Source organism: Pleurodeles waltl, chromosome 1_2, assembly GCF_031143425.1.
Source record: "Pleurodeles waltl isolate 20211129_DDA chromosome 1_2, aPleWal1.hap1.20221129, whole genome shotgun sequence".
NCBI classification, from domain to species: domain Eukaryota; kingdom Metazoa; phylum Chordata; class Amphibia; order Caudata; family Salamandridae; genus Pleurodeles; species Pleurodeles waltl.
The window spans coordinates 266,242,536-266,386,714 of record NC_090437.1 but is presented as its reverse complement, the minus strand read 5'-3'; positions in this window follow the sequence as shown (position 1 = coordinate 266,386,714).

Here is a 144,179-nt window from a genome sequence, read left to right as displayed (position 1 = left end):
GACAGGTCCACCAGCGGTCTCTACACGGGAAGATTCCTCCATCTCCTCGCATGTCCCAGCGGACGGTGCCTATGAAGGACAACAGCGAGCACAGAGTCAAGCAACCCATAGGTACATAACCACAGCTTGCACATAACACGATTCCCAATGCATTGAATGGCTTGTATGAGTGTTGGTGCATTGCCTAGGTATGTGTGACGCAGTTGGTAATTAGGCCATGTGGGCCCTTGAAATGGCGGCTGCCTGACCTGTGAAGTGCGACAGTGGGATGTGAGGTCAATGCGCTGGTGTGGCACACCGCGGCGGTAGGCGGTCGAAGACCGCGGCGCTAAGCAGCATTGGTTAACATTGAACCATATGGGTTTCAGGAGCCAATGACGATGTGCGCCGGCGGTCGCAGTATGCACCGCCGCGGTACGCACCGCCGCGGGCGTGACCGCCATTTTCTATCTGCTTAATCACTCGATACCTGATCTTCGATAGGAGAGGACCTACACTGCAAGTGCTGCTGTGACCTCGGTCTGGAAGAGACAATGGCTCATGCGACTGGGGAAAGGGCCCCTGCCTTCACTGCGGAGGAGTTGGAGAAACTTGTGGATGGGGTCCTCCCCCAGTATGCGCTACTCTACGGTCCTCCAGACCAACAGGTAAGTACACTGAGACCATGCTTAGTGGGCAATGCCTGGGTTGATTGGGGTGGATGAAAGATGGTGGGGAGGGGAACGATTGAGGCATGCATCAAACGACAGATGAGAGCATGTGCCACATGGCAAGGGTGGGGATGGGGGGCAACTCACATAGAGCATGCAGAAGGTGATGACAATTTTTCTCTCCCTGTACATGTCACATAGGTCAGCGCCCACCAGAAAGTCGCGATTTGGCGTGCCATCGCCAAGGACGTCCGGACCCTGGGGGTCCACAACAGACGGGGCACCCACTGCCGGAAGAGGTGGGAGGACATCCGACGCTGGAGCAGGAAGACGGCGGAGGCTCAGCTGGGGATGGCCTCCCAACGTAGGAGGGGTGCCAGTCGTCATTTGACCCCCCTGATGTCCCGGATCCTGGTGGTGGCCTACCCCGATTTGGACGGGCGCGTGAGGACATCACAGCAGACACAAGGGGGTGAGTACAAATACATTCTGCTGACTTTGCGTGCAGTGGAGGTGTCTGGGTGGGGGAGGAGGGCTGTGGGGCCTAGACCAGGGCGATTTCTGTAGGCTAGGCCCCTCCGTAAGGCATGGCCCTCTGCCCCCGCCCCCCACCTCTGTAGGGTGCCAAGTACAGGTATCCATGGCCCTGTGTCATCTATGTGTGCAGTTGTCGTCCATAGGCTTGTAGACCATGTCCCACGGATTGCGTAGTGGACCCCAAGTGCACGGCGTAGTGCAGGGGGCTTCTGTGTCTGTCTTGTCCGTCAACTGTAGCGGTAATCCATGCACTCAACATGTCTTTATTTCTCCTCCCCCCCTTTTTTGTGGTCTTCCTGTTCATGTGTGCATTAGCATCATCAGGCGGAAGAGAAGTGGCATCGGAGCACGAGGGAGCTGCATCTCACATGGCCATGGCGGGCCATGCAACTGACTTCACCAACGGATTTCACCAGTGAGACGGAGGGCGAGGGGAGCTCCACAGCGGGGACTCGTGCTGATGTCAGTGACAGCGACTCGTCCTCTGAAGGGAGCTCCCTTGTGGTGGCGGCAACATCCGTGCCCCCCGCAACAACAGGTACAGCTGCCACCAAGCGCACCAGCACCGCCCTCCCAGCAGCCCCTCAGCGTTTGCCCCGTGCCCGCTCACCCAGGAAGGTGGGCATCTCCTTCGCACCAGGCACCTCAGGCCCTGCCCCTGTCGCCCCTGCTGCCCTCAGTGAGGAGGTCATTAACCTCCTGAGGACCATCATTGTTGGGCAGTCTACCCTTTTGAATGCCATCCAGGGTGTACAAAGGGAGGTGCACCAGAGTAATGCATACCTGTAGGCCATTCATTCGGGTCAGGCTGCCCATCAGCGATCGTTCAACGCTCTGGCCTCAGCACTGACGGCAGCAATTGTCCCTGTTTCTAGCCTCCCCCCTCCAACTCCCTCCACCCAGACCCAATCTCCTGTCCTGTACCTCTGCCTATCCCAGACACACCATCAGACAAGCCTGCACACACCTCAACACCCAAGGGACGCTCATCCAGACATAAGCATCACACATCACACAAGCAACATCCACATGCAGACATACCAACAGCCACTGCCTCCACTGTGTCCCCCTCCTCCTCGTCTCCCTCCTCCCTCCCTGTCACGTCTCCACTCACACTTGCATGCACAACATCTTCAGCCACTAAGTCCATCACCAGCACACCCACCAGAACACTCCGCACACGTGCAGTCACCACCCCCACTACCATTTACACGTCCCCTGTGTCCTCTCCCAGTGTGTCTGTCACTCCCTCTTCCAAACTACACAAACGCAGGCAGCCACCCACCCAACAGCCATCCACCTCTCGACAGCCTCCAGCCCAAGCACCTGCACCCAAAGACACCAGACTTCACACTCCTACAACCACATCCTCTTCCTCCACTCCCGTACCCACTACACCTACCCGGCCCTCTCTTTCCAAATTGCTTTTCCTTGCCAACCTTAACCTCTTTCCAACAACTCCCCCACCCCATCCATCTCATAAGACTCCAATCAGCACCTCAGCCACCACAAAACCGGGACCTGTGAAGACTGTTGTCCATGGACTGTGGAGTCCCCCACCCTCAAGGGCATCCAGTTCAGCTAGGAGCCAAGGCACGGCCAGCCCACCACCAGAAAAGCATCCTAAGATTGCCAGTGCCCGGCGCGAGCGACCAAAGACCCCAGAGACAAAAATCCCTACATTGGCTCCGGCAGGAAGTCGGGTGCCACCTGGCACACCGCCAAAAGTGGGAAAGGGCCACAAGCGTGCAGGGAAGGGTGGGAAGGGCAGCACGCCTGACAAGTCTGGCAGCAGGCCAGCTGGCCAGGAGAGCCCCACCAGCCCCATCCCAGGTGTGCAGGAGGACACACACAGGCCCGGTATTGCAGCCCAGGATGGCCCCGCAAGCCACGTCCCATGTGGGCAGGAGGACACCCACAGGCCGAGAACTGCAGCCCAGGAGGGCCCCGCAAGCCACCAGACAGATGGGCAGGAAGGCCCCGCCAGCCACATGTCAGGTGGCGAGTGACATCCATGCCTGGGCCGGATCCGCTGACCAGGACACTCATCTCAAGCACCGCTCCGCTGGGCACCGCCGTCTCAAGCACCGCTGAACAGGGCCCTTCATCTCAAGCACTGCTCCGCTGGGTACCGCCGTCTCAAGAACCGCTGAACTGGGCCCTTCATCTCAAGCACCGCTGAACTGGGCCCTTCATCTCAAGCACCGCTGAACAGGGCACCGCCATCTCAGGAACCGCTGAACTGGGCCCTTCATCTCAAGCACCGCTGAACAGGGCACCGCCGTCTCAAGCACCGCTGAACAGGGCACCGCCGTCTCAGGAACCGCTGAACTGGGCCCTTCATCTCAAGCACCGCTGAATAGGGCACCGCCGTCTCAAGAACCGCTGAACTGGGCCCTTCATCTCAAGCACCGCTGAACTGGGCCCTTCATCTCAAGCACCGCTGAACAGGGCACCGCAGTCTCAGGAACCGCTGAACTGGGCCCTTCATCTCAAGAACCACTGAACAGGGCACCGCCGTCTCAAGAACCGCTGAACTGGGCCCTTCATCTCAAGCACCGCTGAACTGGGCCCTTCATCTCAAGCACCGCTGAACAGGGCACCGCCTTCTCAGGAACCGCTGAACTGGGCCCTTCATCTCAAGCACCGCTGAACAGGGCACCGCCGTCTCAAGCACCGCTGAACAGGGCACCGCCGTCTCAAGCACCGCTGAACAGGGCACCGCCATCTCAAGCACTGCTGAACAGGGCACCGCTGTCTCAAGCACCGCTCCGCTGGGCACCGCCGTCTCAAGAACCGCTGAACTGGGCCCTTCATCTCAAGCACCGCTGAACAGGGCACCGCCATCTCAAGCACCGCTGAACCTGGCCCTTCATCTCAAGCACCGCTGAACAGGGCACCGCCGTCTCAAGCACCGCTGAACAGGGCCCTTCATCTCAAGCACCGCTGAACAGGGCACCGCCGTCTCAAGCACCACTGAACTGGGCCCTTCATCTCAAGCACCGCTGAACAGGGCACCGCCGTCTCAAGCACCGCTGAACAGGGCCCTTCATCTCAAGCACCGCTGAACAGGGCACCGCCATCTCAAGCAACGCTGAACTGGGCCCTTCATCTCAAGCACCACTGAACAGGGCACCGCCGTCTCAAGCACCGCTGAATATGGCCCTTCATCTCAAACACCGCTGAACAGGGCCCTTCATCTCAAGCACCGCTGAACAGGGCACCGCCGTCTCAAGCACCGCTGAACAGGGCCCTTCATCTCAAGCACCGCTGAACTGGGCACCGCCGTCTCAAGCACCGCTGAACAGGGCTCCGCCGTCTCAAGCACCGCTGAACTGGGCCCTTCATCTCAAGCACCGCTGAACAGGGCACCGCCGTCTCAAGCACCGCTGAACAGGGCCCTTCATCTCTAGCACCGCTCCGCTGGGCCCGTCATCTCAAGCACCGCTCCGCTGGGCACCGCCGTCTCAGGAACCGCTGAACTGGGCCCTTCATCTCAAGCACCGCTGAACTGGGCACCGCCGTCTCAAGCACCGCTGAACAGGGCACCGCCGTCTCAAGCACCGCTGAACAGGGCCCTTCATCTCAAGCACCGCTGAACAGGGCACCGCCGTCTCAAGCACCGCTGAACAGGGCCCTTCATCTCAAGCACCGCTCCGCTGGGCACCGCCGTCACAGGAACCACTGAACTGGGCCCTTCATCTCAAGCACCGCTGAACTGGGCACCGCCGTCTCAAGCACCACTGAACAGGGCACCGCCGTCTCAAGCACCGCTGAACTGGGCCCTTCATCTCAAGCACCGCTGAACTGGGCCCTTCATCTCAAGCACTGCTCCGCTGGGCACCGCCGTCTCAAGCACCGCTGAACAGGGCACCGCCGTCTCAAGCACCGCTGAACAGGGCCCTTCATCTCAAGCACCGCTCCTCTGGGCCCTTCAGCTCAAGCACTGCTCCGCTGGGCACCGCCGTCTCAAGCACCGCTGAACTGGGCCCTTCATCTCAAGCACCGCTGAACTGGGCCCTTCATCTCAAGCACCACTGGCCCATTGGCGGAAGGGGCAGGCCCGCCTCTGTGTCGGGCAGGGCTGCACGAAGCACTCTGGGCACTAGTCCCCCTCCAGTACCAGTGGAGACTGTTATCCACTTGAGAAACTGTGGCTTTGCACTCCCCAGGATGGCACAGTGGCCATGGAGGCACCTCGTGGATCTGGCGTCGTGGACTCATCTGGCTGAGGTGCCCCCCCTTCCCTTCCCCATGAGGTGCCTGTAGTTTTCCTATCTGATGCCCCTGCAGTGTTCTCTCCGTTGGAGGCAGGTATCCTGTGTGGGCTTTGCCCATGTGTTTTGGCCCAGTGGCCCACGAACAATGGCTGATAGACATATCGGACTGGACAATTTATGTATATAAAGTTATAGATGTGTGATATATTTTATACTCAGTCTTACAATATAATTCTATATTTATAATCATTTCCTTTTGCCTTTGCATTCTTCCGGGGGGTTTGGGGGTGTAACTGTGATGTGTTGCTATGCATTGATGTGTGTGTTGTAGTGGTTGAGGGTGAGGGTGGGTGTGTCGCATATGTGTGTCCCCGTAATTTTTTGCCTCCCCCTCCCCTGTGTCGTAGGTGCAGTACTCACCGTTGTCTTCTGCGCCGGCGTTCATGCTCCTGGTAGAGGAGCAGGAAGACAATGGCTGGTAGGATGTGTAGTTCGGGTTCCATGCTGTCCAGATTCCTCGTGGGGTGTATGGAGGTGAGCGTTTTCCGTTTGAAGTGGCTGTTTCCGCCGTGTTTTTATCGGCGGGCTACCGCCCCGGAAAAGGTGGCGGATTGGTGGGTTGTGATAGGGTGGGCGTTACATTGTCTCCCGCCTATCTGTTGGCGGTGACCGCCGCGCTGTTTGTTTGTCCCGCCGTGGCGGGCGGTGTGTTAAAGTGGCGGTCTCTGTTGGCGGTTTCCGCCAGGGTCGGAATTGCATTTTTTTTACCACCAGCCTGTTGGCGGTTTTACCGCCGCTTTAACACCGACCGCCAGGGTTGGAATGACCCCCATAGTGAGCACAGTGACAACTTACCGTATAAAAAGACATTAAATCACACATGTGAGCCTCCACTGCAAGGCCCTCTGAAGCAAACAGGTGTGCTCTGGAGAAGGCTAAAATAGAGCTCATTTCACTATACACATCAAAAGTAGAATTTGCACTCTACAAACTCAAAGTCTGCCATTATGAACATGGCGAAAAGGTGGGATGGCTACTGACTGCACAACTCAACTCCGACAAAGAGAAGCTGATACTGCCATCTCTGCCATCAAAGACTGCTCCAGCTGCATCCTCAGAGACCTGCATGGTATCACAAATGCCTTTGGGAACTTCAATACTAACCTCTATAGCTCCAAAATTCAAAATGGGAAAGACTGATTTGAGGCTTTTTTTGCCACCATCACACTGTTCAGCCTCAGTGGTGATGGCAGAGGCCTCCTAGAGGAGGAGATCACCAAAGAAGAAGTAGCACTAGTAATTTCCAACCAACCCTATAACAAAGCCCCTGGGAAAATGGATTATCTGGCTAATTTTACCACTGGTTCATGGAGGACGCAGTAGACACACTACATGCTATCTTTCAGGAAGCGGAAAGCACAGGGACTATTTCTCATATGTCCAATACATTTGTGACTGCCCCCTACTCTGTGGCAGCTACCACCTGATTTACCTCCTGAACACAAACACAAAATTCCTGATGAGTATCCTGGCTACACAACTCAAACGGGATATCACAAGTGTGATACATGACACACAGGTGGGCTTTGTCCCTGGAAGATCTTATCTTAACTATCTGCATACACTTGCCCATCTTTTGTGGCTCTCCAATGACTTCCCAGAGGTTACTATCACCCTCACCCTTGAAGCCAAGAAGATGATTGATCATATAGAATGGGGGTATCTTTTCAGAAATCTCCGCCGCTTGGGTCTGTTGGAAAAATAAAAGTTCACTGGCTTTACATTGCACCTACAGCCCAAGTCCACTGTACCACTGCAATGGATTCCTACAGAATGCTGTCCCGGTCTGTAGAGGGACTAGACAGGGCTGCCCCACTAACTATTATTGTTCCTACTACCCCTGAAGCCATTGGCGGCAGCCATCCACTACTCCCCCCCCAAAAATGGTGGGGATACCTACTACCGCAGGTGTGGGCAAAATACTATTGTATGTAGGCAGCATCCTGCTTACTCTCATGGACAAAGATAGGCCCTAATGTCCCTTATATAATTCTTTTCGACAAGCTCAGGTTACAAGATCAATTGGGACAAGAGTGAAGCGTTGCCCATGTTGCTTGCTATGACAGCTTCTCATTTCAGGGGAAACAGAAGAGAATCAAGTATTTAGGCATTTTAATCAATAAGGACCTGGAAGACCTGGTTCCAGATAATATTGATTCCCTCTTCTCAAAAGCAAATGCTGATTACGTGAAATCGCACCATCTTAAATTATCCCTGTGGGGGATGGCGCAAGTGGTCAAGATGGTGGTAGCCCCCACCGCTTCACCTACATCCTGTGAATGCTGCCTCCCCATATCATAACACCCCTGCTGTGAGTGATAGACAAAGGCATTAAATCTTTCATCTGGAGTGACATGAGACCATGGTTGTCCTTCTCCAAACTGATAATGCATAGGAAGTGAGGTGGACTTCGAGTGCCCTGCAACAAACACTACTATCATGCCCTGCACATAGCACTGCTCTCCTACCTGGAGCAGGGAATGACAGATGCATTCTTATGGGTTGGTATGGAGTAAGCCATGACCAATAGCATCACTGGCCATACTTCACCAACACAAAACAGCCCCTGCACTGACACCCAACCCCATGGTGTAAACCATGGTGTGGGTCTGGAACCACTCTCATATTATGTAGCCCTGCCTTACTACACCCCCAGGCACCTCTTTGGAATAATGCCTCATACAGGTAGGCAATCTCCCACTAACGTGGCGGGAATGGGAAACAGCAAGGATACTGACTCTCGGTAACATTATACACAACAGTGAGCTGAAATCCTTTGACACCCTATAAGAAGAATTTCCACTAACCCACTCACAACTCAGGTGTTAATCACAACTACAACACTGTCTCTGTAGTGTCCTGGTGAATAGATGGTTGAATCTTATATCCATCCCTATCCACCAATACCTAACTGTTTGTGGAACCCATAAAGGAGTCAAGTTGTGGTTCTACAATATGTTGTATGTATGTATGTTGGCCCACCACCTACATTCGCGACTCTTATTGTCCCTCCTTCAGACCTCCTGCCAGGATTCTCTCCAAATGCAATACAAAGAAGAAGATGACAATGAGGTAATAGCAGATTTAGATGGGGGGCACATGAGACTGGAATGAAATTCTGCCTCTTTAACACAGCCCAGAACTGGTACCAGACTGGTACCAGACTCATTGCTTCGGTCCTTCTCCCCCACTCACCATGATGGTGATGTACCCTGCCTGAATGCAATGACACATATTTTACCCGACTGCCTGGCTATCTCCTACCTATGGTTCAGACCATACAGCACTCATGTCCTCATATCAGAATCCACCCTTCCGCTCTCACGACCCCTGATCATGCTTCATGACATATGTAACATGTCTGATCTCACCAAACATGAATGGAGACTTGACAATGGCATTTGCCACAACCAAATTCTGGGGGTCATTCTGACCCTGGCGGCCGGTGACCGCCAGGGTCACCGACCACGGGAGCACCGCCAACAGGCTGGCGGTGCTCCCAAGGGCATTCTGACCGCGGCGGTTCAGCCGCGGCCAGAAAGGGTAAACCGGCGGTCTCCCGCCGGTTTACCACTGCCCTTGTGAATCCTCCATGGCGGCGGAGCGCGCTCCGCCGCCATGGGGATTCTGACACCCCCTACCGCCATCCTGTTCCTGGCGGGTCTCCCGCCAGGAACAGGATGGCGGTAGGGGGTGCCGCGGGGCCCCTGGGGGCCCCTGCAGTGCCCATGCCAATGGCATGGGCACTGCAGGGGCCCCCGTAAGAGGGCCCCACAAAGTATTTCAGTGTCTGCAAAGCAGACACTGAAACACGCGACCGGTGCAACTGCACCCGTCGCACCTTCCCACTACCCCGGCTCCATTCGGAGCCGGCGTCCTCGTGGGAAGGTAGATTTGCCCTGGGCTGGCGGGCGGCCTTTTGGCGGCCGCCCGCCAGCCCAGGGCAAATCTCAAAATACCCTCAGCGGTCTTGTGACCGCAGAGCGGTATTTTGACGGGGGAACATTGGCGGGCGGCCTCCGCCGCCCGCCAATGTTAGAATGACCCCCTCTGTGTCCTACATCACTGGCTCTCACTTCAGCTACCCACACATAACGTGTGGCTATCTGAAATGTTCAAAATAGCGTCTTACGAGCCAATTGTCCACTGGCTCTAGTACAAAGCAGGCCTGTTTGATGCTAACTGGTCCTCCTTCCTGGATACCTGACAACCCTCCCCCTCCTCTACTCTTCAGGCCCACATACAACCCATGAAAGCCACGCACAATTCCATTATTCAGTCTCTCTCCTGTGCCTTCCTACCTCCTCCCTCTCCTGCCCTCACCTCCGTCGGTGACCCAGATCCCTCCTTCCCTCCCCTTCCTCCACGCCTCTGCTGTCTAGACCATGTACCCGAAATTTCAATATTTGGCCAGTTCATCTTTCACACTGTATGATGATATGGGCTACACTGCTGAGATACATGTTTTTCCTTTCATACATAAAGACGACTGCTGTTACATCTGCTGCAGTTCCTTTTGTTGGTTGAGCAGTTAGCTCTGACCGATATCCGGTCCCTAAATTTGTTTTGTTTTTGACGAAATGGTGCTCATGTTGTACCCACTATAAGCTCCAAATGGCTGTATTGTTGGTTTCATTACCCAATAAAATCTTACAACAATGTTCCACCTGCTGCTGTGAACTCTAAGGGTTGGCAGCCTTAGAATTCTGAATAAATGGAAGCATGTGGCTGTGACACAGCTGACTTGGTTGGAAAAAGGAAGCCTACAATCAAATATAAAGTGTAGGCTTTTTGCAAAACTGACAGGAACTGGAGTGGTACCCAGGTCCGAAGGCCACCAGAGGAACGACCAAAAAGAGGTCTGCTTGCCAAGAGTTAGAACTTCAGTCTCATTACTGTTTAGCTTAAGACAATTGATATTCATTCAGTTGACGACTGTTGTCATGTCAAATAGAAGCAATGATTTGTGTGTCATTTGCATACATGATCTTGAAATTGACAAAACAAGCTAATGATGCCAGAAAGGCAGTGTATGAATTAAAAAGCAGGAGACTAATAGAAGAACTGCAATGAACTGTGCAGAACACTGCAAATGATCTCAAAAGATGAAAAACGAAAAATGGGTACAGAGGTAGCTTGATAACACAGGAGTTACAGATATCAATGCTAAAAAGGGTCCAAGATCGATCTTATGTTGGTAGAAAAGCAGTTCCCATGTTGTGCAGTGGTGAACACCAGACTGCGTAGAGTAAAGAAAAAAACTGGCAACTAAGTAACAAGAAAGTCAATTGGCTAGTGACTTCTTTCGCCAAGAAATGTATAGAAAGGAGTAATAAGGAAATTGTTCAGTAGTTGCTCAAACTGTTTGGGTAAGTCAGAGGTCTCTTAGCAAATAGTATCACCAATGTTTGTTTTCATTTAGGTTGGCATTGTAGACATTCTTAAGGACAGGTTACAGTGATCTAAAAGTGCTAGGCCTATCAAATCAGGAGCTACTGGTTAGAAATTTAGCCAATTTAATCCCATTAGATGTATAAAATTCTGACAAGCTTCATTCCTGGTGCACACCTATCCTCAAATACACATTTTTGCCTGAGCCACTGATATATTTTCAGCTTTGAAAATCGAAGTTTTTACCATTCTCCTTGATGCTGAGAAGGCATTCTACCTTATTTTTATTCTCCTTCCTCTTAGTCTTAAAATTCTAATTCCAATTCTCAGGGTTGATTGCATTGCTGCACCAACATTCAAAAGAAAATATCATTACAAATGGTGTAACAATTGGTGACAATCAAAGACCCAATGCTAGACGATGAGTCCTTGCTTCAAGACTCAGGGGGTCATTCCAACCCTGGTGGTCGGTGTTAAAGCGGCGGTCAAACCGCCAACAGGCTGGCGGTAAAAAAATATGCAATTCCGACCCTGGCGGAAACCACCAACAGAGACCGCCACTTTAACACACCGCCCGCCACGGCGGGACAAACAAACAGCGCGGCGGTCACCGCCAACAGACAGGCGGGAGACAATGTACCGCCCACCCTATCACAACCCACCAATCCGCCACCTTTTCCGGGGCGGTAGCCCCGCTGATAAAAACACGGCGGAAACAGCCATTTCAATCGGAAAACGCTCACCTCCATACACCCCACGAGGAATCTGGACAGCATGGAACCCGAACTACACATCCTACCAGCCATTGTCTTCCTTCTCCTCTACCAGGAGCACGAACGCCGGCGCAGAAGACAACGGTGAGTACTGCACCTACGACACAGGGGAGGGGGAGGCAAAAAATTACGGGGACACACATATGCGACACACCCACCCTCACCCTCAACCACTACAACACACACATCAATGCATAGCAACACATCACAGTTACACCCCTAAAGCCCCCGGAAGAATGCAAAGGCAAAAGGAAATGAGTATAAATATAGAATTATATTGTAAGACTGAGTATAAAATATATCACACATCTATAACTTTATATACATAAATTGTCCAGTCCGATATGTCTATCAGCCATTGTTCGTGGGCCACTGGGCCAAAACACATGGGCAAATCCCACACAGGATACCTGCCTCCAACGGAGAGAACACTGCAGGGGCATCAGATAGGAAAACTACAGGCACCTCAAGGGGAAGGGAAGGGGGGGCACCTCAGCCAGATGAGTCCACGACGCCAGATCCACGAGGGTGCCATCCTGGGGAGTGCAAAGCCACAGTCTCACAAGTCTCTACAGTGGGTGGGTTGCCCACTGTGCCATCCTGGGGAGTGCAAAGCCACAGTCTCTCAAGTCTCTACAGTGGGTGGGTTGCCCACTGTGCCATCCTGGGGAGTGCAAAGCCACAGTCTCTCAAGTGGATAACAGTCTCCACTGGTACTGAAGGGGGACTAGTGCCCAGAGTGCTTCGTGCAGCCCTGCCCGACACAGATGTGGGCCTGCCCCTTCCGCCAATGGGCCAGCGGTGCTTGAGATGAAGGGCCCAGCGGAGCGGTGCTTGAGACGGCGGTGCCCAGTTCAGCGGTGCTTGAGATGAAGGGCCCAGTTCAGCGGTGCTTGAGACGGGGGTGCCCTGTTCAGCGGTGCTTGAGACGGCGGTGCCCTGTTCAGCGGTGCTTGAGACGACGGTGCCCAGTTCAGCGGTGCTTGAGACGGCGGTGCCCAGTTCAGCGGTGCTTGAGATGAAGGGCCAAGTTCAGCGGTGCTTGAGACGGCGGTGTCCTGTTCAGCGGTGCTTGAGACGGCGGTGCCCTGTTCAGCGGTGCTTGAGACGGCGGTGCCCTGTTCAGCGGTGCTTGAGACGGCGGTGCCCTGTTCAGCGGTGCTTGAGATGAAGGGCCCATTTCAGCGGTGCTTGAGATGAAGGGCCCAGTTCAGCGGTTCCTGAGACGGCGGTGCCCAGCGGAGCGGTGCTTGAGATGAAGGGCCCTGTTCAGCGGTGCTTGAGACCGCGGTGCCCTGTTCTGCGGTGCTTGAGATGAAGGGCCCAGTTCAGCGGTGCTTGAGACGGCGGTGCCCTGTTCAGTGGTGCTTGAGATGAAGGGCCCTGTTCAGCGGTGCTTGAGACGGTGGTGCCCTGTTCAGCGGTGCTTGAGATGAAGGGCCCTGTTCAGCGGTGCTTGAGACGGCGGTGCCCTGTTCAGCGGTGCTTGAGATGAAGGGCCCAGTTCAGCGGTGCTTGAGACGGCGGTGCCCTGTTCAGCGGTGCTTGAGATGAAGGGCCCAGTTCAGCGGTGCTTGAGACGGCGGTACCCTGTTCAGCGGTGCTTGAGATGAAGGGCCCTGTTCAGCGGTGCTTGAGACGGCGGTGCCCTGTTCAGCGGTGCTTGAGACGGCGGTGCCCTGTTCAGCGGTGCTTGAGATGAAGGGCCCAGTTCAGCGGTGCTTGAGACGGCGGTGCCCTGTTCAGCGGTGCTTGAGATGAAGGGCCCTGTTCAGCGGTGCTTGAGACGGCAGTGCCCTGTTCAGCGGTGCTTGAGACGGCGGTGCCCTGTTCAGCGGTGCTTGAGACGGCGGTGCCCTGTTCAGCGGTGCTTGAGACGGCGGTGCCCAGTTCAGAGGTGCTTGAGATGAAGGGCCCAGTTCAGCGGTTCCTGAGACGGCGGTGCCCAGCGGAGCGGTGCTTGAGATGAAGGGTCCAGCGGAGCGGTGCTCGAGATGAAGGGCCCTGTTCAGCGGTGCTTGAGACGGCGGTGCCCTGTTCAGCGGTGCTTGAGATGAAGGGCCCAGTTCAGCGGTGCTTGAGACGGCGGTGCCCTGTTCAGCGGTGCTTGAGATGAAGGGCCCTGTTCAGCGGTGCTTGAGACGGCGGTGCCCTGTTCAGCGGTGCTTGAGATGAAGGGCCCAGTTCAGCGGTGCTTGAGACGGCGGTGCCCTGTTCAGCGGTGCTTGAGATGAAGGGCCCTGTTCAGCGTTGCTTGAAACGGCGGTGCCCTATTCAGCGGTGCTTGAGACGGCAGTGCCCATTTCAGTGGTGCTTGAGATGAAGGGCCCAGTTCAGCGGTTCCTGAGACGGCGGTGCCCAGCGGAGCGGTGTTTGAGATGAAGGGCCCTGTTCAGCGGTGCTTGAGACGGCGGTGCCCTGTTTAGCGGTGCTTGAGATGAAGGGCCCTGTTCAGCAGTGCTTGAGACGGCGGTGCCCTGTTCAGCGGTGCTTGAGGTGAAGGGCCCTGTTCAGCGGTGCTTGAGACGGCCGTGCCCAGCGGAGCGGTGCTTGAGATGAGTGTCCTGGTCAGCGGATCCGGCCCAGGCATGGATGTCACTCGCCACCTGACATGTGGCTGGCAGGGCCTTCCTGCCCATCTGTCTGGTGGCTTGCGGGGCCCTCCTGGGCTGCAGATCTCGGCCTGTGGGTGTCCTCCTACCCACCTGGGACGTGGCTTGCGGGGCCCTCCTGGGCTGCAGTACCGGGCCTGTGTGTGTCCTCCTGCACACCTGGGATGGGGCTGGTGGGGCCCTCCTGGCCAGCTGACCTGCTGCCGGACTTTTCGGGCGTGCTGCCCTTCCCACCCTTCCCTGCATGCTTGTGGCCCTTTCCCACCTTTGGCGGTGTGCCAGGTGCCACCCGACTTCCTGCCGGAGCCAATGTAGGGATTTTTGTCTCTGGGGTCTTTGGTCGCTCGCGCCGGGCACTGGCAATCTTAGGATGCTTTTCCGGTGGTGGGCTGGCCGTGCCTTGGCTCCTAGCTGAACTGGATGCCCTTGAGGGTGGGGGACTCCACAGTCCATGGACAACAGTCTTCACAGGTCCCGGTTTTGTGGTGGCTGAGGTGCTGACTGGAGTCTTATGAGCTGGACGGGGTGGGGGAGTTGTTGGAAAGAGGTTAAGGTTGGCAAGGAATAGCAATTTGGAAAGCGAGGGACAGGTAGGTGTAGTGGGTATGGGAGTGGAGGAAGAGGATGTGGTTGTAGGAGTGTGAAGTCTGGTGTCTTTGGGTGCAGGTGCTTGGGCTGGAGGCTGTCGTGAGGTGGATGGCTGTTGGGTGGGTGGCTGCCTGCGTTTGTGTAGTTTGGAAGAGGGGGTGACAGACACACTGGGAGAGGACACAGGGGATGTGTAAATGGTAGTGGGGGAGGTGACTGCACGTGTGCGGAGTGTTCTGGTGGGTGTGCTGGTGATGGACGCAGTGGCTGAAGATGTTGTGCATGCAAGTGTGAGTGGAGACGTGACAGGGAGGGAGGAGGGAGACGAGGAGGAGGGGGACACAGTGGAGGCAGTGGCTGTTGGTATGTCTGCATGTGGATGTTGCTTGTGTGAATGCTTGTGTGATGTGTGGTGCTTATGTCTGGATGAGCTTCCCTTGGGTGTTGAGGTGTGTACAGGCTGGTCTGATGGTGTGTCTGGGATAGGCAGAGGTACAGGGGATTGGGTCTGGGTGGAGGGAGTTGGAGGGGGGAGGCTAGAGACAGGGACAATTGCTGCCGTCAGTGCTGAGGCCAGAGTGTTGAACGATCGCTGATGGGCAGCCTGACCCGAATGAATGCCCTCCAGGTATGCATTACTCTGGTGCACCTCCCTTTGTACACCCTGGATGGCATTCAAAAGGGTAGACTGCCCAACAATGACCTCCTCACTGAGGGCAGCAGGGGCGACAGGGGCAGGGCCTGAGGTGCCTGGGGCGAAGGAGATTCCCACCTTCCTGGGTGAGCGGGCACGGGGCAAACGCTGAGGGGGTGCTGGGAGGGCGGTGCTGGTGCGCTGGGTGGCGGCTGTACCTGCTGTTGCGGGGGGCACGGATGTTGCCGCCACCACAAGGGAGCTCCCTTCAGAGGACGAGTCGCTGTCACTGACATCAGCACGAGTCCCCGCTGTGGAGCTCCCCTCGCCCTCCGTCTCACTGGTGAAATCCGAGTCAGTTGCATGGCCCGCCATGGCCATGTGAGATGCAGCTCCCTCGTGCTCCGATGCCACTTCTCCTCCGCCTGATGATGTTAATGCACACATGAACAGGAAGACCACAAAAAAGGGGGGGAGGAGAAATAAAGACATGTTGACTGCATGGATTACCGCTACCGTTGGCGGACAAGACAGACACAGAAGCCCCCTGCACTATGCCGCGCACTTGGGGTCCACTACGCAATCCGTGGGACATGGCCCACAAGCCTATGGACGACAACTGCACACGCAGATGACACAGGGCCATGGATACCTGTACTTGGCACCCTACAGAGGTGGGGGGCGGGGGCACAGGGCCATGCCTCACAGAGGGGCCTAGCCTACAGAAATCGCCCTGGCCTAGGGATACCCACAGCCCTCCTCCCCCACCCAGACACCTCCACTGCACGCAAAGTCAGCAGAATGTATTTGTACTCACCCCCTTGTGTCTGCTGTGATGTCCTCACGTGCCCATCCAAATCGGGGTAGGCCACCGTCAGGATCCGGGACATCAGGGGGGTCAAATGACGACTGGCACCCCTCCTACGTTGGGAGGCCATCCCCAGCTGAGCCTCCGCTGTCTTCCTGCTCCAGCGTCGGATGTCCTCCCACCTCTTCCGGCAGTGGGTGCCCCGTCTGTTGTGGACCCCCAGGGTCCAGACGTCCTTGGCGATGGCACGCCAAATCGCGACTTTCTGGTGGGTGCTGACCTATGTGACATGTACAGGGAGAGAAAAATTGTCATCACCTTCTGCACGCACGATGTGAGTGGCCCCCCATCCCCACCCTTGCCATGTGGCACATGCTCTCATCTGTCGTTTGATGCATGCCTCAATCGCTCCCCTCCCCACCATCTTTCATCCACCCCACTCAACCCAGGAATTGCCCACTAAGCATGGTCCCAGTGTACTTACCTGTTGGTCTGGAGGACCGTAGAGTAGCGCATACTGGGGGAGGACCCCATCCACAAGTTTCTCCAATTCCTCCGCAGTGAAGGCAGGGGCCCTTTCCCCAGTCGCATGAGCCATTGTCTCTTCCAGACCGAGGTCACAGCAGCACTTGCAGTGTAGGTCCTCTCCTGTCGAAGATCAGGTATTGAGTGATTAAGCATATAGAAAATGGCGGTCACGCCCGCGGCGGTGCGTACAGCGACCGCCGGCGCACATCATCATTGGCTCCTGAAACCCATAGGGTTCAATGTTAACCAATGTGGCTTAGCGCCGCGGTCTTCGACCGCCTACCGCCGCGGTGTGCCACGCCAGCGCATTGACCTCACATCCCACTGTTGCACTTCACAGGTCAGGCAGCCGCCATTTCAAGGGCCCACATGGCCTAATTACCAACTGCGTCACACATACCTAGGCCATGCATCAACACTCATACAAGCCATTCAATGCATTGGGAATCTTGTTATCCCCAGCTGTGGTTACGTACCTGTGGGTTGCTTGACTCTGTGCTCGCTGTTGTCCTTCATAGGCACCGTCCGCTGGGACATGCGAGGAGATGGAGGAATCTTCCTGTGTACAGACCGCGGGTAGACCTGTCGACAATGGAGGAACGACATGTCATACTGACATACAGGCTTGACCGAGCCACTATACAGGAACTGTGTGCCCAGCTGGAGCCAGACCTGATGTCACCCATCCGCCAACCCACAGGGATACCCCCTCTAGTGCAGGTGCTGTCAGTACTCCATTTCTTAGCAAGTGGGTCGTTTCAAACAACAGTGGCCATATCATCAGGGATGTCCCAGCCTATGTTTTCCAAGGTGTTGTCCAGAGTGTTGTCTGCCCTGCTGAAACACATGCGGAGCTACATCGATTTCCCTGAGGTGGGGGATTTGCCTACAGTGAAGGGTGATTTCTATGCCCTTGGGCATATCCCCAACATCATAGGTGCCATTGATGGGACACATGTTGCTTTGGTCCCCCCCAGCAGGAGTGAACAGGTGTACAGGAACCGCAAGAGTTATCATTCCATGAATGTACAGATGGTGTGTTTGGCTGACCAGTACATCTCCCATGTTAATGCCAAGTTCCCTGGGTCAGTGCATGACACCTACATCCTGCCGAATAGCAGCATCCTGTATGTAATGGGTCAACTCCAGAGGCACCGGGTGTGGCTATTAGGGGACTCTGGTTACCCCAACCCGTCCTGGCTACTGACCCCAGTTAGGAATCCCAGGACAAGGGCAGAGGAACGGTACAATGAGGCCCATGGGAAGACTAGGAGGGTGATCGAGCGAACCTTTGGCCTCCTGAAGGCCAGGTTCAGGTGCCTCCATATGACAGGTGGATCCCTAATGTACTCACCAAAGAAGGTGTGCCAGATCATCGTGGCCTGCTGTATGCTTCACAACCTGGCTTTGCGCCGTCAGGTGCCTTTTCTGCAGGAGGATGGTCCAGATGGTGGTGTTGTAGCAGCTGTGGAGCCTGTGGAGAGTGAAGAGGAGGAAGCCGAAGAGGACGACATAGAGAACAGGAACACAGTAATACAGCAGTATTTTCAGTTACACACAGGTAAGAGTAGACACCGGCATATTACATTTACTTAATGACTCCTACCTCTCTACTGTCTGACTTTTTCCCCCAGTGTATGGTAACTGTGTTGTGACTTTCCCTTCCATTTTCAGAGATGTGGGCCCCACTGCGTGACATCTGCTTAGTTTCCCCATGGACTACAGCTGTGTGACAGCGGTTTGTTAGCATCACAATGTGAATGAACATTTTGGCACGGTCATGTCTAATACATTTGTTCTAAATCACAGCCAGACTCCAGATTGTTTTGTGCAATAAGTGTTTTTATTCAAGTGCTCTAAATTAGATGGGTGGTTGCAAATCGGTGAGGGGTGATGGTGGAGGATTGTCCATGGCAGAGTCCAGACTATCAGTTTCACAGGTGCATTGTCCAAATGCCTGTGGGAAGTGGAGCAGGGGCAGTTTAAGGTTGGACAGGGTGACAATGTGGGACAGTGGGATGACAATCAGGGCGGTATCCTTTGCTGGCGGGGGTCTTGACATCTTACTCTGTCTTCTTCCTGGATCTCAGGGCCCGCTTGCGGGGTGGTTCTCCTTCTGCAGGGGGTGGGGTTCTGGTGGCCTGTTGGACTTGTGTCAGGGCCTCCTGTCCACTAGCGCCGGCAGAGGTGGTAGGCAGTTCTTGGTGCATGCTAGTGTCAGGGGCCCTTTGAGGTGCCACAGTGTCCCGCAATGTCGTGACTACCTCATTCAGGGCCACTACGATGGTACCCATGGCGGAACTGATGTTTCTTAGTTCCTCCCTGAACCCCATATACTGTTGCTCCTGCAGAAGCTGGATCTCCTGAAACCTGGCCAGGACCGTCGCCATCGTCTCCTGGGAGCGGTGATATGCTCCCATGATGGAGGAGAGGGCCTCGTGGAGAGTGGGTTCCCTGGGCCTGTCCCCCCCCTGTCGCACAGCAGCCCTCCCAGTTCCCCTGTTTCCCTGGGCCTCTGTCCCCTGGACCGTGTGCCCACTACCACTGCCCACAGGACCCTGTTGTTGTTGGAGTGTTGGGTTAGCCTGGGTTCCCTGTAGTGGTGGACACACCGCTGATTGACGTGTCCTGGGGACAGAGGTATGGGCCCGCTGGGTGGGTGCTGTGCTGGTGTTCCCATAGGGGGGAAGGTCTACTGTGGCCTGTGGCTGTGTGAGGGGAACCGACTGTCCCGAGGTCCCCGATGGACCGGGCTGGTCATCTAGATCCAGGGAGACAGAGCTGCTGTCCTCACTGTGGGCCTCTTCTGGGGGTGGAGTGGACATTTGTGGACCCTCCTGCGCGGTGACGTGGCGTTCGGGTCCTGCAGGGGTATAAAAGTATGGTTATTGCTTCTGTGTGTGTCATAGCGTGCAATGGGTGGGTGCCCGTGTACCCCAGTGCTGGCATTCCTTTGTGGGGGCTGTTGTGACTGTGGTTGGGGGGGGGTTGTATGTGTATATGCAGTGGGCATGCTTAGGTGATGGGTGTCCATGCTTTGTGGACGCATGCAGGGCTAGGTGTTGGGATGGGTGGGTTGTGATGGTGAGACAGTTGCAAGGATTAGGATGTGATGGGGTGAGGGTGAGGGTGGGGGTATGAGTTGGCATGCAGGTGGGGTGGGTGGAAGAAGTAGTTAAGATTTGCCTTACCAGAGTCCATTCCTCCGCCTACTCCTGCGAGGCCCTCAGGATGCAGGATGTTCAAGACTTGCTCCTCCCATGTTGTAAATTCTGGGGGAGGAGGTGGGGGTCTGCCGCCAGTCTTCTGCACCGCGATGTTGTGCCTGGATACCATGGAACGCACCTTCCCCCGTAGGTCGTTCCACCTCTTCCTGATGTCGTCCCGATTTCTTGGGTGCTGTCCCACAGCGTTGACCCTGTCCACTATTCTGCTCCATAGCTCCATCTTCCTGGCAATGGTGGTGTGCTGCACCTGTTCCCCGAACAGCTGTGGCTCTACTCGTACAATTTCCTCCACCATGACCCTGAGTTCATCATCAGAGAACCTGGGGTGTCTTTGCGGTGCCATGGGGTGGTGTGGGTGATGTGTAGGGTGGATTGTGTGGTGCTAAGTGTGGTGATGTGTATTGTTGTGTTGTGTGAAGTGCGTGCAAATATTGCTGGGTGACAGTGAATTGGGCGTCTGGGTGCTCGGATGTCTTTTCTCGGTGCGTGTTCACGAATCTCTAGGAGTGGAGGTTTGTGGGTGATGTGGGTGTGTATTTTATATTTAATTGGGTGTGTGGGAGTGGTGTGTGAATGTGTCTCAGGTGTGTGTATTTTGAATTGTCCAATGTGGTTGTATTTTGTAAGTGTGTGTGTATTTTGAGCGCGGCGGTGTGTACCGCCAATGGAATACCGCGGTTGAAAGACCGCCGCTTGGATTCGTGTGTCGTGATAGTGTGGGCGTATTTCTGTTGCCGTGACGGTGGAGGTTTGGTCATCGCCAGTTTCTCACTGCCTTTTGGTGTGGTGGACTTTTGTGGATGTCTGTATTTTGGCGGCTTGCCTGTTGTGGGTCAGAATGATCGTGGCGGTTTACCGCGGCTGCGGCGGTGTTATGGCGGTCTTCTGAACGGCGGTAAGTGCCTTTTACCGCCGAGGTTGGAATGACCACCTCAGTCTCGGTGATGGAGCATATATAAAAAGATGGAATTAATTTTCCATAAATAAAATTGGGGGTTTTCTGCAGCTGAAATGGATGTTAATTTTTTTTTCAGAGCATCGCATTTTGGAGGTGCAGAGCAAATTTTGTTTTTGCTCTCCTCTCCTTAATTAGGAGGTATGTAGCACTCACTTTCTGTATTAGATATGAGTTGATGGGAATTATTGCCCAGCTTCCTTCACAGAAATTGTTTAAAAAATTGTGGCCTGGCAGTTTAATATTGTATTATATTACAGCATTGATTACTATCCTTATTGGGGTGCTGAAGTGCTTGTTTACATGGGTGGCGCACTACTGGTTGCAAGGATTGTATCTGTGTTTCGATCCTGTGTGGGAAATGCTTCTATACGTGATGACCATTGAGGTGCAGTTCTCACGTTTTGGGATGCAGCTGCTAGCAGTGGGGTGGATGATGAAACGTGAGGGACAGATGCACAGTTTTTTGGATTTCAATACGCTAGTAGCTTTGAATAGCTATGTAGGTCTCTTTATGGTATTTTGCATGATATAATCTGCTTAGCTTGTTAGTGCACTGGGTTTTCCAATTTAAGAATTGGGGGCTTATTGACAAGTCCTGTGGTGCAGAACAGCATAGCAAGTGACCTTGCTGCGCTGCCCTGTGTCACAGTGAAAGGGCAGAAATGAACTGTATCTACAAGATATGGCACATTTCTCTCCTGTTCCTCTGTGCTGGTGCACACTGGGCTGCCTAGCGTAGATGCAGACACCCTGGATGCCTGTATCACAGACAGGATTATTTTTCTGCAGGAAGAGATACCTGCCGGTGCAAAAAGAATTCATGGAGGCTTTTTCCTCTTTCTATGTGTGCTGCTGAATGCACCACACATAGAAAGAGTAAACAAGAAGAAATAAAGGTATTTCTCCTTGTTGGGCCTTCCCTGGGGAGTCCTAAAATGTTGACACATTCCCAGGTTTACAATCCCTTCTAAATCTGAGAATGCACCAAAACCCATGAGGGTTAGGTGGAAAATCCCACCATAACGCCAATGGAATGCCTCCTTGACAGAGTGGAAGGCAAGACAGCTACTTGCTCTGCATTGCCTTACACAAGATCTACAAGGCCATGAATAGCCATGAAAACTGGCTTTGCGTGGCCTTGTAGATATGGGTCCGCACAATGCTCCCCAGTGCATCACAAAGAGTGATGCACTGGTGTTAGCCCTGTCATCCTTGGTGTGGTCTCCCCTATCTTTTTTGCCTCTGGTTCCCATGTTTTGATTGTGTGCTGGACTCTGTTTTTGCTGGTTTTGGTACTCTTGGCACTTTACCACTGCTGACCAGTGCTAAGGTGCAAGTGCTTTCTATGTAATTTGTATGTGTAGTTCCATGATTGGCATATTTGATTTACCAGTAAGTACCTTGTATAGTGCACTAGAGGTGCCCAAAGCCATAAATCAAATGCTACTAGTAGTCCTGCAGCACTGGTTGTGCCACCCACATGAATAGCCCTGTAAACATGGCTGAGACCTGCCACTGTAGTGTCTGTGTGTGTAGTTTTAAACTGCCGATTTGACCTGGCAAGTGTGCCCACTTGCCAGGCCCACACCTTCCCTTTTTATACATGTAAAGCATCCCTAGGGTAGGCCCTAGGTAGCCCCATGGGCAGGGTGCAGTGTATGTTAAAGGAAGGCCATGCACTGATGTGTTTTACATGTCCTGACAGTGAAATACTGCAAATTTGTTTTTCACTGTTGCAAGGCCTACCTCTCTCATAGGCTAACATGGAGGCTGCCTTTAAATATCTTTTTAGTGCAGTTTGCCTTTGGGAACAGATAGAGATGAGGAGTTTGGTTTCTCTGAACTCACAATTTAAACATAAAACTTTTGGTAAAGTTGGGTTTTAAATTGTCAGTTTGAAAATGCCACTTTTAGAATGTGGGCATTTTCTTGCTTAAACCATTCTGTGACTCTGCCTGCTTATGGATTCCCTGTCTGGGTCAGACTGACAGTTGGGGTGTTTGTGAGTCCCCTTTAGACAGTGACACAAAGGGAGCTGGGCTGTAGCCTGCATATCCTGTAGAGCCGTCTGGGCTACAGTGGAGAAAGGAGTGGTCACTTACACCTGAGTGGGCTGTGCCTGCCCTCACACAATGCAGTTTCCAACCACCTGGTGTGTGTATGGAGCCAGGCCTGGGCAAGGCTGGATCTTGTGAACAACAGAGACTTTCCTTTGAAGTTTGCCTACTTCAAAGGCAAAGTGGTATACGTAGTGGACCCAAAATCCCAGATTTTTAGATTACTTCTAGAACCAAGAGGAACCTCTGCCAAGGAGAAGATCTGAAGAGCTGGAGGAGGGGTACTGCCCCTTTGCCTGTGACTCTGCTTTGCTGGGTTGGCCTACAGGTGCTGCTTCTGCCTGAAGGAGGACAAAGACTGGACTTTGTAGTATGTTCCTGCTTGTGAAGAATCTCCAAGGGCTTGGACTGAGCTTGCCTTCTGTTTTGAAGTCTCAGGGCCATCAAAGACTTCCTCTGCCAGCACCTGGAATCTCTGCTGAGAATCCTGCCTGTCAAGTGGTGCCCTATCCAGTCCCTGGGCCTTTGAAATGTGAAGCTGGTAGAACTAGGAATGAAATCCATGCACAGGAAACCATGCAGAGAACATTTCAGTGCACCACCGGCAACACAGCTGTAAAATGACACGCCACCTGCCTTGCGGCTGAAATAAACACACCACCTGCATCGCAGCCGGGAAATCAATGTATCACCTGCATCGCGGCTGGAGAAATGACGCAACACCTGCTTGCGGCTACTGAAAATGACGCAAGCCCCACACAGTGCAGTTTTCCTTTACTGTGTGACCGGATTTCTCACGCATCATTGCAGGGCATCAAAATCATCGGTAACCTGCGTGGGTCTGATGTGCCCTGTCTGGAAATCGACTTATCACTCTCTTGCAGGAGAGAAAAATGACGTATCGCCTACCTGACCAGACAAGAAGCGACGCACAGCCTCACTTGCGAGTAAGGAATTGACACATTGCTGACTATTCTGATGCATGCTCACCCATGCAACTTTATTTTGGACGCAAACTAGGTACGTTGTGTAACAACAATGTTTCCTTTGTGTTCTATGGAGTAAGATTCTATTATTTTGAAAATTCATACCTTTACTGATGCATGTTGGAATTTTGTCATTTTGGTCTTGTTTGATTCAGATAAATACTGCCTATTTTTCTAAACTGTGTAGTGTCCGATTTGTAGTGTTTTCACTGTATTACTGTGTGTGTTGGTACACATACTTTACACATTGCCCTTGAGATAAGCCTGACTGCATGTGCCAAGCTACCAAGGAGGTGAGCAGGGGTTGTCTTAGAAGTGTAACTCCCTTACCCTGACTAGAGTGAGGGTCCCTGCATGGATCGAGTGCAAATTGACTGCTACCCAGAGACCCCATTTATAACAACTGGCACGCAGTGGGCTTGTAACTAAGCCCCCTTGTGTGTAGTACCGGTTCTGCGCTGGCAGGGTAGGAGGAAGAGAGAAGCGGAGAGGTCTGTTGAGAAGGGCACTTTTACTTTCATCCCATATCTGAGTGTCTTTGTGACATGTAAAGAAGCAGTCAGAATGCATAGATATTTGGGGCCTGCAGTGGTGGACTTTATTAAGGTCCTTCAAATTGTACAAAAAAGTTTGGCAGATCCCTTCAGTTATTCCATGTCTGTTCATTTGTTGATGTTTGAGTTTTTTGGCTGTACAGTGCTGATAATAGACAACCCTCATAGAAGACATGTGTTTGGTGAATTTATGCAGTATAAGTTACACTTTGCTGATGACTACTGCCTATTATTATCCTAGTAATTTTAGCATCAGTATTGTACTCCCTTTCTAGAGTATTCTGTATTGAATAAATGGATGGTGGATGGTGCCATCAATTGTGTTTGTAGTTTGGCGAAAGTTAGATTTCCTTAATTTTTCAAGCATTCGAGGAACTAATCTGCACAGGATGCAAGTGTATAATATGTTGTTGAGTTACTACACTGAGGCCTAATCAAATAAGATTATTTAAATACAATTTGGAAATTGGATTTATATGTTTTGATGCAGTTGTACACATTTTGGCAGGCCTTTTCAATGATATTCATCAATCCATCGAATAGTCACCATAGCCAAATAGACGTGGGGTCCTAAGTTTCTATTCATTGCATTACTTTAGGAATTGCTGACTGAAACTCAAATTTACCTCTAGACTTTCAAGCTTGGTAGAGAAATTTGCAAAGAAACATGATTTTGGAGATTTTGTTTTTCCTTAGATTAAATTATTCAATGAGATTTTAAATAATTTAGAATACGTGTGATGAATTTTGTCATTATAAATAATGCAGCACATTCCAAGTGCCCAGGACTGTATTGGCACCACTTGGCAGGGCAGTGCTGACAGGTGGCAGAGTCCAGGTGCTGTTGGAGATGCAGGCAGTCTTTGATGTCATTGAGACTGTAGAACAGGAGGCACGCCAGAAAGCCATTGGAGTCACTTGGTTTTGTGGTTTTAGAGATTTAGGTGAAGTCCTTTACACTCCAGGCAAGGAGACAGCACACAGCATAGCACAGCAGGAGTCAAGCAAAGTCCAGCAGAGTCCCAGCAGAGTCACAGCTCCTTCAGCACAGCAGTCCTTCTTCTAGGCAGAGTATCCTCAGGTCCAAAAGAGTACTAAACATGACAGCCCTTCTCCTTCTCAATCAGGAATTACACTTAATAGGTGTATTAAGGAATCCCCCAATGTTATCCTATGATAGGGTAGGCCTCACAGTAGTGAAACACACATTTGGGAGCTTTTCACTATCAGGACAGGTAAAACAAAAAAATAAATGTCCTGTCTTTTACTTACACTGCACCCTACCCTATGGGCTACCTAGGGCCTATCTTAGGGGTGTCTCATGTGTACTAAAAGGGGACTTTAAGACTTGGCAAAGGGTTTTAAGTGCCACGTCGACATGGCAGTGAAAGCCGCACATACATGCTTTGCAGTGGCATGCCTGAAACATGTTTAAAGGACTACTTCAGTGGGCCGCACAATCGGTGCTGCAGGCCCACTAGTAGCATTAAACTTGCAGGCCCTGGGCACATATAGTGCACTTTACTAGGGACTTTTAAGTAAATTAAAGATGCCAATTGTGCATACACCAATGTTACCATGTTTGTAGGGAGTGAGCACCTGCACTTTAGCACCGGTTAGCTGTGGTAAAGTGCCCAGAGTCCTAAGGCCAAAAAAAAGATCAGCAAAAGTGAGGCAAGGCAGGCAAAACATTTGGGGGAAGAACATCCTAATGCTGTGAGGTCTACCTGCAACAACACCTTTTCCCTTAAAAATCTTTACCTAATATAAAGGTGAAGGCAAAGTCAGGAGGGGCATGAGAAAATTGTTAATGCTTGATGTATTTGGCAACTGGGGCATTCACCAGCGCTAGTGGTGGGATCCTTTGAAACACTTTGGTCCCCTGCACTGATTATTTACATTAACTTCACCTCTTGTTACAAATTATGCACTGCTTTCCGAACACAATCTGGCATGCCGAAAGTCAAAAAAGTCAATCTATGTTGCAATATTTTTCCATTTACTTAACAAGTATTTCACATATCCAAGGACATTTCTCCTTGAAACTAGTGTAAGGAAAGCGTGTGTCCTTCAATCCATGGACAGCACAATATATTTAGTGAACACGGCTGAGCGACCCTGAACAAGCACACTTACACTGTTGTTTACATGAAGCTGCTCATTCGCTGAGCCACACAATCCTTACTAAGCAGGGATGCGACAAAATGTCACAGAACCTTCTAAGTTACGACATTTGATCGTTTCAGGGGTAAGATGACCTATCCTTTATGAAGTGATATCAAGTTATCTTACAGCCTCCTCCTTGTCTTGTGAATATTATGAGGTAAGAGTGTGCTGCTTACACCTGTAGCCAACTTGTATCGGAAAAACACAGGGAGGGAACCTCCTGGGGACTGGTAATGAAGACTTGCCTCTATTCAGCAGCACCATAACACTGACACTGTTGTGAAACAACTAACATGAGTAAAGAGTTATAGTACTGTCATATAGATCTATAATTTGAAGTTGATTAAGCAAGTGCTTAGAACCATATACTTTTGACATTAAATAAACTAAATTCACAAGAGGTCATTTAACTCTAAGAACCAGAGAATTTGGCAACAAATGGTTTATCTTCTTTTACATTTTGGCAATAGCAACATTAACATGTTATATATCACATACAACTCTTTTTAGAATGCAAATAGTTGAGACAATGCACCTAGTTACACGACTAACACGCACATAAAAGATAATAAAGCTGTTACATTGTTGTAATTCAAAATTCACATTGTTACCCCATTTGTGACATTGTTCATATCAGACATACAGATAATGAAGTACATTAATGTGCATCATGTATGACAAAAAATAAGTGCAATGTTAGTAAAAAATTATCATCTTATAGCGCCAGAATCAACTCATTAAATAATTGTGAAGTTATTGTACTAACTAAAAGTTATCCTCAACATCATGCTCTTTACAATAAAGGGTATGTTTAGTAGCACCAAGCAGGAAAGACTAAAATTCAATTAATTAATCAAATGATAGCACTGAAAAGTCCAAGCTGATAGGTGTATAAAAGACATTGGGGGTTATTACAACTTTGGAGGAGGTGTTAATCCGTCCCAAAAGTGACGGTAAAGTGACGGATATACCACCAGCCGTATTACGAGTTCCATAGGATATAATGGACTCGTAATACGGCTGGTGGTATATCCGTCACTTTACCGTCACTTTTGGGACGGATTAACACCTCCTCCAAAGTTGTAATAACCCCCATTGACTTATTGAATGAAATTACCTGAATATTACACAGGATAAGGATAACTGTCAGTTCAGGTAAGAATTAGGCTTATCTTTGTGATGAATAATTCCAAAAAAATACAATAAGTCGATTTTAATAAACAGAAAGAGTTCCTTCAATTGATAAAGTAAAACTGCAACACACCAAAGGAGGACATTGATTTCAGGGAAGAAGGTCCATAGAGGAAAAGGGAGAAAGAAGCTTAGACACAATAGTGACAAACATATGACAGGGCTATTTCAAATTCCCGTGATGTTAGGAATGGGAAGCAGATTCGTTTTGTGAATGTTTACTAACGTTAACCCAGTCCATCTGAAAGGATGCAGTATTATAGACCCTGCAGTTTCCTCCCTTAAAGACTCGTGATTTCGCAGAATGTTATGATCGATTAGATGACATGTAAACACAAGAATAACTTAAACCATCAAACGTGGTGGTTATTTTCCACTGTACTGTTGTTAGTAAAGATTTGAACAGCCTGAAATCTTCGTGAAATCCTGCTTCCCAAAACTGAAATTCCCCATGAGCATGAACTAACCTTCATTCTTATGGGGTTGTGTTTGAATGTATTTACTTTTTTTCCCACATGTGGATTGTGCGGGCTGAAAAAAGGGAGGTCATTGAAAAGACATTCAATCTAAGACAAAGCCAAATCTTCAGTCCTAAATGCATATTCAACATAAATATATGTCCAAAACAAATAAGAAGATTTATATGTCTAAAAATAGTCCTGAGAAGTCCACAATATTTGGAGGAAGAACCTTCCTAAATAAAACATCCTTGAGAGGTCCACCCTAACTGTATATGCTCTCTCCCTCAGGGATTCCTTCGAGGAGTTCACCCCTTCCTGTCTTGTGAACATGTAGGGGGTCATTCCGACTTTGCCGCCCGCCAAAGTAACCCCGTCGGAAGACCGCTCCGCGGTCAACAGACCGCGACGGTCATTCCGACTTTCCCGCTGGGTCTGCGGGCGACCGCCAGAAGGCCGCCCGCCGGCCCAGTGGGAAAGCCCCTTCAACAATGAAGCCGGCTCCGAATGGAGCCGGCGGAGTTGAAGGGGTGCGACGGGTGCAGTGGCACCCGTCGCGATTTTCAGTGTCTGCAAGGCAGATACTGAAAATCTTAATGGGGCCCTGTTAGGGGGCCCCACGACACCCGTTCCCGCCATCCTGTTCCTGGCGGTAACAACCGCCAGGAACAGGATGGCGGGAAGGGGGTCGGAATCCCCATGGCGGCGCTGCTTGAGGATTCCCTTGGGCAGGGGTAAACCGGCGGGAAACCGCCGGTTGCCCTTTTCTGACCGCGGCGGTATGTAGCACCGCCAGCCTGTTGGCGGTGCTACCTCCGGCCTCCACCCTGGCGGTCTATGACCGCCAGGGTCGGAATGAGGCCCGTAGTGTCATTGGGCATTATTAAATATGTTTTTTGCGCTTAGGTTCAGCCACAATAGAAAATCCGAAATGTGGAAGGCTTGCCATAGTTTTTAGGAAGGGGAATTTGAGTGTCACTAGGCGATTTGTGCGGGTTGGCATTTGAAATTTGTTAAACAGCCACAAGTAATTCATTTTGGTGATATTCACAATCCTTCCCAGTGGTCTCTTGCACCCTATTAGTAAGCTAACACTTCATTCCTCATTAAGGGCTTGACAAATGCAGAAAATCTGAAAAAAATTGACTTATGTCCAGTTTTACAATCCTGGGGTTCCCTTGACTCATTTAGAGATTGAATAAATACTTTGATTTATGATGGCAGAGTCTCAGCGCGCTCAGCTGTAAGAAACCTTTAGTGGGCAGCCCATCCTCTATAGGAATGCCAGCTTAACAGCGAAAGAAGGTCAGTGCTATCATGTCCGCAATGTAAATCGTGAAGGTCGTGGACAAGAAAAAAGCACCAATATGATCGGAGAAAACATGAAGCTCATCAGACTCGTTGCCTTTTGGATTCTTAGTAACAAAACCATCTTTTCAAGGTTTATGAAAGTTTAAAAAAATGTTGGCCCACCGGCATGCCATGCTGCCTGTCAAGCATTACATTTTGTTCGAAAGCGCTTTAACCATGCTAGAAAGTTACTTTTTTGCAAAAGCTCCCTTGCAAGCCAGTAGAGAGCTCGAAGTCTGGCAGGCGATTTACTGTCAGACTGGCAGAAGGTGGGTCTCTTTCACCCAGGTGGGTTGTAAGACAGTCAAACTTGAGTGCAAATGAACCCCTTACTCTAGCTGGACAAAACATTTTTCAGGGTGGAGAACAAGTTGTGTTATTCCCCAGTACTGCCAGACGTATACCGCCAAATTGTACGCTCTCCTGACAATCTAAATGCACGACGGAGTAGTGCTGATGCGAAGGTACAATTTAGATACGTTTTCATAAGTGCTTCTGTGGATTTTTGCCAATCCATAAAGCGTTAGAAATGTGCTCAAATTATTAGAATACACCTCTGCTTCCTTTTGATAAACAAGAACACCTTTTGGAATGCATGCAGGGTCAACATGTTGATAAAGATAATCCAGTCAGTAAGCTATTCGTCTGGGCAAGTACTCGTGAATAGGTCAAGTAGCAAAAATCGTTATATTTGTTTTGTCCTCCATATGTAATTGGTACAACAATGTGGGGCCTATCCATGCTTTGAAAGCAGTAATCTTCGATAAGACTTTCCTTTATCATTATTATCCCATGTTTAATGGGACGAGCCTGAAAGAAAGCTCAAACTGTCCGAGGCTTGGCATCAAGTCAATGAGATGCCTGCATGGATGTAGGTGGTATCCTCCAGTGATTATGGCATGACTCACCCCCAGAGAATAGCATCTTGGAATCTGTCTCTTTTTAAAAATATCGTGAAAAGCAAGGAACTCTAAGTATTATGTAACTCTTTTGATGAACAGACTAAGGGCCTGATTACGACCCTGGCGGTAAAAACCGCCAGGGCTGTGGTCCGCGGGAGCACCGCCAACAGGCTGCCGGTGCTCCTTTGGGCATTCTGACCGCGGCGGTACAGCCGCGGCCAGAAACGGAAAGTCGGCGGTGTACCGCCGGCTTTCCGCTGCCCAGGGGAATCCTCCATGGCGGCGCAGCTTGCTGCGCCGCCATGGGGATTCCGACCCCCATACCGCCATCTTGTTCCTGGCGGTTTTGGCCGCCAGGAACAGGATGGCGGTATGGGGTGTCGTGGGGCCCCTGGGGGCCCCACTTAGAATTTCAGTGTCTGCTTTGCAGACACTGAAATTCGCGACGGGTGCTACTGCACCTGTCGCACCCCTTCCACTCCGCCAGCTCCATTCGGAGCCGGCTTCCTCGTGGAAGGGTGTTTCCCGCTGGGCTGGCGGGCGGCCTTTTGGCGGTCGCCCACCAGCCCAGTGGGAAACCCAGAATGACCGTCGCGGTCTTTTGACCGCGGTACGGTCTTCTGGCGGTTCCCGCTTGGCGGGCGGCGGGAATGACCCCCTAAATTGGCAACTATTCTATTAAAAACACCAGTTTAAATTCCAGAATTTTGTTTCAGCACACCAGTCACATAAAGGTCCAGTCACAATCCTTCTTAGGGTGTACCATTAAAAGTCACTAAATCAGCCAGTGGTTAACCCTCTGGTAGTTTGGACAAAAGCAGTGTAGACGGGTCTGCTCGACCGCGTCTTGTGACTCCCAGAGCTGGTGCCGTTCGCGTGCCTCTCTCAACCCACTTCCGCGTCCCCATGTTACCATGGGAACGCCATCGGACGCTTCAGAGACGGATTTCCGGATTCGGGAGAGAAAAGCAACAACGGACTTCACGGAAGGGGTGTGTCGTACGGAGCCGAGGAAGACGGAGGAGAAAAGACCGCCGGACGCCGAGAGGGAGTTTCCCGGTCCTGATAAGACGCCAGAGACCCGCGAGGCAGCTTCCACTGGAAGTCGAGACGCAACGGTCTACAAATCCCGCCACAACCCTGGAGGGTCGTGGCTACACAAGGTACGGTCCTTCTTAGGACAGAAAACCCACACAAAAGCAATAGGGGCACAGGGGAAGGGAACCGGGGAAACAAAGGGAGGGTCGGAGGCGGGCCAGTGGAAAGGGAACACCGGTGAAGCACTGGAAAGCACTTTGGGGCATAGCTCTGGATGACAGAAGAAACAGAGCGTGCCGAAAGTACCTGAGCCCCACACCCTCACAACTGGGCACCCTCCACCACCAAAACCCTGAGAACCCTCCCTCTTTGCATGCCAGCCCTAAAAATAAACCCGCACAAAACACCCCACAACAAACTTACCTTTGGTATCTCCTATGTTTGTTTGCCGGTATCCGCGGGAGACAAGAGGAGCAGACGTCCGCCGAGCCTAAAGGAAAGAATAAAGACAAGACGGTTAGAAGATAACAGAAGGAATCAACAAGACTTATGAACATCACAATACCTGTACAGCACTTGAACTGCACTAGATAAATAAAAATAAATAAAAATCACTCACCCTACTTAAGTCTCAGACCCCTTTGTACCGCCAGCAGCCTACCACAGTGGTGTCAGAAGTGGGATAATAACCTGAGAGGCTACTGGGTGGTACCCACAATGGGGGAAAAACCTACGCTCGAAGACATGATTAAACAACTGGTGGAGGGCCAACGTCACCTCCAACTAGTCTGGGAGGCACACCAGCGTGAGGCACAAGAAGACAGAGAAGCCCTACAAAGAGCCTTAAAAAGCCAAGCTACGATCATGGCTAACAACCAGCTCGTACATGAGACTGCGCTGCAGAAACTAACTGACACCATAGCAGCCAGCAAGGTACACCCTAATGTCCCGAGCTCTGTCTTACAAAAGTTCCAAGAAGGAGATGATCCCGACTCCTTCTTTACAAACTTCAAACGTGTAGCCTCTTCAGCGCAATGGCCTGAAGAACGGTGGGGACAGTATATCGCACCACTCCTCACGGGAATTCTACAGACAGCCTACCAGGCCGCTAATCCAGGAGGCCCCACACCATACAAGGATATCAAGAGTAGTATCCTAGAAAGAGTTGGTCATGACACAGAATACTACAGAATGAAGTTCAGAAAAGTGAAATGGGGACAGAGTGAAGATCCTCGCACATTTTACTTCAGGGTTAAAGATTTGGGATTAAAATGGTTGGGACCCCTAGGAACGACCAGAGAAGATGTAATAAAAACGATTATTCTGGAACAGTATCTAGACTCTCTTCCGAACAGCACCAGGAATTGGATAAGACAACATCCTAAGGTCGATACGGAGCTCGCCATAGACCTGGCCTGTGCCTATCACCGATCTGCAGATGTCAAACCCATTAACACCAGAACCACCGTAAGACCAACCCTGACCCCCCTAAATATTCCCCACGACATCCGTTGGAAGAAACCGGACCCCACAAACATGGAGAGAGTAGCTCTATGCAACAACACCAGTGTTTTAGTTGTGGGGAGTGGGGACACATTGCGAGGGTATGTCCCAGGAAAAATGATGGGGTCGAACCCATGGAAATCGTGGTCACCCGACGTAGGGTTTTATGTACATGCAAGGGAAATTCTAAGTTCAAACAGGTCATCAAAATAAATGGAAATCCAATAGACGCCTTAATTGACTCGGGTTGTAGTCAATCCGTAATACGAAGAGACTTATTGGAACTAACAGATCCAACACCAAGCCAGTGGGTCACTATTTGTTGTATTCATGGGGACAAGGAACAATATCCACTATGGTTGGTCAGGATAGAATGGGGCGAGTATCACGATTTCCTCCCAGTGGGGATTATGGACAGGTTGATTGAAGACTGTATCATCGGGACAGACTATCGGGGTCATTCTGACCTTGGCGGTCCATGACCGCCATGGCGGAGGGCGGCGGAGGCACCGCCAACAGGCTGACGGTGCTTCCTTGGCGATTCTGACTGCGGCGGTAAAGCCGCGGTCGGAAAAGGGGAGCCGGCGGTTTCCCGCCGGTTTCCCGCTGGCCCAGGGAATCCGCCATGGCGTCGCTGCTTGCAGCACCGCCATGGGGATTCCGACCGCCTTCCCGCCAGCCTGTTTCTGGCGGTGTCCACCGCCAGAACCAGGATGGCGGGAACGGGTGCCGTGGGGCCCCTGGGGGCCCCTGCACTGCCCATGCCACTGGCATGGGCAGTGCAGGGGCCCCCTAATAGGGCCCCACAAAGATTTTCACTGTCTGCTTAGCAGACAGTGAAAATCGCGACGGGTGCCAATGCACCCGTCGCACCCCTTCAACTCCGCCGGCTCCATTCCGAGCCGGCTTTATTGTTGAAGGGGCTGGCCCGCTGGCCCGGCCGGCGGTCTTCTGGCGGTCGCCCGCCGGCCCAGCGGGAAAGCTGGAATGGCCGCCGCGGTCTTTCGGCGGGAACCGCTTGGCGGGCGGCGACCGCCGACCGCCGCGGTCAGAATGACCGCCTATATCCGGTTCTATGACCTCCTAGATAAAACCCGAGTACCCCAACAATCCCCAGACTGGTGGACAGAAGCACCCTTTTCTAACAGCTTTATTGAGAGTCCTCCTAGTAGCATAAAACTAACTCGGAGGGAGAAAAGACAAGGGAAACTAAAATATCAGGAGTCCAGGGAGGAGTCCAATCCCGACAAACTGGTAGCAGGAACCAGTGACACAGCCGTCTCCTTTAGAACTAGTCAGAGGCAAGACCCTACTCTCTGTCACGCCTGGAACATGGCTAAAACGGAATCCACAAACGAGGTGGGTCCTTATTTTTTAATACAGAAGAATCTTCTGTATAGAATTACCACATCTGTAAAGGGAGAAAAAAAAAAACTGGTTGTACCTGAACCTTATCGAAATCAGGTCCTGTTCTTAGCTCATAACCAGCCAGGGAGTGGCCACTACAGTAGAGAAAAAACTGAGGAGTATCTCTTACGGAGATTCTATTGGCCAGGGGTCTATTCTCACATCAGGAGATACTGTTTACAATGTCCTAGGTGTCAATTAACCGAACCAAGAACCCCCAAGAAAGCTCAGTTACAACCCCTACCCATTATTGAGGTTCCTTTTAGTCGCGTAGGTATGGATTTGGTCGGACCCCTCCTTCCATCATCCAGAGGTCATACCTACATTCTGGTATTGGTAGACTACGCTACGAGATATCCAGAAGCAATTCCCTTAGCCAGCATGACTACGAAAACGGTGGCTCAAGCCATGATAACCTTTTTCTCAAGAATAGGATTTCCCCAAGAGATCCTCACTGATCAAGGCACTCCTTTTATGTCAAACCTTATGAAACAGATTTGTAAACTACTAGGGATCACTCAGATAAAAACATCTGTATACCATCCCCAAACGGACGGTTTAGTGAAACGCTACAACCGTACCATAAAAACCCTATTGAGGAAAATAGTAGATGACTTCGGAAAGGACTGGGACCAGAAGTTACCCCTGGTCCTTTATGCCATCCAGACTCATGAACAATCCTCCACAGGACATAGTCCTTTTGAATTAGTGTTTGGAAGACAACCACATAGTCTCCTGGATATGGCCGCAGAAATGTGGGAAGAGGAAGGAGAGGAAGGGAAACCCTTACTGGAATATGTCCATAAACTGAAATCACATTTACAAACCATATGGGAAGATGTACAAAGGCATCTTGAGAAAGCACAAACAAATCAAAAGGCTTATTATGACCAGGGAACTAAATTACGATCTTTCCACCCTAATGACCAAGTTCTCATAATGCGACCAACGTCTGAACACAAACTCTTAGCTAAATGGCAAGGATCCTATAGAGTAATAAAAGCAGTGTCTCCCGTCACCTACCTCATCGAACTGAGTTCACATCCAAAAAGAACCCAAATATACCATGTAAACTTACTAAAAAAATGGGAACATCCGGAGGATGTCACTAGCAGATCAGCTGACGGGTTTTTGATCACCCCATCCACAGGTCTAGGGTTAGAGCTCTACCCCACTAGGAGCAAGAAACCGGAGGAAGCTCCATGCATAAACAGTTCTCTTACCAAAATCGAAAAGTCACAACTGTCTGCACTCTTACAACATCACTCACATTTCTTTTCTGAGACGCCAGGGAGAACCTCATTAATCCACCACAAAATCAAAACACCTGAGGGTCAGACTATTCGTCTCCGCCCCTACCGCATACCCGAAGCCCGGAAACATATCATTGAAGAAGAAATAGATAAAATGCTAGCCCTGAAGGTGATTGAACCCTCTGTGAGCCCATGGTGTTCCCCGGTGGTTCTCATTCCAAAACCCAATGGTTCTGTTCGATTTTGCATCGACTTCAGTAGGCTAAATGACATATCACTCTTTGACACATATCCTATTCCCCGTGTCGATGACGTATTAGAGAAGTTAGGAAGAGCCAAATACCTGTCCACGCTCGATCTTACAAAGGGGTACTGGCAAATTCCCCTCGCACCAGAGGACAAAGAGAATACAGCTTTTGTGACCCAATCAGGCCTTTATCACTTTACGGTCTTGCCCTTTGGTCTCCACGGGGCCCCAGCTACCTTTCAACGCTTGATGGACCGGCTCTTAAAACCATTCCATGACTTTGCAGCAGCGTACTTGGATGACATTGTAATTTTTAGCGACACTTGGCCCGATCATTTACACCATCTCAATGAAGTGTTCACTGCCTTGGCGGAAGCCGGGCTGACGGCTAATCCAAAAAAATGTACCCTGGGGAACACTGAAATATCCCATCTAGGTTATCTGATAGGCAACGGGACTCTCCAACCCCAGAAAAATAAAATTGAGGTCATAACACAATGTCAAAGACCAAGAAAGACCAACGCTCCTTTTTAGGTTTAGTGGGCTATTACCGCAGGTTTATACCCCGGTATTCAACGATTGCCGCCCCTCTCACTGATCTCCTAACAAAACAGCGCCCCTCCATTTTGGCCCCGTTATCCGATTCTCAGGGGCATATCTATACTCCATTTGCGCCGAATTTGCGTTGTTTTTTTCGACGCAAATTCGACGCAAAACTAACTCCATATTTATACTTTGGCGTTAGACGAGTCTAGCGCCAAAGTCCATGGCATTAGCGTCATTTTTTTGCGTGAACACCTTCCTTGCGTTAATGATATGCAAGGTAGGCGTTCCCGTCTTAAAAAATGACTGCGATGCTATTGCGTCGTATTTATACTCCCGGGCAAAAATGACGCCCGGGAGTGGGCGGGTCTAAAAAACCCGCATTTGCGCCGGATTTTAGCGCCTGGGTCAGGGCAGGCGTTAAGGGACCTGTGGTCTCAGAATGAGCCCAGAAGTGCCCTCCCCTGCCCCCAGGGACACCCCCTGCCACCCTTGCCCACCCCAGGAGGACACCCAAGGCTGGAGGGACCCACCCCAGGGACATTAAGGTAAGTCCATGTAAGTATTGTTTTTAATTTTTTTTGTGGCATAGGGGGGCCTGATTTGTGCCCCCCTACATGCCACTATGCCCAATGACCATGCCCAGGGGACAGAAGTCCCCTGGGCATGGCCATTGGGCAAGGGGGCATGACTCCTGTCTTTGCTAAGACAGGAGTCATTTCAATGGGGGATGGGCGTCGTAAAAAAATGGCGCAAATCGGGTTAAGACGATTTTTTTGCCTCAGCCTGACTTGCCCCATTTGTGGACGCCCAAACGCCATTTTTGCCTACGCCGGCGCTGCCTGGTGTACGTGTTTTTTTTTCACGCACACCAGGCAGCGCCGGTCGGCTAACGCCGGCTAACGCCATTCAATAAATACGGCACCCGCATGGTGCTTCAGAATGGCGTTAGCCGGCGCTAATTTTTTTGGCGCAAAACTGCGTTAGCGCAGTTTTGTGTCAAAAAGTATCAATATGGGCCTCAATTCGCTAGTTTTGAACAATTAAAACGATCCCTTACAACCGACCCAGTCCTGAAGTGTCCAGATTTCTCCAGGCCATTCCACTTGTATACCGACGCTTCTAACGTCAGTCTAGGTGCGGTCCTCACCCAACCTGACAGGGAGGGTCTTGATCATCCCATTGTCTTCATCAGTAGAAAACTCCTTCCCAGAGAATGTCATTATCCCGCTATTGAAAAGGAGTGTCTGGCCATTAAATGGGCTGTGGAAAACTTGCAGTATTACCTCTTGGGCAGACCTTTCGTTCTTTATACCGACCATGCCCCTCTCACTTGGTTGGCCTCCCATAAGGACTCCAATTCTAGAGTGTTGCAATGGTTTCTTGAGCTCCAACCTTTTACTTTTCAGGTCCGCCACGTACCGGGTTCTCAGCATGGCCATGCCGATTATCTGTCCCGGTTCCCCACCTCTTCGGTCCTCTACCAGTCCCGATCATGGAATGGGGAGTGTAGACGGGTCTCCTCGACCTCGTCTTGTGACTCCCAGAGCTGGCGCCGTTCGCGCGCCTCTCTCAACCCACTTCCGCGTCCCCATGTTACCATGGGAACGCCATCAGACGCTTCAGAGACGGATTTCCGGATTCGGGAGAGAAAAGCAACGACGGACTTCACGGAAGGGGTGTGTTGTACGGAGCCGAGGAAGACGGAGGAGAAAAGACCGCCGGACGCCGAGAGGGAGTATCCCGGTCCTGATAAGACGCCAGAGACCAGCGAGGTAGCTTCCACTGGAAGTCGAGACGCAACGGTCTACAAATCCCGCCACAACCCTTGAGGGTCGTGGCTACACAAGGTACGGTCCTTCTTAGGACAGAAAACCCACACAAAAGCAATAGGGGCACAGGGGAAGGGAAGCGGGGAAACAAAGGGAGGGTCGGAGGCGGGCCAGGGGAAAGGGAACACCGGTGAAGCACTGGAAAGACCCTTTGGGGCATAGCTCTGGATGACAGAAGAAACAGAGCGTGCCGAAAGTACCTGAGCCCCACACCCTCACAACTGGGCACCCCCACCACCAAAACCCTGAGAACCCTCCCTCCTTGCATGCCAGCCCTAAAAAAAAAACCCGCACAAAACACCCCACAACAAACTTACCTTTGGTATCTCCTATGTTTGTTTTCCGGTATCCGCGGGAGACAAGAGGAGCAGACGTCCGCCGAGCCTAAAGGAAAGAATAAAGACAAGACGGTTAGAAGATAACAGAAGGAATCAACAAGACTTACGAACATCACAATACCTGTACAGCACTTGAACTGCACTAGATAAATAACAATAAATAAAAATCACTCACCATACTTAAGTCTCAGACCCCTCTGTACCGCCAGCAGCCTACCACAAGCAGTCAGACTTAACCTACAGGCAATGTGTACAGTATTTATGCAACACTCAGACTGTAATAAAGTGAAAATACAACATAAGAAGAATCCCACACCAATGTAGAAGAATAGGGCAAAATTAAATAAATTATTTGTCACCAAAAGAACAAAAAAACAATTAGTAGAATCAGAGATATGCAATGTTAAGAATGTAAGGTAAGTAGAGCACCTAAAAGCACAAAGCGATGCAGCTGAAAGCACAAAACACCACTTGTCGGTATCTGGTTGTGCAATGTCACCAGTTCAAGCTGACCGCTTTGGAGCGTGGGCAGAATACAGGGATCAGGTTAGTGCAGCAGAAAAAGTTATATTCTGAAGTCCAGCATGAAGGGTTCAGTTAGTGATGGAGGAGGCTGTGAGGAGCAGGGAGAGCATTGCAAGTGGTCATCAGTACAGCATGAAGAGCAGGCCTGGCATCGCTGTAGCATAAAGATGCTGTCGGCCGTTGTAGATAGTCGCTGCTTGAGCTTCATGTTGACTGTCTTTGCAGACTGTTGATGCGGTAGTCCGAAGTACATATCACTTGTTGCCAGTCATTGCTGGAGGTTGCTGAAGACCTACGAGTCAGGTTGACCCGATCTTCGCTTTGGTGGTCAGTGCAGGCAGCAAGATTGTGGTGTGAACAGGCCTGTTCATGGTAGCGAAGAACCCGAAACTGCAGGATTTCTCCTTTTAATTTTGGAGGAGCTAAATTGATGCCACATCAAAAGACCTGAGAGTCAACTGTTGGGGATCAGGAACTCACTCCAGCAGAAGCCAGCAGGGCTCAGGCATGTCCAGCTGCTGGTCCAGGTCCAGTACAGCAAGCCAGCCGGACAGTTGCAGAGGGGCCTCTGGAGTTTGAGATGAAGGGAGCAGGTCCAATCTTCCTTCTTAGATAGCAGTGCAGGCCACAAGCAGCAGGATAGCTGTCTGACAGCTGGGTGGTCCTTCTTTTGTTGTATCCACAGGTCCAGGAGTGTACTGAAGAGTGGGCCTGAGTGTCTCCTGGTGCCCATTTTGAAGGTTAAGACATTTCTATAGTCTTTCCCCCACAGAAGTGCCTGGAAGTTCCTTCCTCCCTGCTCTGGTCTCAGTCTACAGGCATAATCGGCTAGTGTGAAGTCCTTTGTATGTGAGCTGAGGCAGTGTCTTTGAGATGCAAGTGAGACAAGTACAGGGAGATCGCCCCCCTCATTAGGTCAGGATGGTCCATGGGTTATACCCTGGTTTGCACCAGAGCTTATGGGTGTTTGGATTGATAGGCTGGAGGCCTTATTGACACAGATTTGGGTGGACTGGACGGCCTGCGCTTTGCACCTTCTGCACATTGCACTGTTGGGGCACTTCCTTGTAATGGGGGCTCACTGAGGCACATATCCCCCGATTTGGCGGGGTTCTGCTGTGGTGGTGATAATTGCTTCAATCGCTTTTTGAGGATACTGCTGGCTGCTGCGTGGCTTACCACTGGACCTGCAGAATGATGTTGTGTGACTGCAGGGGGTCATGGTGACCCAAAACCACGGAGACTCCCATTTGAGAAAAAGCAGCAAGCAGACATGGCCACAGCCCCGCTGCAAATCCAGGAGGGGGCCCTGACTGATCAGGTTGGTGATTGATCGTTGGGGACGGAGGCCATATTGTTGGAGTTACGGGCTGGATTTCGCACTATCAACAACAGATTTGACTCTCTAACCACCAGACTCAAACATGTGAGTGGTCACCTGGACAAACAACAAACACGCCTGGAGGGTGCAGAGGGTCAAATATCCACCATTGAGGATGATGCTGTGTCACTGCGTAAGCGTCTCGAGAAGGTGGAGGGGAGGCTAAAGACTGTGGCCATAAAGAATGAAGACTTAGAGGCCAGGGGGCGCCGCAACAACTTGCGCATTGCCGGTATTGCTGAATCTACTAACACTGGCCGGCTTAGCTTATTTGTGGAGAAGTGGATGACAGATTTATTGGGGCACCAGGACTTCAGTTTTGTGGGGGAGAGAGCACACAATACCTTGGGCCATAGACTGCCCCCAGGGGCTCCTGCCTGCTTGATCATCGCCCATCTGCTGAATTTTAGGGACAGAGACACTGCCCTCCACCTTTCCAGAGAGAAGGCTCCTCTGCTGTACCAGGGTGCCACAGTGTCCCTTTATCCCAATTTTACCCCCACGGTGAAGGGGGCCAGGCAGGAATTCACTGAGGTCAAACGATTCCTTCGTAAAACTGGTGTTCGTTATGGCTTGATCTATCCAGCCCGGTTGAGGGTTGAGGCCAACGGCAAAACGCAGTTCTATGACAATCCCAACAAGGCCATGTTGTTTTGCAAGCAGTGTCATCGGCTGACAGGCTCGCCTCGTGATTCTCCATGTGGTAACAATGATCCTGATGCGAGCCCCCCTCGAGCATGGAGCGATTACCGCCTAACTAGATGAGCCTTTCTGACCCCACGCCGCCGTTGGTTTCATGACCATGCTGGCTATCCTTTGATTGTCACCCCCTACCACTGTCTTTGACTTTTCACTGGTTTATTACTATGTCCCGTTTGGGCAGTTTTCACTCATACTGCACTGTCAAGCTTCTTTGCGTGGCAGGAGATTCCTTTTGTAGTGTTGTCATGTTCCTATGTTTTATACCATGATCCCTTTTCTTAGTCTTCTTGTTCTTTGTTCAGGGTCCAGTGGGTCCTGGTTATTGTAGCCCAGGTGTGGGTGTTGGGAGGGGTGTTTTCCATTCTCAATTTATGCACTGTTATGTTATTTTGTTTTGCAATGGAGTCCATTCCCATTCACGTAGTTTACACAGATGACATCACCTGATCCACACAGAGGAATGGTGGCCTCCTCACACACAAATGCCTTGGGACTTACTTTCATGTCCTGGAATGTATGTGGTCTAAATGATCCCTGTAAATGCAGGATGGTGCTGCATGCTGTGCAGGTTGTATTCCTGAAGGAGACGCACCTTGCAGCTAGGACGGCGCCCTCATTTGCACTACCTGGGGCCAACACTGATACTTTATGAGTACTAGCACCTACTCCTGTGGGGTTTGTGATCTGGTCCACAAGACTGTGCCTTTTCTGCCACTATCGAGCCAGGTGGACTCTGAGGGTAGATACTTGATGGTTACGGGGCTGCTACAGAAGCGCAAAATTATGTTAGTCAACGTGTATGCACCCAATATTGACACCCCTGAATTTTTCCAAGACATTCATTCCCATATTGAGCGTTCCAACACAGATCATATTCTGCTTGGTGGGGACTTCAACGTAGTAATAGATCTGATGTTGGACATTACTTTTCATGCCCCGTCCTCTAAGCCCCGCAACCTTAGGGCGCTGAAAGATCTCTGTTCCGCTTTTGCATTTCAAGACCCGTGGCGGCCACATGGCTCTGGTGAATTGGCATATACTTTACGCTCTGCACCACACGACACCTGGTCCTGCATAGACTACTCGCTCCTCGCGGGTGCTGCTGCACGGTGTGTTACGGCAGTTGAGCATCTTCAGCAAACGCTATCTGACCACTCCCCAGTGTTATTATCTCTCTCTATACCTGCAGTCAGCAGCTGCAGAAAATTCTGGAGGTTCCCCGACATGGAATTGTTGGATGCACCATTCTGTTCCACTTTGAGCAAATCAGTGCTCAACTTTTTTAAATGGAATGTTGGATCGGTGGACACTTGGCGGTATTGTGAGATGCCTTCAAGGCGTATATCAGAGGCATTTGGATCTCAACACACACTGGTGTTTTGCGTGACATACGTAGTGGTCTTGTGACGCAGCTCGCTGACTTCGACTGTGAATCCACTGCTGTCGAGGCTGCCTCCCAACTGGGTCCTCATAGGCTTTTGCTTGAGGAGTTCAATGACCTAGCAGAGCGTGAGGTGCAATCTAGAGCAGATATTCTAAAGCCCGTAGATACGGGGAGGGACATACGCCCGCGAGACTACTTGCCAGATTAATCCGACCATCTTGTCCCGGATCCCATATACTTGAAATTCTATGATCTGATGGCAGCATGGCCATCGGCACCACTGAGGCCCTGGCGGAGTTTTAAAAATATTACTCCAGTCTTTATACTTCAAGAACTGAACCTTTCGGGTCGACACTTCAGGACTATTTTGACAAAATCGCTATGGTTTGGTTGTCATCTGTCCAGCATCAATTCCTCAGTGAGCCCTTCTCTATTGAGGAGCTATCACAGGAAATAGATTCTTTGGCCGGGATGTGCACCCTGGTTTGGATGGGCTCACAGGGGTGTTTTACAAGGAATTTAAGGACATTCTCAGTCCTCACCTCCTCTCAGTGTACTCAGAGGCCCTCGAGATTAGGGCCTTGCGGAATCGATAAGAGAGGCGGTCATAGCTCTGTTGCCAAAACTTGGTAAAGGTCCTCTGAACTGTGTGTCTTACTGCCCTCTCTCCTTGATTAATTTTGACAACAAAGTTTTTGCCTAAATGATAGCCACACGTCTATCTCTTTTGCTGGAGACGATCATCTCTCTCTCTTAGTCCGGCTTTATCCCGCACTATTTGACTTCCATTAATCTGCGCACAATATTTGCAGTGCTCAATAGAGTATCCCTGAGGTTCCTGCTGCAGTCGCGTTATTAGATGCTGAGAAGGCTTTCGACTCGCTTGAGTGGCCTTTTCTACATGCAGTCCTGCAAAAGCTCAAGTTCCCCCTGGAGTTATACAAAATTGATCTTTCTGCTGTATTTGCGGCCTACTACAACAATATGGCTCAGCTGCAAGCTGTCTCCTTTTTCCCAGTAACACAGGGCACTCAGCAGGGATGCCCCCATCCCCCTCGCTTTTTATCCTGGCTATGGACCCATTGGTGCGCAATCTATGCCGGGGCACATTCATAGAGGGCTGAGGTGGACCACTGGTCCACTGTTGGTATCACTATATGTGGACAATATCTTGCTGTTTGTCCGTCATCCCGAGTTCAACCTTGCACCAATATTGGAGGAGCTGACTCATTTTGGTGCATTCTCAGGGCTCCATATCAATTGGGCTAAATCAGAGCTTTTCCCATTGACTGATGCTATCCGTCCCCCAGTGGCGGAGTTCCCTTTATGCTGGTCCTCTGATTCGGTGAAATCCCTTGGTATTCACTTGCACAGTAGTAGGGAGCAGGTGCTGCAGCTCACCCACGGGCCCACAGCGGAGAGACTTGCTGCCCTGGTAGACAGATGGGTATAACGACTGATATCCATGGCGGGCCAAATATCACTCCTCAAAATGGTGGTCCTCCCACAATTTTTGTATCTGTTTCTAAACATTCTGATCCCGCTTACAAATTCCTTTTTTGCAATGCTTCATGGCCTGACTACACATCTGGTATATGCCGAATGTCATCCACGCATTTGCTGGGAGGTCCTGACGCTCCGGTATGAACGCAGTGGATTTGGTGTTCTGCACTTCCAGCTCTACTACCTTGTGGCACAGTGCCACTACATATATTATTGGTATCACCCGGATGCTCGTCTCCCATATTCTATCCCGGAGAGAGACCTTTCTGCCCCTGTCCCACTGAATGCTCTTTTGCTATGGGGTGTCCCGTTACATAGTGGCGATATTCAAACTCTCTCTACCACCAGCTGGGCAGGGCCCAGGCTTGCTCGTATGCTTCATTTTGACACGCTTTACTCTCCCTTCCTGCACAAAACTATCTCCCCTGCTACGCAGCCATCCATGCACCATGGCACAAGGGTGGCTGCGTTGGCTCTCTGCAGCACATTTAGCACCGGCGCAGGGGGAAACACAGGGGTGCGATGTATTCTTGTTAAAACTGCAAATCCCTACATTTCCAAAGTATTGTAAATATACAGTTAGATGTGTAAGAATTTGCTTCACAGACTGTTGCCATGGAACTGCATATTTTACATGTGCTGCTTTACTCTATGCTTTATTACTTAGGAATGTATTTGAAGATGTAAAAGCTTTACATTTTAGTACATGATGTGCTACTCATAGAGAAGGTTTTTCTTTGTATTCTGGAACTTGTAGTCCTATTTATTCCATTTTAAAAGAGGATTACAAGACTCTAAATTGAAATGCAAAAACATGCACTGTAGGTGTATATGAAGAATGAACCTGTGAAAGTTGAGAGCAATGTGACAGATACTCTTTAGAGGAGGTGTTGGTAAATTATAAGGAATGTTTGTATGTGCTTAGATGGACAAATATGTTCTTTAAACCAATACTGAGTTAGATGTGTAGTACAAGACTTTTAGGCGTTGGTAAACATGCATTGTTTAAATTTGGGTCAGCCCTACTAGTGCAGAGCACGTGTGTAGTGTCACACTAGCAGCTTCTCATGGCAGGTGCAAGCTGTTTTTCAGGTGTCAAATCCATGTTTAAGTACACATTATTCATTTCTGAATTATGCTGTAGATATGGTCAGAAACTGTTGCCATAGAACTGCATACTGTGGATGTGCTGCTTTACTGCATGCTCTAATTGCTAGAAAAAAAAACTGCACGCTAAGGATTAAACTTATACCTAAGAATACATTAGAAGATGTGAATGCTTTACATGTCTATATAGGATGTGCTGCTATTTTCCAAGTGTCAAACCCAAGTTTTAGTAGACATTATTTATCTCTGAGATATGGTGTAGGTATGTTATAAAGTACAGTGGTTTCTGCTTCAAACATGAGAGATGTCCTTTTCAGTTGAAGAACTTACTAATGTAGTTATAGACCTATAACCTAAGCATTACATAGACCATACCACATACAATGGAACTGACATACATGTTTCCAAAGCATACATCCTCTGTCTCACCCGGTCAGAGAATTACACAGATGCTTCTACATTCACTCATATACTCAGAAACTACTTTGGTACGTAGCAGTATTAAATGCAATTAGAGAGACAGCCACATATCCTGCATTCTCTAAAAGCCCTTTGTCAATTCATAAATGCATGTTAGTAAAATTAATGCCCTCATTCCAATCCTGGCGGTTGGTGTTAAAGTGGTGATAATACTGCCAACAGGCCGGCGGTATTAATTATGACCGTGGTGGTGTTATCTCCGATAGATAGCCAATGTACCACACCGACCGCCAGGGTGGAAACAACAGCCACCACAGCGGTAGCCGCCTACAGCCAGGTGGACGTCAATGTTCCGCTCACCATATTATTATAACCTAGGAAACCGCCACCTTTTCCGGGGCGGTACCAAAAGCATGAAAAGCCTGGCGGAAACAGAGCACAGAAGTGAAAGGACTCACCATTGGAGACACAAGGAACAACCACGCCACCAGGGAGGCTGAGCTGCATGTCTTCCTATGGTCTTCTATGTGCTGATCCACCACGAACACCGACGGCGAAGACAACAACATGAGTACAGCCGCCTAGAACACAAGGAAGGGGGGAGGAAAACGACAGTGACACACATACGCACAACACCCCCCTCCCCAACACCATACACACAATCAGTTGCATCACTAAAACATTTTTACCCCGTACCTCGGATGAATAATGCAAGGACAAAACATTTTAGAAAAAGTAAATGTAATGAGAGCAACACATCAAGATAAGTAAGTTAGGCAAGATAATAGATATGTACATATGTACATAATAAGGGACAGAGCCCAGTCCACAATGTATGTTGTCCGCATGGCCACAGGCCAAATTCCAAGGCCACACATGGCACCTGCCTCAACACAGAGAGAACACTGCAGGGACATCAGTTTGGAAATAGGCAGGCACCTGAGGAGACAGGAGATGGGAGGGCACCTCAGCCAGCAGATGGAATAAGACCACTGGCTCTGGAGGGGGCAGCATGCCCTGTGCTTGGTCCTGGGGAGAGCAAGGCCACAGTCTCTCAACATGGTGACTTGTCCACATGCTCTGGAGGGGGCATCGTGCCCTGTGCTCTTGATCCTGGGGAGGCTGGGGTAGGTTGGTGTCTTACCCACTGGTTCTGGAGGAGACATCATGCCCTGTGCTTTTGATCCTGGGGAGGCTGGGGTAGGGGTGTCTTACCCACTGGTTCTGGAGGGGGCATCATACCCTGTGCTCTTGATCCTGGGGAGGCTGGGGTTGGTGGGTGTCTTACCCAATAGTTCTGGAGGGGGCATCGTGCCCTGTGCTCTTGATCCTGGGGAGTGCAAGGTCACAGTCTCACAGGTGGGTGTCATACCCACTGGATTTGCAGGGGGCAGGCCGCACAGCAGCCCATGGAGGCAGGATTACATACCGTCTGCCGGCGGTGACGGCTGCTCAATGGTGGTGGTAGTGGTGGTGCTGCTGCTGGGGGGAGGCTCCTGCACATCCCCTGCAGCCTCGGGCGGCTGCTCAATGGTGGTGGTGGTGCTGGGGGGGAGGCTCCTGCCCATCCCCCGCAGCCTCCAATGGCTGCTCAATGGTGGTCCTGCTGGGGGGGAGGCTCCTGCCCATCCCCTGCAGTCTTGGACGGCTGCTCAATGGTGGCAGTGGTGCTGCTGGGGGGGGGCTCCTGCCCATTCCCTGCAGCCGTGGACGGCTGCATAACCATGGTTGGTGGTGTGGAATCGGTCACAGGTCCTTCCCCAGGCCCCTTGCCCTTCCTGCCTGCTGGTGCTGGCCCTTTGATCTTCCTGGCAGCTGGGGCAGGCTCCTAAGTCTTCACGGAAGCAGCTGGGGCAGGCTCCTTTAACTTTTTACCAGCAGCTTGGGCAGGCTCCTTTCCCTTCTTGGCAGCAGCTTGGGCAAGCTCCTTCACCCTCAGGATATATGCCCTGGATCCTTTTCTCCCACAAGTGGGTGTGGTGACAACTGGGCCCGTGGACTGGGTGGCTGAGGTGCTTGGCCTGGTTCTTCCCACCCTGGCCAGACATGCAGGACGTGGGTGGGGGGGAGAAGTCAATGGTGGATAGGAACAGTTTTTTAGGGACACTGGGGTGGGAAGAGGGAGAAGGTTCAGGAGTGGAGGAAGAGGGAGTGGTTGATGGAGGTGTATGTCTGCTGACATTGGGTGCAGGTGCATGGGCTGGATGCTGTTGTGAGGTGGATGGCTGTTGGGTGCCTGAGTTCTTGTGTTTGTGTACCTTAGGAGGGGGGACAGACACAGTGGAATTATGGATGTTGGTGTGTCTGCATCTGGATGGTGTTTGTGTGAGTGCCTGTAGGATGAAGTGTGGTGCCTGTGTTTGCCTGTGCCACTCTTGTGTGTTGTCTTTGCATGCTCGTCTGCCTGTGTGCTTGGGATAGGTTGGGGTTGAGTAGAATGGGATTGGGAAGACAAAGGTGGAGGGGGAGGGTAGAAACAGAGACAATGGCTGCCATCAGAGAGGAGACCAGAGCCTGGATTGATCTCTTTTGGGCTGCCAAGCCAGTGTGAATGCCCTCCAGGAATTCATTAGTCTGTTGCATCTGGGCTGCCAGCCCCTGGATGGCATTCACAATGGTTGACTGCCCTACAGAGATAGATCTCAGGAGGTCAATAGCCTCCTCACTCAGGGCAGCAGGTCTCCCTGGGGCAGGGCCTGAAGTGAGCGGGCATTGGCAACTCGCTGAGGGGCTGCTGGGAGGGCGGTGCTGGTATGGGTGTGGCAGCAGTACCTGTAGCTGGGGCGGTCACAGAAGTGTCCGCCACAACCAGGAAGCTCCCATCGGAGGAGGTATCTGTGTCAGAACTGTCCCCTCCAGTCTACGCCGTGGTGCTCCCCTCGCACTCCGTCCCACTGGTGCCCTCAGCGTCGGTGGAATCTGCCTCCTGAGTCCTGTGGGATGCAGCTTCCTCCATTGCCAGTGCCTCTGCTCCTTCGCCAGAGGATGGTAATGCATATAGGGACAAGGTGACACAACAAGAAGGGGGGAAGAGACAAAGGATACACTTGGTCAATGGCTGCACCAACACCACCGTTGGCGTACATTGCACCGTCACACAAAGGAAACCCTACGCTCTACGCACTATGCATTGCACTACCAGTGATATTGCTAGCCACCAAGGCATGGGGAAGGGCACACACCAGCAAATGCAGCACACCTGTGACCCAAGCAGCCCTGACCAGTATTGGATTGCTAAGAACTGGGTAGCTGGACTATCTCTTCAGAACCCTAGCCACCAGGGGATGTATGCTGCAATGTCAGGCCTGGCCAAGGGCACCCACTGACACACATCCACCACCCGGATACCACTCCACCAGGCATTAGTAGTAATGATGGGCACTGTACTCACCCCATTGTGCCTGCTGTGATGCCCTAGAGTGCCCATCCAGCTCTTAATAGGCCACCACCAGTATGCGGGCCATCAGGGGGGTCAGGGTTCGACGGGCACCACTTCCTCGTTGGGAGGCCATCCCCAGGTGGGCCTCTGCGGTCTTTCGTGCCCAGCATCTCAGGTCCTCCCACCGTTTGCAACAGTGGGTTCTCCATCTGCTGTAGACCACCCGGGTTTGCACGTCCTTGGTGATGGCACGCCATGTACCCTTCTTTTGATGTGCGCTGACCTGTAGAGGAAATACACACACGGAAATTAGTGTTAGTCAGACAGTCGTGCCTGTTATACTTATGGCCCACCATACCCCTTCACATCACCATTTGCACACACATGGCCCAGCACACAACCAATATGCTGCCCAGAGGACATCCACCCACCCCCCTTACACAAGGCCTGCACACACACGACTCCATGCAGTCATGCCACATGCATCGTGCCCAAAGTGTACTCACCTGTTGGTCTGGAGGCCCATACAGCACTCCGTACTGGGTTAGGACGCCATCCATCAGTCTCTCCAACTCTGCTGAAGTGAAGTCAGGGGCCGTTTCCCCAGTCACACGGGCCATTTCAGGTTACAGACACAGGTCACAGCAGCACATACAGTGTAGGTCCTCTCCTGTTGAAGATCAGATAGCAAGTGAGGAATCTGATATAAAATGGCGGTCACACCCACGGCGGTGCATACCATCACCGCCGGCATAGATCACCATTGGCCACTGTAACCCATAGGGCCCAATGTTACCGAATGAGGAATTGCACGGCGGTTCCCGACCGCCTCCCGCAACGGCACACAACATCAGCGGAATTACCTCACTTCCACCTGTCCCTCCACACAGGACAGGCAGACACCATTTCAGGGGTGGGGGGCAAGCCCTGGATAATTGCTGCATCACTGTGTAAATTTGGCCATACTGTACATTTTACACTGACCCATTACAAGTTAACAGCATGCAATGTTCTGTTGTAGCCCTGCTGTTCTATTTGAACTGGCTCCTCACTCTTTTTCCCCATAAATTGCTACCACTGTGGATGAATAGGAGATGGAGACATACCCCGTGTACAGACCCCCGGTGGACTTGGCAACAATGGAGGACAGGCACATCATCCTCACCTACAGACTTGACAGAGCCACAATCACTGACCAGATAGAGAGGCCGTGCCTGTCTGGAGTCCCAGAGGGCTCCTTACATTCTCCAGGAGGAGCGCATCGCTAGCGGTGGAGATTAGGCCTCCCCTTCTGCGAGGAGCTGTCTGACGGTCTACCGCCCTGGACCACAATTGAGGTACCTCTGGCTGGGCAGGAGCGCAGGAGATTATTTACAGAGCTTGCAGGCTCAGTGAAGTTGTGGCCCGTCCCCAGGACCAGGAGGTACCTGATGAGAGGCGGCCCCCGTGCAAGAAGTGGGACTGCCTCCCTTTCTGGGTGCGGCTCGTCTTGCCTCTCCCCCTCACATAAGGTATATTTTGGGAGACTGCGGGGGCCTTTAATTGTGGGGGCATTATTCTGCAGGACAGACGAGGCCTCAACGGGGGACCTGTTCCACTGAGAGCCGGTCTGTGCCCCCCATACTATGGATCGGAGTATAGGAGCTGTTGTGTACCTTGTCTGAATCTAGGGTTACCGGCCCACATCTGACAGAAGCATAGGTGCTGGTATGATGATGTCTTTGCATTTTTTTAAATATTGTGTGTTACCATGATACAGGCATTCTAGAAGATGTATCTATGGCCCTATGGACATATATTTTACTTTAATTACACATTCTATGATTTTGCTGATGCACCATATACTGGCCTTCATTATGAACACAGCGGGAATCCCCGGCGTGTTCATGCTGGCGGTCTGAACACAGACCGCCAGTCTGTTGAGTACTACGCCGGCCAAATAATGAACATTCCTCAGGGCTGGTGGGCGGAACAGTGTTTCTTCCTGCTGTCCTAGTGGAATGCTGAGCCTGGACATTGCTGACGGCTCCACATGGAGCCGTTATCAATGCCGCAGTGTGGCGGTTGCAGCAGCAGCCGTCAGCCGTCTTGCAAATCACGGAGGCCCCAGCATTTCCCATGCCCAGGCCCTGGAGCACCCCTTCGTCCAGCCTCCCCTGGTGGGGGAACCCACCAGGGAAAGGCTGGAGGAACAAGGGTTCTTTAGCAGTGCTGCCCTGTTGGATAAAGAAATCCGCCATCATCAGGCTGCCTGTCGGCGGAAGCCTGGCGGTGGCGGAGGGCCACCTGTGGTGGTCTTTCCTTGTTCATAATATGGTGGCCCAGACCGCCATGCCGGTGGTGGTAATTTCCTCCACCGCCGACATGGCAGTCTGGACCGCCATGTTCATAATGAGGCCCACTGTCTAATGTTCTTTTCATGGGTATTTATGATGATGTGCTTTTTATAACTTGCCATTTATTTCCGGATATTCCTGGTATAGGCATTTGTGAGGATGTTATGACAAATGCATTATTGCAGCAATGTTTTCCTGACTACTGCTTATGTTGCATAATAATGAGTAACCTGTTTGTTATATGTAACAACTGCTGGTTTTTGCAGAGTAACCGTACTGTGTAATGTTCTGACAACTGCTTGGGTCGCATGTAGCAGGGTATTACTTACACGTTGTGTTTGGTCTAATGATGTGTACAATGCAGTTTATTTTTATATAACTTGGTGTTGTGTTTCCTTTGTGGTGGGTATAGTGTGTCACGTGTGTTTTGTGTGCTTGGCTAACCCTTTACACATTGCCTCTGGGATAGGCCTGACTGCTTGTGCCAAACTACCAAGGGGGTTAGCAGGGGTTATCTTGGGTGTGTAACTAGAGTGGGTGGGTTCTGCCTGGCTTAGGTGATACCCTAGCCAACCAGAAACCCATTTCTAACAAGTACCTAATAATGTAAAAGAAGTCATAGCTGGAAAGGTACAGGGAAGGTGTAGACAGAACATTGTATATATAATTGGAGCTGTAGCAGTTTTTGTAATGTTTGAAAGCAATAAATTGACATTCTAAGGAATTTTTAATGTATCTCTCCATGCAAAAGTCTTAAACAGAATATTTCTATTTTGCAAGGATTAGATCCATGCAAAGTATGGAAATATACAAACCTGCAGGGGCACTCACTAGCATGCCTATCAAAGAAAGTGTGCCAAAGCACCTCCTTTCATCATCTTAGAATTACTCTCAAATGCAAACCTTAGTTGGGAGTCTTTAACATGTGAAGACTCCTGCACTATGTTTAGAACAAATGAATATAACTCTTGGTACATGGTACAGTGACAAAGGTAGAAACGGTTTGTGATGAAGTGCAACATTGTTTGTTTGGTCCTGAAAAGGAGGGTAGAGCAAGTGAATACTTGATATCTGCAGGTGTAGCAGAACAAAGAGACTGGTATAATTGTTGGTAACTTTACTGAAGAGATTAGGAAGTTTAAACCAGTCTGTTCAGAAAAACCAGGCTGTGTTTGTATATGCTGTAGATGCACTCCCTACAAAAGTCAAACTTGTTATGTTATTGTGTCTTCAAAAACTGAAGAATAGAATAGAACTCTGTGGCAAGACTTTTAAGCTTATTTTTTTGTAGAAGGTCACTTTGATTGTATCACACAGAAAGCTATATGTAAGTATTGTTATAATAAGTCAGAGGATAATAAAATGCCAGCTAGAGCAGTGTTAAAAAAATTAGAACTGGTTTTAATTCCACGTGAGCTTCAAGATTTGAATGTTTATGAGTCTCTACTTATTCAATGCATACCTCCATTTCAAGATATAGGGGGTCATTCTGACCCTGGCGGCCGGTGACCGCCAGGGTCACCGACCACGGGAGCACCGCCAACAGGCTGGCGGTGCTCCCGAGGGCATTCTGACGGCGGCGGTTCAGCCGCGGTCAGAAAGGGTAAACCGGCGGTCTCCCGCCGGTTTACCGCTGCCCCAGTGAATCCTCCATGGCGGCGGAGCGCGCTCTGCCGCCATGAGGATTCAGACACCCCCTACCGCCATCCTGTTCATGGCGGGAAACCCGCCATGAACAGGATGGCGGTAGGGGGTGCCGCGGGGCCCCTGGGGGCCCCTGCAGTGCCCATGCCAATGGCATGGGCACTGCAGGGGCCCCCGTAAGAGGGCCCCAAAAAGTATTTCAGTGTCTGCTTTGCAGACACTGAAATACGCGACGGGTGCAACTGCACCCGTCGCACCCCTGCAACTACACCGGCTCAATTCTGAGCCGGCGTCCTCGTTGCAGGGGCATTTCCTCTGGGCCGGCGGGCGCTCTTTTGGAGAGCGCCCGCCGGCCCAGAGGAAATGTTTGAATGGCCGCCGCGGTCTTTTGACCGCGGTGCGGTCATTTGGCGGCGGTACCTTGGCGGACGGCCTCCGCCGTCCGCCAAGGTTAAAATCACCCCCATAGTCCGGCTGGAGCCAAAGACAAGAAAGTTATCTCCAACTGAGATTCAGAAAGGTCTTAAAGATAGAGTTGTGGTAAATACTGTAATCAAAAATATAGATCTAAAGCTGAATTTTACACACAATGTCGTTTCAGATTTCCATGACCTGTCATCACAGAGGGAAGAGTGAACAGTTTTTTATTCAGCGGTGAGGCATGCTCTAACATGGAAATGACCAAACAGTACTTACAATCTGAAAAGAACAGAAGATTCAAAATAAATAAAGGACTACAACCCTGTTATTCTGAAGATGTGGAATGCAAATATGGATGTACAATTTGTAGCGGATAACTCCATTGCTATTGCTTGGTACATGACTTCTTATATCATAAAGTCAGAAAAGAAGAAAGATGAAAGAGGTCTGGCAGGAGATTTCTACAGAAAAGATTCTTATCAAAAGATTGTACAGCTTTAGTTTGAAAGTACTTTCCCACAAAGAAATTGGATCTTATGAGTACCCTGATAGGTTGAGCTCCACAAGTTTGTTCTCCAAGTCTAGAGGAAATGTGTGGGTAAGTCTAGGCCTTGCAAGCAGTCATAGTAGAGTAATTAAGTCTTTCCCAAAAATACAGTACCTTGCAGAATTTGATCCAGAGAGTACAGCCATTCTAAAAACGAATATGCTGGATACATAGTACCCAAGAAGGAGTCCTCATCTTGAAAAACATGTGTCTCTATGAAGTACTTCAGCATTATACCTATAGAAGCAATGTAACAGAAAATATAGAAGAAGGAAGGTTTGCAGTCATTGGATGTGACGGTTAATTGGTGAGACACAACAAAGGAATTCTACTTAATCACAGAAGGCTTACACGTCAAATTGCAGAGAGATAAGAGTTTTCCTATTTGGTACTTTTGCTACTCTTTAAGCCTCGGCATGCTGAATCAGATTTACTTGGACAGTATGATTGTCATGAAGACTCATTCCCTGCTGTAAAAGACAGTATTCAGTGTTGTATGTTTCCAACGTACTTGCAAACGTTGAAAGATAAGATTGAACAGGAAGGAAAAATTGTTGCTGAGATAGCCAGGGAGAGTTCACAAAGCATTTAAAGTTCAGTACCAGGAAGTCAAGAACCTCTCTTGGAGAACCAGTAATTCAAAATGAAGCTGCAATAGCTATGAATGAGGTGGAAATTGCAATGCAACAGGCAAGAGAGGCAACTGTAGATTTTGTACAGTTAGTCGAACAACTGAACAATGAACAAAGAGAAATGTATGATGAAGTGAAATGTAAAATAAAGCATGGATTTCTCCATGCTAAGAAACTATGTGAATGTTCTTCTTATAAACCAATATTACTATATATCAGTGGACAAACTAGTACTGAGAAAAACTTCCTAATTAAAGTTTTCACCAGTTATCAACAGAAGACTACAGATTTGAATTTGTCATGTATAATAGCAGGACCAACAGGGTTAGCTGCACATAATATTAAAGGAATTACTCTACGTCAATTACTAATGCTACCGGTTGAACATTGACAATAAATTAGAATATCAGAAACTATCTGGTGATGCTTGCCATGAAGTATCAAAAGTATTGTAAAAAATGAAGCTCCTAATCACCGATGAAGTGAGAATGGCACTCTTTGGAGGAAAGCATTTAATTGTCTTTGGGGACCTACTCCAAAGTACTCCTGTGACAGGACAACCAGTTTCAAAACACTTCTGCATGAGTTAACAAGGAATTCCTTGGGAAGCATTGGCAACGTGAACATTTGGTTAAACTTTGAATTCAAGTAATTAGTGAAGAACATGCAACAAAGCATCTGATATAGAATATGAAGATATAAAAAAAGAATTAGAGTGGGAGTCCTGATGAAAGAGGGGAAGCGTACTTTGGAAACTCGCATTATGAAGAGACTATTCCCATTTAACATTACAGAAAAATAAATAATGTTCAATTTCATTAAAGAAGAGAAATCTATAGTTTGGTTAATGCCAACACTTCAGGCGTGCTCCAACTCTAATGAACAATTACTACAGCTGGAGAAAGAAGATATTTTAGAAAATAAAATTATCGATAAAATGGAACATCAGGAAGTCACAATACTACTGGCAGATAAAGTACAAGCAAAACTGTATTCTTATCCGAGTAACAGGATCCGAGACAGCAGGATTAGAAAAGCGTTTACGTATCTGCAAAAATTGATGAGTTTTTTTGCAATGTAATTTAAATGCTGAGGAAGACTTAGTAAATGGTGCAATGGGTAAAGTTATTGATTTAATTAATTTTCCAAATACAGATGAAGTAGAATATTTGGCATAAAATTTGATCAGATAGAAGATGTAAAGAAGATTAGGCTATGTATTGTACGCTTTTGCTTGTGAAACACTTATATATCCGACGGCAACAATTTCCTCTAAGGTTTAAGTGTACTTGCAGCTTTGGTTAATATTGGAAGTTCTGTATTCAAAGAAAGAATGTCACAAATTAGAACATTATCAGGTTTATTTTTGATTGACTTTGATGAGAACAGTGTTAGTTTACTGTGCAAGAGAGTACAGTCGGTTAAGAAGCCTATACGCTCCTCATTTAGGCCAGTACCCTGTTTATGAGAAATGGACACTCTGCCCAAAGCGAATAATTACAAAACAGTCTATGAAGCCTCAAGAAAAGAAACAAGAAAAGGAGACAACAGAAAGAGCTAAGTATAGAAAACCAGAAAATGGTGGTGAAATTGTAGGTTATCAGTTGGAAAACAGTTCAGAAGTCAACTGCTATGAAAATGTTGTTCTCAATGTACTGTTCCATTTGCCAAATTTAGTAAACCAAATTGAACAAAGCTCAGATAAGAAAATGTCTTCTGCACTATATAATTTGCTACAACGTTTAATAAGTGACAGAACTGTAATACAGTCTGCTTCAGGGATGCAAGATCTTTTAGATAAATGTACAGGATCAATAATGTTTATTCTCAACACTCAATAAGATGCACAAGAATGTATTATGGCCATCCTTGGAGTCATAGAACAAGAAAAGGTAAATATTGATGATCTCTTTGAACTCAGTTACATATGAAACCATTACTGTAAAGACTGCTCTTTGGCATATGCACTGAAATCAACTGTGAACAATTTATTTACTTAAGATTGTAAAACCTTGCCTTTTGACAAATTGTACAGAAATGATAACCAAAATATGACCTGCCCAAATTGCAGATCTGACCCTATTTTTACATTGTTTCTAGCAAGAACACAAAAATACCTTATAGTAATGACACAACGATGCAGAGCAGATGGTTCCAAAATGAAAACTCAAATTTAAAACTTCAAAGCTGGGCAAATATCAGTTTCAGGACAAACTTTTACTACTTTGGCTATCATCTTTCATGAAGGAGTAAATACAACCTCAGGGCACTACACTGTATATTTAAAAATCAAAACTGGATGGACAGAGTGTGATGACAACAGCCTGAAATGGAAACCAAAACTTCCCATAAACTACCTCACTCATGTCTTCTGTTTCTTCAACCAAAGTTCAAAGGAAAGGTTATGGTCAAGAAAGTGACACACTGGCCCTCATTACAACCCTGGTGGTTTGTGATAAAGTGGCGTTAATACCGCCAACAGGCTGGTGGCAAATACCGCCAAGTTATGACCATGGCGGAAATAGCTCAGACAAAGAGCCACTTTAACACACCGTCCGCCAGGGCGGAAGCAACAGGCACCACGGCGGTAGCAGCCTACAGTCAGGCGGAAGACAATGTTATGCCCACTGTATTAAGACAGTCCAATCCGCCACCTTTTCCGGGGCGGTACCAACAACATCAAAAGCCTGGCAAAAAGTGACACACACACGAAACATGCAACACACCCACCCCAACACCATACACACAAGCAGATGCTGTAACATAACATATACACCCCGTACCCCTCAGGAATAATGCAAGAACAACTACTATAGATTGAAAAGCGTGTAATAAGATAAAATAGTAGCAATACATGCATCCAAATCAAAACGTATATACATATTTACAAATGTAGGGACACTACCCAGTCCTCAATATTCGTGGGCCACAGGGCCACATTACAAAGTCCAAGGCCCACTGCACTCCTGCAACAAGACAGAGAGAACACTGCAGGGGCATCGTGTCGAAAATAGGCAGGCTCCTCAGGGGGACGGGGAACGGGGAGCACCTCAGCCAGAAGATGGAACAAAACCATTGGTCCTGGAGGTGGCATCGTACCCTGTGCTTTGTCCTGGGGAGTGCAAGGGCACAGTCTCTCAAGTGTGTGACTTGCCCACTGGTACTGGAGGTGGTATCGTGCCCTGTGCTTTGTCCTGGGAAGTGCAAGGCCACAGTCTCTCAAGTGGGTGACCTGCCCACTGGTTCTGGAGGGGGCATCGTGCCCTGTGCTTTGCCTGGAGAGTGAAAGGCCACAGATTCTCAAGTGGGTGACCTGTCCACTTGTTCTGGAGGGGGCATCGTGCCCTGTGATCTTCATCCTGGGGAGAATGGGGTGAGTGGATGGCATCTCCACTGGTTCTGGAGGGTGAACGTGCCCTGTGATTTTCATCGTGAGGAGGATGGGGTGAGTGGATGGCATCTCCACTGGTTCTGGAGGGTGATCGTGCCATGTGATTTTCATCATGGGGAGGATGGGGTGAGTGGATGGTATCTCCACTGGTTCTGGAGGGGGCATCGTGCCCTGTGATCTTCATCCTGTGGAGGATGGGGTGAGTGGATGGCTTCTCCACTGGTTCTGGTGAGGGCATTGTGCCCTGTGATGCAGATCTTGGGGAGTGCAAGGTCACAGTCTCTCAGGTGGGTGTCATACCCACTGGATTTGCAGGGGGCAGGCCGGACAACAGCCCATGGACGCAGGTCTACAGAATGTGTGCCAGCGGTGACGGCTGCTCAGTGGTGGCAGTGGTGCTGCTGAAGCTGCTGCTGGTGGTGGTGGGGGGAGGCTCCAGCCCATCCCCTGCAGCCTCGGACGGCTGCCCACTGGTGCTGCTGCTGCTGGTGGTAGTGCTTATGGTAGTGCTGCTGGTGGAGCTGGTGGTGGGGGGAGGCTCCAGCCCATCCCCTGCAGCCTCGGACAGCTTCCCACTGGTGCTGCTGCTGGTGGTGGTGCTGGTGACGGTGCTGCTGGTGGAGCTGGTGGGGGGGAGGCTCCAGCCCATCCCCTACAGCCTTGGACGGCTGCCCACTGGTACTGCTGCTGCTGGTGGTGGTGGTGGTGGCAGTGCTGATCGTGGAGCTGGTGGTGGGGGGAGGCTCCAGCCCATCCCCTGCAGCCTTGGACTGCTGCATCACCATGGTTGGTGGTGGGGTCTCCGACTGAGTCCCAGCACCAGGCCACTTGTCCCTACTGCCTGCTAGTGCAGGCCCCTTGCCCTTCCTTCCTGCAGCTGGGGCTGGTTCCTTGACCTTCCTTCCTGCAGCTGGGGCTGGCTCCTTGCCCTTCCTTCCTGAAGCTGGGGCTGGCTCCTTGTCCTTCCTTCCTGCAGCACCTGGGCCTGGCTCCTTGCCCTTCCTTCCTGCAGCACTTGGGGCAGGCACCCTTTCCGTCTGGCTGGCTGGTGGCCGGGATCCTTTCCCACCTGGAGTTGCTGGGGACACTACTGTGCCCTTAGACTGGGTGGCTGAGGTGCTTGCCTGGGTTTTGACCACCGTGGCCTGACGTGAAGGATGGGGGGGAGGGGTAGGGAAGAGGTCATTGGTGGAGAGGAAAAGCTTCTTAGGGACATTGGGGCTGGAAGAGGGAGAAGGTTTGGGAGTGGAGTAAGAGGGAGTGGTTGTAGGAGGTGTCAGTCTGCTGTGCTTGGGTGCAGATGCATGGGCTGGATGCTGTTGTGAGGTGGATGGCTGTTGGGTGTCTGAGTGCTTGTGTACTTTGGGAGGAGGGGGCACAGACACAGTGGAAGAGGACACAGGGGACGTGTGCATGGATGTGGGGGTGGTGACTGCCAGTGAGGTGTGTATTCTGATAGGCGTGATAGTGATGGGAGTAGTGGATGAGGATGTAGTGCATGCAGGTATGAGTGTAGACGCAACTGGTAGGGATGTGGAAGATGAGGAGGAGGGGGCCACAGTGTAGGCAGTGGATGTTGGTGTGTCTGCATCTGGATGGTGTTTGTGTGAGTGCCTGTGGGATGAAATGTGGTGCTTGTGTTTGCCTGTGCCACTCTTGTGTGTTGTCCTTTGTGCATGCTCGTATGCCTGTGTGCTTGGGATAGGTTGGGGTTGAGGGGAATGGGATTGGGTATAGAGGAAGTTGGAGGGGGAGAGTGGAAACAGGGACAATGGCTGTCATCAGAGAGGAGGCCAGATCCTGGATTGATCTCTATTAGGCCGTCACGCCAGTGTGAATGCCCTCCAGAAATGCATTGGACTGTTGCATTTGGACTGCCAGCCCCTGGATGGTATTCACAGTGGGTGACTGCCCAACAGAGATGGATCACAGGAGGTCAATAGCAACAGCGCACAACATCAGGAGAATTACTTAATTTCCACCTGTCCCTCCATACTGGACAGGCGGATGCCATTTCTGATATCACCTATCTGTCATCCCACTGGGATCCCCCCTCTTGTGCAAGCGCTATCAGTGTTCCATTTTCTGGCAACAGGTTCTTTCCAAGTGACAGTGGGCTTAGCAGCAGGAATGTCACAGCCAATGTTCTCAATAATGCTGATCCAGAGTGTTGTCTGCCCTGATTAAGCACATGTGCAGCTACATTGTTTTCCCCCAAGTGGAGATTTGGCCACAGTGGAGGCTGACTTCTATGCAATGGGACATATACCCCAACATCATTGGTGCGATTTATGGGACACATATAGCATTTGTTCCCCCCCCGGCGAAATGAACAGTTCTTCAGAAATCGAAAATGCTATCACTAGATGAATGTGCAGATGGCGTTTTTGGTGGACCAGTACTTATCCCATGTCAATGCTAAGTATCCAGAGTCAGTGCATGATGCTTTTATCTTGAGGAATAGCAGCATCCCAAATGTGATGGCCCAACTCCAGAGGCACCGTGTGTGGCTAATAGGTGAGCCCTGGTTCCCACCCAATGGATGTTGGTGTATGGGTATGGTGTGGGCCATATGGGATAGTGTGTGGCTAACGGTTGTCCCACGATATTTGCATGTGACTCTGGTTACCCCAACCTCTCATGGCTACTGACCCCTGTGAGGAATCCCAGGACAAGGGCAGAGTAACGTTACAATGAGGCATATGGGTGAACAAGAAGGATTATTGAACGTACATTCGGCCTCCTGAAGGCCAGGTTTCGGTGCCTCCATCCAACAGGTGGATCCCTGTGCTACTCTCCCAAGAAGGTCTTCCAGATCATCGTGGCATGCTGTATGTTGCACAACCTTGCCTTGAGACGCCATGTGCTCTTCTGCAGGAGGAGGAGGCTGGAGATGGCGGTGTGGCAGCAGTGGACCCTGTGGACAGTGAAGATGAGGAGGCAGAGGATGAGGATGAGGACAACAGAAGTGCAGTCATTCATCAATACTTCCAATGAAACACAGGTAAGACAGTGTGATTTCACAATTCATTGACAGTTTGATGTTTGACATTGTCACTGGCAGACTCTGAATTCCTACTTCTATGGCCATTCACTGTACCCATTGGCATCTCTTTTTGCAGATGTCGGTGCCCCTTTATTGCTCCTGGTGTGTTCACTGCAGGCACCTACAGGACTTTCCTATGTAAACATTACTGTACAGTTGAATTGCAATTTTTGAACCTTGTTAAATGAATGCATTTTGAAATCATTTGACATACTCCATACTTGTATTTTTTCTAAATGTGTTTATTGCAGTGCTCTGACGAAAAGGAGGAAGTGCAATGGGCTGGGGTGATGATGTAGGAAAGTCCAGGTTAGAGTCCAGTCTACTTGTAGCACAGCTGAATTGTTGAAGGGGGCATAGGAAGGGGAGCAATGGCAGTTCAAGGTGGACAGGGTGACAGAGTGGGACACAAGGGTGACATTCAGGAGAGTCTTATTTCCGGTGGGGGTTTTGGCAATAGTCTCTGGCTTCTGTCTGGATTGCAGGCAATGTTTGCGGGGTGGTTCTCCTTCTGCAGGGGGAGGGGTGCTGGTGGCCTGTTGGTCCTGTGGCGGGGCCTCCTGTCCACTAGCGGCAGCAGAGGTGGAGGGCTGTTCAGTAGTCTTGCTAGTGTCAGGGGCCCGCTGGTGTGCCACTGCCTCCCTCATACTGTTGGCCATATCTGCCAGCACCCCTGCAATGGAGACCAGGGTGGTGTTAATGGCCTTCAAGTCCTCCCTGATCCCCAGGTACTGTCCCTCCTGCAGCCGCATGTTCTCCTACATCTTGAGGCCCAGTGTATCCTGGGAATGTTGGTATGCTCCCAGGATCGCAGTGAGTTCCTCCTGGAGAGTCGGTTCCCTGGGCCTGTACTCCCCCTGGCATACAGCAGTCCTCCTAGCTTCCCTGTTGTCCTGTACCTCTGTCCCCTGAATCGTGTGCCCACTGACACTGACCCCAGGTCCCTGATTGTCCCATGTTTGTGGTGTGCCCTGGGGTCCCTGTAGTGGTGGACACACTGCTTATTGACATGCCCTGGGGACAGAGGTATGGGCCCGCTGGGTGGGTGCTGTGGTGGTTTTTCCTGAGGGGGAGGCTCTGTGGTGGTGTGTGACTGTGCCTGGGTAACCTACTGTCTGGAGTTCCCTGATGGGCCAGGTTGGTCATCCAGATCCAGGCGAGCAGAGCTGCTGGCATCACTGTGGGCCTCTTCTGTGGGGGGACTGGATTTTGCTGGCACCTCTTCTCCTGTTACAGTGGATGGGGTACCTGTGGGGATGTAAATGCAATGTTATTGTTTCTGTGTGTGACATATTTTGCATGGGTGGGTCGCCCTCTTTGGTTGTTATTGCCCAGGCAGCTTTGCCTTGTGTGAGTTGTTATTTAGTGGGCTAGCTGATTGTCTCTAGTGTGCATGCTGTAGTGATAAGTGTCCATGCAGGTCTGTGAGTCGTGTCCATGCATTGGTATGGCATGCAGAGCTTTCCATTGGGATGAGTGGGTTGTGATTGTGGGGTGTGTGCGAGGTGGTAGAGTGATGGGATTGAGGGTAAGGGTGGGGGTATGTGATGGCATGCAGGTAGGGGAGTGATAGTAATAGAGAGTTGACTTACCAGAGTCCAGTCTTCCTGTTACTCCTGCCAGGCCTTCAGGATGCATGATTGCCAAGACTTGCTCCTCCCATGTTGTTAGTTGTGGGGGAGGAGGTGAGGGTCCACCGCCAGTCCTCTGTACTGCAAGCTGGTGTCTTGCTGCAATGGAAATCACCTTCCCCCGTAGGTCGTTCTACCTCTTTTTGATGTCATCCCTTATTGTAGGGTGCTGTCCCACGGCGTTGACCCTGTTCACGATTCTCTGCCATAGCTCCATCTTCCTAGCAATGGATATCTGCTGCACCTGTGTGATGCTATTAAATGTGTTTGACCATTGACTTTGTGTTTCACCACTGTGCATATTAGTTGCTCAATGTTCACCAGTAGCACATAACATGCTGTATTCAGTTTAGCTGCCTATTGACTTGAACATGGCATTAGACATTATGGTGGTCATTACAACCCTGGCGGACGGTGTTAAAGCTGCGGTAATACCGCTAACAGGCCGGCGGACAAAAAAAGGGAATCATGACCCTGGCGGAATCCGCCAACAAAGACAGCCACTTTAACACACCGCCTGCCACGGCGGTACAGACAAGCAGCGCGGCGGTCACCGCCAACAGACAGGCGGAAGACAAAGTACTGCCCATAGTATCACAACCTGCAAATCCGCCACCTTTTCCGGGGCGGATTCCCCGTGGATAAAAACACGGTGGAAACAGCTTTTGCAATGGGAAAACGCTCACCTGAACACATCCCACGAGGAAGGAGGACTCCATGGAGCCGGAACTCCAAATCCTACCGGCCCTTGTATTCCTACTCATCTACGAAGACCAACGCCTGCGCCGGCAACGACAACGGTGAGTACTGCACCTATGACATAGGGGAAGGGGGAGGCAAAAGTTAGGGACACACACACGCAACACCCCCACCCCCACCCCACCCACGCATATTACAACACACACACCAATGCATTCACAAAAATCACAGTAACAACCCACAACCCCCCCGGAAGAATGCATAGACAAAACGAAATCAGTCCAAACATTGTAATGTATCAATATACATGTCTCAAAAATATATACATATGTTAGAAAATCATACAAAAGTATATACATTCCGAGAAGTAGTGCAGATATGCACATATCAATGTCCGTGCACCACTAGTCCAAAAATGCATGGGCGAGGCCCACAAAAGATACCTGTCCACACACGGAGAGAACACTGCCGGGGCATCAGATCGAAATACTACAGGCACCACAGGGGGAATGGAAGGGGGGGCACCTCAGCCGGAGGAGTGCAAAGCTAGATCCACGACGGGGCTCAATGCCCATTGAAGTATCCTGGGGAGTGCAAAGCCACAGTCTCTCAAGTCTCTACAGTGGTTGGTTTGCCCACTGTACCATCCTGGGGAGTGCAAAGCCACAGTCTCTCAAGTCTCTACAGTGGTTGGTTTGCCCACTGTACCATCCTGGGTAGTGCAAAGCCACAGTCTCTCAAGTCTCTACAGTGGTTGGTTTGCCCACTGTACCATCCTGGGGAGTGCAAAGCCACAGTCTCTCAAGTTTCTACAGTGGTTGGTTTGCCCACTGTACCATCCTGGGGAGTGCAAAGCCACAGTATCACAAGTCTCTACAGTGGTTGGTTTGCCCACTGTACCATCCTTGGGAGTGCAAAGCCACAGTTTCGCTAGGAGTCTCTGTTTCTGGAGGGGGACTGGTGCCCAGACTGGATTAGTCTCCCCGTGGAAATTCCTGCCCCGTCACTGTCCCACCTGCACATGGGATAACGATGCTTGAAGTGGCGGCCTTTTCACTCTTCACCGGTGCATGCCCTGTTCAGCGGTGCTTTACCATGGCGGTGTCTGGACTGTTCAGCGATGCTTTGCCATGGCGGTTCTGGACTGTTCAGCGGTGCTTTGCCATGGCTGTTCTGGACTGTTCAGCGGTGCTTTACCATGGTGGTGTCTGGACTGTTCAGCAGTGCTTTACCATGGCGGTGTCTGGACTGTTCAGTGGTGTCTGGACTGTTCAGCGGTGCTTTGCCATGGCGGTGTCTGGACTGTTCAGCGGTGCTTTGCCATGGCGGTTCTGGACTGTTCAGCGGTGCTTTGCCATGGCAGTTCTGGACTGTTCAGCGGTGCTTTATCATGACGGTGTCTGGACTGTTCAGCGGTGCTTTACCATGGCGGTGTCTGGACTGTTCAGCAGTGCTTTGCCATGGTGGTTCTGGACTGTTCAGCGGTGCTTTGCCATGGCGGTTCTGGACTGTTCAGCTGTGCTTTACCATGGCGGTGTCTGGACTGTTCAGCGGACTGTTCAGCGGTGCTTTACCATGGTGGTGTCTGGACTGTTCAGCTGTGCTTTGCCATGGCGGTTCTGGACTCTTCAGTGGTGCTTTGCCATGGCGGTTCTGGACTGTTCAGCGTGCTTTACCATGGCGGTGTCTGGACTGTTCAGCGGTGCTTTACCATGGCGGTGTCTGGACTGTTCAGCGGTGCTTTGCCATGGCGGTTCTGGACTGTTCAGCGGTGCTTTGCCATAGCGGTTCTGGACTGGACATTGGTGCTTTACCATGGCGGTGTCTGGACTGTTCAGCGGTGCTTTGCCATGGCGGTGTCTGGACTTTTCAGCGGTGCTTTGCCATGGCGGTTCTGGACTGTTCAGCGGTGCTTTGCCATGGCAGTTCTGGACTGTTCAGCGGTGCTTTATCATGGCGGTGTCTGGACTGTTCAGCGGTGCTTTACCATGGCGGTGTCTGGACTGTTCAGCGGTGCTTTGCCATGGCGGTTCTGGACTGTTCAGCGGTGCTTTGCCATGGCAGTTCTGGACTGTTCAGCTGTGCTTTACCATGGTGGTGTCTGGACTGTTCAGCTATGCTTTGCCAATGGCGGTTCTGGACTGTTCAGTGGTGCTTTGCCATGGCGGTTCTGGACTATTCAGCGTGCTTTACCATGGCGGTGTCTGGACTGTTCAGCGGTGCTTTACCATGGCGGTGTCTGGACTGTTAAGCTGTGCTTTGCCATGGCGGTTCTGGACTGTTCAGCGGTGCTTTGCCATAGCGGTTCTGGACTGGGCATTGGTGTGTGGCATGACGTTCTCTGGACTGGGCATTGGTGTGTGGCATGATGTTCTCTGGACTGGCCATTGGTGTGTGGCATGACGTTTCCTCATTGCCCAGGGGGGCTGTGGCAGCCGGGGCCCTCCTGGGCACTGACTCCGGCGGTGGCGGTGGTCTCCTGACCAGTGACGATACTTGGGCCCTCCTGGGCACTGACTCTGGTGGTGGCGGTGGTCTCCTGACCAGTGACGATACTTGGGCCCTCCTGGGCTATGACTCCGGCGGTGGTCTCCTGACCAGTGACGATACTTGGGCCCTCCTGGGCTATGACTCCGGCGGTGGTCTCCTGACCAGTGACGATACTTGGGCCCTCCTGGGCTATGACTCCGGCGGTGGTCTCCTGACCAGTGACGTTACTTGTGCCCTCCTGGGCTATGACTCCGGCGGTGATCTCCTGACCAGTGACGATACTTGTGCCCTCCTGGGCACTGACTCCGGCGGTGGTGGTGGTCTCCTGACCAGTGACGACGGTGCTGGCGGTGGCGTCCCGACCGCCAGGAAGGATGCCGCCCTTCTCCGCCATGCTGCTCACACTAGGCTGTGCAAACTTCCTCTGGCCCTTTCCCACCTTTGGAGGAGTCACAGCTGACTCTGCAATCCCCCTGGAACCCCTGTGGGTTGTTTTGCCTCCAGGAGTCTTCACAGGGACCCGTCGGCCACTTTCCAATTTCAGAGCCTTTACAGGGGGTGGGCTGCCAGTGCCTTGGCTCCGGGTCACACTGCCTGCCCTGGTGGCCGGTGCACTCCACACACCTTGAACAGGCACCACTGGTTTTGGAGGCTTTTTGGCTGAGGCGCTACGACGGGACTGATAAATTGGAGGGGGGGCAAAAAGGTCAACTTTACACAGGGACAGTTTCTGACGAACACTGTGGTGGGTAGTTGGAGGGGGTCTGGGAGTGGAGGAAGAGGAGGTGGTTGTAGGAGGTGTCACTTTAGGTGTTTTGGGTGCAGGTGCAGGTACTGGAGGCTGTCGTGAGGTGGATGGATGTTGGTTGTGTGGGTGCCCGTGTTTGTGTACTTTGGGAGGGGGCATCACAGACACACTGGGAGAGGACACAGGGGACGTGTAAATGGGAGTGGAGGTGGTGAGTGCAGGTGAGCGGGGTGTGGTGCTGGGTGTACTGCTGCGAGTCCTAGTGCCTGTTGATGTAGTGCATGCAGGTGAGAGTGTAGACGACACTCGGAGGGAGGAGGGAGACGACGAGGAGGGGGACACAGTGGAGGCAGTGGATGTTGCTGTGTCTGCATGTGGGTGATGCTTGTGTGTGTGCCTGTGGGTTGTGTGGTGCCTATGTTTGCCTGAGCTACTTTTGTGTGTTGAGGTGTGTGCATGCTGGTCTGACGGTGTGCTTGGGATAGGCTGGGGTACAGGGGATTGGGTCTGGGTGGAGGAAGTTGGAGGGGGGAGGCTAGACACAGGGACAATGGCTGCCATCAGTGCTGAGGCCAGAGATTGCAGGGTTCGCTGAAGGACAGCCTGACCAGAATGAATGCTCTCCAGGAATGCATTACCATGTTGCAACTCCCTTTCTACACCCTTGATGGCATTCACAATGGTAGACTGCCCAACAGTGAGTGACCTGAGGAGGTCAATGGCCTCCTCACTGAGGGCAGCAGGGGTGACTGGGGCACGGGCTGAGGTGCCTGGGGCGAAGGTGATGCCCACCCTCCTGGGTGAGCGGGCACGGGGCGAACGCTGAGGGCGGTGCTGGTAGGGGAGGTGGCGGCTATACCTGTAGAAGTGGGGCGCACAGATGGTGCCGCCACCACAAGGGAGCTCCCATCGGCGGATGAGTCCGTGTCGCTGGTTGGTGATCCAGTGTCCGACGTGAAGCTCCCCTCGCCCTCCGTCCCACTGGTGCACTCTGAGTCCGTGGTGTGGCCCTCCATGGCCATGTGGGATGCAGCTCCCTCGTGCTCCGGTGCCACTGTACCTCTGCCTGATGATGCTGATGCACAAAAGAACAGGGAGAGCACAAAAAGGGGGGGGGGACAGAAGAAAGACGGGTTGAGTGCATGGCATACCGCGACCGTTGGCGGACAATACAGACACAGCAGTCCCCTGCACTACGCCGTGCTCCTGGCCTCTACAGATGCAATTCCTGGGATCTGGCCTACATGGCTATGGTGGGCATCTGCACACATGGATGCCACAGGGGCATCTATACCTGTACATGGCACTCTACTGCGGTGGGGTAGGGTGCCACATGGCCTGCATTACGGAGGGGCCTAGTCTACCTATTTCTGTCTGGCCTAGGTACACCCACAGGCCTCCTCCCACACCTAGACCCATCCACTGCACGCAAAGTCCGCAGAATGATGTTGTACTCACCCCCTTGTGTCTGCTGTGATGCCCTCAAGCACCCATCCAACTCAGGGTAGGCCACGGCCAGGATCCTGAACATTAGGGGGGTCATGGGGCGACGGGCACCCCTCCCACGTTGGGAGGCCATCCCCAGCTGAGCCTCCGCCGTCTTCTTGCTCCAGAGGCGAATGTCCTCCCATCTTTTCAGTCAGTGGAACCGGCGGTGTTGCGGCGGTGCGACGGGTGCAGTTGCATCCGTCGCGCTTTTCACTGTCTGCTAGGCAGACAGTGAAAAGCTTCATGGGGCCCTGTTAGGGGGCCCCAGGACACCCCTTACCGCCAGCCTCTTCCTGGCGGTGAAAACCGCCAGAAACAGGCTGGCGGTAAGGGGGTCAGAATCCCCAGGGCAGCGCTGCTTGCAGCGCTGCCCTGGCAGATTCGCCCAGCCGGGGCAAAAACGGCGGGAAACCGCCGGCCCCGGTTTTCTGACCGCAGCTTTACCGCCGCGGTCAGAATGGGCTTGGAAGCACCGCCAGCCTGTTGGCGGTGCTTCCGTCATTCGTGGCCCTGGCGGTCTTGGACCGCCAGGGTCAGAATGACCCCCTTAGTCTCGGCAACTTGATACCATTAAGGCCTCCATCAACAACTTAAGTGCAGTTGTTTTTTCTATGTTAGCTTCAAGACCCACCCAACCTACTGTTGTTGTGTCTTCCAGCTCGCCAACCCTCACTATTTACGCTGCTAACCTCTGTGCTGTCTCTTCATGTGAAATGTCTGGTCCTGCACTGCCAGAAAAAGTGTGTCTCATGTGAGGAGTATTTTCACATCTTAGTGAAAAATGAGAGAGAGAATGGCCAATGATTGTGTCACCCCAAGCTTTGACCCTAGTTGCTAAACTAAATGTGGCATTGGGCGGACAATAGTATCCAAGATCATTGTGGTCTCTTCTTTTTGGACTACTTTTCAATCAATTAATCATTTGTTTTATAAAGCGTGGCTTCTCACCCATTAGATTATCCAGGAGCTATGGGTTGTTGCTGCAGGCCAAGCCAAGTCTTGAGCTTCCTACTGAAGTCAGGGAGTGTGAGAGTGGTTTGTAGGTGGAGGGTTAGGTCGTTCCAGGTCCTGTGACTGCGGCATCCTCTCTGGACTTGAGCGAGGGCAAGGGTTGTGGAGTGGAGCTCCCTGGTAGGCTGGTGGGAGAAGAGTCTGTGGTTGATGAGTTTTGGTCCGATGTTGTGGAATGCTTTGTATGCAAGGGTGAGAGCCTTGAATTTGCACCTCTTGTGCACTGACAGCCAGTGGAGGTCTCTGAGATGGGGGGTGATGCAGGTCCACCTGGGGAGCTCCAGGACGAGTCTTGTCACTGAGTTCTGGATTTTTTGGAGGTGGTGTAGGATCGGGTGAGAAGTCCAACGAAAAGGGTATTGCAGTAGTCAAGTCTGCTGGTGATGATGGCCTGGGTCACCATCTTTCTTGTTTTGATGGGGATCCATCTTCAAATCTTCTGTAGCATGTGTAGGTTGTGGGAACAGGAGAAGGCCACTGCCCTTATCTGTCATTTGAAGGTGAGTTTGCTGTTGATGATAACGCCGAGGTTTTGGGTGTAGTTGGTCAGGGTTTGTTCAAGCGTGGAGGGCCACCATGAGTTGTCCCAGGGGGAGGTGTTGTCTGCAAAGATTATCACCTCAGCCTTGTCCATGTTCTTTTTCAGGCAGTTGGATCTCAACCATCCAGCAACATGGGTCATCGTGTTGCTGAAGTTAGTTCTAGGGGAGGCATGGTGTTTGAAGAGGCAGGGTATGAGTTATGTATTGTCAGCATAAGAGATGTTGTTGAGTCCGTGGGAGCAAATGATCTTGGCCAGTGACATCTTGTAGGTGTTGAAGAGGGTGGGGCTGAGTGAGGACCCCTGGGGAATGCTGCATGTGATTCTCTTTAGTTCTGTGGTGAAAGGAGGGAGGCAGTGTCTCTGGGTTCATCCTGTGAGAAAGGTGTGGATCCATTTAAGGGCGTTGCTTCGAATTCCAATGTGGTGGAGAATGTCGGTGAGGGTGTGGTGATAGATCGTGTTGAACATGGCAGAGAGGTTGAGGAGGTTCAGGGCCACCTTTTCTCCCTAGTAGAAAAGTGATCTGATGTCATCCATTGTGGCAATCAGGGCAGTCTCGGTGCTGTAGTTGGTGCAGAAACCGCATTGAGAGGAGTATATTGTGCTTTTCCAGGTGGTCTGAGAGTCGCTGGCTGATTGCTCTTTCCAGAACCATAGCAGGAAAGACGAGCAGAGATAAGGGGTGGTAATTTTGGTGTTTGCTTGGGTCTGCAGATGATTTCTTTAGGAGCAGTTTGACCACTGCATGCTTCCAAGCTTTGGGGGTGTTGGCAGTCCTGGCGAGGTGTTTAGGATGGGGTGAGGATGTTGCTGATTTCCTTCTGTCCAAGATTGAAAATGTAGTGGGGGCATGGGTCGTTGGGTGAGCCAGGGTGGGTTGAACTCATGAGCGCTGCTGTCTCTTGGATTGATAGAAGCCTCCAGTTGGTGATCAGGTGGCTGGGGGGATCAGCTGGATGGGTCAGAAGGTGGTCGATGCTGGTGGGTTGGGGGACAAAGTTGCTGTGTATGGCTGCAATTTTGTCATGGGAGAAGCCCCCTAGAGTGTCATAGAGGGTCTGAGAGTATTGGATTGTGTTTCAGAGGCTGCTGGTCAGGACAGCCCTTTAACAACCTTGAAAAGATCCTTAAGGTGGTTGGTACTTTCCTTGATGCAGCTGTGTAGGGCAGCCTTTTGCTTCTCTGAGGCAAACATCATAATTGTTCAGTGCATTTTTTAAGGTGGTGCGGTCTGCATGTATTCTGCTGTTTCGCCATTGTCTTTCTAGTCATTTGCAAAGTTCGTGGTAAACTAACTCACAGGCTTGATGGATCTTCTGAAGATGGAGTTCCTTATATGGGTGATTTTGTCAGTGCTGTGGAGGATCCATTTGAATGGATTGCAGACGTCTTGCTCGAGGTTTCCAGAGAGGATGGGTTTGCTAGAGCTGACGGTAGTGGCCCATTGGGTCGCTGGGATTTTGCCCCAACTGCGGAGGAGGGAAGTGGAGGTGTGCTAGACAGCTCCGGTCTGCTGGTTATGTAGAAGTGTACCAGGTGGTGGTTGGTCCATGTCAGCTCTGTTGTGTGGGAGAACTTAATTCTGTCACTGGCTGTAAAGATGGGGTCTAGGATGTGACCCACAGAGTGTGTGGGGCTGGTGGCTAGTTGTTTGAGTCAGATGTTGTTTACGTTGTCCAGGAGGTTGGTGGAGGTGTGGTCATTGGGGTCACATAGGTAGAAATTGAGATCCCTCAGAAACTTTTAGTGTGTTCAGTTGATGGCTGCGGGGCGATGAAATCGGCAATGCCCTTGCAGAAGGCTGGGTGGGACGGCCAGGGGGTCTCTATGTGAGGGTTCCCCTGATGGTTCTTTTGGCATCTATTTGGATCAGGAAGATGAAATGTTCCATGAGGTGAGACGATTCTTCTCCGGAGGTGGTACATGGAAGTCTGTCCTTATGCATGATGGCAATGCCTTCTCCATGCTTGTTTTGGCAGTATTTGTGGATCAGATTGTAGGCTTGCGGGTGATGCAGGAGATGTCAGGCCAATGCTGGTGTGAGCCCGGTCTCTGTGATGAACATCAGTTCCGGGCTGAGGTTGATTACGGTGCCCCATATTTCCATGGAATGTTTGCAGAGGGATCTAGCATTGAGCAGTAGGCATTGGAGTTGTGTTGCAGACTTGGGGGGTGGCAGTGTGGGGTTGGAGTAGGTCTCAGTGTTTCAGGTGAAGTGGGCTGACAAACCCAGAGCTCTGTAGAGGAGTACCGGCAGATAGTGGGAGAGCCAGTGTTCCTGGTGCTGGGAACGTCCATGCATGGATGGGTGCAGACGGGCTTGCCTTTGGCGCAACTTCGGGGTGCCAGTTGCATACACCTGCTGCGCGGTGGCACTGCGACTGCCATTAAGTAGGTCATGGGGTGGTAAGGGTTCTGTGGGAGGAGGCGGTGCAGGGAAAAAGCAGTGGAAAAAACAGCAGGATAGTATCTGGGGTGAGGGGAAAGGGGGCACAGGGGCACAACCAAATAAAGGGCACAACCAAAAAAGAGGAGCAGGGAAAGGCCAGCCAGCACCCTGCACCTACTCAGCATAGAGTACGTTTTGACTTTGGACTATTTTGTTTGACCTGTTGTAAATAAACAGGTTCCTCAGATGCTATTGTTGCCCAACCACATCCTAGTTACCTTGCCCATACTGCTAGGATACTTTATTGTGTTCATTTTCCCCATTCCATCTGGAAGAGTTTATTTTTAACTTAACTAAGTATTCCCTTAATTTTTGATAAATTCATATATTTCTATAAATGTTATTTTCCCAAAACCTTTCTGTCATTTATTTAGCCTAATGTGTGTTGCATTCATTGTGGTAAAGTGTAAATCTATTGGTGATTATCACATGGTTTCAATATGATGGCTTGTAACACAGATGGTCCTGCAAGTCAACATGTAATACTCATGGGCAGTTACATTGAAATATATTTCCTACAACCAGAAAAATCATTAGCAAATGTCAGCACAGGGTAGAGCTTGTTATTGGTACACATAATTGTATTCGTATAAATATGTGAAGAAAAAAACATATTTACAATCGTTATGGGGGATATATCTTACAACTTTGCAATTATTAAGGTGAAGGTCTTTGTGAGTGATTGCGCATTCTGGGGGTGTGGCGATGTGTGGCAGCTGCCTGTGCAGATGGCTTTGCTGATGGGGCCAGTGACTTTACAAGTAGGAATCCCAGTGGCTGTACAGGAAGAGATCGTGGGGGCTGCACAGGTAGTGGTCGTTGTACAGATTGAGATGGTGGTGGCTGCACAAGGAAGAGATAGTGGTGGCTGCACAGGTGGGAGTGACTGTACAGGTTGGAGTGAGCTTTCTGTACAGGTAAGGATGGGTGCATAGTTTGGAGCAATGGTGGGGCTGTACAGGTGCTGGTGGCTATTCAGGTTTGGGTGATGGTGCTCATACATGTGGAGATGGTGGTGGCTGTACAGGTTGAGGTGGTGGTGACGGGAGGGTGTGTTGGTTCATCTCCATGTGCTGACTGTGAAGGTAGACTTTGGAACATTTTCAACATTTCTTCCAGTATATTTATAACCAAAGTATGGAGTCTTCAACTCTCTTCCCTTTACATTTTGATTTCATCTAGCTGCATCCACGAAATGTATTGGCAACATTTCACAACATTCTCCAAGGAATGGGTATCACTGTCAAATATCTGAGGGAGTCAAGGTAGTAAGTCTGAAATGTCAGGCAGAGTAGCCACTAGTGCACAAATATCCTGATGCACATCAGTCTACTTCTTCCTATTGGTCAAATTGCCAACCCTTCCAAATGGGACGCCCTGTGATATTACCATCAACTCAACCAGCATGGAGAGACACATGAGATGTTTTGGGGAAGAGATTCATGCATAGGGCATGGCTGTTCCTCACCAGGGGTGTTTTTTTTCTTCGGACATTTGAAAGTAGGCCTGAGAAGCATCTTCATGGATGGAGGGAGTAGGAGAAACTACACATCAACCTAGAGTAATATGATTGTGAGGTGGTGATGGCTGTATTGGGGTTGGTAGAGTCTATGGCTAGTTGGCTTACTGCCGGGGACTGACAAAGAAGGAATAAAGTAGGAGGAACATTGCTGCCAGACATGAAGTGGCCTTCCATCTTTTAAGCATTTAGCCAACAAAGCCCTCTTCATCCATGTCCTCCACCTCAACCAGCTCCCGCTTGTCTTCTTCCTCCTCATCCTCTTCTTATTGAACAGTGCTGGTCACCGACATTACTGCTTTTAAGAGCATTGGATTCTCATCTTGGATTGCCCTCCGCTGGTAGATGGTTCGGCTTCATTAAGCGTCTCATTGCCTCTAGTACCTGAAAAAACATGATTGCAACGATGAAGTATATGAAATACTACTTTAAGTGCAACAACACTACTGATTCATTAAATACATCTTCTGCTGTTTTCCGTTACATGATGTATGGTTTGTGAAAACCAACATATGATACCTCAGAGATGAGGAGTGATGTGATATACAAACATATGAAATGCAAACTCACCAACTCTAGCTACAGATCCGTGTGGGTGGGATATCCCCCGTGAAGTCACTGCTGAACCTGACTCCTGGAGTCCTGAATGGATAAAAAGTTCCACAATCCAGCATCTTCAAAAAAAAGTTTCACCTTTATTAATATTCAATGTTATTAATAAGTGAACATGAACGCCAAATCATGGACATTACTGAACATATTTTTGGAAATTACACACCACCATTACATGTTTTGAAAAAGTTGCATCATCTGTCAAGCTTATTTCTACAAGTTTTAGTTATTGTGAACATCAGCCTACAAAATTTAGCACATTTACCTTATTGGTGGAGGGTAGTCGGTTTACTTGGTACTTCCAGTAGTCTCCTGATACCCGAGATGGGGTAATGCCTGTGCTCGTGATGACCAATGTGGTTTTGACAGTAGCTGTAATGAAGCTGACACATACACATTTGAGAAAATACACTTAGGTGTTAAAATAAATATATGTGTTATTTGAATACACTTTCTGAATAGTTGAAGCTACTCCACTTTAGAAGAGACAATATGATTTAATTTTGTAAGAAAATGTTCTTTGAATAGAAAAATTGAGTCTTACACTCTCATCACATAACATGTTATCACGGTTTCTAATCTTCTGAACCATATTTGTGCATATTGAGCTGGGTGACAACATGGATGTTTGACAATCCACATACTGCTAATATGTCAATCATTAAATAATACAATAAGACTTCTTTTTTAAGGTTATATTTAAGTAAGCTTATCAGTGTCTACGATTTGCATGCTGTGTGGTGCCTAACCAATTGTGAAATTAAAACGAGGAGCAGAAGTCACTCTGGCCAGAGATGGGGGCTTGGCCAACATCACAGGACCTACAGGAATATGAGTGCATTTGTAATGACATACAACAATTAACATGTCAAACAAACATATAATAGCTACGTTTATACGTAGAAAACCAAATAAAAGACTTGACAAAACATATCTTATGATTGTATATATTAGATGTGTCAGACTTAGGGTGGTCTTCCCCCCAAACCTTGCCTCCGTTGACCTTGAGACTTTGTGCAGTTTACCACTGCTAACCAGTGCCAACGTGCTTGTGCTCACTCCCCTAACCATGGTTTTAATGGCATATACATATTTGGCATATTTAACATACTTGTAAGTCCCTTGTACAGTGGTATACCATAGATCCATTGCCTGCAAATTAAATGCTACCAGTGGGCCTGCAGCGCTTATTGTGTCACCCATCTAAGTTGCATTCTAAAACTTGTCTCAGGCCTGTAATTGCAGCCTGATTGCAGTGTTTCACTGCCACATCAGCTTAGCATTTAAACCCCCTTGCTAAGCCTTGAAACCCCCTTTTATTACATAATGTCACCCCTAAGGTAGGCCCTAGGTAGCCCATAGGGCAGAGTGCTGTGTTATTAAAAGGGAAGGTGTATACTTTTCAGTTTTACCTGCTCAAATTCATTTTTCACTACTGTTTTTCACTACTGTGAGGCCTATCCCACCAATAAGATAACATTGTGTATTCCTTATTACATTTAATAAGCTGTAATTCCTAATTGAGATGAGGTAGAGATTCCATGTTAGTACCTATGGAATAATAATGATAATCTCTAATCACTCTTCAACGGTAAAGGTGGACTTATTATTACAATTTGAAAATGCCCCTATTAGAATGTTGGCATGTTCCTGCCCTTAGCCCTTTGTGCCTCCACCCTGCCTTTGATCACATGACTGGGTGTGCTGCCAGACTTTGCAAATTCCTCCAAGACAGTCATACAATAGTGGGATTAGGTAAGCCTAAATGGGCCATCAACTGTCAGGATGGGCATGGGGGTGGAGCTGAGCACAGGCTTTTGCACCTGAATAGGCTGTGTCCTGTCTTCTCAAATAGGCCTAATGACCCTGTATTGTCAATGCAGCCAGCATGGAGCAAGTCAGGGGAGTCAGGAAACTCCAAGAACTTCAAAGAACCTTTCCAGAAACTTCTCTCACCTTTCAGGATCAGGTCACCAAGGTAAAAAAATAGAACCTTCAGACCCCCTCTTCACTTCATTACTGGACCTGCAGAAGGACTCTTGGAGGACTGCCTACTGCTGTGACCTGCTGTACTTTGCCAGACTGCTGCTGTACCTGAAGGGCTGCTTTGTTGCCTGGAGCCTGCCCTGAACCCACAGAGGCCAGCCCTGCTGTTGAGCCCTGCATCTACATATGGACACAGGACTACCAGAAGTGACTCCAAGGGCTAGTTTTCTCGCTTCCTGTTCACAGCCACTGGGGCATAACAGGTTCCCACCCTCTTGAATCCAGACCTGGACACGGCCTGAACGCCCAAGAGGTCGACATCCACTGTGGGACTCTTGGTTGTGGGCTAAAGGTACCAAGATGGCCATTTTCTAAAATTGAAGACAGGCAAAATTTGACTAAAAATTGCTCTGAGAACCAGGAGGAGACTGGTACCAACCTGCTGGCCTACCCGCCAGAGATGCATCGCTGGTCAGATTGACTTTATGGCTTCTTCTGCTACGTTCTTCTCCACAGTGGCAAACATGTTTCAGCGGTCCTTTGCCAAAGCGGTGTCTGACCTTGTAGAATTGGCTTTGGCTACAGTCTTCTACTTCATCCCGACTGAGATTTTCGACTTCCATTTTGACTACTAGGTACAAAGTTAAAAACCTTCAAAGCGTTCATACCTACAGTTCTGTTGGATGGTTTGCCATTTTGGTGTCAAATAATTTATTTAAATTTACTCTATTTTTCTAGATTGCCTTGGTATGTTTCTTGTGTTGTGTTTTCACTTTATTACTGTCTGTGTGCTGCATATACTTTACTGATTGCCTCCCAGTTAAGCCTGACTGCTTTTTGGGCCATGCTACCGAGGGTTAAGCATAGGTTAATTTAGTTACTTTTTGTGGTTCACCCTGCAAGAGATTGTGGCTGTTGCTCTAACCAAGGCTTACACCCTAGTCAATCAACAATCCAATTATTAACAGTATACAATTGCAGAACAACATGGAACACAATTTTTTGTTAGCATGTTTAGGTACTAGTTCGTGCAGGTGGTTGTAGTTGTGGTTGACCCAGGCCTTGATGTGGACCTTCTGCAGGTGCATAGACGTCTGCCCCAGTGGGCGTATTCACTCTGACTGTATGTTGAAATAAAATATAGCAGATTATACACACAAATACAACAATTGGTGCCTATTTTCAAATAAGAGCAACGCTACGTAGTACAATGCACAATGAAGGTATCATGGAAACACAAACAAGGTAAATCCCATGAGCCAGTAATAATTTGTATATCAAGTCACAGGTAGAGGGTTAACAACTTTTACTCAAGATGATAATGGAACTTTGATTTTGCTCTTTGTAGGATTCTGGGTCTTGTAGTGTGACAGAGAAAATGATACGCATAAAAGTACAAATCATGAGTGATAGAACAAACATAGAGTGCCTTCTGTAGTCTCAATTGCTAATGTGAAAACATTTGTTTATATATAGGATGAATCTTTGTGCTTAATGTATTACTTAGCACCGCAAGATGATCATCTAACACAAGCAGCCAAATAAGCATGTGGGGTTGCATAATATAGAGGGTGTCCTTCTCAACTTGGAAGAGAAGGGTTGCAGTTTGTCCACCAGGGACTGTATTACAGTGCCCTGGGGAGTGCAACAGGTGTTTATGCCCGCTTAGTGTACCCCCAGGGTGCAACGGGCATTTGCGCCCACTTTGTGTGCCCCTTTTGGTAATACTTTGGCATTACCAAAAGGGGACGCCTATGCTAGTGTACATCATTAGAGCGCCAGTGCTATCATTAGAGGGCATTCCTTCATTTGCATGGGGACGTGGCCCCATGCAAATGAGGGAATCACTTTGACTCTGCGTCTGTGCTGTATTATGGATGCGGGTGCAGAGGCAAACATGCTCCTAGGAGGCACACTGAAAGTGCACTACTAAAAGGTGACACACTTCATTTAACCTCCAAAAGGCAGCTCTCTGGAGAGGAGAAAGGGGGTCCGATGGATCCACCACACATCCTCTTGCAGGTGGGTGCAGTCACTCACTGCACGAGCCTGCAAGGGGTTTTCTCTCCCGTCTGAAAATTGCAGGTATGTTGCTGCCTGCACAGTGAAACATAGAGCGGCTTTGAAGTAGCCGCTCCTTTTTTTACTTGAATGTGCTACCCCCACAATGCGCTGAGTACAAATTTCACTATTGTTTCAGTCTTTTACTCAGTAAAATTGTGTTTCCTCCTCAAGCTGGCAATATCTTGGGTGGAACACTGCAAAGAAGCCGGTTCGTAGGGCAACGAATAGACAGGTATCACAGGGAGCAGCTAGGTAGTGGAATGAGTTTGGAAGAAACAGAGTTTTGGATGTAGGTTGATTTTATGTGGTTTGAATGCTAGTTCGGCATGTAGTTCTCACTTTCTCTGTCCCACGTACAGAGCCTCCGCCACAAGAGAAGAGAGTCTGCCCTGAGTGTGGAGACTCTGCAGTCATAAAGGTACTACTCGTAAGTGCATTTGTGAATACTTAAAAGTAGTAAACTTAGACTAAAGTCTAAGGGGGTCATTCTGACCCTGGCGGTAATTACCGCCATGGCGGAGGTCGGCGGTAGCACCGCCAACAGGCTGGCGGTGCACCGCTGGGCATTCTGACTGCGGCGGTTCAGCCGCGGCCAGAAACGGAAAGTCGGCGGTGTCCCGCCGACTTTCCGCTGCCCTTGAGAATCGTCCATGGCGGCGGAGCGCGCCCTGCCGCCATGGGGATTCTGACACCCCCTACCGCCATCCAGTTCCTGGCGGTTCTCCCGCCGGGAACAGGATGGCGGTAGGGGGTGCCGCCGGGCCCCTGGGGGCCCCTGCAGTGCCCATGCCAATGGCATGGGCACTGCAGGGGCCCCCGTAAGAGGGCCCCAAAAAGAATTTCAGTGTCTGCCTAGCAGACACTGAAATTCGCGACGGGTGCAACTGCACCCGTCGCACCTTCCCACACCGCCGGCTCAATTCTGAGCCGGCGTCCTCGTGGGAAGGGTGTTTCCCGCTGGGCTGGCGGGCGGACTTTCGGCGGTCGCCCGCCAGCCCAGTGGGAAAGCCAAAATTGACCGCCGCGGTCTTTTGACCGCGGAGCGGTCTTTCGGCGGGATCCGCGTGGTGGGCGGCGACCGCCGTCCGCCGCAGTCAGAATGACCCCCTAAGTCTTAACTTTGTGAATCAGGTCCTCAGTCTCTTAATTATAGCACTGTAGAAGCTGCCACCAAATGGCAACTGCTGTTCCAACACCTAACAGTATGCACATACCTAATTTACCCTCAGCACAGGGACATCATAAATCACTCTCTAACTCATGCACTCTCATCTACCAATGACCTTTGGCAGAAAATAACAGCATGTAGGAATTCAGCAAATAGACCTATAATACCACCCACTGGAAACTTCAATGGTCACACAAACCCCTCCATTAAAAATAAAAAATGGGGAAAAGTGAATTAACCCCTTCCATGCAGAGGATGGGTGGTAGCCATCTCCTCCCACGGCGCTCGGGTGCATCGGACGGCTCCCAGGCATCCTAACACATGAGCCTTGAAATCCCTCTGGTGCAGGGACTAGAGGGATTCCCTGCTGCTAAAAAAAACAGCCTCTGGAGGTGGGGAGCAGCCTCCCCACCACTCAGCGCTGTTTTTTGATTTTCAGGGAAATTATTATCAGCACACGAGGCAGCTGACTTTATTTCTCTGAAAACTATAGTGAAATTACCCGATCAATTAATTTCACTTTCCCTGCATCGGTGCTCGTGGGACTATCTCAGCCCCAGAACACTCATCCGGACAGGAGAGGCTACGCACCCCTCCCAAGTGGATCCCTCCTTTGGGGATCACCCAAGGAAGGCAATCCCTCAGAAGGGATCCACTCCATTAGACACCATGGAGGGGGAGCTGCCTGTTGAGCAAGGGCTTTTGCTCCCCCTATATTTCTGGGCACAATTCAGTCTTTCTGCCCCTCACTGGGGGCAGAGAGCCCACTAGGAACCAGGGATTATTTTCTTTGTTTAGGAAAGGGTTGGGGGGTTCCCAGAATGGGCTTAACAATACCCCCATCCCCCAAAAATAATAGGCACAGTTTTCAGTCCCCTCCAGGGGCAGATGAGGTTATTACCCTGAATCTGCCCCCCAAGTCCATTAGACACCAGAGATTTTTTTTTAAAGAAAAGAGGGGTGGGGGCCGCCCACCATGCTCATGCTCGTGCTCCCACCCAAATAAATGGGGACCAAAGTCTTTCTGGGCACAGAGGAGGCTGAAAGCCCGCTAGGCACCACAGATTTTTTTGTTTTGAATACGTAGGGGTGGGGAGCTGCCCAAAATGGGCATGACAATGCCTACACCTGATCTAAACACAAACGGGCACAGTCTTTCTGCCCCCCAGGAGATAGATGGAGTATTCACTCCTGATCTGTCCCCTCAGGGGAGGCAGAAAGCAAATAGACGCCAGTGACTATTTTATTTGTTAGTGTACAAGCTGCCCAGAATAGGCATGACAAAGCCCCCTCCCCCAAAAAGAGGTCACAGTCTTTCTGCCCTCCTGGTAGGGCAGATGGTGAAGATTGGACCCCATCTGCCCCCCCAGTGGGCAGAAAGCCCACTAGACGATTGTGATGGGTTTGTTATCCCAAGTGAGAGAGATATTGGAATAATGCGACAGGCACAAGATTTGAGGGGGATAACAGATTTGAGTTCTGTTTACTGCGGACTGTTTTAATCTCTTGTTTCTTTTCACAAGATTTGTCCGGTTACATTTACTCAAAACCCCTTTCTTTTTCCTTTCAGGGCTCTTGCTGTGATCCCCGCGTGGTCTGGTCCAACCTCGAGAGGGGTCCGGTCTTCCCCTTATTCCAGCCGCCCAGGTTTCCCAGAAATGAAACAGAAGAACAAAAGCAGGTAAGTGGGGCATACGGGAAAAAGTCTATATAGGGTTAGTAGGGTAGTGAGGGGATAGGTAGGAGGGGTGGCGGTTGTGACGTGATAACCTTTAATTGTTTGTGCCCTTCACTCTTTTGTGTGAACCCAGGAATTCCCTTTCTCCTGAGAGTTTCTTGTTGTGGCGTTCCTACACGTGTGGTTAGGGATGTCGAGGTTAGGGTTTCCCTTTTTGTTAGAGGGTCTCCCCTTCTCTGTAGGACCTCCCCGTTTTCCTCCCTTTATCCCCCCAACCGCCCCTTATTCCTGACAGCCACTCTGTCAGAAAACCCCAGTTACGGTACAAATGTACCTGAGGAGGCCACGCCCCTCCGGGGACGCGGCCGGCTGTTTGGCGGTCTCCCGACTTCTCTTCCACAGGGGCGGGAGGCGCCCTGGGGTTTTTCTCCTTTTCGTTAGGTTCCGTTCGGCCGGTCTCCGTCTCTCCGTTTTTCCTTTCCTCGGGTTGCGTTCGCGGCGCGTCTTTCTCCGTCTCTCCACTCGCGCTTCTTCTTGGTCCGTCTTCTTTGTCTTTTATCATCCCGATGCCTTCTGCGTCAGACGTCATACCCTCGAGGCTCTCTCGGGTGTCCCGGGGGTATGTTACCACGGCCGCGGCCAGCACTTTGGACCCGTTGTCGGCGGCCGTCAAGTTACAACGATAGAGAAGATCAAAAAAATAGGGGTGGAGGTATGAACGTGGCCCCTCCATGAATAAATGGGGACACAGTCTTTCTGCCCCACTATGGGGCAGATGGAGTAACACTCCCAATCCACCCTCCGGGGGGAAGACTGTCCACTAGATGTCAGGGAATTGAAAAAGAAATAGAGGGATGGGGGCTGCCCACCACCAAGGGGCTAAAAGTCATTCTGCCCACCTTGTGGACTAAAGCATCTCTTTCCAAAGGCAAGCAAGAGGATATTTGACTCTTTTAAGTTTTGATTTTACAGATGAGCCAAGAGAGCTTGGCTAACTCCCAATATCATTCCACTTACAATGGTGAACAGCTGCACTTTTTGGACTAGGGTATGTTGCTACCTGGAAAAATCTACCAGACATTTCCGAAAACTAAACAGATGGGGGGGGGGGGGGTCCAGGGTGGTGTGCTTTACATGCACCCACACCATTTTCTTACCAACAATGCCCTCCAATTTCCAACTTTGCCTTAAATCAAGCATTTTCCTTACATTAATGAGATGGAAACTTCTGGAATCTGTCTGAATCCTCAAAATTCTTATCACCTAACATTACCCCATCTGTACCAATAAAATGTCTGCCCCACTTGTGTGGGTGCCCAAAGCAGAGTCAGCCTAAAAACATATGAAAAAAACCTGCCCTTTTGGGCCCGCTTTGGTTCCTCTACAATTTCTACATGTTTGTGGGCCTTCCCTGTCGCAGGCATTTGGCCCACCTACACAAGTGAGGTATCATTTTTATCGAGAGACCAAGAGGAATGTTGGGTGGTAGGAAATTTGTGCTGGCATGGTGATCCCACACAGAAATGTGAGGAAAATGTGATTTTGTTTTAACCTAAATGTGAGTTTTGCAGGGGCTCTGGGTGAGAAAACATTGGGGGATCCATGCCAACCACACCTCCCTGGACTTCATTGGGTATCTAGTTTTCAGAAATGTCTGGATTTGGTAGGTTTCAATAGATGGCCACTGAGCCCAGACCAAAAACTTAGATGACCCCTTTGCAAAAACAGATCATTTTGTGATAAATAATTTTGATGTCTCCATAATACCCTTTTCCTTTCTAATTCCATGTTGTGGGCACTTGGCCCACCCACACAAGTGAGTTTACATTTTTATCGGGAGACCTGGGGAACGCTCGGTGGTAGGAAATTTGTGTCTCCCTCTAGTAACCAGAACTTTCTATCACAGAAATGTGATGAAAATGTGTCTTTCTAGACAGATTTTGAATTTTGCAATGGATTCTGGGCATCACAACCTGGTGACAGCCACACAAGTCACCCCATCCTGGATTTCCCTGGGTATCTAGTTATCAGAAATGAACAGGTCTGCTAGGTTTTCCTGGGTGCCGGCTGAGCTAGGGCCCAAACTCCACGGCTGGCACATTGTAAATAAAGGGTCAATTTTGGGTGGAAAAATGTGATGTGTCCACATTACATATTGGGTCGTTTCCTGTCACGAGCACTAGGCCTACCCACACAAGTGAGGTACCATTTTTATCAGGAGACTTGGGGAATGCTGGGTTGAAGAAAGTTTGTAGATCCTTTCAGATTCCAGAAATTTCCATCACAAGAATGTGAAGGAAATGTGTGTTTTAGACAAATTTTGAGGTTTGCAAGAAATTATGGGTAACAGAACCTGGTGAGAGCCAAACAAGTCACCCCAACCTGAATTCCCCTGGGGGTCTGGTGTTCTGAAATGTACAGGTTTGCTAGGTTTCCTCAGGGGCCGGCTGAGCTAGGGGCCCAAACTCCACAGCTGGGAACGTTGTAAAGAAAGAATCAGTTTTGGGTGGAAAAATGTAATGGGTCGATGTTCTGTTTTGGGCTGTTTTCTGTTGCGGCACTAGGCCTACTGACACAAGTGAGGTAACATTTTTATTCTGAGACTTGGAGAAAGACGGGGTGGAAAGACGTTTATGGCTCCCCTCAGATTCTAGAACTTTCAATCACAGACATGCAATTTTTAAGGTTTGCAAGGGATTCTGAATAACAGAACCTGTGAAAGTCACACAAGTCACTCCATCCTGGATTCCAGCCTAGTGTTCAAAACTTTACAGGTTTGCTAGATTTCCATAGGTGCTGGTTGAGTTGGAGCCCAAAATCCACAGTAGGCACATTGCAAAAAAAGGGTCAGTTTTTAGTGGAAAAATGTGCTGTGTCCACATTGCATTTTGGGCCATTTCCTGTCACGGACACTAAGCCCACCCACACAAGTGAGGTACCATTTTTATCGGAAGACTTAGGAGAACAAATAATAGTAGAACAAGTGTTATTATAAATTGCTTTTCTCTAGATTTTCTCCTTCCAAATGTGAGACAGTGTGTAAAAAAGAAGTCATTTTGAGAAACGCCATCTAATTCACACAATAGTATGGGTAACCCCAAATTCAGACATGTGTAAATAACCACTGCTTCTAAATTTCATATCATGTGCCTATTTGAGAAATACATAGGTTTCCTTGATACCTATGTTTCACTCTTTACATTTTACCAAATGGATTGCTGTATACCTGTTACTCAATGAAAATCCATTGCAAGGTGCAACTCAATTATTGGCCCTGGGTACCTCGGGCTCTTGGTGAATCTACAAGCCCTATATATCCCCGCAACCAGAAGGATCCAGCAGGTATAACAGTCTTTTGCTTTCGAAAATTTGCCACAGGTAAAAGAAGTTACAGATGAAAACTTAGACACAAATGGCTGATTTATTCAACTCAATTTCAATATTTTTTTATTTCAACTGTTACTTTTTTTATGAAATCTTGAAGGATCTACACAAATGACACCTTGCTGAGCTCAGAATTGTATCTACCTTCCGTAAATGTGTAGCTTTTCAGGATCCACTCTTGGTTTCACACCCACTTCTACCCCCTAAGTGGACAGAGGTTGAAAGCACAAAAGAATAGGGAAAATGGGCTCCCAGTGAAATGGCAAAACTTTGATAAAAAATGTTGTTTTCTAACTCAAGTCTGTCCATTTCTGAAAGCTGGGAAGATGGTGAGTTTAGCACTACAAACCTTTTGTTGATGCCATTTGCAGGGGAAAAACCACCCTCTTTTTTCTGCAGCACTTTTTGCCACTTTTCTCACTAACATCCAGAATTTAGCTATATTTTGGGTACTTTCTCAGTCACCTCCTGGGGAACCCACAAACCTTTAAAATCCCAAGGATGTTGGTAAAAAGGATGCAAATTTGGTATGAATACCTTATGTGGATAAACAGTTATGGGGCCTAAGTGCAAACTACCCCATATAGCCAAAAAAAGGCTCATCACTGGTGGTAGGGTGGCAGGGGCTAGCAGCGAAAGGGTTATGCTGAAAAAGTAGGCAGCAGACTCACCTGCTTGTGTTAAAAATACAGGCCCGTATTTATACTTTTTTTGCACCGCATTAGCGCCATTTTGTGACGCAAAAGCGGCGCAAACTTGCAAAATCCAAATGTATTTTTTAGGTTTACGCCGCTTTTGCGTCAAAAAGTGACGCACATGCGGCGCAAAATAAGTATAAATATGGGCCACAGTTTCTCTATTTCTAGCATTTAAAAAATCGCGTCTATGAAAGCACTGTACAGAGGGCATGTTGGAAGCTTGGGCAACGTTTTACTGTTATTCTCCAATATATATGTTAAGTGGTACTTGTCCTTTACATCAGTAATTAATACCATATCTCTGATCAAATATTCTCTTCGGTGACACCTGTAGCACATTACCGATATTTTAATTCTGGGATCATAAACCCTGGAAATCCAGTAAGAATAATGCAAGCATCCCATATCGCTTATCTGTGTAGGATTAACAATTATATTCTGTGTCCGTTTGGCACAGTTCTTTCCGGGAACACAGTTCTACAGTATTTCCAACTCTCAGATAAAATCGTTTTATGATCTTTCTCTTTTATTCTGTTCCTTTCATGTGTATGCATTGCGGATGTCTTTCGTCTCCTTGTTTCTGTTTTATCTGCACCACAGAGTGTAAAGTGATAGCAAAAGACAAAAGACCCACCGCTTTACAATGTCGACTATTCACAGTCCACCACACATTTCATTTGTGTTTACAGGATACATAGATACATAGCAGTAGTGAAGACTCGCTGTGAATTGTTGACTTTTCCAAAGCATCAACAAAGCGTGCAATTTTGCTATCTGGTGTGGTCCATAAAATCCTAACTGAACACAGATGTGGAATATTTCTCTTTGCTAAAGTCTACATATTATCTGATGCTCGGGATAAAACTATAAGCGCCGGAATTGCGACTTTTTTTTTACGCAAATCCGACGCAAAGCTAACTCCATATTTATACTTTGGCGTTAGACCCGTCTAGCGCCAAAGATCTTGGAGTTTGCGTCATTTTTTAGCGTGGACACCTACCTTGCGTTAATGATATGCAAGGTAGGCGTTCCCGTCTAAAAATTGACTCCAAGGCTTGTGCGCCTTATTTAAACTCCCGTGCAAAAATAACGCATGGGAGTGGGCGGGTCAAAAAAAATGACGTCCAGCCGCTTTTGCGTCATTTTTTAACGCCTGGTCAGTGCAGGCGTTAAGGGACCTGTGGGCTCGGAAGGAGCCCAGAGGTGCCCTCCCATGCCCCAGGGACACCCCCTGCCTCCCTTGCCCACCCCAGGAGGACGCTCAAGGAATGTAGGGACCCATCCCAGGAAACTAAAGGTAAGTTCAGGTAAGTATTTTTTTTTTTTTTTTTTGTGGCATAGGGGGGCCTGATTTGTGCCCCCCTACATGCCACTATGCCCAATGACCATGCCCAGGGGACATAAGTCCCCTGGGCATGGCCATTGGGCAAGGGGGCATGACTCCTGTCTGTGCTAAGACAGGAGTCATTTCAATGGGGGTTGGGAGTAAAAAAAAATGGCGCAAATCGGGTTGAGGCCAATATTTTGCCTCAGCCCTAACTTGCCCCATTTTTTAACGCCCAAGCTCCATTTTCCCCTACGGCGGCGCTGCCTGGTGTGGGTCATTTCTTTTGACGCACACCAGTCAGCTGCGCCGGCTAACGTCATTCCATAAATAAGGCGCCCGCATGGCGCTTTGGAATGGCGTTAGCCGGCGTTAACTTTTTTGACTCACAACTGCGTTGGCGCAGTTGTGCGTCAAAAAGTATAAATATGGCCCTAAGTACTTCTTTAGACGGCTTGCAGCCTGCAGTAGAGTGTGGTATAAGTAACAAATTAGGAGGTAACGGTACTAGATCCAGAAAAATCTAACTATCTTATTACCAGGAGTGGAATTTTCTCTAAAATGGGCAAAGGCCTAAAGTGGTATTAGTGTCAAAAGCCAACAAAACAACTGAAATTCACCAGTTATAGTTAGCTTAAGTAACTGTAACTCACGTCCTCACCATGCACTGCACTGCTAACTACTTCACATATTACATAATTCATGATATCTTCTATGACAGCATTGCTAACATCACTGCAACATCTGAATTTACATCATTGATAACAAAAGTGTGTATGGTAAGGCACAAATTATAGTTACTTTATAGCACAAGTTATAGTTACTTGAGATAACTGTGAATGGGCATGGGGTACTACATTTCTCAGTGTAATCAAAGATGGCTTATGTTTTCCATGATTGTTCCAATAATTGTTCCCTTCCCTCAGTGTTCCTCGTATATGCACATTATTTATAGAAATGAAGGGCCTTATTGAGATCACGATCCCATAATAGCCTATAGAGATCGTAATATGGCGGTCAGGATATCCGACACGTTTGTGACTGAGTAATCCCTCCTTTAGGATCTAAATCAGGCCTTAAATCTTAGATTGTAGGCTAGTTGGTATTATAATGTATTGTGTGAATTACAACCATGCTATTCACGTAGTTAACACATAGATGCATATTTACAAGAGAGTGGTGCAAAGCAGATCAGCAAGTGACCTTGCTGCACTGCCATGCACCACTGGGAAAGGGCAGAAATGCACAGTATTTACACCACGGTGCAAGGGTGCCTGCGTTGCATACAGGATTGCTTTTGTGCAGCAAAGGAAACCTTCTTGCACAAAAACAATCCATGGAGACATTTTCTTCTCTCTTTGTGTGCTGCAGAATGCAGCACACATAGAAAGAGGAAGAAACAAGGAGAAATAAATATATTTCTCCTCATTATGCTTCATCGGGGAGGCATACGGTTTCAACGCATTACCAGGTTTACAAGTGCTTGTAAATCTGGAAATGCATCAAAACCCATAGGTGTTGCATAGGAAAACCCATTGCAAGCCCAAGGAACGCCCCCTGACTCAAAGTAAGCCTACATGGGGACTTGCGCTGCCTTGCGTTACTCTATATCTCTGAGGCCATCAAAACCCATGCAAGGTGACTTTGCATGGCCTCATAGATATAGGTCTGCACTCTGCGCCGCTGGGTGTAAAAAAAAAGTTATGAACCAGCTGCACATGGGGCTTGCAAATATGCCCCATATACAATCAATCCTTTACTTTAACCAGTATTTCAAAGTCTATGTCAATATGCAAGTCTGGTATTCATATGAAAGGAAGAAATATAAATCTACAATAAATGATTCTTCTACCAAGTATTGACAAGGTTCCATGATTCACCTAATCCTTGCTGTGTCTATCATGTTCTTGCCATACCTTATTGCAGCAAGCTTGGGTGAATATGTACAATGGCAATGTTCCCAAACATAATGCAACAAACCCATGAACTTGCAGTATAATGGGATAATTTCAGGTCCCCTATAATCTCGACCTAGTGGACAGTATATGGACTATCCTTTTGCAGAGTTGCTAGTTTATATAATATTTCTGTAATTCTATTCCAGGGAGACATTTTGCCTTTATCCATCGGTGAGCTTGTGTCAGATTATTCATATAATGTCAAATGTGGGTCTGTGTAAGAAATAGAATTATTGGTGAAGGGGGGGAAGTGAAAATCCACTTCGAATAATAACCACAGTCCTAGTAAAGGTGAACTACAAAAGTCACTTAATAAACCGATGCATAAGCCTCTGGTAGCTCAGCACAAAAAGTCAATGTTAACTTAGATGCAATGTGCTTCAGTTGTACTTAAACAGTAATAAACTGAAAAAAACATACAGGAAAAATTCTGGAAGAAGTGGTTTATTACTGCAAAATTATTGTTAGCTGTGGTTACATTGATGATGGTGAATTTCCCCTTGCCCCTTACATGCTCCCCATATAGAATACTCTTTTTCAGTTTCTTGGGGTGAAGACTGGCTGATTGTAATACTCTGCTCTATTTATGAAACAGTTTGGTTGCCAATCTATTATTCATTTTTCTCTTCATAAAGATCCAGAAAGTATACATTTTGGCCATAAATACAGCAAGATTTAAATTGTTGTCATTAAGTTCTGTCACAAACCTTTCTGCCTGTTCTTTCCTTCCAACCCATTATCTATAGAACTATGTATTTTATATAATGTTCATTGTTGGGTTTCAGACCAACTCTTCCTACTATCCTGCCATGAAAATTTCGGCATAGCTGGGGATGAAATAGTTGCCATTACTTTCCCAGACATTGTCTAAATTATCTGTCTTCAAACATAAAAATTTTATTATGTAGGCAGACCAGAATTATTTCCATCAGCATGACATTATGGTTGATAATGCCAGTGGCCTGCCTCTAAAAAGCATGCTTGCATACTGTAAGGCCGTCAGTGTGTCTGATGCATGTATGAGACATTATGGGGGTCATTACAACCCGTTTTGACGGATTTCACCACCAACAGGCTGGCGGTGAAATCCAGGGAATTACGACAGCGGTGGAAGCGCCGTGGTCGCACCGCCGTGACCGGCGGTTTCCCGCCACTTTTGTCCCGGCGGGAGTAATCCACCAGGGCAGGGCTGCTTGCAGCGCTGCCCAGGGGATTACGAGTCCCCCTCCCGCCAGCCTTTTCATGACGGTTTGAACCGCCATGAAAAGGCTGGCGGAAAGGGGAGTCGCGGGGCCCCCTGCCACGGCCCGTGCAGCTTGGGTTCAACTGCACCCGTCGCACAGCCGCAACACCGCCGGCTCCAAATTTTTAGCGGCTCCTGTGTTGCGGCCGAGATCCCTACTGGGCCGGCGGGCGGAAACCAGGTTTCTGCCCGCTGGCCCAGCGGGGATCTCCTGATGGCCGCGGCAGGAGTGCGGCTGCATTGGCGGCCGCCCGGTGGTCTAACCTTGCCGGGCGGCTTCAGCCGCCCGCCAAGGTTGTAATGACCCCCTATGTCCATTGTCATGAGTAAATAGGTTGGTTTCCAATTTATTTCCATATATTTTCCAATTTAATTAATTCTATATTAATATTAACAGAATGATCGCAGGTTATGTACAAATGGCAGCATAAAATGATTGCGATATATAGGTGTGTTCTTGGGTAAATGCATAGCCACTATTGGTCTGCCCAGGGTTTTAGTGGATTTTTGTGTACCTTGGGTAAAAGGTAAATAAGATGGTGTGATCATTTTGGGGGTTGATAACAACTGGTATTCCTCAGGGTCAAGCGTGCTTTTCTTCTTCCTTTCCCAAATAAGTTCATGATAATAAAATATGGTGTTCATATTGCTATAATGAATACCTTTTCATAATTCCCTAAATCATATAGTTGATGGTCTGCCTCAGTATTGTAGTCATTAATATTCCACAGTGCAACCTTGCTCCCTTTGTCTGAGGGTTTGATAACTCTACTGTGATCTTCCTGCAACTGCTTGATAGCCTTTCTTTGGGACAGCCAAAGTAACCTGTTTCCTATTCTTTGTTTTTTAAATCATGTATTTCATATCCTGGATGTTAGAAATGGGGTCTTTGGTTGACAGTCAGGTTACCCCCTGTTCAAGCAAAGACCCTCACTCTAGTCAGGGTAAAAGAGAATCACCCTCAGCTAACTCCAGCTTACCCACTTCGTAGCTTGGCAGAGCAGTAGGCTTACTTCAGAGTGCTAGGTGTAAAGGTTTTGTACCAAAACACACAGTAACTTAATGAAAACACTACAAAATGACACAGCACAGGTTTAGAAAAATAGGAAATATTTATCTAAACAAAACAAGACCAAAACGACAAATATCCACAATACAAGTCAAGTTATCAATTAAAAATCAAAAAGAGTCTTTATATAGTTTTAAACACACACTAACACTGCTAGCATGAAAATGTACCATGGGTGTGTCAACAATAACCCCGTACGGGCGAGTGTGCGTCAAAAAGGGCTTGCGATGCGTCAATTTTACTCACAATCGAGACCTTGCGTCGTTTCTCCTTTTGTCGGGTCGGGCGTGTCGTTTCTTCTCTCCACAGGAGAGCAATGTGTCGATCCGGTCAGCACTCTCAGGTCCGGGCAGGCCTTGCGTTGTTTTTACGTGCCCAGCGGTGTTTGTGTTGGAAATCCAGCAGCACAATGATCCGAAAACCACGCAGCACAGGTTGCGATCTCACAAGCTTCCAGCTCCATGTGTCGATTCTTCGGTCGCGTTACAGGCGAGCGTCGATCTTCAGCCGCGAAGTCGGCGGCGCGTTGATTTCCCAGCCGCAGATCGGAGTAGCGTCAATCTTTTCCCCGCACAGCGTTCTGTTCGTGGATTTCTTCCCCTTAGGCTGCCAGCTTCTCCTTCTAGGGTCCCAGGAGCTGGATGGGCACCACAGGGCAGAGTAGGAGTCTCTCCAGAGACTCCAGGTGCTGGCAGAGAGAAGTATTTGGTGTCCCCGAGACTTCAAACAACAGGAGGCAAGCTCTAAATCGAGCCCTTGGAGAGTTCTACTCAAGATGGAAGGCACACAACGTCCAGTCTTTGCCCTCTTACTCTGGCAGAAGCAGCAACTGCAGCATAGCTCCACAAAGCACAGTAACAGGTAGGGCAGCTCTTCTTCCTCAGCTCTTCTCCAGGCATAGGTTCCTCTTGTTTCCAGAAGTGTTCTAAAGCCTGTTGTTTTGGGTGCACTTCTTATACTCAATTTCTCATTTGATGTAGGCCTACTTCAAAGTAAAATCGCTTTTGAATGTGAAATCCAGCCTTGCCCAGGCCAGGCCCCAGACACTCACCAGGGGGTTGGAGGCTGCATTGTGTGAGGACAGGCACAGATGGCTCATCAGGAAAAGCAGACTACACCCCAGCTCCTTTTGTGTCACTGTCTAGTGTGAGGTGCAACCAGCCCAACTGTCAATTTGACCCAGACAGGTAATCCACAAACAGGCAGAGTCACAGAAATGGTATAAGCAAGAAAATGCTCTCTTTCTAAAAGTGGCATTTTCAAACACACAATCTTAAAATCAACCTTACTAAAAGATGTATTTTTAAATTGTGAGCTCAGAGACCCCAAACTCAACATGTCTATCCGCTCCCAAATGGAATGTACACTTTAATCATATTTAAAGGTAGCCCTCATGTTAACCTATGAGAGGGACAGGCCTTGCAACAGTGAAAAACGAATTTAGCAATAGTTCACTGTCAGGACAAATAAAACACATTACTATATGTCCTACCTTAACCATACACTGCACCCTGCCCTTGGGGCTACCTAGGGCCTACCTTAGGGGTGACTTACATGTAAGAAAAGGGAAGGGTTAGGAATAGCAAGTGGGTACACTTGCCAAGTCGAATTTACAGTTAAAACTGCACACACACACACTGCAGTGGCAGGTCTGAGACATGATTACAGCGCTACTTAAGTGGGTGGCACAACCAGTGCTGCTGGCCCACTAGTAGTATTCAAAAGTTCAAAAGCTAACAGCAACAGGTCAGAAAAAATAGGAGGCTGGATGCAAAAAGACTGGGGATGACCCTGCATAAGCAAAAAAGTCCAACACTGAATATTGTCTCATGGAATATATCTTTGTTGTCCCGTGATAAATTATGGTTGTATATAAACCGATTTAAAACCACTATTGCTAGTTTTGTCAATCTTCAAACCCATGCTAAGTAGCCATTCTCCCTCACCTAAATCTTTAATTGACTTCAGTTTAAAATTAATAAAATGCCTTCAGACCCTCTATGTCAGAAATGTTGAAACCTGTGATTTCCACATTTGGTCTGTTGTATGCTTGGACAACATACATGCTTTCATTAATTTCGATTTACAGATGAATAGAAAAATGTCAAATCTTAATGAACTACAATTCACATAGTACCAGGGCAGTATGATAAGCCCAGTTCTAAAATAGTTTTTTTTCAGTCTCTTTCAGATCATGTTTAGAAAGATTGAGAACAGTTACATTTTTAGATCCCCTCTCGTATTTGATTAATCGCATGAGGTGTTACTTCTCAGTGAGAGCTGGCCTCTCCCTGCACACTTCATCCTCTTCCTTTGTTGCCATTGCTACCTCTTGGTCTTCCCCCATGCTTGTGAGTAGCAGTTTGTCTTTCCTAATATATGAAGCAGTATCTAGAAAAGATGGATCTGGTTAGAATAACAAGCCGTAGGTTACATCAGAGTGTGAAGTGATTTTTGAGCTGGGTACTGTGATTAGTGGTTCCTGCTGCCACTGAGTTGATGTTACGCTCATTTGTATTTGTTTTCTAAAGAAGTCTAACCGCTTTGCAAATGTAAAGATCCAACCCTCGGTATAATCCCATTTTTCCCTGGGAAACATCTCTTCCTGTTTTTTGTTTGACATTCTCCTTGAATTTAGCCAGTTTGGCCCTCAAGCCTTTCATCATTTGTCCATGTAACTCTTTATCTTGCTGGGATAGGATTTCCACTTTTAATTCAGTGATCTCTGAACACATTTGTTTTAGCTCTAATACTGCATATTTTATTAATAATCCTGTCATATTTTTACTTGGCATCTTACATGAATTTAAACCATTCCTCTAATAATTTAGGATTAGGATTCGGGTAGGTGGCCACACCGTGTTATGGCTCCATCTTTGTGATCACTGAAAAAATCTTTAGCTGACTGATCATGCTGCTTATTAATGCTCTCCATTTCCCCAGGGAAGGTAAACCCACCAGTGTCATGTGTCTTTGCTATAACTGCAGCCACTGCCCATAAGCTTGTAGTCACTGCTTACAACTGGGTGCCTCTCCAGTAATCTGGCAGGAGACAGCACATCTCATGGGGTCCTCCAACAGCTGGTGACTTTTTCCAAAATCGTCTACTTATTTTCTTTACCCAGCTAATAACAGACTATGGCATCCCCCAGGACAATTCCTCACACACCGGTGACTCATTCACACGTTCTGGACTCTCTGGAATGTCACAACAACAGAGCCTAGGCCTCATCCTATTTAACAGACAATTCAAACAATGGGCTCTGGTCTTTGCCTTATCACCTGGCTTTTTAAGACTAAATGCACACTAACAGCATCATCTCTAGACACGCTTTGCCATGCTTGGGAGGATGATTTGAGCGTCCTCTACACGATAAAGAGTGGGCCATTGCCCTAGAATTCCCAAAATAAGAGTTGCGCAACTCCTGCACTAAAAACCTTCAATTCTTTATGCTACACCGAGCATACCTCACCACAGCCCAAATTATTTGCATTTTTCAACTTTTGGAAGTCGTGAAAACAGATTGTACCCCTTTTGTTCAGTTACTCACACATGCTAAGGTGAAAAACAAGATGCAGAATGGATTTTGATGCATTTCCATTCTGGTATAAAATTGTGTGTGCTGTGATAATTAGGCAGATGAAACAAAGCAAGTTAACCAACATTACAATCAGAGTGAAGAAGATGAACAACCCCACCATGTTCTGTGGTTCTAGATGGTCTAGAGATTCCTACCTAACCCTATGTCTACATCTGAGAACATAGCGGTTGTAACCGTCTGCCTGACCCAACCTAAGGGATTAGTCCCAGCCACAGACCTGAATCGAAGAGCAGGGGTCTGCTTGTGGTGTGGATGGCAATTCTCTCTGGAGCCTAAAAAGTCAGCACCAGCAAACCTGGCTGTTGTGTAGTATGCATCCCAGGAGGATCATGACCAGAATGCCCTCAACCCTCCTTGGGTCAATGTGTAGTTTACATATTAACCCATGCCTCATTTGGACAACGGTTCTGATATAATACAGTGTCTTGGAGATAGAAGCTGGCTTCTGGACTGACAACATGCGTTAGCATATCATGTACTGCATGTAACAGCCTTGAACTGGAAGTACAGACTATGGGCCTCATTCCGACCCTGGCGGTCATGGACCGCCAGGGCCGGGGACGGAGGAAGCACCGCCAACAGGCTGGCGGTGCTTCTGGGGCAATTCTGACCGCGGCGGTAAAGCCGCGGTCAGAAAAGGGGAACCGGCGGTTTCCCGACGGTTTTCCCCTGCCCCAGGGAATCCTCCACGGCGGCGCTGCAAGCAGCGCCGCCATGGGGATTCCGACCTCCTTCCCGCCAGCCTGTTCCTAGCGGTTTACACCGCCAGGAAGAGGCTGGCGGGAACGGGTGTCGTGGGGCCCCTGGGGGCCCCTGCAGTGCCCATGCCACTGCAGGGGCCCCCTAACAGGGCCCCATTCTGATTTTCAGTGTCTGCAAAGCAGACACTGAAAATCGCAACGGGTGCCACTGCACCCGTCGCACACCAGCAACTCCGCCGGCTCCATTCGGAGCCGGCTTCATCGTTGCTGGGGCTTTCCCGCTGGGCGGGCGGGCGGCCTTTTGGCGGTCGCCTGCCCGCCCAGCGGGAAAGTCAGAATGACCGCCGCGGTCATTTGACCGCGGTGCGGTCTTCTGCCGGTCTCCGCCCGGCAGGCAGCGCCCGCCGCCCGCCAGGGTCGGAATGACCCCCTATATGTGGTGTAAAGGTTGATTAAATGTATGGCGTGACCCTTGCCTTCTTAGAATGAGAAAACTGCTAAAATGTGTAAAAGCAATTGATAAAAACTGGCCTCGAGAAATCATGATTAAATAGGTGTATGGATGTAAAATAGGGCATAAGACTTGAAACTAAGCTGACAGCAATGCCCAACCCGGGTACTAAAAGGGTCCTCACGTCAGCATATACATTATATATACTTTTAGAAAGTAAAAAAAAAAATCATTTTATTGGTATTTTCAACGAGGTTCTAGTTTAAGACCATGCTTTAATCATTTTCTAAGGCAGTATTTTGCACTACTTTTGAGTGGCTATGTGGGGTGCTGGACTTGCTCCAGTGCTGGGGTGGAGTACATTTATGACTGTTTTGAGACTTTGACAGCAGCAGAAACTGTAGAAGTGTAGTTTCTGAATTTCATCATAATTATTCTTATGTGGGGCTGTGTTTGCATTAGAATGTCCCTCCATAAACCACTCCTTGTTCCTCTCTAAAACCCTCCTTACTCACCTCTAAACACTTCCCATTTTGTAATAGTTACTGCCCATTTTTTCTCCACTCCACGGTTAATTTACTTCTAAGTAGTATACTTACATGTGTGGAGATCTTTCAATAGAAAAGATTGGAAAGGTGGAGGTGGAAATTTACACTATTACGTCTGTGAATTAGGAAACCTCTTCACAAAGGTAAATCTCCATGTAAGTAAACACACCTGTATGGTTACACCTACATTTTGTAGTACATTTACTACTTTTAGGTATTTGCCATTACTGAGTGTAAATTTACTACAAAGGATAAACTTCCATGCCCCTAACCCGTAAAACAGGAGGTGGGGTACTAGTCACTCTTCGCATGTAAACTGAGTTCTCCTCCACCCAGACAGAAATCTCCCCATAGGAAAGCATGCGAAAAATGTAAAATGATTTTTAAATGAAAACATTAGTACAGGTATTTATGTGTTAAATTTTAATATAAATTAATTGTATATCTTTCTTTTAATTGTAGAACAAAATAAAAAATGTTCTAGTACTCTTAACTTAAAAGTTGCTTTAAATTTGTATTTTAAATTAAATGTATTAAATTAAATTAAAATCATTTTCAATTATGTATGAAATGTTGAAAAAGTATAGAATTAATTTTGATAAATATATATATTGTTTAAAAAAATGGATGTTACATGTATTTTAAAGTTTTATTAATATATAGTATTTTAACAATATTTTTGGTATTTATATATCATTGTTTAACATTAAATACATTTATATGTATACATATTTAAATAGTTGTAATAAATTAATTTATTTTATCATTATTCCCTATGGGGTTAAAGTTCAAGACTCCCCCTCTATTATTTTCTGCTGTAAGGTATACTAGTTGTCATGTGTGGTGCTGCATTTACTCCAGGTCTGAGCTGAAGTACATTTTCTACTACTGTTTTTTTTTTTTTTTCACAGTGTTGAAATCTGGGCTGTACAGGATGTAACTTTGTGGAAGACCGCTTGCTGATCTTACAACTGAGCTTTGACTTGTTGCTTCATTCTGTTCAGGATGACTGTGTTAAACACTTTGCCTAGGGTTGATAGAAGAGTTATCCCTCTGTAGTTTGTGCAGTTACGAAGGTCACCTTTTTTGCGGATCTTGATGAGATGTCCATCCTTTCAGTCCGACAGCAGCTTTTCCTCTTCCCAGATCAGTCCAAACTTGAGGTAGAATGTGTCTACTGATGTTTCAATGCCTGCCTTTAGTGTTTCTGCAGTAAGGTTGTTGTGTCCCACTGCCTTCCCATTTCTCAGATGTTTTATGGTTTGCATTATTTCCTTCTTGGTTGGTTTACTGCAGTCAATGTGCATCATCATTGAGCAGTCAATAAAATGGAACTCCCCCTCTATGTAAACTTCATCAACTATGAGAAGGCACTCGACAGAGTGGATAGAGACATTCTGCCCGATAATCTCATAAGAATCATCAAGAACTCTTACGAGGAAATGACTTGCAAGATAGTCTGTGGAGAACAACTCATAGAAGACTACCAAATGAGGAAAGGAGTCTCCCAGGATTTTTTGATCTTGACTTTTATTTTTCTGCTGACCAATGACTGGATCACAAAGGCATCCACAACAAGTAGAACAAAATTTGATCTATTGGACACCTTGTACACAGCTGGACGACCTGGACTTTGCAGATGACCTGCCTTACTCTCCCATACCCAGCTGCAGATGCAAGAGAAGACCAACACAGTGGCAGTCACTTCAGCAGAACTTGGCCTCAACATTCACAAGGGAAAAAGCAAGATCCTGAAGGCTAACATAGCCAGCATAGCTGCAGTCACTCTTGAAGGTGATGCACTAGATGAGGTTGAGGTCTTCACCTACCTGAGCAGTATCATAGACAAGGAGGGTGGCACAAGCGTCAATGTCAAGGCAAGAATCGGCAAAGCAAGAGCGGCCTTCAATCAGCTAAAGAAGATCAGGAGCTCCAAGGACCTAATGCTGCAAACCAAGGTCAGGCTTTCTAATACCAACGTATAAATTGGTTCTTCTGAGTGGAGCAGAAACTTGGAAGACAACAGCAACCACCACCAGCGAAGTCCAGACCTTTATCAACACCTGTGTGAGGGAAAAAACCCAACACCATCAGCGACAACAATCTGTGGCAGCAGACATTGCAGCTCCCTGCTCATGAAGAACCACCAGGCAAGCCCTGACCTGAAACCCTCAAGGGGAAAGAAAAAGTGGAAGGAGAAGAAACACCTGGCACCGAGGCCTCAAAGGTGACTGCAAAGAGATTGGTTACACCTTGAGCAAGTTGAAATCAAACCCCAGACCAGAGGTGGCTGGACAGCGAAGAGACTGTGCCAAATGTGCCTCGAACATCTCCATGCAAAAAGATGGGAGAGGTGAGGGTGGAGATTTCCACCCATAGGTTTGTGAACTGACTGCATTTTGTAGTAAATACTGCTACTGAAGTGCTATTTTATGTGCTACAATATCCAGTTTGTGACTAAGGCCCTTTATAGGTAAGATGAGATGCTATAAGCAAAGGCAAGGAGACTGTGCCGATAGGGCCTGGTACATTCATAAAACATTTTGTAGATCTTGTAATGCATAAACATTTTATTGCTGTTTCTCAATAAGTACTTTCAATTTAATTGTTGCTTGCTAGTAAATGTCACACATTGCTTAAATCACTCATAAGGCAACTCATTACATTTAGCCATTTATAGGACATAAATTCAAACAGTCCTATGGGCAATTGTTGCTGTGTATTCATTTATTTAACTTACGGAACAGAGAGGAAGAGAAGATAACCATCATAAATGTATTTGTCAAAAACATGGATTGCTGGAAAAACACAGCTTCTGGTTTCCTACATTTTCTCTTATTGACAAAAAAAGCAAAGATTTAAGGGATGCTTTTATAAGGGGGTGTGGCCTAGCAGATAGAGGTGCCAAATTTGCAACTGGGGAATGAACCTTGAATCCTAGCTTCAGCTCAATGCCCTGTGATTTTGTCCCTCCTGTCCACGCTTCCCAAAAAATGTGTACTGCAATCTGGTTTTATTGTAAAGCACTCTAATGCATTTAAGACCAAGTTCATGCTAAATTAAATAGCAATAACGTGCACCTTATTCATTCTTGTGTGTCTCTTTAATGTGGTTTAAACCTCTGTACTCTGTTTTTACCAGGTAGATGTGAGGAGAGCTGTTCTATGTCAATTAAAGAGAAAGTTTGACCACTTGTGAAGGTAAAAAGGAAACATTCCCCATAATGATGGGAAGACAGTTTTTAAAGGATAGTATGAAAAATCAGGCAAGGAAAAAACTGGAAGTGTTCACCAGAAAATACCACTTTAAAATCTTGACCCCTCAAAGAAATTGCTCAGTAAGATGTCCTCAGCGGAAGGCAAAGTCCCCTTCATTGTAACATAATCAAATAAAAATCAACAGCTCCATTCACTGCTTGTGTCTCAAATTTCTAATTCTCACTACGACACTGAACCCAGCTGTGTGGAGGCCTACGAAGGCTAAAACCAGTCATGGACTGTCTATAATCCAATTCAGAGGGAATGTAGCATGGCAGTTCTGACTGTACTGTTCTTATTGGAGTAGGACCAAGATTGATTTGCAGAACGTTGGCTCCTTATTTTAGTAAGCCTTCTAGACTATGGTGGTCATTACAACCCTGGCGGACGGTGTTAAAGTGGCGGTAAGACCACCAACAGGCCGCCGGTGAACATTTTGCAATTACGAACGTGGCGGAAACCGCCAACAAAGACAGCCACTTTAACACTCCGACCGCCACGGCGGTACAGACCAACAGCTTGGCGGTCACCGCCAACGGACAGGCGGGAGACAATGTACCGCCCACACTATTATGACAAGCCAATCCGCCACCTTTTCCGGGGCGGATTCACCGCGGATAAAAACACGGCGGAAACAGGCATTTCGAATGAAAAAAGCTCACCTGTACACACTCCACGAGGAAGGAGGACAGCATGGTGCCGGAACTTCAAATTCTTCCAGCGCTAGTCTTCCTGCTCTTCTACGAGGATCACCAACGCCGGCGGCGAAGAGCACGGTGAGTACTGCACCTACAACATAGGGGAGGGGAAGGCAAAAAACAGGGACACACACACTCAACACCCCAAACCCCACCCTGACCCTCACCCACTACAACACACACACCAATGCTTACCTATACATTACAGTAACACCACCCAACCCCCTCCCCTCGGAAGAATGCAAAGACAAAAGGAAATGAGTGTAACTATTGTAATATATCAAAAATTAGTAAGCAAAAATATACATATATATATATATATATATATATATACACTATAAACAAAATATACACCACGATTATTAGTGCAGGTTTTGCATCATTCATAGTCCGTGGACCACTGGGCCCAAAATGCATGGGCGAGGCCCACACAAGATACCTGAACATGACGGAGAGAACACTGCTGGGGCATCAGATAGAAATACAACGGGCACCTCAGGGGGAACGGAAGGGGGGGCACCTCAGCCGGATGAGTGCACAACGCCAGATCCACGAGGGGGCTCCATGCCCATTGATCAATCCTGGGGAGTGCAAAGCCACAGTCTCTCAAGTCTCTACAGTGGTTGGTTTGCCCACTGTTCCATCCTGGGGAGTGCTAAGCCACAGTCTCTCACGTGTCTACAATGGGTGGCTTGCCCACTGCCATATCCTGGGGAGTGCAAAGGCACAGTCTCACAAGTCTCTACAGTGGGTGGCTTGCCCACTGCCATATCCTGGGGAGTGCAAAGCCACAGTCTCACAAGTCTCTACAGTGGGTGGGTTGCCCACTTTACCATCCTGGGGAGTGCTAAGCCACAGTCTCTCAAGTCTCTACAGTGGTTAGTTTGCCCACTGTAACATCCTGGGGAGTGCAAAGCCACAGTTTCTCAAGTCTCTACAGTGGGTGGTTTGCCCACTGTACCATCCTGAAGAGTGCAAAGCCACAGTCTCACAAGTCTCTACAGTGGGTGGTTTGCCTACTGTTCAATCCTGGGGAGTACAAAGCCACAGTCTCACAAGTGGATGACAGTCTCCACTGGTTCTGGAGGGGGCATGGTGCCCAGAGTGCTTCATCCTGTTAAGGACAGAGGTAGTGGATGACAGTCTCCACTGGTTCTGGAGGGGGCATGGTGCCCAGAGTGCTTCATCCTGTTAAGGACAGAGGTAGTGGATGACAGTCTCCACTGGTTCTGGAGGGGGACTGGTGCCCAGAGTGCTACATCCTGTTAAGGACAGAGGTAGTGGATGACAGTCTCCACTGTTTCTGGAGGGGGACTGGTGCCCAGAGTGCTTCATCCTGTTAAGGACAGAGGTAGTGGATGACAGTCTCCACTGGTTCTGGAGGGGGACAGGTGCCCAGAGTGCAGCACTCACTCCGTGACGATCCCAGTTGCGTCACTGCCCCTGCCGCAAATGGGCTAGCTGTGTTTTCCATGGCGGTCTTTGCCCTGTTCAGCGGTGCTTGCCCTGTTCAGTGGTGCTTGGCTTGGCAGTTTCTGACCTGTTCAGCGGTCCTTGCCATGTTCAGCGGTGCTTGCCAGGGCAGTCTTTGACCTGTTTAGTGGTCCTTGCCCTGTTCAGCGGTGCTTGCCCTGTTCAGCGGTGCTTGACTTGGCAGTTTCTGACCTGTTCAGTGGTGCTTGCCATGTTCAGCGGTGCTTGCCATGGCGGTCTTTGACCTGTTTAGCGGTCCTTGCCCTGTTCAGCGGTGCTTGCCCTGTTCAGCGGTGCTTGACTTGGCAGTTTCTGACCTGTTCAGTGGTGCTTGACCTGTTCAGCAGTGCTTGCCCTGTTCAGCGGTGCTTGACTTGGCAGTTTCTGACCTGTTCAGCGGTGCTTGCCCTATTCAGCGGTGCTTGACTTGGCAGGTTCTGACCTGTTCAGCGGTGCTTGCCCTGTCCAGCGGTGCTTGAGTTGGCAGTTTCTGACCTGTTCAGCGGTGCTTGCCGTGTTCAGCGGTGCTTGCCATGGCGTTCTTTGACCTGTTCAGCGGTCCTTGCCCTGTTCAGCGGTGCTTGCCCTGTTCAGCGGTGCTTGACTTGGCAGTTTCTGACCTGTTCAGCGGTGCTTGCCATGTTCAGCGGTGCTTGCCATGGCGGTCTTTGACCTGTTCAGCGGTCCTTGCCCTGTTCAGCGGTGCTTGCCCTGTTCAGCGGTGCTTGACTTGGCAGTTTCTGACCTGTTCAGCGGTGCTTGCCCTGTTCAGCGGTGCTTGACTTGGCAGTTTTTGACCTGTTCAGCGGTGCTTGCCCTGTTCAGCGGTGCTTGAGTTGGCAGTTTCTGACCTGTTCAGCGGTGCTTGCCATGTTCAGCGGTCCTTGTCATGTTCAGCGGTGCTTGCCATGGCGGTCTTTGACCTGTTCATCGGTCCTTGCCCTGTTTAGCGGTGCTTGCCCTGTTCAGCAGTGCTTGACTTGGCAGTTTCTGACCTGTTCAGCGGTGCTTGACTTGGCAGTTTCTGACCTGTTCAGCGGTGCTTGACTTGGCAGTTTCTGACCTGTTCAGCGGTGCTTGCCCTGTTCAGCGGTCCTTGCCATGGTGGTCCGTCATTGCCCAGCTGGCCTGTGGCTGGCGGTACTTCATGGGTCAGCTGGGCTGTGGCTTGCGGGGCCCTCCTGGGCAGTGACGATGGGGCTGGCGGTGGCCTCCTCCTGGGCAGTGACGATGGGGCAGTGACGATGGGGCTGGCGGTGGCCTCCTCCTGGGCAGTGACGATGGGGCTGGCGGTGGCCTCCTGGGCAGTGACAATTGGGCTGGCGGTGGCCTCCTGGGCAGTGACGATGGGGCTGGCGGGCTTCTCCGCCGTGCTGCTCCTCCCAGACTTTGCAGGTTTCCTCTGCCCCTTCCCCACCTTGGGAGGAGTCACAGCTGAGTCCACACTGCCCCCGGGACCACTGTGAGCGGCTTGGCTGGCTGGAGTCTTCCCCCTCTCCCGCCAGGCACTGTCCAACTTCTGGTGCTTCACAGGGGGGGGACTGGCTGTGCTGTGGCTCCGTGCCACACTGGCTGCCCTGGTGGTCGGTGCACTCCACATACCTGTAACAACAGGCACCACTGGTCCCAGAGATTTTTTGGCTGAGGTGCTAGTATGGGACCTATGAGTTGGGAGTTGGAGGGGGGGGTGGTGGGAAATTGGTTAAGGGTGGACAGGAAAAGTTTTTGGGACACACTGGGATGGGTTGCTGGAGGGGGTTTGACAGTGGAGGAAGAGGTTGTGATTGTAGGAGGTGTACATTTGTGGATTTGGGTGCAGGTGCATGCGCTGGAGGCTGTTGTGAGGTGGATGGCTGTTGGGTGGGTGTGTGCCTGCGTTTGTGCATCTTTGGAGGGGGCGTCACAGACACACTGGGAGGGGACACAGGAGACGTGTAAATGGTAGTGGGGGTGGTGAGTGCACGTGAGCTGGGTGTGGTGGTGGGTGTACTGGTGCGGGACGTAGTGGCTGTAGTGGTAGTGCATGCAGGTGTGTGTGTAGACGAGACTGGGAGGGAGGAGGGAGACGAGGAGGAGGGGGACACAGTGGAGGCAGTGGATGTTGGTGTGTCTGTATGTGTGTGATGCTTGCGTGAGTGCCTGTGGGATGTGTGGTGCTTATGTTTGCCTGAGCTTCCCTTGTGTGGTGAGGTGTGTGCAGGATGGTCTTATGGTGTGCTTGGGATAGGCAGAGGTACAGGGGATTGGGTCTGGGTGGAGGAAGTTGGAGGGGGGAGGCTAGACACAGGGACAATGGATGCCATCAGTGCTGAGGCCAGAGTTTGAAGGGTTCGATGAAGGGCAGCCTGACCAGAATGAATGACCTCCAGGAATGCATTGGTGTGTTGCAACTCCCTTTCTACACCCTGGATGGCATTCAAAATGGTAGACTGCCCAACAGTGAGTGACCTGAGGAGGTCAATGGCCTCCTCACTGAGGGCAGCAGAGGTGACAGGTTCAGGGGCTGAGGTGCCTGGGGCGAAGGTGATGCCCACCCTCCTGGGTGAGCGGGCACGGGGCGAAGGCTGAGGGGCTGCTGGGAGGGCGGTGCTGGTATGGGGGTGGCGGCTATACCTGTAGTAGTGGGGGGCACAGATGTTGCCGCCACCACAAGGGAGCTCCCATCAGAGGACGAGTCTGTGTCGCTGGTTGCAGATCCTGTGACCGCCGTGTTGCTCCCCTCACGCTCCGTCCCACTGGTGTATTCTGAGTCCGTAGTATGAGCCTCCGTGCCCATGTGGGATGCAGCTCCCTCGTGCTCCAGTGCCACAGTACCTCCGCCTGATGATGCTAATGCACACAAGAACAGGGAGACCGGAAAAAAGGGGGGGGAGGAACAGTAGAAAGACAGGTTGAGTGCATGGCTTACCGCTACCGTTGGCAGACAATACAGACACAGCAGCCCCCTGCACTACGTCACGCTGTTGGCCTCTACAGTGCAATTCCTGGGAAATGGCCTACAAGGCTATGGACGACATCTGCACACATAGATGACCCTGGGGCATGAATAGCAGTACTTGGCACTCTACAGAGGTGGGGTGGGAGCCACAGGGCCATGCCTTATGAATGGGCCTAGCCTACGGAACTCGCCCTGGCCTAGTGGAACCCACAGCCCTCCTCCCCCACCCAGACACCTTGACTGCACGCAAAGTCAGCTGAATTAGAGTGTACTCACCCCCTTGTGTCTGCTGTGTTGCCCTCAAGCGCCCATCCAACTCAGGGTAGGCCACCACCAGGATCCGGAACATCAGGGGGGTCATGGTTTGACAGGGACCCTCCCATGTTGGGAGGCCATCCCCAGCTGAGCCTCCGCCGTCTTCTTGTTCCAGCGGCGAATGTCCTCCCATCTCTTCTGGCAGTGGGTGCTCTGTCTGTGGTGGACCTCCAGGGTCCGGACGTCCTTGGCGATGGCATGCCAAATATCCTTCGTCGGATGGGCGCTCCCCTACATGAAATGTACAGGGGAAGAAGAGAAGTCATTAACAACTGCACCGTCAATGTGAGTGGCCCCCATCCCTACCCTTGCCATGTGGCATATGCATTCACAGTCTTTCATGCACTCAGAACTCTGCCCCCTTCCTTCTTACAACCAGCCCTCTCCGCACAGGCATAGCCCATACTACATGCTCCCTGTGTACTTACCTGTTGGTCTGGAGGACCGTAGAGTAGCGTGTACTGGGGGAGGACCCCCTCGACGAGCTTCTCCAGCTCCTCTGCAGTGAAGGCAGGGGCCCTTTCCCCAGACGCACGAGCCATTGTCTCTTCCAGACCGAGGTCACAGCAGCACTTGCAGTGTAGGTCCTCTCCTGTCGAAGATCAGGTATCAAGTGATTAAACAGTTAGAAAATGGCGGTCACGTCCGCGGCGGTCACGTCCACGGCGGTGCGTACCATCACCACCGGCGTACATCGTCATTGGCTCCGGGGACCCATAGGGTCCAATGTTAACCAATGCAGCATAGCGCCACGGTCTTCGCCCGCCTACCGCGACGGTGTACAACGCCAGCGCTGTTACCTCACATCCCATTGTCCCGCTTTAGAGGTCAGGCAGGCGCCATTTCAGGGGCCCACATGGCCTAATTACCAACTGCGTCACACATACCTAGGCCTACTCTCAACACACATACAGGCCCCATTTTGTGTATGATTGGTGTTCTGTGTAGACTGTGGGTACATACCTCTGAGTTGTTTAAATCTGTGGTCGCTGTTGTCCTTCATAGGCACCGTCCGCTGGGACATGTTTGGAGATGGCGGAATCCTCCGGTGTACCGACCGCTGGTGGACCTGTCGACAATGGAGGAAAGACCTTTGATCATCACCTACAGGTTTGACCGTGCCACAATCCAGGAACTGTGTAGCCAGTTGGAGCCTGATGTCAGCTATCCGCCATCCCACAGGAATCCCCCCTCAAGTGCAGGTGCTATCAGTGCTCCATTTCCTTGCAAGTGGGTCTTTTCAAACAACAGTGGCCATAGCATCAGGGATGTCCCAGCCTATGTTTTCCAACGTGTTGTCCAGAGTGTTGTCTGCCCTTCTGAAACACATGCGGAGCTACATCGTTTTCCCTCAGGTGGAGGATTTGCCTACAGTGAAAGGTGATTTCTATGCCCTTGGACATATCTCCAGCATCATAGGTGCCATTGATGTGACCCATGTGGCTTTGGTCCCCCCCACAGGAGTGAACAGGTGTACAGAAACCGGAAGAGTTATCATTCCATGAATGTACAGATGGTATGTTTGGCAGACCAGTACATCTCCCATGTGAATGCCATGTTCCCTGGCTCAGTGCATGACGCCTACATCCTGCGGAATAGCAGCATCCCTTATGTGATGGGTCAACTCCAGAGGCACCGGGTGCGGCTATTAGGGGACTCTGGTTACCCCAACCTGTCATGGCTACTGACCCCAGTGAGGAATCCCAGGACCAGGGCAGAGGAACGCTACAATGAGGCACATGGGCGGACTAGGAGGGTGATCGAACGCACCTTCGGCCTCCTGAAGGCGGGGTTCAGGTGCCTCCATATGATAGGTGGATCCCTATTCTACTCACCAAAGAAGGTGTGTCAGATCATCGTGGCCTGCTGTATGCTTCATAATTTGGCTTTGCGACGACAGGTGCCTTTTCTGCAGGAGGATGGTCCAGATGGCGGTGTTGTGGCAGCTGTGGAGTCTGTGGACAGTGATGAGGAGGAAGCAGAGGAAGAAGACATTGACAACAGGGACTCAGTCATCCAGCAATATTTCCAGTGAAACACAGGTGAGAATACATTCCTGCCTACTACATGTACTTTTACACTTCTAACTCTATACTGTCTGTCGATTTCACCCAGTGTATGGTCACTGAGTTGTCACTTTCCCTTACGGTTTCTCAGGTGGGGGTCCCAACGTGTGTCATCTGCTTAGATTCCTCATGGACTAGAGCTGTGTGACATAGGTATGTTGACATTACTAATTCCAGGAAAATTGGTCACTGTCATTGCAAATATACTATTTCAAAATCACAGACAGACTCCAGATCTTGGTGCTTTAGGTGTGTTTATTTAAAAGCAAAATATTGGAGGGGGAAGGTAAATGGTGATGGTTGATGGTGGAGGAGTGTCCATGGCAGAGTCCAGTCTATTTGTCTCATAGGTGCATTGCCCATATGGGCATAGGAAGTGGAGCTGGGGCAGTTTAAGTATGGACAGGGTGACAAAGTGGGACAGTGGGTTGACAATAAGGGTGGTCTCATTTCTTGGCGGGGGTCTTGGCATCGTGCTCTGTCTTATTCCTGGATTTCAGGGACCGCTTGCGGGGTGGTTCTCCATCTGCAGGGGGGTGGGGTGCTGGTGTGGTGGTCCTGTGGCGGTGCCTCCTGTCCACTAGCGCCGGTGGAGCTGGTGGGCAGTTCATTGTCCATGCTAGTGTCAGGGGCCCCTTGGAGTGCCACAGTGTCCCTCCTGGTGTTTAGTATTTCCTTCAGCACCCCTACGATGGTGCCCAGGGTAGAGCTGATGGTTCTGAGTTCCTCCCTGAACCCCAGATACTGTTCCTCCTGCATGCGCTGGGTCTCCTGAAACTTGGCCAGGACTGTTGCCATAGTTTCCTGGGAGTGGTGGTATGCTCCCATGATGGAGGAGAGGGCCTCGTGGAGAGTGGGTTCCCTTGGCCTGTCCGCCCCCTGTCGCACAGCAGCCCTCCCAGTTCCCCTGTGTTCCTGGGCCTCCATCCCCTGTACCGTGTGCCCACTGCCACTGCCCCCAGGTCCCTGTTGTTGTTGGGGTGGTGGCTTCTCCTGGGTTCCCTGTAGTGGTAGACACACTGCTGATTGACGTGTCCTGGGTACGGAGGTATGGGTCCGCTGGGTGGGTGCTGTGCTGGTGTTACCAGAGGGTGGAAGGTTTGTGGTGGCCTGTGCCTGTGCGAGGGGAACCGACTGTCCCGAGGCCCACGATGGTCTGTGCTGGTCATCTGGATCAAGTTGGACAGAGCTGCTGTCATCACTGTGGGTCTCTTCTGTGGGTGGGGTGGGGATGTCTGGACCCTCCTGTCTGGTGACGTTGGGTAGTGGTCCTGCAGGGGTGCAAAAGCTTAATTGTTGCATCTGTGTGTGTCATGGTGGGCAATGGGTGGGTGACCGCTGTACCCCGGTGTTTGCATTCCTATGTGGGGACTTGTGTGATGATGGTTTAGGGGATTGTATGGGTATGTGCAGTGGGCATGCTTTAGTGATGGGTGTCCATGAGTTCGGGTTGCATGCAGGGCTTGGTGTTGGGATGGGTGGTTTGTGATAGTGGGGTATATGTGAGTTGGTGGAGTGCTGAGGGTGAGGGTACGGGTAGGGGTGTGTGATGGCATGCAGGAAGGGTGGGGGATATATTAGTAAAGGTTTGACTTACCAGAGTCCATTCCTCCACCGACTCCTGCGAGGCCCTCAGGATGCAGAATCGCCAAGACCTGCTCCTCCCATGTTGTTAGTTGTTGGGGAGGAGGTGGGGGTCTGCCGCCAGTCCGCTGAACCGCCAGGTGGTGTCTTGAGACCACAGAACGCACCTTCCCCCGTAGGTCGTTCCACCTCTTCCTGATGTTGTCCCGATTTCTTGGGTGTTGTCCCACTGCATTGACCCTGTCGACTATTCTTCTCCATAGCTTCATCTTCCTTGCAATTGAGGTGTGCTGCACCTGTGCTCCAAATAGCTGTGGCTCTACCCGGACGATTTCCTCCACCATGACCCTGAGCTCCTCCTCCGAGAACCTGGGGTGTCTTTGCCGTGCCATGGGGTGGTGTAGGTGATGTGTGGGGTGGTGTGTGTGGTGATAAGTGTGGTGATATGTAGTGGTGTGTGGTGTTTTGTGCGTGGAAGTTGTGTGGGTGATGCTGTTGAGTGCCTGTGGCTGCTAGTTTGTTGATGGTGGTGTCTCTCTCTGGCCTTTCTCTCTGTAATAGTGGTCGTAGGGGTTTGTGGGTGTGTGTTTTATATAGTATTGGGTGTGTGGGAGTGGTGTGTGTATGTGTCTCAGGTGTGTGTATTTTGAATTGTCCATTGTGTGTATTTTGAGTACGGCGGTGTGTACCGCCAATGGAATACCGCAGTTGAAAGACCGCCACGTGGATTAGTGTGTCGTGATAGTGTGGGCGTATTTCTGTTGGCGTGACGGTGGAGGTTTTGTTTACACCAGTTTATCACTGACCTTTGGTGTGGCGGAACAGTGTGGGTGTCTGAATTTTGTCGGATTTCGAGATGTGGGTCATAATAGCTGTGGCAGAATTCTGCAGCCGCGTGGTTTGTTGGCAGTCTTCTGCACGGCGGTAAGCGGCTTTTACCGCCAATGTTGTAATGACCCCCTATGTCTGTTTTGCCCATTGTTCTGCAGATGAGGACCAACCATATGCAAATCAGCCTTTGACCTCCTCTAGTAAACATAAAAAATACTTTCTTTTTTCCTTTACCTGATTTTTGTTCTAGTTTTGACATGAACATTCTGGCCATGACACTAAAATAAAGGCCGGGAGCTATGTATCTCAAAACTATTAATTGAATCAGAGCCATGTCATTTTACAAAACGAAATGCACTCTGGAATCACCAGAGTGCATTTCCTTTTGTAAGTTACTTCAGGGGACTTTATTAGAGGTCTTATAGTTATGGTTCAGGGCACTTGTCAAAAAACCCTTTTAGTCTACATACATGATTGTATTATGGTCGTTCTGCTATTTTACAATTCCGGAGGCTCTCCACACAACCACAGTGAGGACACCCTCAGAAGCAAGAAGAAGTGCAAAAAAAGGAGATAAAAAGAAAAATGCTTTTACCATCTATGCCCAAGTATTTGGAATGATAACCTCATATCGATCTAGACAACCCCAACCTAGCTCAAATTTAAGAAAGAGCTAAATACTCAATCCTTTCTTGAACACTACATCACGCTGCAGTAACAATCCATGGACAATCTACACCTCCTATCACATGTTGACTGTGTCTTTGGCTTTGACTCTGTACAGCACTCCACTGCCTTTTGGCTAGGTTTGTGCTGCACACACACACACACACACAGTCGCACATATATGCATGTACTAATGTACTGATATGGAAACAATTTGTTAAAATGTAATTAAAGACATCTGTTTTGAAGAGACATAGTTCAAACATTACCTTCAAGTGTGACTAATATAAAGCATTTTCATTTAATAGAACTTTAAAGATTATGTACATATGTAATAAGGGTTATAATTTATGTTTTTATTGTTCTACCGATAGTGGTACCAAAAGAGTTGTTTCTTGCAAGTCGCTTCAACAATAGTGAAGTGATAGAAATTTCTGATATGTAATTTCCAATGATGTCACATTGTATGCAACTTTCACTTCAAAGGCCTCACGGATTCCCTTTTTGCCCCCAAGCCCAAAAATCCTAAAATGGCCCTTTTTGTCAGCAAGCAAAATAGGTCGGTTAGGCTGAGCATGCCTGAAGATTGGTATCCTTAACCTGCTTCAGTATTAGTGCAACCCCTAACAAAAATCTTATTAGCAGTTTTGCATATTTGCCAGTGGCGGCTGGTGACTCTCAAAAATGGTGTGGTATTTATAGGGTAAATACTGCTGCCTGAACATTATTTATTTAATTTTGCAGGTTTCAAATTTGACCAACAATATTGGAGCGCTTTACATGATTGCAATTACATTACATAAAACACAAGATATAATCTAATAAATAAACAATCAAATTACCTTAGCAGTCGATCTTCTTAGCACACCTGTGGGGCAACTCTTTGAAATCCATCTGCACAGCTGCTGAATTGAAGCAATGCATTCTGGGCAGGCAATATGAAAATAAGCACCATGCTTCTCAGCCAATGAAAGTACTGCTCTCGTGCTGTTTATAATAGTAAACAGCATAAGAGCAGTGAGAGCATTGGCTGGGACAGCGGACAAAGCATTCCATCAGATACTGAATGGGCTGTGTTTTTGGTTCCCCAGTTCCCTGACAGCGATGCCTGGAAAAGCCTGAACTGTGCACGTTAGGCTGGCCATAAGCGAAATACAGATGAACCTAAAATGCACATTTCAGTTAAACAGCCCTACCTGCTGGATGCTAATAAAAAATGCATACTAGTAAAAACAGAATGCCTACCGTCTGCCCAGACAGTCAGCTCCGCCGTAGCATGTACATGAGGAAGTAAGCAATGACTCGCATTCAGGGAGTCAACACATCTATAGCCCTATGGAGTAACCGTGCCTGACATTCCTTAATGAGTGCTCCTTTGAGCCACGCTACTGATTACAGGGATGCTCTCACTCTCTATGCCTCATTCTCTTTCTCCTGCTTTCTCACTCTTTCTCTTAAAGGAATTCTTCAATTTCTCCAAATCAAAAATGTTGTGGTAAAAGGAAATATTAACTTACTATTGCAAGTGCAATGAACGAAAAAATTATTTCTTAATTCTTTTGCTGGATGTATGAGTTTTCAACCCTCATGAAATGACCCCTCTCCAGAAAAATTCAGAAAGCCTAAGTCACTGCATTAATATCATGGCCAAAGAAGTATTGGAACTCATTAAAGTTATATTAATGCTAAAAAAATATAAAGGGCTATTTTGATAGAATCGGCCATTTCAGATTCTGTCATTCACACATTTTCACATAGTGCTACTCTTCTAAAGTGCAACATACCTCAATAGTGCAATATGGAAATGTGCTCTCAAAATATGGGGACAATGTTAAGCATAGAAAATATATCACAGGCAATGAGCTGTCTGATGCATCCAAATTGCTCAAGGACATCTTGGCATCATGTCTTCAGTAAGTTCCTCTTACAAATGATGAATGTCAGATGCTTCAGTGAAAGCCAGTGAAGACTATGGGTTTCATTATGACTTTGGCAGTCTTTTCGGGGACCGCCGCGGTGGCGGGAGCCAAAAGACCACCATGTTGGTGGTAATACGACCGCGCATTACGACTCACACGGGAAGACTGCCAAAAAACAGCCACAAATCCGACACCGCCAGGAGACAGGAGGGCGGGAAAGAGGCAGCTCCACCACCACCATGCCAACACATTTCCACCCACTAGATTACGAGCCACAAATCAGCACAGCGATTCTTTCACAGCGGAAACCCATTGGCGGTGTGAGCTGCTGCACTTAGAATCCACCACAGTCAGAACACTGCGCCACATTGGATAGTTTGAATATCCCACACCTTACACATACACACACCAGACACACCTAATCACAGCACTATATAACACACCCCAACACAACCCACAATCCTTTGCTAAAAATTTGATTTACACATACACAGAGAGCAGGCACATACAATCATCTAGCACGGTTACACCATAGGCACAGATACACATCCAACCCAGCACACACAACACAATTGCATTACCAACATAAAACACACTTTATGACCACACACACAAGCACCATAAGCATCCATCACCCACTATGCACCACCCACACCCCATCAATCACCCTACACTGCACCCTTACACATACAACAACCCCCTCCCACCCACATCACAACCCCTACCATGTCCCCACAAAAGCACACACGGTTCACAGACAACGTATTGAGGGTCATGGTGGATGAAATTGTCAGGGTAGAGCCACAACTGTTTGAAGCACAGGTCCAGCAAACATCGATTGCCAGGAAGATAGAGTTGTGGCAGAGAATAGTCGACAGGGTCAACTCAATAGGTAACCATCCACGCACAAGGGAGGACATCATGAAGAGGTGGAACGATCTATGGGGGAAGGTGCGTTCAATCGCATCATGACACCAGATCACCGTGCACAAGACTGGAGGTGGCTCTCCACCTCCTCCCCCACACTTCACATCTTGGGAGGAGAAGGTATTGAACATCCTGCATCCAGAGGGCCTGACTGGAATACTTGGCGAACTGGACTCGGGTAAGTGCACACAACCTCCAGGTCACACAATTGTTGTGTACTGCATGCTTCTTCACCACCCAAATACTCCCTAATGTACTGCATGTCTCACTACATATCCCACCTATCCACCTAATGCCCCTCTCCTGCATGCCACACCTCCACCCAGCCCAACTGCCCACAGAGCCCTTGGCAAAGGCATGCCTAGCATGGGCTAATACTAACAACTCCCACAATGCACAAGCCCATCTATCTGAATACCTGAAATGTGTACATCACATCACATCCCTTCCACGTATGCCCAGTGGACTACCTATACCAACTAGATGTTATGACTGAGGACCACAACATGACAATGACAGCAATGCAATGTTACAACACAATGCCAAACAAGGATAAACAGAGCTGCAGCACTGTGACTTATCCAACTGGACACTAATCAGGATCCACAACCCAGAAAGCCAGCTGCCATGGCATGGTATATCAGATGGAAGACTCCACGCGCATGCACAGCTTGCATAAACAGCAGATTTATCCTTGCATATTCCCATTCTCTCCAACCACTGGGACACCAGGCTGCTATGTCCAGTCTTCTACCACTCACAACTACCAAGCCTGAATAGTCACTAGTTAACAGTGCAGAACATTAATGTGAACTATCAGTCTGTACCAGTAACCATCCACACAGCCAAATGTACTAAACCTGAATGACACCAACCTAAATGGAGTATGGTACACATGTCACATACCACTACCTAACACAATGGTATGCTGTGCAGCAGCTGTCATTGTCATTGCAGGGAATCATGTCAAGCCACTGTATGCATATGATAAAGAGTTAACCAAACACATCTTCAATATGTAACTCCCTATTGGACCTGGCCTTTTTTAGAGGTTCATCCCCAATCTTTTTGCCTCCTTCCTCCTATTTTTTCTGACCAGTTTTTGTTGGCAATTTACCACTGCTGACCAGTGCTAAAGTGCAAGTGCTCCTGTGTAAAATGTGTGTGGAATTGGCTTTCCATGATTGGCATATTTGATTTACTAGTAAGTTCCTAGTAAAGTGCACTAGAGGTGCCCAGGGCCTGTAAATTAAATGCTACTAGTGGGCGTGCAGCACTGTTTGTGCCACCCACATAAGTAGACCTGTAAACATGGCTCAGACCTGCCACTACTGTGTCTGTGTGTGCAGTTTTAACCTGCCAATTCAACTTGGCAAGTGTACCTACTTGCCTGGCCTGAACCTTCCCTTTTTATACGTGTAAGGCAACCCTAAGGTAGGCCCTAGGTACTCCCATGGGCAGGGTGCAGTGTATGTGAAAGATGAGACATGTACCACTGTGCTTTACATGTCTTTACAGTGAAAAACTGCTAAATCAGTTTTCACTGTTGCAAGCTCTGTCTCTCTGGTATGTTAATATGGGGGCTGCCTTTAAATAACTTTATAGTGCAGATCGTCTTTAGGAGCAGATAGAAATGAGGAGTTTGGTGTCTCTGAACTCACAATTTAAAAATGCATCTTTTAGTGAAGTTGGTTTTTAGATTGTTAGTTTGAAAATGCCCCTTTTAGAAAGTAGGCATGTTATTGCTTAAACCATTCTTTGACTGGTTTGTGGATTCCCTGTCTGGGTCAGTTTGACAGTTGGTCCATTTGTGAATCACCTCTAGACAGTGAAACAAAGGGAGCTGGGGTGTAGCCTGCATATCCTGATGGGCCTTCTGTGTTAGAGTGGAGGGAGGAGTGGTCCCTTACACCTGAATGGGCTGTGCCTGTCACAATGCAGTCCCCAACCCCCTAGTGTGTGTCTGGGGCCTGGCCTAGGCAAGGCAGGATCTTGTGAACAACAGAGATTTTCCTTTGAAGTTTGCCTACTCCAAAGGCAGAAAGGTGTATAAGTAGTGGGCCCAAAACCCCATACTTTAGATTTCTTCAAGATTACTTCCGGATTCAAGAGGAAACTCTGCCAAGAAGAAGAGCTGAAGAGCTGAGGATAAATGCTGTCCCTGCCTGTGACTGTGCTTTGTTGGGCTATCCTGCAGTTGCTGCTTCTGCCTGTGAAAGGGTATAAAGACTGGACATGGTGAAATATTCCTGCTTGTGAGGAATCTCCAAGGGCTTAAACTGAGCTTGCCTCCTGTTTTGAAGTCTCAGGGCCATCAAAGACTTCCTCTGCCAGCACCTGGACTCTCTGCTGAGACTCCTTCCCTGCCAAGTGGTGTCCTATCCAATCCCTGGGCCCTTGAAAGGTGAAGTTGTTGGAACAAGAGCTGAAAATCCACAAACAGAACGGTGTGCTGGAAATATTTGACGCACCATCTGCAACTCAGCTGATAAACGACGCAACATCAGCTTTGCGGCTAAAATCAATGCTCCGACTGCATCGCGGCTGGGAGATCGACGTATTGTGGCTGGAGAAATGTGTTCAGCATCCATTTGCAGCAGCTGATCATGACGCATGAGGCACGATTTTCCAACACAGTGCGATAAAATTTTCTACGCATCAAAGTCATCCTGACTCTGCGTGGATCCGAGGCGCGCCGTCCGGAAATCGACACATCGCTCTCTTGCAAACGTGAAAAATGACACATTGCCGACCGGACTGGAGAAGAAACGACGCACGGCCTCCCTTGTGAGGAAGGAATCGACGCATTGTTGACTTTTCCGATGCACGCTCACCTGTGCAGTTTTATTTTTTACGCAAACCAGTTACTGCAAAATCATTGTTTCCATTGTTCTCTATGCAGTAAGACTGTTATTCTTTTTAAAATTCATATCTTGACTTGTGTATGTTGGATTTTTGTTTTTATGGTCTTGTTTGATTTATATATATATTACCTATTTTTCTACACTGCTTTGGTGTCCATTTTGTAGTGTTTTCACTGTGTTACTGTGTGTGTTGGTATAAATATTTATACATTGCTTCTGAGTTAAGCATGCCTGCTCATGCCAAGCTACTAAGGGGGTGAGTGGGGGTTAACCAAGTATGTTTCTCCTTTGCCCTGACTAAACTAAGGGTCCTTGCTTGTGCAGGGAGTACCCTGGTTGCCAACCAAAGACCCCATTTCTAACACTCCCCCTCCATCCACAGATACCCCTGCCAGTGCCACCATGGAGAGGACACCAGAGACTGCCAGCCTGCCACAGGATGAAGGCCCCAGTGAGGACAACACACTTGGATGTCTAGACAATGATGACCTACCTGGCCCATCTGGGACACCTGGTCAGTCTACCACTCCCTGACTCACCCTGCACACATCAATCCCCCCAAAGCCTCTGGCCTCAACATCATAGCCTACCCTTTGTCCCAAAACCTGTGTCCCTAGGACAGATCAAACTATTGTGTGCCCCACAGTACCAGGACCTGAGTCGAACCCTCACACTCCAGACAATGAAGGTCCTGCAAACACTGGGAGTGTGCACATTGTGCCAGGGGCACAGGTGCATAGGAACAGGGTGCATGGGAGGGAAGCTATTGACCAGGCTACCACCTCCTAAGTCCTGGGAGCATACCAACAATCCCAGGAGAGGATGGGCCAGATCATAACCATGCAGAGGGAATACCACCAGGAGGTCATGCAGCAGTGGCAAGCCCACAATGCCACCATGGCCTCCATTGCAGGGGTGCTGAGGGATATCAACACCACCCTGCATGCTTCCTCCACCCACCAGCAGGCCCCTTCCGCTAGCAACATAACATCAGACTGATCTACATCCGCGGTAGCCAGCGGAATGGAGGCCCTGCCAGGTGAACCACAGCTCTCAGTCTCCCCTCCCTCTGTAGCTGAAGAACCCCCCTGCAAACGTGAATGTCCATCCAGACATCTGGCTGGAGCAGATGCCAAGAGCATACCCATTGCCAGGAAATGACCCTCACCTGATTTGTCTCCCTTGTCTGCCACTGAGACACCCTGTTGACTGTTCAATGACATAGCTCCATCTCCCCATAGGCTATTGGACACTGGACCTGTGCAACCAACAACTATGCCACCTACTCGGATGATTCCATCTACCATGACCCCACTCATCACCTCTTGGACAATGTTTGCACCATATCTGTTTGTTACAAATTCAAAATATGCACAATAAACACCAATGGAACACAGCTACTGTATATGTGTCTTCATTACGACATCAACAAAAGTCATGATTGCTATATTTGAGATGGCTAGTCACACCAACATCCAACAGGCAGTGTAATGGACAGGAGAGAGAGGCATCTTCAGCAGGAGACACAGTACAACAGATATGTTTCAGGACACGTCAGACAGTCCAAACTCCTGACCCACACAAGAGTATAGTCAGCATGCAAACTGCAAAAAGACAATGACAGAGAGTCCCATTAGGATGGAAGGTATGGAGCCACACAAAGCACATATGCAGCACCTAGAGGTCATCCCCAGTGTAGAGTACCCCCTAACCAGGGTCCCCTAGAGATTACCTATACAACACCGGTCACAGAATATTCATCACTAAGTACTGTATCTGCCAATGTGTCATTTACAACTCTCAATTCTCCCATAATTCTGCAGTGGCTAGTGATTATAAAAGCCTCAAGCCATGGGTAGCAAAGGCACATGTTTTTTTACCACAGTCAGTAGGTGGATTACATGAGTACAGGAGAATGCAACACCCATTGCTCACTACTGGTCTGTACATTGGAGATTTGACTCAAGGAAACTTCAGTGGGTACATTTCTTAGTTATCATTTATTTTTACTGTGCACATGACATACAAACAGTCTGCTTCTCCCCAAACACACAAAGGGATAGGACCACAGCACACCACCACTGACGAGTCAGCTCAGGGGGACAATTGTCAGCAAATCATGCGGATATACAACACTTGCCAACCGACGTTTATCATACCTGTACGTCACTGGAAGTACTGATTGATGAGCTCAGTCTTAGAGTCAGCTGCACCTTCCTCCTCTGCCTCCTCATCACTTGTCATGTCAGCATTACCAGCCACGGTCCAGCTGCCTCACCCTCATCAGCTAGCAATCGTATCTGGTGTCTCAGGGCTAGATTGTGGAGCATGCAGCAGGCTACTACTATCTGGCATACCTTTTGGGGTGAGTAGAGGAGGGCACCTCCAGATAGGTCCGGACAGATGAATCTGGCTTTCAGGTGGCCAAATGACCTTTCAGTTACATTCCTCGTCCTCCTGTAGGCCTCATTGAAACGGACTTCCCCATCCATGGCAGGGTACCTCACTGGAGTAACTGAAGTGGTCAACAGCCAGGGAAGGTTAGGATATCCAGAGTCACCTGTGTGAAAAAATGTAGGCCCAGTGACATAACAGGTACAGCGACAGGGAAGATTTTGATGACAGATGCAATAACAGTGAACCACATTCAAATGCATTCATTCAAAGGAGCTAGGCCCTCTGTGTGTGTAGTCCTGCCATCATGTGTGAAACATTGCTGTTCCTCAATGGACAGATCTAGGAAATGTGGCTGTGACCTGTGAAATATACTGGTCTGCCAAACACACTAGCTGAACATTAATGGAGTGGTAGTTCTTCCTATTCCTATACACCTGGTCATTGGCCCTGGGAGGAACCAAAGCCATATGGGCGCCATCAATGGCCCCTATCACATGAAGGATGTGTCCCATATCATAAAAGTCTGCCTTCACATAGGTCAAATCCACACTTTGGGGGAACCTGATGTAGCTCTCCAGGTGTTTCAACAATGCAAACAGTACATCCTTCAACACTAGACTGAACATTGGCTATGACATCCCTTCTGCCAAGCCCACTGAAAGGAGCCTGTGGCAAGAAAGTGTAGCACTGACAGGACATGTACTGTGGGAGGGATGGAATAGAGATTGCATATGGCTGGTAACAGATCTAGCTCCAACTGTGTACATAAATTCATGATGGTCTGATGATTCAGATGATAGGATTGTATGATAAGCCTGCCCTCTAGTGTAGCAAGGTCAACTAGTGGATGGTACACTGGTGGTTGTCTCAATCTCCTCATGGCAGGATATCTAGGTAGAGAGGAGAGAATGTACATTGAGAAATGCACTTGACACATTTAAGCAGAACATGTCAAAATAGCACATACCTTACACTGTTGAACATGCATAGCACTGCTGACATATACAAAAATGGGCATGCAGAAGCGCTTTGGACACCAGCCTTGCAGCACAATGCTGAATCTATAAGTCATTTAGGGCACTGTAGCCGGTTGTAGTTCAACCCGGCTCAAGACGCCTCCGATTGGCGCTGTTCACGCGGCGTCCAGGAAGACGAAGACGGCGTGCCCCGTTGCCTTGGCAACGACGAGGTCAACACCATCCCGTGAACCCGGATGTCCGGGTTCCCGCCGACACAAAAAGAGAGGATGAGCTACACGCGTCGGCAAAGGAGAAGGACGCGGAGGAGCCTGGAGGTATAGCGAGCGGCGGACCAAAGAAGGCGGACGATGACCGAAGAACCGGGAACCCCAAGATTCCCGAAGAAGCAGCCGATCCAGAAAAAAAGGAAAGGACCGGAGACACGCTCAGAGACCGCCACGTCCCAGGAGGGGGGTGGCTGACCAAGGTACGGTCCTTTTTAAAGGACAACATTAGAATAAAACGGGAGAACTACGGCAGGAGGGGAGAGGGTAGGGACAGTGCGGAGGGGGAAGGAGAGGGGAGCGGTTGGGAGGGAGCAGGGAAGTGACGGGAAGAGACAAAGAAAGGGACTTTATAAACAACTTTAAGGTTGTTTATGAAACTACCCAAAAGAGCCCTTAAATTAAAGTTCTTCTTCAAGGTGAGGCACAAAGAGGTGATTGTATACACCCTCTCTCTTACCTTAATACACACACACCCGGGATATCTCTCTCTCTCTCTCTCTCTCTCTCTCTCTCTCTCTCTCTCTCTCTCTCTCTCTCTCTCTCTCTCTCTCTCTCTCTCACTCTCTCTCTATCTCTCTCTCCTCTTGTCTAACCCTGTTAAGATCTGTTTAACTACATGACCCTGACTTACCTTCAATTTCGTTCCTTTTCCGGTGCGTCTGGGAGTGTGACAGAACATCTTCGCCGGTCAAGAGGGAAGTTGGGAAAAAAAGAAAGGAGAGACACTTTATGGGACAAAAGACACCACACTTGCACAGTTGACAATATCAGAGACTATAACATAGTATAAATAAATTACCACTTTCACTCACTCGAGTCTTAGAGTCCTTATTATCACCTGGCCCACTGTTACAGGCACATAACACATGTGTCAGCACTATCATGATGGCACAACATGGGGTTACTCCCCAATTTGTCCTAATATGTGTACAACACACTTAAATTGGCACATCAATGCATGAAATGTACACAAAATGGCAGCTGCCTGTCCTGCAGCACTGGACATATTGAAGTGACCTAAGTCCGCCGGTGTATGTCGTCATGGATGGTAGGGGGTTGCTACCACCGTGCAACTTTTCATTGTTTAACATAGCTGCCTAAGTGGGATTGGGGCCAATAGCGATGACTGCCAGTGGTGACGGTCCTGTACAAGGCGGCCGTGACCGCCATTTTCTGCAGCTTTGCTAACTTGACTCCTGACACTGTTGCCAGCAAGATCTCCACGGCTTGAGGTGCTGTGTGCTGTGTCTGGGAGTCATCATGCCATGTCCTGCAGGTGATAGGGCCCCAGCCTTCACTCCAGAAGAGCTGGGGAAGCTTGTGAACAGGTGAGCTCAATCCCATGGTCATGTGTGATAGGGGTGCGTGTGATGGTGAATGGGTTAAGTGTACCATGAGGAAGTATAGATGCATCCAGAGGGCATTAAGTGAAGGCATGTGGGCAGAGAGGATGGGTATGTGTGGGCACTGGGTGAGGTGGATGGGCGTTTGAGGGCAGCACAGCAGCCACAAGGGGGTTAGCACTGACTGTATCCTGGAACTTGGCTTGGGTTGTGTGGGATTAGCTGCCTCACTGTAGCTTATATGACAATGTAATCAATGCAATATGTATGTAGAATTGAGGAAAATGGGTAGTAACCACCCAGCCTGAGCATTAGTTGTAGATCTGGCTTAATGATTTGCTGTCAGTGGATGTACATCTCCCATATTCAGTATTCCACATGTCTGCATTGTGGAGATGGTCTCATTAGATTGGCACATGTGTGACTCCATCCTGCCTTTGCTATGGATGTGAGCTTGTGTACCACCTTACCCGCTGAGTATGACCTGCTCCATCCTTCTGCATTTGGGCATTTATGTCTCTAAGGTGTCAGTACACTCCCCTCTGTATGGCACACCTGTATATGCAATTGTGTGACCCAGCATTTATCATTGGGACAATAGAAATAAGGTATTGGTAATGGTGTTGACTCCATGTGAGCCAGCCATTACATTTCCACCACAGTTATGACTTGTGTATATCTAGAATAATGGCTTGACAGTTATATCCCCATATATTGGTAATCTGCTATCTATTGGATAAGTGAAGGCTGGTCAAGTAGGCTCATTTGAAATGTAGCTTTGGTCTGATTGCAAACATCATGCATTTCTAAGTGCTAGCTTGTGGGGATGAAAGATTGAACACAATTGGATAGTACTAGAGGTGGTAAGTGCCCAGGTAGACCTCATAATTCTCAATGTGTAACATTAATGCCATGTATGCCAATGCCCTAGCAATAACAGTGCTACATAGCTTATTGGCTGCCTACCTTATGTCCTATTTGTTACTTGGGGACACATATGATGAAGTGTAAACATGTCAGCTACCCTCTGCCTAGCTGAGATGGATGATTAGGACAGGATTGGGGATTGTATGACTAATGGCATGTTGATGTGAAATTAATTTATTTCCTCTGCTGAGGCAGCCCTATTTAGTAGTGTTATGTGTTGTTCAGTGCCATGGTGGTTGTGTTGGGCCATGTATGCATATTGCATACATGTTTTGACCGTCAGAGATGTGTGTTGTCAGGAATTAGGTACAGGTATTATCAAATCTGGAATGGTGTGAATTAGGGTGGTGTTATGATGTTGTGAAGTCCTATTAGTGAAAATGCACATGTGGGGGTTTTGTATGTGGACCATGATGTCATATGTGTGTTCCTGACGTTCATCAGTTGTGACACTGCAATCAGTGATTGGTTATGGATGTGTAATATGTGCAACATGGGCCATTGTAGATGCACTTAGATGTATGATTAGTTGTGATACATATGCGTTTGATGTCTGCAGATCTTCCTCTGTGATTGGGTTAGACTAATCACATGCCTGTACCCATTACTTGTATTGTACACATCAGATGTCACTGGTATGGCTATCTAACTTGTAGTGGCTTAATCAGATATTAGTAACAAATTACCATTATTGTACAGAGTATTATGTCAGCCATGTAATGTCACTGGCAGATGCTGTGTGGTGTGTGAGTGTAGTAGTGTTCACTGTCATGGATATCTCACAAAGGACATGGACTAATCAGCTGTTGTAACAGTATAGGCCTGATGTGTTTGGTTCGGTCAGCTGCACTTCCAATAGGTGATAGGAGTATGGAGAGGTCTTATGTGAATTCGGAGAGCCATTTGTATTTCACGCAGGGCATGATCTGCATGCACACATGGCTTTTGTGGTGATCATGTGGATGACTCCAGTCGTGCAGACTTACTTGGATGTTGATGTAGGTGTGATGGTTGGCATACAGGGGTGGGTAGTGATGACATGTTGTGACACGCTGTAGGGCATGTGTATTGGCACCTAAGATAACCTAGGCAGGAAATGTGTTGTCACAGATGTGCATGTTTACAAGTGTGTATGTGAGGTATATGTTAACCCTCTCTCTCTCTCTCCCTCCTTCTCTCTCTGTATTTGTGTGTATCAGCGTCAACAGGGGAAGGAGAAGGGGGACAGGCGAGAGGGGATGCTGCAGGCCACGGGACCCGGAGTGCTGCTACCAGAGACAGCGAGGGACCCCGTGGCACAGAGGGTGAGGGGAGTGCCACAGGGGAGACCAGATCATCCATGCCATCTTCAGAATCCTCCTCCAATGGACACTCCCTGGTGGTGGCGATCCTTCTGGGACCACCCCAGCATCATTATTGTCCGCCACCCCCTCACTACCACTGCCCTCCCTGTAACTCCACATCCACTTGCCCGCTCACCCAAGTGGGTGGGTGTCTCCCTTGCTGCAGGCACCTCTGCCCCTGCCCCAGTCAGCCCTGCTGCCCTCAGTGAAGAGGCTATTGACCTCCTGAAATCCATCTCTGTGGGACTGGCACCTGAAGTCTAGCAGAGCAATGCATTCCTGGAAGGCATTCACTGTGCACTGGTTCGCCTACAGAGATCCTTTCAGGTTCTGGCCTCTACACTGATGGCACATACCGCCTATCTTACCCACAGTCAGCACAATAGCAGACCCACAGATATCCACCCTAGTCACCACATCCGCAACCACCACAACCACTGACACACCCACATGTGCACATCTGCTATACCTGCAGACACCACCTTAACAGACAGTCACCCATCCAGCATGGCATCTCCCAGCATCTCCTCCCCCTCCTCCCAAGACACATAAACACCCACACTCACCCAGCCAACAAACACCCACCACCCACAAGCATTCATTGCACGCACTTGCACCCGTGACATCCACACCAACACCTCCTACAGCCACTCCCTCTACCTCCACTCCCAACCGCTTTTGCCATGACCGCCCCTATGTGTCTAAAAAGCTTTTCCTCTCTGAGTTTTCCCTGTTCCCTACTTCTCTCCTACACTCTGTGATACCCCTAAACGGTCTGTGTCCCTCCCTAAGTCCAGCCCTTCCACCTCCAAGTCCTTCACTGCACCCCCTGCTAGTACCCTTGCCCCTCCCCCTGCTAAGAAGTCAACCCCTCCTAAGCCCAAGCCCAAGGACCCCCCTCTCATTCCCAAGCCCAAAGACCCCTTCCCAAACCCAAGACCAAAACCCCCTCTGCTCCCCCCAACCCCTGAGGTGCCTGCCTGCCCCCTCGATGCCCCTACCCCGTGGAGGTCATTTGGCAGTCAGGAGTCAAGTAGGGTCACACAGAGGTGCCATTGGTGCCTTTGGCACTTTGGACATTGGACTGGCCAATGGGCTGCTTATTGTATATAGTTATTTATTTTCTTGACTGCTCAACAATTTTAAAACATCTGGCCCAAACTGTTGTTGGATTTGATGGTAACATACTTGTCTTGCCTTTCTTTCCACATGGCTGGACTGTGTTTGGGGCCTTTGGTTTGTTTGTGTGTGACATGTGAGTGTGGGTTGTGCTAGCTGTAGTGTCTCGCCTGCATGTGTGTGTGTGTCCTTGGCTTTTGTCCCGCTGTGGTGGCTGTGTATTGTGTGTAGGATATGTTTGTGTTTGGTACATGCATGTATGTGGATTACTTGTGTATTGTTTGTGTTGAGATGTGTAATGATGGTGTTGTGTGCCCTTGTGTGGTTGTTGTGTGTGCGTGCATGTGTGTGGTGATAGATATATCAGATGCGTTGTGTTATCATGGTATAACGTATGTTTCATTGTATGGCTCTGTGATTGTGTATCTTGGTTGTCATGTCTTGTTACATGTTAAAGTATGTATGTGGTGTCATGTGGAGGTGTGCACTGTAATCGCTTGACAAATCATTTGTGTAGTCATGGTTGTGATGTCGTTGTGTGAATCGGTGCTGTTGTGTATTGTTGTGTTCTACTGTACCGGTGCTGTGTATCTGCGAGTTGCTGTGTGTATTGCACATGTGTGTTGACTGTGGTGTGTGTAGTATGGGTGTGCGTGTGTATCTAGGTGTGTGTGTATGTGCGTATGAGTGTGTGGTTACATGTGTGTGTCACCTGCCACCCCAGATGTGCATGTTGTGTGTTTACTTTGGCTTTTCCCTACAGTGTCAGGTAGGTGTGTGTACTCACGGCTGTTGTCTTCGTTGCTGGTTCCAGAGTTTCTGTGTGAGCAGGAGCAGTGGGAGGACTTTCAGTTCAGGTTCCATGGTGGCTCCATACTCGTATGGGCTCCAGAAGGTGAGTGTTTCCTTTTATAGAGTTGGTTTCCACTAGGGTTTTTGTGGTGGCGCGCCCACGGCGGAAACTTGGCGGTGTGCAGCCTGGTAATGAGTCTGGCAGAAACATGGTGTTCGCCTGTCTGAAGGTGGCTACCGCCAGCTATGGCAGCATGACCGCACTGGTAGTATTAGTGGCAGTTTGGCTGCCTTCTGTTGGGAAGACCGCCATGGTCATAATTTGGCTGTCTTCTCCACCGGCCCGTTGGTGGTACAACAAACGTTAGCGACGACATGGCGGTCCTCGTACCACCAAAGTCGTAATGACCCCCTGTATCTTGGAAAATGCAATGTGTTGTCAAGTGGAAACATAGAACTGCCAGAATGGTGCACTGTTGACATGAAGTGATATTTGGTACTCCTGTCTCTAGCACTGCTACATGTGGATAAAGCAATTACAGGATGATGCCCTTGCAGGTTAGAGCATATGCTAAGCAGCACAATCAGATATTTGTCTCCAATACACACTAACTGGGGTTGGCAGCTGCAAATATCAGAGTAAACATAAAACGTGATGCAGACTCCTGTAATGGTGACATAGGTTTAATCCAAGCTTAAACCAACTCACTGAGTTTTCCTATATCTCAAGTGCTTTGTAATAAGTTTTTATTAATAACTTAATGTAACTTTCTGTCAGTTAGTATTTATACTGAATTTATGTTATTATTTAGTTATGCATAATACAATTGGTAACTTGTATATGCTTAGTATTTGTTGTTTACTCCATTATATATTACATCTGTGATGTAAAATGTTATTTTTTTGTGGAATCTAAAAGTGTATGGTAGAATCTGGTACGCACAAAACGTCTGATGAGGTATTTACAAGAATAAACTATGGACCACATAAAGACCCCGATGGCCTGGCTGTGGTGGTGGTGCAGGGATCCTCCTTCCCAGCACTATCACAAAAAAGGCACTGCTGTGCAGACAGTGAATATTGTGAGAGTGCTGGAGCCCCCTGCGGGCTACAGCATTGCCACTGGCTTGACTACAAGCCAAAGACAATGCTGTAGCCTGTTTCCCGCTAGGCTGATGGGCGGAAACCAAGGTTTTTGCCCGCTGGCCTAGCGGGAAACTCCTAATAGGTCCAGCCGGGTGGTCACCACTACGGTAGCGGCCACCCAGGTGGGAGTTTGGCAGATAGGCTTTTACATCCGACAAACTCAAAATGAGGGCCTAAGTTCCATAAAAATTGGAATTGAAGGAGTATGAGTTGATTATTGACCAACTGCTCAGGATCAATTAATAGCAGCAAATTAATGGTTGGTAAAGAACTTTAATAGGTTAATGCTGCGCACACTAACTAAAAGGCTGGAAAGACCTGTGCCTATGCCTACCATAGGTCATAAAAAATAACATCCATCAAAACTTTATAAAATGTTCAAGAGCATGACTTCACAATAAAGACAAAGATGAAAAAACTCAGAAGGTAAAAGCTAGGGCCAGATGTGCAAAACTTTTGCGACTCTTAAATCAGTCAAAAAATAGTTTGCGCATGTGAAAAGGCAAGTATAAAATGTATTATATTGAATTGAGATTCCATTCCTAAAAATAGCAATGCAAACCAAATCCTGCCAACTCTCTATTTTTGTACCTTGAACTAGAGTTTATCCATTTACAATCCCTTAATTGTGTTTCTGAATGGTATGTATCAAACGTTCACAAATAGCGAATGGACACAAAAATGGGTTTTCGCATTTGCATAAAGTGGGAACACGTGGTAATCAGGTGCAAACTATAAAAGATAACACTTCTTTTTTCATAATGGCTGCTCTGCATTCCCTGGCAAGGAGGAGGTGGATTTTTGTTCCACACCATTAAAGCAGAAGACACAGACAGGAGCGTATTTCGAGATTCAGAGTGACTTTATTCCACCAAACTGAGGAGGAGCTTTTTTTAAAGTATAGACTGAGTAACAATGGTACTTTGGATCTCATTGCTTAATCAGGCAGAATTATGTTTATTCCCACACACATTTAAGTACTTTTTTGTCTTCAACCTTTAAGTCTCAGGGAGCTTACCAGGTGTAACAGCCACAGCAGAATGTATTTCCCAAAATGCGTTTTCAAATTTTTTCAACAACTTCCCGGAAGCAATGTGGTTTAACATAACAGACAGATTGCATTTCAAAACAATCCCCAGGATTTCTAGTAAACTTTCCTCAGGTTATAGGCTGTGTGGATGGAACACATATTTAAATTTTTCCACCAAGTGCCACAGAATGTTTGTATAACAATAGGAAAAAACAGCAAACTTTAAACAGTTAAATTGTATGCAGTGCAGGCTGTTCAACAACAGAAGTCCTAGCCAAAATTCCAGGACCCCAGCACGATTAAAACACATCTTCAGGCACTGGGGTCCATACAACTGTCTTGCAAAAGGAGATTTAGTGATGACTTTCTATTAAGTATTTTTTTTAAATACATTTTTAAACATGCATATTTGCAATGATCTAAATTGTAACATTATGTTTGTGTTTCTTAACAGTGCGTGTGATCTGCTTACTTCAGTTATGACAACCATGCCTGAATGCTACAAGACATAGACAAAGAAGATATAATGCTGCTCACCAGGGCAGTAATTGAAAGCCCTTTTGGACTTCTTAAGGCTATATTTCACTGCCTACCTAAAAGTGGAGTGCACAACATTGTAACAAAAAAGGGACTGCCAACCCAGGTTAAGGTTGACAGCTCTGATGAGGAAGAAGAACTACCACCATGCAACCCAGTTGATGATGGCACAAAGTCTGCTGATGGAAGCAATCAACACATACATAACAATTATTTTTTTCTAAGGTAAATAAATGCATTGTAACTACAGTGTAATATATAGTAATAAAGACACAGTCAAAATGTAGATAAGTTATTCTTATTTTCATGTTTCATCACAGGAAAACAGAAGACGCAAAACGAAATTAAACACAGTGAATTTTGTTCAAACCACATTCTTAACTACACATTATAAGAGGAAAATAACGATTTTTGTTTTCCTTTTCACAAACACCTTTTTTGACTCTTTCTTAACATGGTGGGAGTTGGTCTTTCAATATTTGTGTCTGGCATGTCCCCTTTTCTTTCAGCTGCCTGACTATGTGTATATGTACATCTTATTACATCAGATGCATAGTAGTTTGGCTAAAAGCCTCCTCACTTTCTAGAGCAGACGTTGTTTGATCAGTGGAACGTGTTCGTATAGCTTGTAGAAGTTCCAGTGATGACATAAACTGATCATGCCCTTACCTACGTCCTTTCTACACTGTGCTATTTCCTATTGAAATTTATGTTTCTTCTGCTAAGCACCCCTGTGGCAGTAACCAATCTCTCTACATTCTTACCATAGTTTTCCATTCTGAAAATTACAAGACAATATCTTCTTTCTGCCAATCCTATAAAAAATGTCCACCTGTTTATCTTGCACACCCAAAATGAATGTTTCAATCTACATCAATTCTTCTATTGGGGATGTAGCACCTAGCTTAGCATGTATTAGAAAGGTCATGCTCTTAATTGGATTAATTGTTGCATTCTAAATATTTGTTGTAGGCCATGCATGTGGACATACAACTGTAGAAGGTGTTTCTGTTCATCTTCTGGGAGACACTCTTCTATCACAAACTGTAGCAGAACTTTTATTGTCCGTAGGTGACGGAATATCAATGATAGCACTATTCTGATCCTCTACCTCATCCTGATTGTCTTCCTAATTGGCCTAAAATATGTTTGCCTGAACCAATGTAGTGAAAGGATGCAAGAATAATATGCATTTGCTTGTTCGTTGTTTATCTGCCATATGGACATGATAAAAATAATTCAATGTGTAATGTATGTTTCTACTCCTGAAAACACATTTTTAAATTAGTAATAGTTGAACAGGACAAGTTTCAACAAAAAGTATACTGTATAGTGTTTCCTTTGATATAGGAAATTGAGTATAATTCAATGCAAATCCCATAGTGCATCTCACTATGCAAATCAAAAAATTTAATGGATTTTTCTCACATTCATTTTTAAATTTCGTAGAAATTAATTAAATATCATCTCATATTTATAATGCAGGGAACGTTTATTTTAAACACAATATAGTGCACAGTTTTTATTTTTTTAAATCTAATATGATGGTGGTTAAGGATGTCCAGACACATCAATTGAAGTTAGTATTGATACTGCCTCTGCTGTCAAAGTACTCTCAATTGCCTCATCCATAGGTGCAGGTGGTGGCTGCTTGGATGGACCCCATCTAGTTCAGGCAGCTTCTTTTATATGACTTGCAAGCTTCTCCTTAGTTCTGAAGTAAAATTCATATCACCTTTTTTAATTTCTGCAATACAGTATGAGGTTACACCTACTCCATTAATGCACTCTCAGATTCTTCTCCAGATTCTTTTTTTTGGTGGCTTCTGGAACTGTTAAAGATTTGTTGCCAAAAAGTTGTTCATTGTTTGTTGCACAGTCTTCCACAAGTATTTCTACAACTTCTTCTGAAAATGATTGCTTCCTTTTACTTCCTTCCTATCCTCTTGCTGCTCTTCTAGACTTTCTATTTCTTTTGACTGCTGCAAAGAGTATAAGAAGTTCCTGTGCTTTTCAATGTCCTTGAAACAATATATTTCCTTTTTCTGATGCAATCGCATTTGTCTGTAGGATGTTCGCATTCTGTGAACACAAACACATTGCTTTTTATGATTTTGTGATTTTAGGAAAATGAACCTTAATACATCGTTATTAAGGACAATAAATTGCAGTTTCTGATTCACTAAATTATACATTATGACATTTGGCATAAAAATGACATTGAATAACACTTTTACCGCATACTTTCACATATTGTTATCTTAACAATTACCACCAGCATTTGGAAGCTGCAATAGGGGTGGTTTGTTTGCCATGGTGCGGTCTCAGCATGGCACTGGTGTGGTAAAAAATGCATCATTTTACTAGTAAAATCAATGTTTGCAAATAGCGATATGTGCTCATGATTGGTCTCTCAACATATTGAATGGCACTCAAAATAAGTGCCAGCTTGTACGTTAGAATGAGAAGAGCTCTGCATTCAAATAATTTACTGGACTTGTTCGTTACATTGAAAAATGTAAAACGTCATTTGGGTTAATTTTAAATGAAAATAAGACATAATTAAAACAGTGAAAAACTGAATTGGGGCAGTTTTAACCATATTCAGACAATTTAAACTACACTTTGTTTTGCTCAAACTGAAACTGTTATACCAATTATATTTCCAGACAAAGGTTCACTGTGACTCATTATATTTCAAGTGCTGCAAGGAAAATATAACTGTTAAATTGTGCTTTTAGAGTAAACAAGTGTTTTTACTTCCACCTTTGTTAGAAAGCCTTTACCTTGTTATGACGTTCACATTTCAAAAACTAAAAATTAAGAGTCTGAGTTGCTAGACCACATCTTGTCAGAAAAAGAAAACAGACAGGAGGAAAAATGTCACTATTGTCCCCCTGCTTCACCTAGTCGTTTTTGCATTATTTTTCAATGTAAGGCAAATATTTGTTACTTGTGACCCTAAAACAATGCAACAACTCACACGCAAGCAAAAAGGAGCACAGGAGCCTGTGTCACAGTGAACTTTCACCTGACCTCATCATCATTTGTGTGTATTTGTTCATTTCTCTGGATGTGTTGGTGCTGTCGCACTGTAAACTAAGACACTGTAAAAAACCGAAGACAAAATATCTAGTGGGGGGGGAGCGAGAAACAGAAAAATGGGAAGAACTACAACTGAAAGTGATCACCAATCAATTATTCATTTGGTAAACAATGGGTTAGTGTAAAGTCAGCCCAGCCTTACTATCAAAGGATTAGGTTGCCCTTAACCGAAAGCCCTGCAAAAAAAGGAGAGAAAAACAGGGCGGGGGTTTTCTATTCATAGCCTCCAGAGTCATTGCTAAAAGAAGGGAAAATATTGTAAATGATTTATCAGTTTCATTAAGTTAATTGTAGGAGTGCTTGACGTCAGTGCTGAACCATGCAAAGAGCTAAACTGATAACCTCATGCAATAGCGAGAGTAATTTCAGTTGTTGGGTTTCAGTGGCCAGGGCGCACTGTAACAGAGACGGTCTCAAGAGACCTGGCCCTACATAACAATAAGCAGTGCAACTAAAGCATTTTGCACTGTTAGCTTAGGTAAGTAAGGTTAGCTTTAGTTCATGTCCTTTTGGACTGCCATTTTTTGTTTATCTCACACACGTCACAAAAGTGGTTTGGTGTACAACATAAATTTATTAGTCTAAAGTTTTAAAATAAGACTAGCCAATAAACTGAAATGGGCCAAAAAACAGAATATTGACATGTTTTCTAAGATTTGTTCATATCTTAGGGTATTGAATCGCAACAACAAATATTGCCAAAGCTACTTTGCGGTTGCAAACCCTACAATCTACATAATCACAGGGTTTACAGTTGCAAAATGGTTTTTGATGCGTACTAAACACTTTTTGGGAAGTTAGAAAATCATTTCCTAATTGCAAATGGGTACACAGACCCTTTCTGAATCGTAATGAGGAAGATAAGTATTTGAAAGCAGCATTAATTCCCTTAAGTAATACCAACTGCTATAGACATATATAAAAAGTAATAAAAAATCATTCGGGAATACAAACACGTGGATGGTGGACTGCTGTTCCTTGCAGACCACCCCCTCTCTGTCCAAATCTGACAGGGTTGCAAATAAAGACCTGCCTCATTCATAATCATGTGTTAGAATGTTCAGTGACACCCAGAGATAGGACTATTGTGATGCAACATAGGTTGTATCATAAAATTAAAGCCCGGTCATAGAAAATCACTTAACAATTTGCAACCACTGTTTGCAACCAGTCTTTATGTACATTTGGCGCCAAAAATCTGGGAAGCTCTAACTCTTGAATCCGAGCTCAACATCATGTCCTTCGAGAGCATTCAGTAAACAAATGTATAGACCAGTATTCCACTGACTTCAACACGGAACATGGGCTGTGATCGAATATTTTCAGACATTATCAATCACTGGTCCATTTGGACTGTACACCAACCCCACAACTTTTCATTCCTCACACCACTGTAAAGCAAACTATAGGAACCAAAAGGAAACAGGCATCATGAAACAATTCCATAAATAAAATATTTTGACCACTTAAATACAGTACAATATGCACTGAATAAGAAATCAACCCAATGATGTTGCAAAAATACGTATTTTCAAATGCCATTTCAATCACTGAGAAGAGATCTAGGGTCAGATGTATGTAGGTTTGACTTTGCGATTTTCTAATAGCGAATCTTAGCAATTTGCTATTAGAAAATCACAAATTGGGATGTATATCCATGTTTAACACTGTTTGCGATTCCCAACTGGGGTCGCAAATGACCTACCTCATCAATATTCATGAGGTAGGTCGCAATTTGCGACCCCATTGGGAATGGCTGCACTCACAGGGATGGTGGCCTACTGGGGACAGTAGACCACCACATCTGTGACTGCTTTTTAAGTAAAGCATTTTATTTTTTTTGTAAACAAAGAAATGAAAAGTTTTCTTTTCAATTTTTCAGAGTAGGCAGTGCTCCATAGTACCACTACCTGCTCTGAAAAAATATTTTTGCTTCAATTCACAAAGGGAAGGAGTCCTGTGGGGATTCCTTCCCATCTGCTAATGGGTTACTACCAACTTGAAGTTGGTGGTAACTGCAATTGTTTTGCGACAACATTCACAATCACAAAACAACCTTACATCACCTTGTGACTCGCTATGATGAAGGGTGCACCTTGGCACGCCCCTTCCTAATAGCGACTCAAAAACCTATTCTGTGAGTTAGTAACATGTTATGAACTCACAGAGTAGGATCGTTACATGGGGAAAATCGCTTTCCAGGTCACAAACCGGGAAAAGGCTTTCATACATCTGGCCCATAATTGCAACAAGAAAAGACAGACCCTTCCTGTAGTTGAAGGAGATATACTGGAGAAAAAACTGTACATTTACTATGGCTCTGAAAATCACAAAATAAATTCTATTACTGAGAGATTCCGATATATATTACTGCAAGGAAGCTTTGTTTTTCCACTTGTCCTCAGGAAAAAAAGACTGGTTACTTAAGGTGGCACATTTCAACAAAGAAACCATGCAGGCTATCTAACATAAAATGTAACTTAAGACCAGTTTTAGCCCATAACTACAGAAGGCCATCATACTTAAGATCAATTGCTGCCCAGCTGTCAAAGAATCCATCCAGGCAATTATCTTGCATCATTTTTCTCTAACAGCTTCACTACATATGTATTATGCTATCTTTTGTGCAGATCTTCTGAAATAAAGAAGCTGACTGGATTGGCATATTTATTGTATATATTAATTATGAAGGCGAAATCGAAGCATGCATGAATAGAATATCCTGTCTTCGTACCCCTTTCACAAAAACATTTGCTACCTATGTGGCACAGGTGTAAAAAAGGCAACGTTTATAGGGGCAGTCCAACTCAGGATCAGCAATACCAGAAACACTGCTGGGTTTTGCCCTTGTAAATAAGATTTCCTTACATGGAAATTTAGAAAGTATTGTAGAATTTCTTCGTGAATAATTCTGCTTAGGTGGTAGGGTTGTGGGCATCCCAGGTGTGTCTCCCTACACAAGCTTTAGTAGCATGTAGATTAAATAAATAAAGTCACTGAAAATAATTCTTGAAGAAACACATGATGGAAAACCCATTACTGGATAGAATAAATGAACAATAATACAGTCTGGTAAAGAAAAAGAAAAATAATAGTTATAAAAATGTATACTCATTTACCGATAAGAAACTGTTTTGAAAGAAAAAGTTCCCCATGATGAATCTCAGCTTGGGAGCATTCATTGATTATTTGAAAAAAGAGGTAAATAGACAACTGTAGAAGGCAATGTAGGAAAACGTTTAAGAAGAAGAATGAGGGCACAACATTGAATTATCTTACACTAATGCAACGTTAGCTATGCTGAGGCTGTGATTGGTCTTATGACACAGCTACACTCTATGATTACATCAATGCATTCTGAGAATTTGAATCTGTCAGTTCAGGTGTTAGCTGTGCCTGGCCTAACTGTGTATGGGGTTATTATAAATATTCCTTAGCTCCGATGTTGTTCTTTAAGAAATAATTTATTGGCAAGATGAATTAACAACAGCCTCCAGCCACAACAGGGGGGAAACATTTCTCCTCACCGCTGTCAACTGTCACAGCAACGGTTATAGAATGCTGGTAGGAACCAACTGGGAAGACAAGGGGAAAATGGGGAGGAATGGCATGTTACACTTGGATCCCCACGGGCAGGTGGGTACACAATGAAAGGAAGGGGGAAATAGAGAATGAACATTTTATACAAAACATTACTTATTATAAATTACAACACTTCTCCTTCCCATAAAAGACTTTCATAGAATGTTTGAAAGTAATACCCTGTTGGGAAATCAAGTGAGCATGTAATATTTGTGCCAGACAGGAACAGCAAGAGCCCTAGCTCTGCGATTATTCCCATCATATTTCAGTACATCCTTTGGCTTTCCTTCCATACTTGAATACTTCTGAGATGGACAATGGGGTGTTAATCTGTCCATGCTCCACATTCTGCCATCCTCTAATGTTATTACATTTTTCATCACCTCTGTTATTTTTATAGGTTTGGAGAATTTAGATTCACACCCTTGGCGATTGTCTGGTAGTTTAACCATTACCCGATCGCCAACATTCCATCTTCCTGACTTGGAACCATGCTTTTGGTCGTATCTTTTCTTGTACCCTTCCTGATGTGTTTTGACTTGATTCTTCATTTTATCTCTATGAACCCATTTAGGCTCTCCTCCACCCAGCCAGTTGGGGGTCAATTTGGTGCCTGGTAACCTCCCTTTGAGCGCTAAGAAGGGTGATACCTTGGTAACTGAATTAGGGGTTGTGTGATAGGACCAAATCATTTTTTGAAGTGCTTTATCAGGAGGACTCCTTGATATGTGTGCGGTTTGTATACACTCTTTGATCATACGGTTGACGCGTTCCACCAACCCGTTTGCTCTAGGGCAATACAATGCTGTTTTATGATGTATGATAGACAACCTTTGTAAGAATTCACGCATTTCCTCAGAAGTGAATTGGACACCGTTGTCTGTTTCTATAGTGCTAGGCACACCTTCTGTCATGAATGTATCGGTTAAGAAATTTACCAGAGATTGGGTTGTGATGCTCCTAGCTACTCTGATGGTGATCCAATGAGAGTGATAGTCTACCAGTACTAACATGAATTTACCAGCCCACATGGAAAGTTTTAATGGACCAGTTTATCCTAAGGTTTGGATGGCACTCTCACGGGGGATAGTGGTGCACACCTGGCATTCTTGCTTTTGTCGCTCATGGCACAAGTCAAACAATACCTGACTTTATTTTCCACAATGCGGTCCATGCTCGGGAACCAGTACGTGGCCCTGACTATAGCCTTGGTTAAGCTTCTACCTAAGTGACCTTCATGGGCCAAATTCGTAATCCTATCCCACAAGCCCTTAGGTGGTACTATCCTTTCCCCTCTCATGACTTTGTCGTCAACATTACTTAATTCTTGTCTCACAGCCCAAAAATGTTTTAGATCCTGATCTAGGTCATTAGACTTTGAGGGCCATCCTTGGACTATCCTTACGTTCACATTTAATAGAGTAGGGTCATTTTCCATGCAAGTGTTCCATTCCTCCCTTGTTATACCAGGGATATCAATCATTAATACAGGCTCTTCAGATTTATTCGCATTTTTCTCCTCCTGTACACATGGTAGCCTGGATAGGCAATCCGCTACAGAGTTTTTTATACCAGGAACATATTCGATTTTGAAATTGTAACCTTCCATACCTATGAGCCATTTAGCTATTCGAGGAGTGGTGGTCTCCCTCCTCTTCATTGAAAATATGTAAATCAGAGGCTTATGGTCAGTGCGTACAGTAAATGGTAATCCCCAAAGGAAGTACTTAAAGTGTGACATAGCCCAAGTACATGCAAGTGCTTTACGCTCTACTGTGGAGTAATTACATTCCGTATCTTTTAATGCTCTGGAAGCAAACTCTATGATTTTTTCCTTGCCTTCCACCATTTGAGTTAGGGATGCTCCAATTCCTTTCCCGCTGGCGTCAGTAGTTAGGATGGTTTTACGTCTGGTGTCAAAATTTCCCAAGGAAGGGGCACTAACAATGGCTTTTTTGATAGACTCAAAGGCTTCATGGCATTCCCTGTCCCATTTGAAAGAGTACCTTTTTTAAGAGGGCTCTTAATGGTGCAGCAATATCGGCAAAATTCTCGATGAATTTAGTCATGTATTCAACTAACCCTAAAAAGGATTTTAATTCCTCCTTATTTGTTGGAGGAGGGGCATCTTTTACAGCATTGACTAAATCAATTTTAGGTTTAATTTCATGTTTGGAAATCGTATGTCCTAGGTAATCTACTGATTGGACTCCCAACTGGCATTTGTCTTTTCTCATGGTTAGACCTGCTTTTTTGAGTGCTGACAGAACTTCCCTTAAAGAGATGTCATGATTAGTTGTAGAATTGCCATATATAAGTATGTCATCTTGGAAGCATAAAACATTCTTTATGCCCTCCCAATTTTTTTGCATGACTCTCTGGAACACTGCAGCCACTGAAGCAAGACCGAATGGCATTCTGCAGTACCTGTATTCTCCGAATGGAGTTATAAATGAGGTTAAGGATTTGGAATCTTCGTGTAATTCTATTTGGTGGTATGCTGAGGAGAGATCAATTACGCTAAAATGGCTTGCCTCTCCATTTACGCTGATCATTTCATTTATTCTGGACAGAGGAAATCTATCCACCCAAATATTTGCATTGAGATCTCTTAAGTCGACACAGAGACGAAGACCCCTCCCTCCAGACTTTTGGGTGACTACAATTGGAGTGAGCCATAAAGAACTTTCTATAGGTTCTATTATTTTCTGCTTGACCAGTTTATCCAATTCCTCTTGTAAAGGGTCACGCATTAAATGGGGAATTGGTCTTACCTTATGTATTACTGGTACTGCATTGTTTTTTAGTTAGATTTTATGTTGGACATTTTTGAGATGGCCTAAATCATCATTAAATACTTCAGAGAACTCTTCACATAGTTTCTCATACCGTCCTGAGTTCTCTCTTCCTTCCAAAATTGATAACACAGGTTCTTGGCTGTTAGGATCAAGTTTGATTCCTAAAGCTTTTTGGTGAGCCCAACCTAATAAATTAGATCCTTTTTTTGATAGATAGATATTTCCCGCAGTGGAACGGTCCTTAAAGGTTATATTCATATTCACCATTCCTACTAATGGTATGGGATCCTTGTTGTACCCCCCAGGTTCTACATCAGGTTGTAGGATAACATACATTTTGTCCTTAAATTTTTCTAGAAAATTGTTGTAATCTATCAACGTGTAGGGAGAGCATGAGTCAGCATACATTTTGAACAATACTCCATCCAACACTACGTCACAAGTGGGATAACTACTCCCAGTAGTAGATACTTCACTTACCACTTGGAAAACATATTTGTTAGTACATTCCCCCAAATCTCCCACTACAACTGATTTGGCCGTGAGGATGAGATGGAATGCCTTTAAAAAGTGTTTAAAAAAAAGTGAGGGCCGGGGGAAAGTAAACTAGTTTTAAATGGGTGAAGGGTGGGGTTTGAGGAGTATTTCCCCTAGAGAAATAAGGGAAAATTAGGCGTGGGAAGGCATGTGTTAGAAAAATAAGTCAAAGATAGTCTGAATTAATAATTCAGGGATATACCCACTGAGCAAAAATAAAAAAAAATTAAGCCACCCAGTGACTGCAGGTAGAAAGGGAGGAGAACAGTTGTGAAGTAACGCACATGCATGAAAACGCTGAAAAAATACAAATGAGAGAACATATTTTTTAACACTAGGGACATTTACAACTTAGAAATATGAATATAACTGGCTGTTAAAAAACAGACATTCTATCAAATGGTACCTACCAAATGATAAATGCCATTCATTTTGAAAAAACGTAGTAAACATTTTAGGCAAAAAGGTTTTTCAGAACTTGTATTCAAGTTGATTTGTTTTTCTATGAACCTACAGTGGATAGTAAAATCCTACAGACTCACAAGTTTTTGAATTTTCATAAACCTTGTGCATGTAGCTCCCCTAAATATAAAGGGTCAATGACTGGTGCAAATTCTTCATTAGACAAAAAGTGGAACTGAGGTGGAAATGCCTCCATATTAAAGGGGGTGCAGGGGAAGAAGGTTCTACATGACAACAGTGTTGTCACCAGGATCAACAAAACATTTACAAAGTGCTCTTGTACTTTTGCATTTTCTTGCATCATGAAGACATCGTCACACAAACATCATATATTAAATGGGTACACATGTGAATGCTCCTGGGAATTGCAACCATCATTTATTTCGAGGAGTTATCCTCGAATGCTTTGTGAATCAGGTGTGATATTTTATCAAATGCTGGGAATGGGCCTTAACAACTGCTCTGAACCTTAAACATCTGAATGGTCTATAAAGTAGAGCCTGTCGAAGTGAATACATAGATATTACTGGGATAGGCTCAAGTTGGTGTTGAGTCTCATATTTTCTGGTAGGCATTGTCAAATTCTTGGCTCATGGTAGGAGAATGCTTGGGTGAGAATTTTGTTTTTTTGGTTTTGGGATAGCTCCCAACCAGTGCCATTTTCATACCCAGTGCCAGTCTGTGTGCCAACTCCTTTCTTACCCGGGCCTGGCTCCAATCTATCTATGAACAAAGGTTAAGCAAGTACAGGTGTGGGCTGCATTTGACAGTGACAGGGCAGGAAGCTTTAGAAGTCACAAAGAGGGTGGGTACAGCCCTCCCGCTACCCTTTCAAGCTCAGGAAGGGCTGAGTACAACCATCCAGGCTATCCCCCTCAAGAGTTCATACACTAAAGGCCCTTTTGTCCTCCGTCTGTCTGGAAGGAATACACCTAACACCACAGGAGAGCTTTAATAGTCATGGTACCCTTGACATTTGCAGAAAGGCACATTTGGTTTAGGCAGAAAAATACCAGCTTTTTCGCTTTCCTACTTTGAGAGTTTTTCACTGCCAGGACATATAAAACGTAAGTACACATGTGCTACTTTTTCAATACCATGTACCCAGGCTTGTGAGTCCATAAGTACTAACAAGCAGTTGCAATGTAATGGGTCTCACATTTGGTTGAGTTAGAGCATCTAGCATTGTAAACTCCTAACTGGACTTTTCTTGCCATATTAATTGAAAATGAAAAGTAAAATAGTTTCACATAAGGGAGTCGATTCAAAGCGCCACTGCTGTCATGAGCATCAGCGTCAAGAGATGAACAAAAGGAAAAAGAAGTTTGATCGTAGTCAAACGTATTAGAAAAAGTGCAATTAGCAATGCAACAGGGTCGATGGCCAAAGCAGGAACCAAACTGCCCCAATGAGAGACAAACTCAAAGCATTTACCAATGATTGCAAAGGATTTTTGAGGGGCAAGCCCATGAACGAGTGATGGTTCTGGGCATGAGGTGGGTGTGGTTAAAAACCCAAATAGATGACAACATGTCGGAAAACTTGCACGCTGCTATGCTCGACCTAAAATGAAATGTTTAGGCCTGCAAAATATTTATTTCCGAAATGGTAGTTTAAAACTTTCCTACATGCTGCAATGGCAGACCTGAAACAGTGTAGGAAAGCTAACACATAAGTTAGTATTTCAAAACATTTTTGTGTTGGAGAGGCAGAGTTCTTTGAGTAGGCGAGGAGGATTCTGTTTTAGATGGATTTAATATCATAAAGAATGAGGGGTATATTTACGATTGTGTTGCTTCATGTTTGCACCATTCATTTTTATGTATTTTAGACACCAGAAGGGCGTGCTGTGTGGGTGAGACTGCCACACAATAGGAGAATCAGAGAATGGATGGACTGAATGAAAGAAGACGTTCCTCACTAATGCTGGCTAAGGCTGAATCCTTGACCCTCACTTATCTGAATATTGACTTGTTGTGAAGAAGATTGTTGAGTTATGCATATTATTGAAGTTGGATGAGCGTTGTTGTAGGATTTGTCATACCTGTTTGCCTTGAAACTGATCTACAGTGAATTTATTTTAATTGAGTTCAAGATTTCAACTGTTCAAGTCGGGTCATTGTTTGCAGCAGGGAGTGGGACCAGACTCCATAAAAACTATTAGTCTCTTGGAACAGGACTTCCAGCACCGCGATCCTCAGCACCCGGAGGCACTGCTAAGTTCAGTGAAGAGGACGGGATGCTCATTGTCAATGCGCTCAAAGCATGCCCCTGCTCTCCTGCAGCACAGGAGATTGTTTGGAGTAGGGAGTGGGACCAGACCTCCATAAACACTATTGGTCCTCTTGAACAGGACATCCAGCACTGCAATCCTCAGCATCTGGAGGAGCAGCAAAGATAAGTGAAGGAGGGACCACACATTAACAACACGCTCAAAAAGTGCTCCGGCTCTCCTGCAGCAGGGGACATTGTTTGCAGCAAGGAGGGGAACCAGACCTCTATAAGCACTATCAGTTCCCTGGAATAGGACTTCAGCACTGCAACCCCCAGTGCCCGGAGGCACTGCAACGGCTAGTGAAGGGGGAGAGGCCCCCTTGGCCTTCTCTTCTGACTACATGGTGAAAAGGTTCTTTAAACATTGCGAGTAACACGGTCCTTCAAATGGTAAAAGGAAGGCAACGGAGCTCATTAAGGGCTCGGATATAAAGCCAAAGGTGGATAAAAGATATGTCTGAAAATTGTACAATTGAAGATATTGATAATTTAATTGAAGAGTTTGAGGATCTTTTAACGCAAGAGAAAGGACGAAGGGAAGGAAATGGGCAAAATCCAAAATAATTCAATAAGAGCAAAGAGTGCAAGTTTGGCGCTACAACTACCAGCGCTATATTGAGGCTGATAGTTCAGGACACACCTGAGTGCATTAGTTTAGCGCCCCCCTTCCCATTACAGTTAAGTACCATCAATATTCAACTATCTGAGATGGAATAAACAGGCAATCAATTAGCCCTTACTTCTAACATAATTTGTTCTAATCACTATGCCCCCATGACTGATTTAATTTCCAAACAACCCTCCCAGCTCTCCCAATCAGCAGGATCTCATCACATTAGCAAGCTTTCCAATAGCTTGGGGGATATATTTATATTCATTGACACACTAAGGGAGGACATTATCAACTTGAGAGCCTCTTTGAAGCTAATAAATCAAAGGATATCAGATCTTGCTGTGTCAAAAGCAAATCTTATAACAAATTTAAGTACATGTAGCCAGCCCATGTACACTACAGCAAAGTTATCAGGACGGTGGGCAAAAATCTATTGTTGTGGGGGCTGACAATCACAGAGCACAGCTGTTCTCAGAGTCATCTGAAGTATTCCTGGTTAGAACGGCATGAAATTTATGGCAAACCATCTGCGCCAGGAGGCGAAAGAATTGGGATAAACACCCCTACATTGCAAGGTTCACCCAGAGGGTGCATGACTAATCAAGGGATGTACCATCCCCAGCCTGCAGATTTTCTTAAAGTACCACAAGTTTGAATGTCAGGTGTCCATAGTGCATCATCTGTTTCCAGAGGTGGGGGATTGGGATGAACACTTTTTCATCGCAAGGCTTATCCAGAGGGCACATGACTAATCAAGGAATATATTGTCCTCTCCCACGAACCAGAGAGTTTCAAAATCTTTTTGTAATCAACAACAACTTTTCGAGCCATAATAACTAATTATTGGTTAGGAAATGGAACTCCCCTCAATAGGTTGTAAGCAACAGGTCTGTAAGAGATGTCGGCAAGCAGTCACTCTTCCGTTTTTCTGACCAATATTTCAAGACATAATTGTTTACAGAGGGAGTCCACAGAATCACTGTTAAACAAAGTGACTCACTGGAATAGATTCCAAAGACTGTGCCTTTCAATAGTATCATTTCTGTTCAACGTTTATCCCATCCTCACTAGAATTGGGATTCAATTGAATTAAATATTAATACCCTTGCCCTGTCTAATGGATTGCTGGTCCTGGATGCACATTCCTATTCACCTGATGGATCAACAATACAATTTAGGAGCACTTCAGGTTTCCATCCTGTTGATACATCATGCCCGTCCTCCTTCTCTTCCATGCACCCACCTCAAATGCAAACCTCTAGTGCACTCAGGGAAGAGGATGAGCAAGGACTGTTAGTTGTAAATGAGAATGCAAATAATATCAATTGTCCACAGAAGCCTGATTTGGATGAGATTGATTGAATGATGGAAGAGTCCTTAACTGCTTGTTTTACTAGAGCACTTATGGCCCTATCTATATCTTCTCCTACCCAGGCTTCATCAACAGTTAAGAGTTCTTTGGACTCTAATGTTTTTACCCATACATCCCGCCCCATCTTGAGATAATTGATCGAGTCTGTGATGTCCAAGTTGTCCCATAACAGTCAAGACACATTTGCTGCCCACTCAAATATTGAATTAACCCCAAACATTCCCACCCTTATAGCTATCCTCAACGAGCGTCTCAACTTCCACGTCCCCAGCCCACATCTCCGCTCCGCCAACCTCGCCCTAACCATCGTTCCCCGTATCCACCGCATAACAGTCCGTGGCAGATCCTTCTCTTACCTTGCCGCCAAAGCCTGTCGACCTATGTCTGACCCAGGACCTCCTGACCTTCAGGAAATGTCTCAAGACCTGGCTATTCGAGCAGTAGCATTACCCCCCCTCCTCCCCAGCGCCTTGAGACCCTATCGGGTGAGTGGCGCGCTTAACAAATGATTGATTGATTGATAGCTATGCCCAGCAAACTATAGCCTTTACTTGAGTAAGAAACAGTAGAACTGCATTTTTTAAGTTACTTTCTTGGAATGTAGATAGTATAAGAGCAAAACTCAGGCTGGGAGTGGGATAACTTTATTAACACTTTCAACATAATTAGCTTTTTCTAGAGACATGATCTCTAAATAATATCTTTAGGCAAGGCTATGCAAAATATAGTATAGAGGCAGTTCCCTCTAAGAAAGGTTGGCCAACTGGTGGGCTATTGACCTGGATAAAAATTACGCCACACATTTCTTTTAAAAGATTGTTTTTTAAGAATAACAGCATTTTAGGTTTGAACATTTGTGGGCCAAATGGGCACAGGGTTAAAATCTATAATGTATACAACCGTTCCACACCTAAGAACAAATGCTCACCCATTTTAAACTGTTGGTTCACCACTATTTAGAATGCTCAGACAAAGCCCCAGTAGAGAGGGGAAGAGGGGATGCTGAAAGATAGTGACCATAGCACACTCAAACTGGTAAAGGTTGATAATTTGTATGAATCTAGAATAAACTCAGTCCCACAATCTGAGCTGGCCCTGTCATTGACAAACAATGGGAAAGCTGTTAAGTGGTCCAAAATTAGCCTCAATTCAGGCACACTTATGCAAATATATGCTACGTTCAGTAGTCTTTTGGGACCTTTTGGAAATACTCCAATTGATGAAGTTCCCTGGGGAACATTGCATAATGATCTTTTTAATGCCTTGTATCCCACATGTACCAAAGTAATGAAGGCCTGCAAGGTAGGGCAAGCCATGCTCTCTCCGGGTATATGAGTTAGTGTAGAAAGGCAAAGGAACTTTTAAAAAGGGAAACTGAAGTGGGTGGCAGCAAACTAATTAAGCACCATTGTGCAAATCATAATTCCATTATAGCTCTACCCAAGCAGGATTGGATAGATTCAAAATGGTTGGCAATTATCAAAGCTTCTAGAAATAAGGCTCAGAAGTGGCAGATTTTTTCAAATGGTGATGCAACAACTTCAAGCATGATAGATCTCCTAGTCCAAACCCAGCAGTGGGTCAAACATTTCACAGACCCGTGTGCTACAATTTCTCTGTCTCCCCATCACTGAACATAAAATAGATCTACATGTTAAGGCCAGCTCAAATAATGACACATTTACTTGTCTCTTTTGGATGAGATGTTTTTGGCCATTAGTTTAT